The sequence below is a fragment of the Phoenix dactylifera genome, chromosome 18 (genome assembly GCF_051530095.1).
Source record: "Phoenix dactylifera cultivar Ajwa chromosome 18, Ajwa_hap1_PhDact_Kaust_v1.1, whole genome shotgun sequence".
Lineage (NCBI taxonomy): Eukaryota > Viridiplantae > Streptophyta > Magnoliopsida > Arecales > Arecaceae > Phoenix > Phoenix dactylifera.
Window position 1 is genome coordinate 48,956 of NC_143207.1, and position 144,179 is coordinate 193,134.

A 144,179-nucleotide genomic window follows, 5' to 3' on the forward strand; every position below is an offset into this window, starting at 1 on the left:
ATACAAAGCAACTCTTGAAGATATTCACCAGGGGGGAAGTTCTGTACCAAGCAGAGGGCGAGAAAGCCGGTGATTAGCCTAAACCCTAAACCCTAAATCCTAAACCCTAAACCCTAAACCATAAACCCTAAACCATAAATCCTAAACCCTAAACCATAAACCCTAAACCCTAAACCCTAAACCCTAAACCCTAAACCCTAAACCCTAAACCCCAAATCCTAAACCCTAAACCCCAAACCCTAAACCCCAAATCCTAAACCCTAAACCATAAACCCTAAACCCCAAACCATAAACCCTAAACCCCATAAACCCTAAACCCTAAACCCCCTAAACCCTAAACCCTAAACCCTAAACCCTGTTTCCGAAACAAGGGACAGTTGTGACAGATGTGGATGATGGAGTTGAGGAAGAAATGGATGCACTTGGGATGAGCGTGGAAAACAAGGGATTCGGAAGAAGCTGGGCTGCTGTTCACGGCTTAGATGAGATGCCGGAAGAATCGGAAGGATGAAGCTGCGGACGTGGAGCAGGGGATTCGGATGGATGTGGGATGAAGATGGATCATGAACATGATCCGGAGGAAAGCTGGGACGTACTCTGTTCGTGGAGGTTTGGATTTGTTCTTTGGACTGCCGAAGATGTGGGCGCTGGAGAATGTGGATGCGGGAAAGATGAAGCTGGACGTTGGGAGATGTTCATCCGTGGAGGGGATCTAGCGGGAGAAGCTTCGGAGAAGGAATGTTGTGGAAGGTTAGGAAGATGCTGGGAAGATCCGTGGGTGATGAAATTCTGCTGTGTTCCGAAGCAAGGAAAATCGTGTGAACTGTCCGTGGATAAGAACAGGAAAGCTGGGAGCTAGCGGATGAGATGAAGGTGGCTTGGGCTTATCCGTGGGATAAGGATGAACTCTGTTTTGGATGAAGATGAATCTATTGGATGCAGGGGATTGATCTTTATCCATAGATGCGTGGAGGAGATGATTTGTTCTTTGTTCCAACAATGGGTTTGAGAGGCGTGGAGTTGGATGATGCAAGATGAATGGCTGAGATGGGATGAGGCTTTGGGATCCATGCAACTAAGATGGTATGCTTTGAGATCTGAGAAACAAATAATTGAAGGAATTATATTGTTTTTGAGATTAAAATTGGATCATGTGGAAAAAGAGTTGGAACGAGTAGAGAGAAATTTAGGTGAACATGTGAAGAGTCAGGAATTAATGGGAAGCACTGGGTTTTGGAGTTGACTTAGTGCTATGAATAAAATAATGATAAGTGCTATGAATAAGATATTAATTTGTGCATTATTTAGCACTTATCACTCGGCACGCTCCGTTCTCAACCGAAGTGCCTTTAGCTCTTCTCCGGTCGGTGAGCATGTTGGACATCAACACGTCGACCACATGAAGAGACTAGCACAGAAGGAGAAGTGTAAGCAAAAGTTAAACATACACAAAAGAAATAAACAAGGGACGAAAGGGTGAACATCACTTACCCGTATGCTCACCGAGTAGACATGGTGGACGAGGTCGCCGAGGTCGCCAAGGTCGCCCTCCATCAACGCATGGTCGCGTGGAAGCATGATGTTGCACACGAGCCCGCGAGCAACCTCTTCGGATCCGAGGGCCGAATCGCCCTCAGGTACGCGCTATGATGGCTCCCCGTCGGACTCGGAAAACATTGGCTCAATCCTCACCAAGGCCGGAGCTTCGGAGAAAGTCGCAACCTTGGTGCACAATAAGAATGTGGGGTGGACTGAAGTCCTAGGCCCACGCCTCGGCTCAGAATCCAGCCCGGACGGTCGAGTTATAGCAGCGATCTCTGGAACTTGGTCGGTAGGTGCGACCACCGCCTGGGTAGGAAGATCTCCCCTAGTCGTCGACTGGGGCACCTCGGCCTCTCCTACAGGCCCCCAGCTAGGCCCGGCCAAAGCAGGAGCAGCAACCTCGGACTCTCCCTATCCGACCTCAAGGTCGGAAGCGACTCTTGCCTTCTTCGGCCTCCCCTCAAGATGGACCCCTTTGAGGGCGGCCCTCTTCTTCTTATATATGGCCACCAGTGTCTTGGTATTGAAAATCATCCCTACGATATCCAAAGACAAAAAGTCTTGTCAGCATCCTCAACGTAAAAAGGAAAGAAAAAAAAGTCAAATTACTCTTACCCTCGGAACGAGCCGAGCTTAAGCCAAGATTCACCAGGGCCTCCTCGCTGAGCAGGTCGGGGAGCCAAGGAGTCTCTTTCAGTCCGAGCAAACTATCTAAGGTTTTCTGCTCGGACTGCGACAACTGCGGGAGCCTATTATTCACCGAGGCCAACGGAAAGCTCGAGGTCAGATTAAACCCCCACGACCGCTCGGAGGAGATATAGAAAAAACTATCCTTCCATCCGTGGATGGAAGTGGGCAAGCCCCCGAATAGCTTGCGGCCTCCTCGAGGGGAGAAGTGCCACCACCCTTTATCTAAAGGGTTGCCTTTTAATATAAAGCAACTCTTGAAGATATTCACCAAGGGGGGGAAGTTGTGTACCAAGCAGAGGGCGAGAAAGCCGGTGATTAGCCTCCATGAATCCGGGGCAAGCTGCACAGGCACCAGGCCATACGCTGTCAGAAGCTCACCCACAAACCTATGAAGAGGAAACCTCAGCCCTGCTTGGAGCATGTCTACGTACACTCCGATCCAACCGTTAGGTGGGTTGGTGATTCGGCCTCCGAGGTTCGGAAGTTCAAGGATGAACTCCGCAGGAATGAAACACCGGGCTCGAACCGAGCCCAGATCCTCATCGGTCATAAGTGAGCCGGTACCGTACAGGCTCGGGCTCACTTTGAGTTCAACCTCTCCTACCTCGAAAGAAACCAGAGCTCGCAATGGACCTACATCGAACATCGATGCCCTCGTTGGCGAGTCCATTACCCCGGCCTTAAGATTATAGAAAAAGAGGGAAATGGAAGACTCTCCGAGCGACCGAAAGGAGAGATAAAATGCCTACCCAAAAGCTCGCTGGAAAAAGATGGATGGCCAGAGAAGAAGAATGTCTGCCGGAAGAAGAAATCAACGGGCAACATAAAAGCTAGCAGGAAGCTCCCGAGAACGCCCGAAAGAAAGCTCCAACACTCCAGCAACAATGACTGAAGAAAGAAGATCAGGAGCAGGGAGAAGGTCAAGTAACGACCCTAAGACCCCCCTTTTAGGCCTTATATAGGCCACTGCAGTAGCTCCGATCAGACAACCTAAATGATCATGCGGCCTGAGATTCGCCACATGGCGAGCCATAAGACGGCCTCAACAAATCTCTCCAGATCGCCTCACTAAATGCTGATCATTATGGAGGGCGCTCTGGAGCTCGAAATATTAATGATTGACCTCCCGCCTTCCGCCAGATGAGACGCTTCGAAGAAGGGGGCATTAATGGCCGACTCCTCATATTCCGCCAGACGGAGTGCTTCGGGGGACGGGGAATTAATGATTGAAACCCTCCTCGTCCCAATCCAACAACCCTCTAGAAGGAAACATCCACATGGAACCCCGGAAAACTTCCGTGGCGAATTCTATTCCCGAAAAATCTAGCAGCTCGGACGTCCTGAGCCCGACGATGAATTCTCAGCCAAGAAATACGCCGAGGCATATTTAGCTCAGTACCCGCCTATTTTTGCTCATATAACTGAAGCACTGGACAACCAGAAGTCTGACTACTTCCATCGTCCGAGCAGCAAGGCAGCTCGGCCTCGAAAGTGGGGGGCAAATGATAGAGAGAAAAATGGATCGTCCAGCCTACAACTAAAAGGCCGCCCAGTTTTGGCCTAGTAAACACCAACGACGAACGACTGAATCTTCACTCCGGCCTAGGGCCAACTCATTCTTGAAACTCTGCCGAAGGCTCCACTAACTCCAGACACTCGTCGACTCCCCCGACCAAGCTCGGGGTACCTCCAAACAATCGCCGCCCCTTCCGGACCAAGCTCGGGACACCGACCCCAGTGATACGCTCTGACCCTCGAGCTCGGGGCGCTCCTCCGAGTACATCTCGGAACCCGGGAAGCCAAGCTACTTCCAGCCTCTGCCAAGCCGACCTCATGAAATGCATGACATGACTACTTCACAAGCTTGGCCTCGCCAACGACCACACCCATGTGCGGGCCTACGCCCACCTACGTGCCCGTACTTCACCACGCTATCGTGTCACATCTCCATCACCGGCCAACAGCAGTTAGACGGCACTTGACTACTCCGGCCATACCCTGCTATAACTGTCAACACCCTATCGTTCTCAAGAACGGGCTGTACCGCACGTCACCAGCCAGCCTGAGTTGCGCGCTATCCGACTTAGACAGTACCACGCGCCCTCATGATGAGGACTGACAGTACCTCCGCCACCTGGGCCACTCCACCGAGGTTATAAATAGCTCGGTCAGGTAATTTCTAAGGGACCCTTTTTGGGCTGGACCAAATTTACCCACTCTAACTTGATCGTCAGAAGGCCCTCACCGAAAATACCGGTGAGGCTTTGTGCAGGTCCGCGGCCGTCGCGTAGGAGGTGGCTCCCGTCTTCCTCTTTCCAGCATCGGCGGCTCCCTCAGCTCCACCGGCGTGGTCACCCTCGGGCCAGATTTGAACCACAACAGAACTATTGAGTGTAACTCCTAGGCCCTAGGCTCTAGGCTCTAGGACTTTGTGCTAATAACTTGAGAAATATTGTTGATGTTTTGAAACAGCTGTTTCTTGTCAAGCATTTGCAATTTTTTTGCCTGCAATGGACATTTCAATAACTGATTTATTGTGTCTCAGCTACCTAAATATGGAAAGCAGAATTGAGTTAAGTAGAGTTTTGGTCGAACGTAAGGGTAAAGAAAGAAGATATGAAGAGCAGAATGACAGTATGAGTTGATAGACGAGCTATGTATTAGATGCATACCTAGATCCTTTGGCCTTGTTTATATATAGATGATAGCATAGATACATTATGATTGGGCTCCGAGGTCAGGGGACAAGCTGTAACCCTTCTTCTTTATCTGGATCCTTTTAATCATGCGGAGTAGTAACCGGTTGTAATAACCCCAAAAATTTTTTTTTATATAAAAAGGGATAGAATAGTCCTTTAAAATTGATATAAGGGATAAAATGGAAAGGAATCAAAAGTTAATGGCATAACAGCAGATATGTTGAAGTGTTAGGGGCAAAATGGGAATTTAATAATATTAAAAAAGGGTGAATAGTGCTTTGATGTGATTTAAAGGGGGGTTTACTGTGGCTTTTGGAATGAAACCGAGAGAAGAAAGGGAGGGTTCTCAGACGGCAACAGAGAAGAAGAAAAAGAAGGAGAGGAAAGGAAAGGAAGAAAGGAAGAGGAAGAAGAAGAAGAAAAAGAAAAGGAAGGAGATCCCGGTTGCGCTGCCAGCTGAAGGAAAAAGTGTAGATCTCCTTCCCCTCTACGCAAGGACCTCGATTTTCAAAAAGAAAAAGGTAAATATCCATTCCTATCTAGTCTTTTGATGACATTAGGCTATACAAAGGGTGGATATAGTCTAGAGGGGTAGGATAAGGGTTGTAGAGGCGGTTAAAAGAGGAAGAATCGGATTTTGACAAATTTTTCCGGCACTACGGAAAAACTGTGTCGAAGTCCCAACTTCGGCAAATTATTTAGGGGGTCAAACGGCCTCCGATGATGATGCATGTTATCTCTTTGGAATCCTCTGTGAGTGTAGAATGTTAGGTAAAAATTTCATCAAATTTGGAGTCCTGAAAGTGGATCAAAACCGGGATGAAGTAACCCACTGTCAGTTTGGGTTACTGTTCATCCGGGTGGAAAATAAGGGATTTCATGCCATAATAGGGTATTAAGCCTAGATTAGGCTAAGGGAGACCTTGTACTCGTGCAAGGGAGTCCCTAATACACATAAATGATGAGTTAATTAATAGAAAAAGAAAAAGAGAAAGAAAAGAAAAGATTTAGGGAACGGGGGAGTTGAATCAATTAAAGTTCCCTATATTATAATTGGCACGTAGATTATAGCCCTTGATACAAGACTAAATGTATTGTAAATGCATGTCACAGTTGGGCAAGAAGCTAGGGAACAAGAGGAAGAAGTCCCCTGCTGCCTACTGTAAAATTCTAGAGGCGTATCGAGGCCGTGCCGGATTGACAGGTGAGTGGGAGTTTGTACTTTGCACCATGAGCACATTCCTTATTCATTTTCATGAATATTGCCAAGTGTAACTTGATTCCACCTGAGCTCATTGATTAATTGTTGTGGTAGATTCCTCTATGTTTTGTTCTCCATGCTTGATTATTCTGTACATGCATTTGAGGAAACATTGAGAGGAATTACGAGGGGTTGATGAGTAATCAAATTGATTTCGAATTGTGAAATGATTTCTTTTGTAAATTGATTTCATTTCCTCTATTTCAAAGACTTATGAGTGGTAGTCTTGATTATGCTCCTTTTTAGTAGAGTATTGGGAGGGTGCATTATGGCATTTATGCATGGTTTGGCAGTATCTGCAGGACACCTATAGTCGATGGGGTTGAACATCGGCCTTTGTGCACATAGTAGCCTTCTGGGTGGGCGGAGCCCAGTCCCTTCCTAGGGGGGACACGGCCCTAGGCGTAGGATCGGCCGGTCCTACGACTTATATTCTGCTTGCCGCCGGGCATAGTAAGACCCCGCGAGGTGCAGTATGGCTTTCCGCGGATGTAGAATTCCCGCGAGGTGCCGTTTAGTATGTAGATGTGAGATGGATTTCTGTTCTGGATACTGGCCAGCATTTATATGATCAGTGTGGTGTCTTATCCTGCATATGCATGTGACAGTAGGGAGTTGTTGCTGGTTCGCCTGGGGCGTAAAACCCACCTTCCGACAACTGTCTAGTGATGATTTACATATTGGTGTGGTGTCATATTCGATGTATGCATATGGCAGTAGAGAGTTGTTGCTGGTTCGCCTGGGGCGTAAAACCCACCTCCCGATAGCTGTCTAGTGATGATTTCAGCATATTGACACCTGATTTGTATGTTCCAGCATTATGATCTGTTGAGCATATTCATGAGTAGCATATATGTTGACTTGATTATTCCATATATGCTTCAGATGAGTTGATATTGATTGTGGTGATATTGATGATTTACTCCATATTCTTTATGTTGAGTTCATGTTCATCTTGTTATTGATCTTGAGATTTTACCTCGAGCCGTGATTATATCTTGTCTCATGTGTATAGTACTCTCTACTCCACTCACTGAGTATTTATATACTCACTCCCCAGTTTGATGTTTTTGATTGCAGGAAAGGTATTGTATAGAGAGGAGCAGGATTAGTGGTTACCTACTAGCTGTGCCGCTCCATAGTATAGTATAATATAATGTAGATAGAGGTTTATACCTTTTGGTGTATTATAAACCTTCTATTGTATATAGTGCATAGTTACAGTCATAGATCCTGTTGTGGATATGGGTTTGACCATGGATGGATTAGGAAGCAGGTATATATATATATATATATGTGTGCAGATGAGTTATATGCCTGAGATGATGTATTGATATATATTGTCCAGGTTCATTATGTGACAGATTATGTGATTGCTGCTCTGACAGGTAGTGTTGTTATATGTATTGAGATAATCCTGACAGGTCACTATAGAAAAAGTGATCATTTTGTGCATGTATCATGCCAAATTTTTCAAGATTTATTGATGATTGATAGGTAGTAGGGTTCTACGTGGTGGCTGGTGGCCTTATGCCTACCCGCACCCTAGGACCGTCGCGGCGGCCCGCCGGAAACGGGGCGGGGGTCGTGACAAAGCTTGGTATCAGAGCAAAGGTTAAGAAGAGTCCTGTCAGAGCAATAGGATGAGTCAGGATTAAGTATAGGATTATACTATGGAGCATAGGATTTTTCTGTATGTTATTTTATGAGTCATTTACAACTCAGTAAAATATATCATGACTCAGTGTGTAACGACCATCCTCTCTTTTTGACTTTTTTAGAAAGATATAAAGAATACCTCCAAGGAGAGGATCTGCTCGTCCTGGAAGGAGGATGGAGCCAGATATAGCATTGGATGCGGGTTTCACACATATCGAGCCCCAAAGAGAAAAATCTCCTCCTGCAGACAGGCGGAGAGTTGATGATCAAGGGGAGGTAGGAAATAGAGATGCATTGATGGAACAGTTACTGACGAAGAATCAGGCTCTGAGAGAGCAGATTGCTCGGGGGAAACCTCCTGCCCCGTCAGTAGTATCCATCTCACCTCCTGTACGTGTGTCAAGAAGTTTGGCCAGGCGAGCTCTAGATGATGAGGGGATTACTGTACAGGAATTTCTGAGGCTCAGAACCCCGGAGTTTAAGGGGGAAGAAGGTGAAGATCCTCAGAGATTTCTGGAGGAGACTGAAAAGATGATACGGAGACTGCCCTGTTCTGATGCAAGAGCAGATACAGTCACCCCTTTGAGTAATCAGGTAATTTACCCTTTTAAATTCGAGGACGAATTTTATATAAGGAGGGGAGGATGTAATAACCCCAAAAATTTTTTTTTATATAAAAAGGGATAGAATAGTCCTTTAAAATTGATATAAGGGGTAAAATGGAAAGGAATCAAAAGTTAATGGCATAACAGCAGATATGTTGAAGTGTTAGGGGCAAAATGGGAATTTAATAATATTAAAAAAGGGTGAATAGTGCTTTGATGTGATTTAAAGGGGGGTTTACTGTGGCTTTTGGAATGAAACCGAGAGAAGAAAGGGAGGGTTCTCAGACGGCAACAGAGAAGAAGAAAAAGAAGGAGAGGAAAGGAAAGGAAGAAAGGAAGAGGAAGAAGAAGAAGAAAAAGAAAAGGAAGGAGATCCCGGTTGCGCTGCCAGCTGAAGGAAAAAGTGTAGATCTCCTTCCCCTCTACGCAAGGACCTCGATTTTCAAAAAGAAAAAGGTAAATATCCATTCCTATCTAGTCTTTTGATGACATTAGGCTATACAAAGGGTGGATATAGTCTAGAGGGGTAGGATAAGGGTTGTAGAGGCGGTTAAAAGAGGAAGAATCGGATTTTGACAAATTTTTCCGGCACTACGGAAAAACTGTGTCGAAGTCCCAACTTCGGCAAATTATTTAGGGGGTCAAACGGCCTCCGATGATGATGCATGTTATCTCTTTGGAATCCTCTGTGAGTGTAGAATGTTAGGTAAAAATTTCATCAAATTTGGAGTCCTGAAAGTGGATCAAAACCGGGATGAAGTAACCCACTGTCAGTTTGGGTTACTGTTCATCCGGGTGGAAAATAAGGGATTTCATGCCATAATAGGGTATTAAGCCTAGATTAGGCTAAGGGAGACCTTGTACTCGTGCAAGGGAGTCCCTAATACACATAAATGATGAGTTAATTAATAGAAAAAGAAAAAGAGAAAGAAAAGAAAAGATTTAGGGAACGGGGGAGTTGAATCAATTAAAGTTCCCTATATTATAATTGGCACGTAGATTATAGCCCTTGATACAAGACTAAATGTATTGTAAATGCATGTCACAGTTGGGCAAGAAGCTAGGGAACAAGAGGAAGAAGTCCCCTGCTGCCTACTGTAAAATTCTAGAGGCGTATCGAGGCCGTGCCGGATTGACAGGTGAGTGGGAGTTTGTACTTTGCACCATGAGCACATTCCTTATTCATTTTCATGAATATTGCCAAGTGTAACTTGATTCCACCTGAGCTCATTGATTAATTGTTGTGGTAGATTCCTCTATGTTTTGTTCTCCATGCTTGATTATTCTGTACATGCATTTGAGGAAACATTGAGAGGAATTACGAGGGGTTGATGAGTAATCAAATTGATTTCGAATTGTGAAATGATTTCTTTTGTAAATTGATTTCATTTCCTCTATTTCAAAGACTTATGAGTGGTAGTCTTGATTATGCTCCTTTTTAGTAGAGTATTGGGAGGGTGCATTATGGCATTTATGCATGGTTTGGCAGTATCTGCAGGACACCTATAGTCGATGGGGTTGAACATCGGCCTTTGTGCACATAGTAGCCTTCTGGGTGGGCGGAGCCCAGTCCCTTCCTAGGGGGGACACGGCCCTAGGCGTAGGATCGGCCGGTCCTACGACTTATATTCTGCTTGCCGCCGGGCATAGTAAGACCCCGCGAGGTGCAGTATGGCTTTCCGCGGATGTAGAATTCCCACGAGGTGCCGTTTAGTATGTAGATGTGAGATGGATTTCTGTTCTGGATACTGGCCAGCATTTATATGATCAGTGTGGTGTCTTATCCTGCATATGCATGTGACAGTAGGGAGTTGTTGCTGGTTCGCCTGGGGCGTAAAACCCACCTTCCGACAACTGTCTAGTGATGATTTACATATTGGTGTGGTGTCATATTCGATGTATGCATATGGCAGTAGAGAGTTGTTGCTGGTTCGCCTGGGGCGTAAAACCCACCTCCCGATAGCTGTCTAGTGATGATTTCAGCATATTGACACCTGATTTGTATGTTCCAGCATTATGATCTGTTGAGCATATTCATGAGTAGCATATATGTTGACTTGATTATTCCATATATGCTTCAGATGAGTTGATATTGATTGTGGTGATATTGATGATTTACTCCATATTCTTTATGTTGAGTTCATGTTCATCTTGTTATTGATCTTGAGATTTTACCTCGAGCCGTGATTATATCTTGTCTCATGTGTATAGTACTCTCTACTCCACTCACTGAGTATTTATATACTCACTCCCCAGTTTGATGTTTTTGATTGCAGGAAAGGTATTGTATAGAGAGGAGCAGGATTAGTGGTTACCTACTAGCTGTGCCGCTCCATAGTATAGTATAATATAATGTAGATAGAGGTTTATACCTTTTGGTGTATTATAAACCTTCTATTGTATATAGTGCATAGTTACAGTCATAGATCCTGTTGTGGATATGGGTTTGACCATGGATGGATTAGGAAGCAGGTATATATATATATATATATGTGTGCAGATGAGTTATATGCCTGAGATGATGTATTGATATATATTGTCCAGGTTCATTATGTGACAGATTATGTGATTGCTGCTCTGACAGGTAGTGTTGTTATATGTATTGAGATAATCCTGACAGGTCACTATAGAAAAAGTGATCATTTTGTGCATGTATCATGCCAAATTTTTCAAGATTTATTGATGATTGATAGGTAGTAGGGTTCTACGTGGTGGCTGGTGGCCTTATGCCTACCCGCACCCTAGGACCGTCGCGGCGGCCCGCCGGGAACGGGGCGGGGGTCGTGACACCGGTCCTCTTGATCCGTTCAAACATTTGCATGCCACATGTTGGATTATCATTGGACGCCTAATCCCAATTGTAATACCATTGGATGTCGAATTCGAGTTGTTGTAACTTGATAGCGGAATATTGAATGAGAAAGACTTAAACATAAAATTGGTACTACGGAATTGAACTATTTATTCAGATAAATTTTCTTAATTTTAATAATTAAAGAAATTTCTTTAATAATATTGAAAAGATTACATTTCCTTAATTTTGTAAGATATTTCTTATTCGAATGAGTTTATATTTTGGGGTGGCTGGGAATATCCTCCGGGCTGCAAATGGGTCGCGTTGACCCGCGTAGACCCGACCCGACCGGACCCATGTAGACCCGACCCGATCCAAATTTTAGAATCCGCAGGGCTGGGTCGGGTCTTATATTTGAACCTATTCTTTTTTTTGGGTCGGGTCTGGGTCAACCCATTCTCAATCCGACCCGAACCTGACTTGATTCTTTGTTTGGATCAATTTTGGATTTTTTATTTAAAGATCCGATCCGACTCGACCTGATTTGAATCTGAATTATCCGATAGGTGCGTTCCCGTGGGCTGTGACTCCTCATGCCCGCAGGCTCTCAGCCCGCTAGCCATAGGCCCATAGCCCATACTATATAAGACATAAGCTTGATCGCTTGATTCACTTCCAAGTTCCGAGTGCCCTGGATTTGGACTTTGGAGAAGAGGAAGACCCTGGCCGGCTGCGGGGGAGGAACCTCTGGAGAAGACCCTGCCCGCGAATCTCTTCGGCGTCCCAAGGTATGTCCCTCCTCTGGATTTTTTTTTAGCATAGGCTGGGAGGAGGTTCTGGCGAGGGGGGCTTGAGGCCGGACTTGAGGCAAAGGGAGAGGGAGAGGTCGGGGTCGTCGGGGGTAGTCGGGAGATTTGGAGGAGGCGCGGGAGAAGAAGAAACCCATCTGGCTTTTTTTTCCCCCCTGTTTTTTGGGGCTGTTCTCTCCCCGTCTAGCTTTGCTCTGTGTTTTTGGATTGGAGAGGGTCGGGCAAGGTGATGCGCTGGGGACAAGGTCGGGCTCGTCTTCTCTGTCCGCGGAGAAGAAGCACCGGTGGCTGAGCAACAGGCAGGTGGGTGAAAGGTTTCAGCCTTCTCTCGGTTTTCTCCGGATTTTTGGCTCGGGTGTGGAGGTTTTGGGATCGTTTGAAGCCATTGGTCTTTTTCTTTGAGAGAAATCAGCCATTGGTCTTGTTTTTGGGCTTTTTTTGGGTGGTTGAGGAGTTTGGATTCCGGGGATGGTGTTTGCTTTCTTCCATGAGTTTGGTAACCTGGTTTGGAGTTTCTTTTGGGGTTGGGTACTTCGGTGAATATGCGATCCTATATTAAAGATTTCTGCTTTAGTTTCGAGCAGTCTCTGTTTTGTTTTGGTTTGGCTTCAACTACTATGCAATGCTTCAGAGAAGAAAAGAATGCAATGCTTCGTTGTTAAGTTCTTTAAGTCTTTTCTATTAGCATTTAGAAACAGAGTAATTTACTATGCAAACTCTTCTGCATTTATCTTTTGTCTGAAGTGTAGGTGGGAGGAAACGAAATCCAGATTTCAAAATTAAATCTTTTTCATTTCTGTCACTATCATACCAGCCACGTTTCTTCCCTATTTCAAAATTATGTACATAGATTTTTGTGGATGATGTGTTAATTCTGTGGTTAGTTGACATTGAAGCATCAGAATGAGCTATCAGAAACAAAATATAATACATTATAAACTTGTCTCAACTGGCACTGCAAAGCAGCTGGGAAAAGCCATACTACACGACTGAGGTTAGGTGACCCGGACCTGGACCCGACCCGGACTAGACCTCTTTTCGCTCTGTTCTTGCCTTCTCCCCCTCCGAGTCCGACTTCGCTGGAGCCTCCATCCACCCGCCGCTAATGGCGAAGACGAAGGCCCAATTGAAATCCTCGAGCAGCTCCAAGAAGAAGAAGAAGAGCGCCAGGAGCTTGCTCTCCGGCCCGGCGGCTGCCGCCATGAAGGCAGCGAAGCGCGTCCGAGCAAACCCCTTCGAGACCATCTGGTCTCGCCGCAAGTTCGACATCCTCGGGAAGAAGCGCAAGGGAGAGGAGCGCCGCGTCGGCCTTGCCCGCTCTCTTGCCATCCAAAAGGTGCCCCCTTTTCTCCCTCAGCACCATGTCCATCTCCTTTCCAGTACATCCGAGTCTCATCTATACAGAACTTGGGTTGTCTTTTATTGATTACTTATATAAGGCTCACTTTTTATGAAAAGAATGGTATAAATTTATCAATATTTGTATAAGGTGAAGTATTCTTGAGCTGGTATTATGTTTTCCTGCCTTTTCCCTCTGGATCTTGATAACAGAGAAAGAAGACTTTGCTGAAGGAGTATGAAGACAGTACCAAGTCATCTAAGTTCCTGGATAAGCGAATTGGGGAAAAGGATGACACACTCCAAGAATTCGACAAGGCTGTCATGCGTATGCAACGTGAGCGTCAGGTGATATTTTCCCCCTTTTTAATATTTATTTTTCTTTTATTAATTTGTATTTGAATTAAGTAACTTGATGCAGTTAGAGTTTCCTTTATATTGAATATGGATCATCTCAGTTGTTTTGTAAACTGTGCTTAAATTGGCTTGTGGTGTTTTCAGGTGTTCATGAATTTATACAAATGTAGCTGATACAATTGCTCTTCATTGTTTCCTGAAACCTCATTTTGTTTCCATCTATATTTTGTGTTCGATATAGTTTTCTTTGGTTTATGAAGTGTCGAGGGTTCATTCTTGTTCCTCTACCAAATCGGTTGTCGGAATATGACTAGTGGGATAATGCCATAAGCGCTTTCAAAGAGATACTTTTATCAATTGTTTCAGAGTAATCAAATGCTTTGAAAGAATGTAGGTAGCAAATAGGTGTCCAGGGGTCTTGTGCTTGGTTCTGCTCCTAGAGGTCAATGCTACCCAGGAGAAGTAAATTTAAAACACTAAGAAATACAAGAAGAAATTTTCAAAAAATAGTTGGAGTTCAAAAAATAAACATAATAAATCTCAAGTAATGTTGATAATTCCAAAATTATTAATCTTTTGGAGAGTATTTGTTCCTTTTGATTTCTTTATTTCTTCTAGTTGTGGTATATCACCTTGGCATCGAGTTCACTCTGCATCTCTTTATGCTTTTAGGAATAAAAAACTCTTGTTAATACTAGTAATGCCAAAGAAAAAAAAGCAAAAAAGGATGGGTAATGAGCCTTCGTGCTAATGGATGAGCCATAGTCAGGGACCAATGTAAGTCTTCCTATCATAATCATTTTCATAACCATTAAGCCCTGTTCAGTGTCTGAACAATACTTTTTGAATTCAAATTTGTATTTGGTCATATTTTAAGCTTTTCCATATTCTTTCCTATAATTTCTGCCCTTGTTACCTTGAGGCATCTCTTTCTGTTGACACATTCTTAAACAATGACCAAAGCACGCTCTTCTTACCTTCAGGTATTCATTATACATTCCTATATTGCATCAATCAATTTTTATTACTTTGTTTTTAATTTATGCAACTCATACATCTTCCCTTATATACTTATTTCTTGCTTTATCTCTTATAGTTATACTGTGCATCGATATAACATTGTAAGTTCTCCTGTATTCATCTTATTTTCTTGGACCCTCTTTGTTGTCCAACATCTTGAGCGGCAGAACATTGCCTGTCTTATTGTGATTTATAATTTCTTTTCCTTTAAAGTTACAAGTTATGTATCAGTTAGATACTTTCCAGGAACATCACTTTTTTCATTTCATCCAATTTAGATCTAATTCTGTTGTATATGTCTTTATCAGTCTCTCCTTTTTTTCTGTGTTGTAGACATAGAGAACTCTTTTATTTCCTACAACTGTCTTGCTGTCACTGTTGGATTAAATTATTGTAATAATTTTATGTTCTTCAGTTGTGTCTTTAGATCTGTGATGGCTGAAACGTTTTCAGAGTTTCCGAATGAATATAAGTGCAGTAACCCTTATTTTTTGTCTTCCGAACACCTTTCTCTTAAACCACAGTGCTTCGTAATATCCAAGTGTTTGTCCTCCAGTATACCTTATCTGTTTTTCATCATTATTTCTCTTTAAACAATTTTCTGTACTTGCCTAAAACCTAGTGTTGATTTTTGGTTTCTTATACCTCTTATAGTTGAAGTTGAAAAGAACAAGCAAATATAATTTGTCTGATGGCGAGGAAGATGACTCTTTAATTTCTCAAGTGGATGATTTTGAGGACGAAATACCTCCAGATGATGATGAGGATGCGTTTCTTGGGACAGAAAGTATGCATTCTCTTTCTTGCAATGCATTTAGTTTCCCTCCTTTTCCTTGGGTATATGAGGTTGGCCTCATGAATAAATAAAATAAATAAATTCTAGTTTCTTCTTCTTAGGATCTTCTGAATTCATCAATGCACCAATGTTCTACTATTGTTTTAGTATATACTTGGAACTAAACTTGATAAAAAAGAGAAAAAAGTACATTTCCTATCTTACATGTTATTTTATAGTTTTGATGTGTTAATATTGAGGTTTCTTGTTTGGCATTGTTAAGATGAATAAATTATCTCACGAACATGGCACAGTCATTTTGCTTGACTTGCTCATTTTGATTTTTTTTAAATAATTTGCAATTAATATTTTTAAAATCTTTAAACTTCCAATCTTGAATTTAGATTTGAAATACATTCTTGATTTTTTTCATTCATTTGGTTTTATTTTGAAGTTAAAAATTTATGTTTATAGTCATCAGAGGTAAATAAATCTTCTCTGTTGATTATTGTGGTTTTTGTGGATATGCATATTTGTGATATTGTGATATGTTATTTCCGTCCACTCAGAAAAGGCAGATCATTTATATTAGATGACAGCTGGCTATCAAGGGAGATGTCAAACTACAGAATGGACCGAATTCTGCTGTTTATGAATGCTGGGGCATGGCCAATTTGAAAAAATAGAAGAGGCTAGCCTAAATAGGATTCTTTGAAGATTAAGGATTCACAAAGCTGATAACAAATATCTGGGATAAGGTTTGATAATTATGTTGCATTTGCTCATGGAATATGGGTGGCCGAGACTTCAATAGGGAGTCAAAGATTAGCAGAGGTTAGTGTGATGGCTCAAGTAGTGATTACCCATTTTTTTACTCAAAAGTGGAGGATCACCATGCAGTTTGATTCTAGGAAACCAAAAGGTTCTTTTTCACATTGTATTTTGGGACACCTATTTTTACGAGTTTTGAGCTGCCAAGCAAGACTGCACACCATAGAATGATAGTGAAAGGTTAGTGCAGAATAGGAGGTTTGAGCAGCATCTTCATAAATCAGAAAAGATAAGATATCCTCTGTCATATTCTTTTGGGAGACTGGAGATCCTTTATGTTAGGAGATGGGCTGGAAAGGAACAAAATCCACATTTAGCAATCTGAATAAAGGTAAAGAGCTGTTTTCTTGTGAAGAAAGAGGTTTTGTTATAGAGGGTTCGAAAATCCAAAAATTGAAAAATCTGATTTGGGCCGTATGGTGGCTCACTGGTAAGTTTCCGTCTGAAGTGAGAGATGTAGGCTTTGTCACTGCACTAGATTTTTTTCCCCTTTTGATTGCTTCATATATGATGATTACAGGAGCCCTAAAAGGAGGTTGAAATTTTGTAAAGGGAACATGGTTTATGGGGGTTATTGTCGCTGTACTCTATAGGTCCTTCAAAGCGCTTGCATTTGTTATTTAGAAGATTTAGAGCTTTCTAATTGTTTTCATATGAATTGCCCGGCAAGGAGAGGAGGCAAAGAAGAGGTTTGATCTTGTTGATGTTAAGAGGGGCGGAGCCAAGATAGTTTGCTAGATGGGCCAGAAAAACAAAAAACAGTGACTTAAAAATTGGAATGCTATTTATTGTAATAAAATAACATTAGATATGGACATTAAAGTACCTAATATTTTAATTATAATGTTCTCAGCGTTCTCCACATAGTTGAAGTTGAGTGCAAGAACAATAATTTCAATACATAGTAAGATGAGATTTGGATCACAAATTAATAACTAAATGGCCAGTATTAATATATCTAATGTCAGTATATCCAATATAAGGTGCAGTTGTCAGTCCTGATAGGAAGTCAGATTTCTATCTTTGTTACAAACATCAATACTTTTAGGAAGTTGACTTACTTTGCTCTCTATAACATGATGTGATTTAAAATTAATCTATTGCATTGATAAAACATGATTAATGTGACATGAGTTCGGAAGAATATAAAATGCCAAATAAGTATTGCCGGTAAAAGAATATTAAAATAATTGCTAATCAATCTCCTTTTCCTTTCATCAAAATGAATTGCTAGCTATTAAGTACATCTAAAAAAAGAAAACTGGGCATGGAACAATTTTTTATTCTTAGAAGGATAAATTTTACTGCAAGAGAGAGGATACTGCCTTAAAGTGGTTCGAGCAATGTAGAAGAATTAGGTAAGATAGGTGGGTTGTCAACAATTATCAAGGATGCCTATGGGTCAGCCGTGAGTGAATCATATCCAAGAGCCAGTGCGCATGCGAGAGAGAGAGATTCTTAATGCAAAAAGGATGAAAGGTATAGACTGTAGAGATTATTTATATATTTATTTTTAAAGCGGAGGTATCAGCAATAGAGATTGATATAGTGGTGTTAATGTTTTTGAGGGCCATAGGGAGGAGGTTAAGTTTTTTAGTACTTATTGGACAATCTGATAAGATTTTGGGTGAGTTATAGAATGTTCCTTTTCTATTTGTTCTTAGAAAGAATGGGATTTTGGATTATTGATTTTGTGTTATTTTTAGAAAGAGTATATGTTACTCTCAATCAAACTAGGTTTCTAAAAGGAAGGCAATATTACGAAATTGTTATAGTAGGTGGTTCAGATACTATTGATCCAAGGACTAAAATAAGGGATCCATGAAAAGAAATTCCAAAATTTGTTGTCAGGGGGGCAGGTTAAATGGAGAAAGAGGCTATCATATAAAATATGAAGGAATTTCCACAAGCCAGGGGGGCTACAGCCCCCCTTGGCAGCCCTAAGATCTTCCTTCGTTTTTGCTTGATACATGATTTGGTAAAAGTGTCTGTTTTTTTTTTTAAATTTTGCAAGATATGCACAATCACCCACTCGGAAGGCTTTCATGATTATTGTCAGAGACAAGTCAAGCGTGGAGCATTTAGCCTATGTATAGAACACATTGTTTTCCTAATCCCTATGTTTCTTGTTTTTTTCTTTATCTTTTGACGTAATTGATGTCTGCTGCCTGGATTTAGTGCCATTTGATATTTAATGCCTGTTAACTGAAAATTTTACTCCTATCCTTGATTTCAACTGCGTATGTTTAGGCCTGGCCCTTATACAACTGTGTATAAAACGGATATTACTATTATTAAAAAAACAAGTGCAAATGTGTGCAGAACACTGGCCTAATTGAGTAAAGGGACCAAATAAAGGGCTAAATGTAAATGATAGTCAAACATATGATGGGTGTTAAATTGCCCTTAACCTTTTCACCTTGTCAAGGTGATGGAAGCTATCCTCTTCTTTCTTCAATTTTTTTTTAATAATTGAGTGAAAAAGATGGAGGAGGGGATTGATTCTTTGCCTTCTACATTCGATATGCTTCCCTTTTAGATAATGGATACTTTCATTTCGTTATGTAGGTCTATATTCCTCTCTTGATGTTCTATAAATTACATACTCCTATATTGAATAGATAGTGGGTCAATGCCAAACTAGTTTACATACATCAATCTTTGAGCACTCATTGGGTAGATAATTATGCAAATGGTACATAACCATAACTAAATGAATGATGTGAAGTCTAAATCTGTCAATAATGGTCAACGCGAATTTGACATGTTTATTAAAAAGGTCAAAAATCCAGACCCATACCTCATCATTTTCCTGATAACTAAACCATCCCGACCTACAACGGGTTGAATCAAGTTAAAATGGGTTCAACATTGCCACCCGTACTTGACTATAAGTCTTGAAGATTTATTGCATCAACAAAGCTCTGGAGCAAGGTCCGTCGTACCGGTCCGGATCGGCGTACCGGTGGCCGGCCGGACCGGTACCGTACCGGTTCGGACCACTTTCTTTCCCATCAAAAAAAAAAAAACCACAGCGAGGCGCTGTGGTTCCCCCCCCCCCCCCCAAAAAAAAACACCGTACCGGTGCGAACCGGCCGGTTCGCACCGGTACGAGGCCGGTACCAAGCGGTACCGGCCGGTACCGACCGATACGGTCTCCGTACCGGCCGGTTCACAGAAGAAAACCGGAAATACCGGTTTTCATCTGTGTCCGGTACCGGTCAGGGACCGGACCGGTACGTACCGGCCCGTACCGGCCGGTACGGGCCGGTACGGCATTCCTTGCTCTAGAGGTGATTGCCCGAAATTTGTTCACTAGAATAACAAAAATATGTGTCTAGAGTGATCGAGTGGATAAGTGTTTCTCAAGTGGTGTAACAACCACACACCTTTGTGATTTTTAGAAGTCTTTTTGGACAAAAATAAGCCCGCTAATATTGTGGTCGCATTGTTACGCAATATAATGCAGCCAGATGCAATAGATGGATGATGAAGAGATGCAATTGCTTAGGTGGATCATGAAAATATAGCCGTGAAGGATGCTCAGGAGCCTGCAAATTGTGGATATGCTCAGGAGCTGAACAAATAGTGGATATAGTAATGGAAGTCTCACTAAGATGATATGGCCATGTGCCATGATGACTGAAGGCCCTGCTATTGGAAAGTGCTCATACTCTGTGGAGGTTTGGGAATGAGAAGTGAATGATATATCAAGAAACCTAGACAAAAGTGGCAATGAAGGATAAGGAAGAGCTTGTTTGGTCTGTGTACATGAAAAAAGATTCGTAAAACCTTTGATTAGCCGTGAATGCTTAATATGTATAGGTGAGACAAGGCCCTCAGTGAAACAATGTCAACTGGACACTCTTCTATAATAAGCTCTCCACAGCTTATTGTTATTATGTTTGTCAAAAGAATTTATACTGTTAATTTACCTCTTCACCTTAGGATGCATGTTTAATCTACAAATTGTTTTGTCAACTTCTAAAATGATATCCAACCTATCTTGTATTGTCTTTTCACTGTTTAAACTTTTTTTTTTTTTGCTTAATTACAGTGAGTGCAAACTCGTCAAAACACTTAAGTTTGCATCTTATGCCTGATTCTTCAGAAACTAGCTTGCCAGATGAAGAAGAAAAGGTGAGATTTTATTTCACTAATATAAATAATTCATGATCCTTGTTGATTAATATGAACTTAATTTTATTGTTTTAGTATGTAACGTTTCTCAATTATTGGTGTTGCTCTTTAGATTCTGTTCTATTATTTTCTTATGTAACAAATTATACGATCAATCTTAAGTTGGCTTTCAGTAGATTTGATTTCTGCTTTTTAAGTTGACTCTTTACTGGTGATATTTAATTTTATTTTGCATATTTATGTATAATGCTTAGGTGCTGTTGCCAAACTGGCATACCATATCATACATACACTTTCTATCGAGTGGAATGTTTCAAACTAATTTTTGAATTGACCATAAGTTGACCAGGTCCATCTCTGATCATCATTAGCTTCATAGCTACCCCAATTGTGTAACCTATCACTAGCTGGAGTTTGAAAAGTAGGACAAAGGACTCTACAACTTGCGGAAATTATGGGTCAAAGTGTCAAAGTAAACATATTGCTTCTTTCCTATTGTTTACAGCTGGACAAAATTCCCAAGATGGAGAGCTAAAAGGGAATAGGGTTGATATCTTTATGCTTTTTAGGGGTAAAAAAGGAATAGTCATTCCATCATCTTCAACATTATCCAAGCAGAGACCAAGTGGTGACATATATTTACTCCTAGATTATGCAATACAATGCTTTCTAAGTTTGAATCTGTTAGTAAAATACAATTCTCTAGTGCGAGGAAAGTGGGCTAATCTAATTCAGACAAGCGAGAAAGAAATTTGGAGATCTAAGTGAATAGTAACCTAATTACAAATATACAAATACACTACAACAATCTTAGATGAAGAAAGTTACCACGGAGTGTAGCAGACCAATTACTTAGACCGTCATACTATAGTCTCAAGATTGATGATTGAAAAAAATGGCGAGCGTGGAGTCTTGAAATTTTGAAGCCAAGGTATGCTGTGCTAGTACTGGGACCTATACCAATTGCCTGGCGGGCGGTATGGGACGGATCGTGCTATTCCATTCTAGGCTTGTATCAACACAACCAAAGCCGACAAGGTAGAGGGAGAAGGTAAGAGAGGAAAAGAGTGAGTGATAGAGAGAGGGGGGGAGGGACATGCCGAGAGAGGGGGGAGAGAGAGATGGAGAGGTCGAGAGTGGAGGAGAGCGAGAGGGATTTTGAGCCCCTTTTCCTTCGGCCGCACGAAAACAAGGCCGGAGCCCCCGTTTCTTTAATAAGAGAGAGAGAGAGAGCTAGAGGGAGGGAGAGGGAGAGGGAGAGGGAGAGGAAGGGAGGGCGAGAGAGGAAGAGGGAGAGAGGGCGAAGCTCTTGTTTTGAAATGAAACAGGGGCTCCGCCCTTTTTTTTGATTTATTTGTCAAAGTGAAGTCGGCATGTGCTGCTGACTTCATTAAAAAATAAAAAAAATTAACTGAAGTTGACAGTATGTGCCGATTTCATTCGAGAGGGGCAAAATAAAAAAAAGCTACCCTCTGGCCCCTGTTACATTCGAAATAGGGGAACTGGAGGGCTTTCGGTCCTCCCTCCGCCTCCCTCTCCCTTCCTCCCTCTCCCTCTCCCTCTTTTCTCTTGTTTCATTCGAAATAGGGGAACTGGATGGTTTTCAGCCCTCTCTCCGCCTCCATGCGCCGCTCGCCCTCCTTCCCTCCCTCCCTCTCCCTCGTGTTGTCGGATTTCTCGAACCGAGGGGCAGAGTCGTGCTGGTCCACCCCTAATACAGCTTGGTATGCCCCAAGTTAAGCAGTTCGAAGCGGTACTACATTCTTTGCTTGAAATAGTATGGAGTGGTCATCAAAGTTTAGAAGGGAGTTAAATAACTAAAAAATAATGAGGAAAATTTAATAGAACTAAAGAATGTTGGATTATGTACATTTTTATATATTGGGTTATGTAAAAACATAAGGTAGACAAGAACTTTAACAACAGCGAAACCACCACCATAATTAGTAGCACATAGAATTATTAACTAGCAACAAAGATCATTTTGAGAACAATAGCATCCTGCTATTTGGATCTGGCTTGAGCTGTATGCAAGGTCTATTGGTTAACAAGATGTTAGGTTAAACATAATTCAATTTTGAAGGAAATTTGGCTGGTTGTGTTGGGATCAAGGAGATGTCGGGCCTTAACTTCAGGTTTTAAGTAAGATTGATGGTGAGCTAAACAAGTCAGGGCTTAGGTTCATCTAAGGAGCGTAGCAAGTTTTAAGCTTAAAGGGACAAAGAATGGTCTTTTTCTTAATAGATTGGTGGCGCTGCTGTTGTTGGTAAAGAGGGTTATAAAAAAGGGTCTGTAAGGGTTGTTTCTTACTGTAACTTGGAAGTTGATAATGAAAAACAGGAGATGGATTAAAGTCTTAATATCCACTGGTTGGGGGCTATTTTGTAGCTTGACAGATCAGAACTGGCAGCAGATCAGCTGGTCTGTTGTCTAGTGAATGTGTGGAACATGTGCAGATGCTGTAATAACTGTTTCATGAAATTTACAATGAGCGAAAGGATACATGCAAGTATCACTTTGAACATTTGTTCTGATAATTTATATTTTTGCAGGCAATATATAGGCTTTTACTAACATATGCATTACCCTGGTCTTCTTCTTGATTTTCATATTCTATAAAATCTTATGCCTTGGATTGTTTCCTTAGCAGAATGTGTCTTGTTCCTGGATTCTCAAACTTTGTTCTCTTAATTAACTTTTCTTACCCATTATACGGCAGTTTTAGTTCCTCACTGTGTAATGTTTTTTGCTGGCAGGCCCATAAAAGCAAGAAGCAAGTAATGTTGGAGATAATTTCAAAGAGCAAATATTACAAGGTAGTGTGTCTCTGAGCCATTCTGTTACTTATCTAATTATTTAGTCCTCACTATATTCTGTTTTATACATATGTCAGGAATCTGCTAAAGATTTATTGTGTCTGTGATTAAGATTCATTAGTATCAAATTTGCATTGGGTTTTTAGCAGTTCATATTAGCTCAGATTCTCCTCAAGATGTTTGACATGTGTCAACAAATGCTTAAATTTGTGTGCTAAATGCTGAAGCAACTTACTCTTATAATTTCCATGAAGTGCTATTATACAAGATGGAATTGACTTTACCTAGAATCTGTTTCTTATTGTAAAGTTTGGAGGCAGTGAGTCTTCACTTTGAAAGCTAAAATTTCTTTACTCCCTCTGTTACCTTCTTTAGTGTAATCAAGGTTCATTCACTTGAGCTTTGTATTTCTTTTTTAACATCAACCTAATGGCTGCGCAATATATAGAGGTTCTTAGACAACCACCTCCTGAATCCCTGAATATTAGTTTCATCTACTCAAAAACAAGGTGCGCCGTCTCGGTACCAGGCTTTGTACTGGTGCCATCTTGTTGTTGTGTCGATACGCCTAGTATGGAGGCCGGTTCGGTGTACCGATTGTTGGTACGCTCCTCTATTACATATCGGTACCGAATCTGTACGGTACGGTATGTCCTATATCATCCGGTTCGGTGTGGTATGCTTCATACTGTTCGATTTGGTACAGTATGACATACCTTGCTCAAAAGTGAGGTTGAACTCCCATTGTGCTTGTAACTGTGCGTAGTATATGCTGCATTGGTTACTGCAAGTGCTGAAGTAAAGGTCCCAGCGCTTTATTCAGATCAATGGATCCTGTATCTTTCCCTTCTTTTTTGTTTTTTTTTTTTTTGGCAGGGGTAGGGTATAGGCTTAAAGGGGGCCAAGGTCCTGTTACATTCTTAAACAAGATACAATAACAGCATCAGCTTAAATAAGGCCATTGGGTTCACGTGGGAGGGTACATTGACATTGAGATCTTGTTGTGTTCCAGAGAACAAGCTAAGCTCTCAAGGAAATTGGTGAGTTGGTTACCTTCTCTGTAGACATGCAAGGCCTGGCTACTATTGGCATTTCCCATGATCTTCCAGGTATCAACTAAATAGGATGAGAGATTGAGATATCTGATTTCCCACCCATGAGATGATAGCAAAGGAATCTCCCTTGAGCCATACATGAGCTGAAGCCTGTATGAGATGCAGCCATTATATTCTTCCTATGTTTATATTCTTTAAGAAACCTTGTCTACTTGTCAGCGTTATGGAAACTTTACACAACTTCAATATGATCAGGCATCAATAAAAATTCACTATTATGTAGGAAAATGGTGAAGCATTCTTGCATTAGGCCATTGAATTTGACCTTAACCCCATCCTTTTCTTCTGCCAATATTTGGTGAAACTGCAAGCCACATTATGTCCATTCTGGTTGCTTGAAAGTTTGGGATGCTCTGGGGAAGCTGTGGGCATTGATTAAAGCAACTTCTTAGTGTATTGCCATTGTCTGAGTCAATTAGCTAATCATCTTTTTGAGTATCATTTGGAAGATTTTCTTTTTGTTTTTTACTAATCTATAAATCTGGAGAACATATACTGCAATCCATGTATTTAAATTAAATGCTTCAGTACCGGGTGCGACATTATGTTGCTATGTTTATTTGCTTGCAGGTATACATGAAGGGCTTGTTTGAATATTTATAGTTATCTGGCCTGAGTCGCATATACATGTCTATGTACGTGCATGTCCTTGTTAGCTGTCAAACATGTAACTTTTGTTCAGTGAAATGAACATGACATTGAACTAAATATTGTTTAAAGTTGCAGGCAAGCCATAAATCCACTTAAATGTTTGTGGTGGTCTTATAACAAAATATAGGAACTTAATGAGCTTATCATAAATCAAAGGCAAATTAGGTCATGGGTTCTTACATATTGTTCTTTCTGCAGGCGCAAAAGGCAAAGGATAGGGAAGAAGATGAACATCTAATGGAAAAGCTTGACACAGACTTCACATCCTTGGCCCAAACAGATGCTCTACTGTCTCTAACGCAGCCAAGTAAGATCAATGCTCTAAAGGCTCTGCTGAATAAGAGTGATGGAATACAGTCTTCTAAAGAAGCATTTTCTGGTTCAGCAGACAAAGAATCTTTCTTTAACAGGGTAAGCAGATCCTATGATTGTTTCTAAGAAGTATATTCTTACTTATAAGTTTTTTAGAATAGTTAGTAAAACTGCAAATCTGACTTTTACTTAGAATTATTTTCTTTATTTTGTATCATGTATTATTTTAAAAGTATATTCTTAATGGTAGTTTAAGTTAAAACTTCATCACTTTGCTAAGCATTAATGGAAACATGAATTCCTTGATGATTCAAGCTGTTAAAATTGGCCTCAATTTGCTACCCAAGGAACACTTTTTCATGGGATATTCTATGTAGCTCTTTTCTGCACATTTGATTGCTTTGCAATTTTGTGTCAGTGGTGGGATTGCTGCATGACACGTCTATTGTGGGATACATGGAAGCCTTGCACTCATGAAAGCACTATGTTACTTTGATGATTATATATATATGGTTAGCTTATTCAGTAAATCTTCAACACGTTGCAGTTCTCTTGGCAAAAATATTGTAATCTTGCTAGCAGAAAACAAGTGCAGTTTAATAATTTTTGTGGTACTATCTTCCTATGTGCTAAAGGTGCCTTCTCCATCCTCCTAAATTGTTTTTCAATTGATATAGTAGTGATGGGATATCTTTCTAAAGGCAAAAAGAAACTCACTATATTATTTTTAACTTGGTAATCTTTTATTTTTTTCATTACTAGGTTATGACCAACTTTATCTTTTACCTAAATTCATACTTGCATCTTTTGTCAATCTGTTTTGGTATTATCTGCAGGAACAACCTGATGCTTATGACAAACTTGTCAAAGAGCTGGTGTTGGACAGGCGAGCTCAGCCATCAGACAGGACGAAGACTCCAGAAGAAATAGCCCAAGAAGAAAGAGAACGGCTTGAAAAACTGGAGGTATGCATAGACTGTCTTCTATGCTAATGTATTAAGTTGCAATTTCTATTGTTCTTTGAATGAGCAATTGTTATGACATGTTAGATACATGCTTAATATTTGGTAATTTCAAGGTATATTTTGATTGTTCATATTTCCTAGGAGAAACGTCAAAAAAGGATGCTTGCTACTGATGATACCTCTGATGAAGACAGTGATGATGGTGAGAATCGCCATGAACCGGCATTGAAGAATTTCAGAGCTGTTTCTGGTGATGACCTTGGAGACTCTTTTTCAATGGACGAGAGTATTGCAAATAAAAGCGGCTGGGTCGATGATATTTATGAAAACCAGGATGTTGATGATCATGACCAAAATGAAACAAACTCTGAGGATTCAGAAAGAAATGACCACGAAGGAAGTGATGATGATGATGCTGAGGGTAATGAGAATGACACCAGTTGTAATGACTTTCGAAGTATGTCCACCATGAAAGATTGGGAGCAAAGCGATGATGATGATCTGGATTTGGATGGAGAAGAAGCAGAGGGCCCTGATGAGGAACATACGGACATCAATAACAAAATGAGCATGGACATGCAGAAACAAGGCCCATTAAAATCTCATAAGTCTAATGCTATGGACAAACTGACTCCATCTGGACTGGAGGCACTTCCGTTTGTGATTGAAGCTCCAAACAACCTGACAGAGTTATGTTCATTGCTGGACAACCGTTCGGATACTGAAGTAGTTGAGGCTATTAATCGAATTCGAGCATGCAATTCCATAAGACTTGCAGCAGAAAATCGGAAGAAGATGCAAGTATGTTTCTATTTCTGTATAACAAGTAATTTTGTTATCTTTTCCTCCGACATATTCTTTGTGAGTCAACATGCATATTTTCACTTTTAATTATTTTTTTTCCTGTTTACAGGTCTTTTATGGTGTTCTCTTGCAGTATTTTGCAGTCTTAGCTACCCGAAGTCCTTTAAACATTAAGATAATCAATTCACTTGTTAGACCATTAATAGAGATGAGCGTGGAGACTCCATATTTTGCAGCCATTTGTGCCAGGCAACGGCTAATACACATCCGGACTCGATTCTGTGAGGATATCAAAATCCCAGGTTTGGATAACAAGACTTTTGTAGTTATTCTTGTGAAATGATAAGTTGTATTCAGAGGAGCATTTGAACTCCTTTAGCATAGCCTTAATCTAAGTTATTATTTATGTCATTTGTCTTAAATCTCTTGCTGACACCAAATCGTTGTCATATAGCTGGATGGTTATGGTTATGTTTTCTTTTTCTGGTGATATCTTATCAGGGAAAAGCAGCTGGCCAACTTTAAAGACTTTGCTTCTGTTGAGATTGTGGTCACTGATATTTCCATGTTCTGACTTCCGCCATGTTGTTATGACACCTGCACTCCTATTGATGTGCGAGTATCTGATGCGTTGTCCCATAGAATCTGGTAGAGATGTTGCTATTGGATCTTTTTTATGTTCCATGGTGTTCTCGGTAAGTTTTTATCGGAGCCAATACTATTTTTCCTTGCGACCACATATTTTCAAGTAGTCTGCCTAGAATTGCTGAAACAACAAAAGTAGTCTGCCTAGGGCCTTATCTCACTGGCCAATGACCTGGCCTTGCGAGATACTCTGGCTATATAAATTTTGGAGTTGCTAATGTTAGTTCATCATTTTGTGGTTATTTCATTATATTCTAGGATACACAGATGGTCTCAAATTACATGGTGCCTCCATATTTGATATTTGTCTTTCATCCTTGTGATTGAATACACCTAGGATATGTGTTGGATACTCCTCTTAAGAATCATAATTTTTTGAAATAGGCTCCATAAAATTTCATTCAACTGCATTGCGGGAGGAGGGAAAGGCCTTTTTTCCTCTTTGGTGAATGTTAACCTTTAATGGTTGATAAGTTTGATGGTTAATTTAAAATTTTTGTGATGTTTAGATAGTTGTCTGGTATAGATTATGGTCTATGGATTTTAATAACTCCTTGATGGAGATTGTGGATATTGATTTTATCATATGATAATGGAATATGTTATTGTCGTAACTCATTGTGTTCCATATGTTCTACTAATGCTTTTTACATGCATGTAAAGAAAAACTATATTATTGATTTATTGTTGTAGCCAGCCATATCATATAAATTTTTTCAAGATATGTTGCATTGGCATATTTATGTCTTGATGTTTCCATATCCCATTTCTTTGTTCATTCTTGAATAATTATTTTAAGTTGCACATTTAGTAGTCGTTAATTGACATAATTGCTTTTACAGGTTACTAAGCAATCTCGGAAGCTCTTCCCTGAGGCTATAGTATTTTTGCAAACTCTCCTAATGTCTTCTATAGGGTTAGAGTTTGGACTGCAACATCATTCTAAGGTATATGTTTCAGTTTGCAATATTTTGCTTGAACTAATGATTTTTTTGCTGGACAAGTAGTATATTGTTATGGTGTTTTCTTTATAGATGCTAAAGTCAAGGATGTGTTTCTTTTATTAAGCAGTTCATCCATCTTAAGGAAATTAAAGGACTGAAACCCTGGCTCAGTATACGTGATCAAGTGTGTGATGTACATCCCATTGATTTCCTCAAGGTCATGGACATGCAAGCAGACTCTCCTTTTTTTACCTCTGATAACTTCAAGTAAGTCCATAATTTTAGTAGTCAGAATAGATGCATAACCTTTGTAAGCATGTTCCTGTTTGATTCCACCCCCTCCCTATGTTTTTATAATGACAGGGCCAGTATTCTACTGTCTGTGGCTGAAACATTGAAAGGCTTTATCAACGTATATGAAGAATTAAGCTCCTTTCCAGAAATATTCCTGCCAATTTCTGCATTGCTGCATGAATTGCTTCAGAAAGCTAAGTTACCAGGCATTTTACGAGGCAATATGGAAGATGTTATTGACTTAATTAAGAAGAAAACTATTAGCCATCATGTGCTGAGGCAACCACTCCAAATGCGAAAGCAAAAGCGAGTGCCAATCAAATTGCTGAATCCAAAATTTGAGGAGAAGTATTCACTTTTCTTAAAACTAGTATTTTCCATCATTGTTGATACACAGTTTATTATTTATTTCATTGCTGGAAAGGGCTACAATTTGAATCTTATTTGCACTGAGTTGTTTAAATATAGGCAGGTATTTTTCAGAAGGGCATTTGTAGTTTGTATTGGTTCTAATATGGTTTTATAAAGCTGAGGCTTTGCATGGATGCCCAGCATCCCCATCCATGGGATATGCCCCACAAAAGTAAGCATGCCATGTAGAGAAGGATGAGAAACGAGAATGGGGAAAAATGAGAGGAGGCCATTGGTTCCCTCATCCACACATCTTAATGATACTTGAATGCATCTTAAAATATGATTTATAATATCCATATTATCTAGGAATGGTAAAAATCAAGATCTCCTCTCACCCTCTTAGATGTCTCCATCTTCCCATGTCCTCCTCCTCACCCAATTGGGAAATATCATTAGTATAGAGTGCTTGGGCATTGAAATAGGTCCTTGGTACTTTCTCTGAATTCAATATGACACTGCCGAAAAAATTACATGTATAAATTAGAAACAAACAGGAGTTTTACTTTAGTATTCTACTGCAATTTGTTGACTTGTTCCTTTTTGGAAACATTGTGCAGCTTTGTAAAGGGTAGAGATTATGATCCAGACCGAGAAAGAGCAGAGAGGAAAAAGATGAAAAAACGATTAAAGAGTGAAAAGAAAGGAGCAATACGTGAACTACGTAAAGATAATCATTTCATATTTGAATTGAAAGAGAGAGATAGGATGTTGGAGGAAGAAGAAAGAGCAGAAAGGTATGGGAAGGCAATGGCCTTCCTTCAAGAACAAGAGCATGCTTTCAAATCTGGACAATTAGGAAAAGGAAGGAAGAGGAGGAAATGAAGCTCAACCTGGATTTGCTCTGCTGTACATACTCTGGATCATTTTATCATGTTGCCAAGCTTTCTAAAGGTACGTCAAACCTATGTTTTTCTTTCTGCCTTGTTTTTGCACTGCTATGTTACTACCAGCACTGTCAGTTCAGTTTCATATCAGTTTTATCACTTTATGAATTTGCAGGAAAATATGGACAGGCAGTGCTCTTAGATATTTTTTTATCCTTTTGGGAGGGGTCACATTAAGAGACCTTTTGTATTTTTAATAACTGTTAGATATTTATTGAAACACGAAAGAATGAAGCAAATGGCATGCGGACATCTACTGAAATGGGATAGAGAAACTAAAGGAAACGCATTTTTTGCTGACAATACAAAATATAGGAAAGTTAAAGAAACACTAGTATAATTTTTAAAAACCTTTTTCGGTGACACATGATCTATTGAGAAGTAAATTGCAATCTTCCTACAATTTATAAAATATAATACGTATTGGTCATCTGGTGAAGTTCTCAACAGTTAAAAGTAAATGCAACAAGAAGTTGTACTGAATAATGAAAAATTAGTATAAAATTGAAAATAAACGACCAATGAATAATGTATGAAACTTGTAGCTGTAACTAAAAGTCAATGTGCGTTGTATTATGTGAATTGGCTTGCTCCAGTGGTCATACTTCTTGGCTTAGCAACTACAGATTTTGGTTTGTGCATCCCTGAAAATTTGTATTTGGATAGTTACAGTTCAGGCGGGTCTCCCTTCCTTTCTCTTAGAAAACCAGCCCCATAGTATAGGTCACAGTCGGTCCACCTGGTCCTAGTCAGGTTGCTTCGTCCCTCACTAAGCAACAACCACCTATAGGGGCCGAGCATGTGATTAGGCCCCGAACAGGGAGATCAAGTTTGAGATTTCTTGAATTTTCATTGGATGATGGTAAATTCAATAATATGGAAATAGTTCTACGATAGTATATTCAACTATATTTAGGTTGTTAAGCCTCTCTGGAATTATAACTAGATTTCTTGCTCAAGAAGACTGTTGAAATTATAAAAGCAGAAAGGATATCTGTGCTTTTCTGCACTAATCTTCCTCTTTATTGTAGAATTTCAGACTTAAAAACTTGGAAGAAAATAAATCAAGTTAGGGAAATGGTCGATTTGAGGAATAACACTTCAATTGAGTAAATTAATCTCGTATGATCTTTTTTAGACATAAAATGTATATAATCACATCACTAAAAACATAATGCCTTTTACTGGTGTTTTATTTGAGAAAAAAGGAATCGGAAAATTATTATTGTACAATATGATATGATTACTGATGAGGTATGACATTCTATTTACAGATTCGACTTCATTCTTGCCCTACACACACTTCAGTATCTTTTCATAACAAAAGAAAGCACAAGCTGTTGTAACTTAATAATCAACATTTGATTCTCATGGAACCCTATATAGAAAAACTCCAAGATCAGTCTTAAACAAATTATAACTTAAGGATTTTCATTTCCACAAAAATAAGATGCTTATTTATTGTCAAAATAAAATTTTGAAACACTGAAAAACATATCGTGGTCAGAGAAGCATGAAGCTTCCTAAATAGGGATATGTTGCAACTTAAATTATCCTAAGAAAATTTAAAAGAAAATGACAACAACAAAACACCAAAGTTACCCTAGATGGTCCAACTAGCATACCACAGGTATCATCGACATAGATCAAACATAAATGACAAGGAGCAAAACCTTGGATTATCCTCTATTCATCAGTATAACCATATTGAATATAACCTAATATAAAAGCTACCAACATATGTATTGTATATCCAAATGGATTAGAGTGTTCACGTTCAAGCCTTTTGGCTTGGCAATTGGGCTACCACTTAATGTACCATCCTAAAATGTCTACAGAATGATTTGTGGGTGTATGTATCTATAACCTAATATAAAAGCTGCTAATCAGTGGCTTTCTTGTCGCCTCCATGTATTAGCCCATGTTTGAGGACTACAATGGGCCCCATCGGAAGCGCCTGCAGTCTACCAATTCTCAGAACAGGTAACAAATGAAGGATTGAATGCTCTCATGCTTTGCAGATTGCTTTGCCATGTGTCTTTGATTGTTGAATCTCGGGGGGATCTGCCACTTAAGGTCGAGTCCCAGTGGACACAGACCACTATAAATTTTTTCCAACAATTAACCACACAAGTCTTGTTGGATAGGGAAAGAAAACTCCAGCGTGTTGAACATCAATGAGTCCCAGGTGTACCCATCTCTTAGTATTGCTCGGACACATAATTCCTTGTGATATAGCTATTTAGTCTCCACCTCTGGGGCATGGGGAAAAAAGTTAGTTGGACAAACGAGTCTCTCTTTTGGATGTTTAAATCAACTCAACACCATTGAAATATGTAAATTGACCTACCCATTTTTTCTTTTGTTATGATGTTTCTTACGAGAACTGTAGCAATTGAGTTGTATTTTATATGCTTCCCTTTTCTATCATATTTTCCAAACTTGCTTGTGGATCCAATTTTTGCGATCCCAACTTCCAACTAGATATGACCAGAAGAATAGTTTTATTTCTTTCCAAAACGGAAACATCAAAAATAAGTTTTCTTATTGAGATCATTTTTTTACTTATATAAAATTAAATGAATTGATACAGTGACTGTTATGCTAATTTTTGGGGCCTCCCCATTATGTTATATGTACTAGGTGCTTAAGTAACAATAATTATTTAATTATTATTTTACCATGTTGGGCATTATATAATGAGTAATGGTTAATCATGATCATGATGATTTTTATATTCCAAAAAAAAAATAAAACCAAATGGTAGGAAAAACATAGCTATTAAATTTGTTAGTGCGATAAAAAACGATAGCCTTATGGGCCATCATCTATAGAAATACAATGCACAATTGATGTATTAAATGCATGATGGAGTATTTTATTAGTGGTCATGGATGTCATTGGATAAAGTGATATGCATGACTCTTATCATATTGGGTTTCAAATCAGACTTCCTCAGTCAAGGAAAAAATGTCTTTACGAATGGCTGTAAATCCATCGAAATTATGGTATCATCTACAGATGATAGTTGAACTTTGGCCATAGTTCTATGTGTTCTGCACAAGGTTTATTAGACCAATATTGGGCTCGTATTAGCTAGTAACTGGTTCGGTATGGTACCGATACGTACTGTATCGCACTAGGGCGTACTGAACCATGGGGAGGAGGAAGAGGGAGAAGGAGATGAAGAGAGAGGGGAGGGGGAGAGAGAGGGGGGGAGGCTTACCAGCTGATGGTGTCAGAGTGTCGGAAGGGGGACATAGAGGAAGTGAACAAGCATTTGATGGAAAGAGAGAGGGGAGAGGCCTACTGGCTGACAGCATCACGACACAAAGGGGGTAGAGTGAGCGAGCGGCAGGGGGGAGAGAGAAAGAGTGGGGAGGCTTGATTGCCAATGGCATTGCAGCATCAAAGAGGGGAGCATCCGATGGAGAGAGAGAGAGAGAGCCTGCAAAGGCTCTCAAACCCTCAAACCATGGGGGAGTTATATAACCAAACCCGAGTGAGAGAGCTTGCAAAGGCTCCTGGCATTTGATTTGGTTCGGTATAGGTCAAATTGCTTGGTTTGGTTTGGTTCGTATATTGCTGCTGCTACACATGGGCTTCCTTGCCTTTGGTGACTTGTATACATCCAAGGCTGATGTTTGTTTTCAATTACTGGTCCCTTATGTAGGGCCACTAATTACAGCCCCATGCAAATCAAGTTGTTTTCACCCGGTCTGATTTGAATTGTAGTTGGGCTCCACAAATTTCAGCATGTCTAAGTATCAAATTATTTTATATGGACAGCTGTTTCCATCTCATGATCCTCTCCTTCCCTGCATTCCATGCTCTTCTCTTCTCTGCTATCGACTCTTCGCCACTTAGGGACTCTAGATCTCCCATGCTGAAATGTGTCTCTTTCACTATCCTGTTCTCTTCTCCACATCAAAGGGATTTGCTTTTCTATTGGTTGTTTCTACTTGCAAATAAGGTTGCTGGAGCATTAGAGAAGTAATTTAAATCATTCACCACAGGAGTATCTCAATCTACTCGGGGTTCCAAATATCTATCACGAACTGAATATTTTGTAGGTGTAAATAGGTTTGCCACATTCTTTTAGCTTTTTTTTTATTGGAACCATACTATGCATGCCATCCATGCGTTTATGTGAATGGTTCATCCATATTTTGTTATGGTTTTATTTAATCGTCAAATGGTATATCAATTAATCATGCATTTATCATTAGTTATTAATATTTCATGCCACCCATTTTATGTTTGTCCAAATGCCTCTAGTACATTGTTATTTCTATCATGGAGATCATTATAGGAATGAGGATGCGGCAAACATTTGTTCCCAGTTATCCACTAGTACATGCTAATTGACTAGTGCTCTTCTATATGAGCATATTTACATGTATGCATATATACATACGTCATACTTGCATACTTGCTTCAATACATATATACATATATGTTTGTATATATATATATATATATATATATATATATATATATTGTGGATGTAATAGATATGATGCAACAAAAGGGAAAAATAAGTAAAAATTTTTGGGAAAGTCAATTAAGATTAGTATTTTGAATATCGTGACTTGGGTTGAACCCTCGTGGTGTCCGGGTCATCAATTCTTGATTCTCAGTTCCTGGTTCGACCAATGGTGACCTGTGGTTTGACCAGTCAATTATCCCCTTTTCAAGGTTCTGTATACTTTGACCACCCCGTACTCTAGAAAATAATTCCTGCCTAAGGTGGTTTCTCTATTATTCTTTCACATTCCTTGGTCACAGAATGAACATTTACCCTTTTTGGATGCACTGCGTCACCTCGAATCCAACGAATCTCAATCTTCTCACCTTAGTTCCAACTGGATATCTCTCACGTTTCCTCGATTCCAATCAAATCTCATTGCTTGACCATGGCTCTTGCCTGAATATTGCCTTGTGGCCTCAAATCCCATTGGATCTGCCCACCCTTGCTCTGAAGGCCGCTACTGGTTGCCACCTTGAGTCCTGCTGGATCTGGCTATGCTGCCTTGAATCCACTGGTATTAGCCGCATGCTTGAATCTTGTTGATCTAGCCTCAAATCCCTCTCTTTCACTTGATAGTTCTACATGCTGGGTGAAACCCCCTTCAGCTGGACAGTCCAAATGGTTGGCATTTGGGTTATCGGCTTGAATGGGTTTTGGTACTTTTTGAGCTTTGGTTTGATATGACTCATAAGGCTAAAAGGTGATGAGTTGGACAGCTTGACCTGAATGAGTCAAGCAGGCTTCAGAACACTAATTGAGATGCAAATATTCTCGAGAAAGCTGGTACAACTGAAAATATTATTGATTATGATTCATTTGCTTGTTCTGTAACTTTTTTGTAATTCTTGGCATGATTATACCTTATAAAGAAATGTAAAAGTATAAAATAAAGAAGCTAGTATTTGTATGATATGGTTCAACATCTCCAACGTATACCGCATGCCTATCCGCCACTCTTTTAAGTTGGTGGGTGTCTTATAATGTTGAAATCCTAGTTCATTCACTATAAGAAAAACTCTTTTGGTTTGTGTATCTCATATCTTCAATCGAGCTGAACCTGAATCACCTTATATTGTGAGCACCCTAAGAAATTCTGCAATTTTTTTATTCTCTTATTGGCCTTTGCTTTAGTACATGTATCATTTAGAACTGGTGAAGTCTGATAGACTCCCTGGGTTTCTAAGATGACTCTTTTCCTGGTCATTGTATCTATGTGGACCCTAAATCCAATGACTAATATAAATAGAAAAGGGTCATTTGACCTGATATATTATATGTAATCCATAATACAGACATGCAACCTGGATGCTGGATTAAATTGGTTACATTGGTGGGAAATAAATTAAATATTAGAGGAGGGAAAATAGGTTATTAGAACCTCCACTGTAGCACATACCTGCTGTTTACATTTTTGGCCCTCAGGTTATGCCAGACATGCTTTTGCCTTTGCACTTTAGAACAGTATTTTAAGCTGTGATGGACATGCCTTCTTTTATGTCTGGCAAAAGGAGGGAGAACCTTTCCGATTCTCATAAATGATTCTTCTTGACTAGCTATATTGATTCACTGGAGTGTGTTCTTCCACAAGCTTATGCAATTTCTTACATGAAAAATGTCTACAGTAGTATTAATATATAAGATTATCATTATTTCGTATTTTATGTAGCATATACTTGCAGTAAAGCAGAAACAACAGTTTTTTCATCAAATGTTAATTTGCAGACATTTGCTTGATCACTTAATATTTAGTGTCTTAGCTGCAGAAGTCAATCTTACATGAGTTTTTGTTCTTACTATCTTTGTTCAGATATAGATTAGTTCCTCTTTAATTTACTAGCTTGCAATAGATTTTGCAGGGTGTATGTCAGAAAATATGTATTACGGCAGAAGGAAACTACATGCATCAACATGATATACAGGTTTCCCAGAGATTGAGGGGATCAACAAATTGCTGATCTTCCGGTCTGACTTCCTCAAGAACTCAGCAGCTCTCAGTAAAATGTGTGACTAATTCAATTCTTCCGTCACCTGTTCCAATCTATGCTTGAGTTAATTGCCATCATGGGCTACATTTCAGATACGGTTGTCTCTTGGGATAATTTTATATTTAATATTTAATATTTTGTATTTGCTGTCATCTATCTGCTTATTAGGGATTAGATGACAAGAATATGCTCATGGTGGAAATAAGTTTTTCTAGTCAGATTATGATGTTGAAATTTAATGAATGCCTTAGATTTCTGAAGGGGAATTTTAGCGGACAAAGCAAATGGATGCTTGAGAAAAACCTGTCATATCTGGAATAGAGAATTGTAACAAGTTCATTCGAATGCGCTTGCGTTTTCTTCTTATTAGCTATCCAGACTGTATAGGGTGCATTCTGATTCTGATTCCGATTTTTAGATTTTAAACATCCGACAACTGCTCCTGGAATAAAAGAAATTTAATAATTTATTGTTGGATCTGGTTTTCCCTTCTAAATGATTTCTGATCAGCCACTGGGTTAGAAATCAGGCCCATACTGATTGTATGTTTATATTGTATTAATTTTTTTTTCCAACGAACAGCTTGAGATAACAGGGTAAATCATTTATGCTCTATGTGGAAAAATTTATGGTTGTTTTAAATATTGGTGAGCGATTGTTTCATATATTTCATTGATCGAGATCAGATTCTCTAGCCATGAATCTTCTGACAAACTACGATCAAGAGGGAAAATTGCACCAAATAATGCACTAATTGTGGATCTATAATAGCTGAAGGCTCGCGGGATTATGATCTTGCCTTATACAGGTTCAAGATATTAATTTTGTGAAGTCTTTGATGGCCTACTGTCCTTCGAACTTTGTGACTCCCAAATGTTAATGAAGGCTACACTGTCTAAAGTTAATCACTGGGAGTATTGCTTGAATTTTAGATAACGGTATTCTCATAGACAGGCTTTAGCGAGGTAAATGTACTGCATTTTGAGATTGATCTTGTGCCAGCTATACTTTGCATCAGAACCGACTCTTTTTAAGTTTTGGGTCATGCGAGCGAGGGTGGATGTGGGTTTCCTTGGATTTATATTGGCTTGAGTTGTAGGTATTTTAATAAAATACCGACATGATTCTAACCTTTCTAATCAATATCTCCAAACTGGAACCTGAGTTGTTTATTAAATGTATACAGCTTACCAGTTTTAAGGCTGCTGCCGGAGCGGATGTGGCAGGATCTCATTGGCAAATTAGTAGGTCCCGTTAAACAACATTCTCGTCATTCTCCGTGGGTGCCGTTAGCTACACCCTGAAGTGTGGAGGTACGAAATGCTTATAAAAATGAAGAAGTGCTATTCGTGAGCAATAATAATAGTCAAATATTTCTCATTCCACTATACAATGAGTGCTAATAATTCTAATACTAGTTTGATCTGTTTATCTGAGTAGAAAGCTTCTCACAACTCGTTCGGTCTCCTAGTTATCTAGGCCGAGTCAATTATTTTGGCATTAACTTACCGGATCTTGGGTATCCAGTTTTTGAACCATGGATGCAACTTTAGCCAAAACAGCCTGGCAACTATGAATATTATCTAATCCAGCATCATGTAACTTGCTCTATTATAACTGCAATGAACTTACCCCCGTTGATTAAAAGCACTACGTCCCAAGCCTAAGCGCAAGTAAATTGGACATCAATTCCTACTGCTAAAACATCAGGTTGACAAAACCTCGATCAGACCCACCTTGGCTTTAAAATAAACAAAATCTGAGCAAAGCATTTACTTGACCTACTCTGACCCTACCTGAACCAAACAATCCACTATAACCAGGTAAGAATCTCTAACACAACTCTCTGAAAAACCAAGCTCATGAGAGAGTGAATGCGTAAAATTTTGTACAAAATGATGGATAACTGACATGCTTTGATTGTTGTGCAGAATAAAACTACTTCCGTGTCCTCTTTCTGCCCTTTGAAGAAATGGCAATGTTCTCCGAAGTACAAGAAATATCATCACCAGTTTCCTCCATCACTACCTTCATCAAAGGTCTCTGTTTTATCGGTGGAATCATCTTCGTCCTTGGAAGATTTCCCCGTGGCTTCCAGTTTTGATATCCGATCCCTCAGCTCTCTCAGTTTGGCCTTCTTTGAGTTCAAGACAGCAACAAACTAGAAGCAGAATAAAAAAATAACGTGTTGAAGAAAATAATCTTGAAGGAAATGTGAATTAAAGCAACAATATGCTATGAAACTATGCACACTTGAAAGGATGCTGCATAAGTTTACTTGATCTGAGAGTGCAGGGGTGTGAGTTGACTGGTTTGCTTATTTCTTCTTTCTTTCTTTTGTTTGAAGTTTGTATCAGTTTTAGTGAGTATGCTGTTCGATCCATCATAGTCATCCGTATGACTTGACTGTGTCAAAAAGGTACAACAGTACTTTTTGAAGTCACTGACTTTGCCATGTATCTCCCCTGCAATCAAGCTGATTGGATGGTTATGATGGACCAAACAACATCCTCAATATTCTGGGCCAAAAGGATGGCTGTGATGGATTAAACAGCATCCTCACTGTTCTAGGGGGAAATGTTTCCCTTCAAGCGGTCTAGCAGATCCCGGCTGTCATAAATGGTTGCAACTCAGCAATTGTCTGACAGGAACCACATACTAAGCTAATGGGTTATACAAGGACAGGAGCTGGAACTACATGGCCACCTATCAGGGCTTGTTCTTTGAATATTGTCTGAAATGAAATCTGACATATCCAATCAGGATCTTACATCCTATGATACGAGACAACTGAACTGTCCATCTTAGATGCAGCAGGAAGAAGAATGTGATTTGGAGATCTATACAAATGAAATAAAAGGTTGTACTAATGCATTTAAGCTCATCGTGACTACTGTAAAGTCATAGCTTGCAACCGAATACTTGCTTCTACCAGACAGTATCGAAATATAACTCAAAATTACACCACCACTATGCATTGCAAGTGGACAACCTGAACTCATGTTATTGCTATATCTGTTTTCCCTTCAATAAAGATCGTGAAAATTGCCATAAAGAGTAGATTTTACAGTAATTCTTTCTAGCATTGATTATATCAGTTCAAAGAGAGTCATGCTTCTTGTCATGGTTTGGAAACTTGAGAGTGGTGGTTAGATTGTTAATGCCAAAACTGTTTCGGATGAGAAACTTGGATGAGTTTAGCCCTATATTGACTTGGACATGTCAAATTATCAATAAATGTTAAAAATGCTAAAATCATTAGCATCCAACATGTACTCTAAAATTTATGCGCTGACATGGTGCCCCGGTTTGGCCCTACCATGTCAGCTATAGAGCACCTCCAACCTGCCCCCCACCTCCATTGCCCCTCTCACTGGCACAGCCTCTCCCCTGGCTCCCAACTCTCAAACTTCCAATCATGTATAACATGCCACCTGCAGCTGCCAAGCCCAGGCACCATACCTCCATTTTGGGGCCTCCACCAGTATCCATCATGCACCAGCCATCAGATCATGCCAATTTGGTGAGGTAAATCTTCTTAATGATCACCATAGCAGTGAATGTTTTATGGTGGAAGAGGGTTGGGGCGAAGGAATATCATGTCTGTCCACCTAGCTGACGAAGTAGATCAGGCAGCCTACAGTATGGAGATAAGGCTGCACATATCTAACCCACCCTAGACACTGCAGTTGCAGGAGCCTCGTGCACTTGGACGCCCTTTGTATGGCACCACCTTTCCATGTGTTAGCGAAAAAGATCACTACAAAGGTCTGGATTCAACATCCTCAACATATTCCAAGAATGCAGCAAGCATCGGTTCAAGTAACCATGTAAACCCAATTTATACTTAGAAAATAACCATATATTCAAATGCATGCGAAAACATGGAAGTAAGCCATTTTATTAAACCGCTAAGTGTTGTTTAGGTTATTTTCAATGTGTCTTAAACACATGTAAAACATCTTTCTTACCAGAGCTTTGAATTTTAGTAAAGTTTACTTAATTTACAAGATCTTATGATTTGAGAAGTATCATTGTATTCAAAGTTGTAATTTTGAGCCAATGCCAAAAATTGGATTTGAACTAAAATTGAGAAGTCAACGTTTTCTCCTTGAGGAATTTGAATTTTCAAGTATTTTTGTTGAATTCAAATGGTGGGCTACTTCCTCATCTACATTAACATCTTAAGCAAGTTGCCAGCAAATGTGTTTCCCACTCAAAAATTAGTTTCTCAGGAAACCAAATTGCAAAATCAAAGGGAAGCGTATCTTGAGGAAAGCAAAGTTCGCGCTCTATAGAAAAGTAATACACCATTCCCTACCATTTCAATTTTTTTATGATTTACTCCTTATCATGTTTTACATAATTGGATTTACATTAACCATTTGATTGGACTCCATAAGACCATGAACTTTCTCCAAACATATTTTCTTTAAAATTAAATCTAATTATAATCTGAGGATACAAAATGAGATTTTAAACCAAATCAAATTTCCTTTGATTAGAACTAAATCAAATTAGATTGAGAAGATAAAGAATGAGGTTTAAAACCAGATCTGAATGGGATTGGGTTGGGAGAGAGGAAAGAGATACGGAGCAGTTACATGCAGAGGGATTGGAGGAGGCCGGGGCATGGAAGAGAAGATAGGATTGCACGGCCCATAGTTGTTGTGGTCCAACTGCCCACCTAAAACCATCAAACACAATAATCTACTTCTTTTGTTTCTTTTCCAATACCAAGTTATTTGTCTCTAGTTTCTTTCTAATTATTTATTAATATTTATAATTTTTTTAATATTTTTCTGTAACATTTCCCATTTCCTACTTTAAGAAATGTTGAAACTGTCATTTTCCACTTCCCGCTTTTGTAATGTTTTTTCCCTAATTCATTTCCCATAATGCTGACTATGGTCTTAAGTAAATGGCAATAAAAACCAAAATAAAAGTGAATTTTGCATAACAAAATCACTTAATTACTGATTTAGCAGGAAAAAGGTAGATTTGTTCTTTTAGCAGAATAATACACATTTAGGGATTCCTCAACGGTTTTGCCCTATGGAAATTAGTCTAAACAAACTAGAAGAAGTGTATCAGGCGTTCAGCAAATGTGTATCGGATGTTCTACATCCATGTATCACCCACCCTCATAACTAGAACTAGGGGCAAGATCATCCAAGAACTTCTAATTGTGTATTATTCAAATTTGTTATTTGATTATTTTTGCATTGACTCATGAATTAACCCATTTAAGTCTCTGATTCTGTCAAATCTTCCTTTCATTATTCTAGACATATTTGTTTCTTAGTAGACTGCAGTCAAAAGTTGGCTAGGTCACAAAATATATTAAAAAGCATTTTCAAGTATGCAGTTAAACTTCTTCATACATAGATGTATAATTGTTTGTCCATTGCCAAGTTTCAACGTGATATAATAAATTTATCATACCCTATTAACTGCTAGTTAGCAAGGATAGTACATGTAATAATTTAATCTTGGTCCATCCAACAATTCCTAAATCCCTTTTATGCAAGTATAAGCATCTATCACAAAAACACCTTCTCAATGTCATTTTCATATTACATCGCAATCACACATGAGGTTAACAATCATGAATTATACAACAGAAGGCATGAATAGGAGGTGACTGTACTTGCACTGGAGCATGTACATATGCAGGTATGCACACACAAGCAACATGCATCACATTTGTGCAACTCTCATCCTCTTAGAGGTACAGGTCTTCCATTCAAGCATTGAAGGTTTGGATCATTTGATCAAGCAAGACTACTCAAATCCTCTGTAGCCACTACCACTCAGATTTTGATAACTATATTGCATATCATATTTTACCACCACAAACAAATCCAAGCTCTGCTCCTTATTAGGTATCCGTGGTCTTTGTTATACAGCCTTATATCATTTTTAAGAGGTCTTTACCTTCCAGACACACACACATATATGCAGAGAGAGAGAGAGAGAGCATGGAGTTATAATCTTATCAGCAGGATTTAAGCCATATCTTACCAGTGCAAAATAATTTATATTGAAAATTAACAACATTAATCATGATCAGCAATACATAGAATACCAAAAGATCAAAATTCAAATGTATTCTTTTGTAAATGAACTCAACTGTCTATATTTTTATTAACATCCAATAGTCATGAAGACTAAAATTTTACAATGATAGGATATAATGGTTTATACTGTTTGATTAGATCATTGGATCTAAAATTCCATACAGCTGCATTTGAGCGTATGATTAAGCATTGCACAGAAAGTTTCATGGTTATGTGTTGTCTTAGTAGCCCACTGTGCATTTTGGTACCCAAATTCATAGGCAGCTTTCAGTGGAAAGGTATAATGATTTGTATAAGGCCCTGTTTGGGGGAGTTGTTGGCAGTAGAGCTTTTGGAAGTAGAGCTGTTGGAAGTAGAGCTGTCTGAAGTAGAGTTTTTATAAAAAAGCTGTTTGCTGTTTGGTAACTATATTTCTAAAGTGCTGTGGTGCTTTAACATGTGTTTGGTAAACAAACTGAGAAAGTACTTTTGTATGACAAATTAACCATAAAAGATATTACTAGTATTATACAACAAAGTATAATAAAATATATTATATATTAATACATAAATATATGATATAGTATAATATTAATATAATGTAATATAATATTATTATAATATAGTACTATAACATTGTGTACTATAGGATAATAATTTAACATAATATTAAATTATTTAATATAACATATCAATGTATTATGATATAATGTAATATAATATTATATTTATAGCATAATACAATAATAAATATATAAAATATTATGATTATTAGTGTAAATTATTTTTTCACCCTTCTAATGACCATTTATCTCTCTAACAAATTTTCTAGCTAGGTGATAAAACTGGTTAAATAATTACTAATATTTTTATTTATTTATTTATTATTTTATTTCATTGAAATATATTTATTTATTATCTTATTTATTTATTTATTTATTTATTTGTTCATTTATATACATATTTATTTATGTATTTATTTATTTACTTACTTATTTATTTTTTCTTTTCTTTTTTTTTCTTTCCTTTTCTGTTTTTTCTTCTTTTTTTTCTTTTCTTTTTCTTTTCTTTTTTCTTCTCTTCTTCTCCTTCCTCTCTTCCCTTCTTCTCATTTCCTCTCTTCCCGCGGTTTCTTTTTTCTCTTCTTCTCCTTCCTCTCTTCCCTTCTCATTTCTTCTCCTCCCGCAAGGATGGCGGCGCCGAAAGGGGGCTGGGCCTCGGCGGCCGCGGGAGGAGGCCGGGCTGAGGCTGGTGGCGGCCGCGGCCGGCCAGCAGCGCCTGCAGCAGTCTCAGCGGAAGAGAGCTGAGGCGGCTCGCCCGCCACCATCGCGGGCGCACGTCGCCGCCCAAAAGAGCACCCCACGACCGACTGTCATGGGGGCTTCGCTGCGGCTCGCCTCCTCGGTCCCGCGGTTGGCAGAGGCCCGACCACCCCACGGCCAAGCCCGTCCGCTCCACGGGCCGGCCGCGCGCCACGACCTGTAAATTTATAATATAATACAATAATAAATATATAAAATATTATAATTATTGGCGTAAAGTAATTTTTCATAATATAACATAATATTAAATTATTTAACATAATATATTAATATATTATGATATAATGTAATATAATATTATTTTTATAGTATAATACAATAATAAAAGTGTAAAATATTTTACCCCGACTATTTATCTCTCTAACAAATTTCTTAGATGATAAAATTAGTTAAACAATTACGAATATTTATTTTTATTTATTTATTTATTCTTCTTTATTTTTTCTTTTCTTTTCCTTTTCTTTTTTTCTTTTCTTTTATTTTTCTTTTCTTCTTTTCTTTTCTTTTCCTTCTCTTCTTTCTTCCCCTTCTTTCCCGAAGCTTCTCCTCTCTTTGCTTCTTTCTTTCTTTCTTCTCTTCCCTTTTCCCTTCTTCCTTCCTTGCTTCACTTCTCCTGCGCGGTCATGGAAGGGGCGATCAGGCTCCTGGCGGCGCGACGGCGGGAGGGTGGGTGGCAAAGCCAGAGGGAGATGCGGTCGGGGGAGACGCGGTCGGGGGAGATGCGGTCGAGGGAGATGCGACGGGGGAGGGAAAAGAGGCGGAGGGCGTCGGGGGGGGGGGGGGCGGCGGCGGGGGAGAGGGAGTGGCGGAGGAGGGAGAAGAGGAAGAGGGCGTTGGGGGTGGCGGCGGGGGAGAGGGAGCGGCAGAGAAGGAGGGAGAAGAGGCGGAGGGCGTCTGGGGCAGCGAAGGGCGTCAAGGGCGGCGGCGGAGGGAGAAGAGGCGGAGGGTGTCAGGGGCGGCAGCGGGGGAGAGGGAGTGGCAGAGGAGGGAGAAGAGGCGGAGGGCGTCGCGGGGAGGGGGGTGCGGCCGTGCAAGGGTGGCACTGAAGAGGGGGAGGGAGGGGGATGGGTGGGAGAGGAAGACGCGGCGTGGGAGGAAAAAGGGCACTTTTAAAAGGAGGGTATTTTTGTCAAAAATATGGCTTTCCAACAAAGCTAAAAACAGCTTCTTCGGAAAGCTCTAAATTGGAACTTCTCTCCAAAAGTTATTTTTAGCTTTATGGAAAAGCTGAAACAGCTTTTTAAAACTTTTACTAAACACCTTTTTTCATCCAAAAGTACTTTTGGAGGGGCAGAAAGTACTTTTTGGCCCTCCAAAAGCTCTCCCAAATGGGGCCTAAATGGTCTGGAAACAACTAAAATCATCTATAACATGCTTCATCCAAAATGGTGAGGATTCTCAAATTATATGGCTGACCTTAACCTAGCTTTATTCTACCATCTATCTTATGGACAACTGATAATGGGCATTGAAACTCCAGAACATTTATCAGTTTCTGGGTATTGGAGCATCAAAAGATTTTCCTATCACTTTTTAGGCATTTCAAACATTGTGGATCATGAATAATATTCCCAAGGTAAAGATATCATTAAATATGTTGCACCAAAAAGATTCTAGTTCTAATAAACACATAAATATATACATGAAAATATATGCATACATACATGTATGAATGCATGCATAGACCTACAATTATCAACTTTGGATCCATTTTATGGTCTGACATGCATTCTATGACATGCAATTGACCTAATGCCAGCTCTCCACCTTTCTTATCCGGGCTAGGGACCAGCAATGGCAGATAAACACAATATTAATACATGTATTTATTTATCCATATGTACGCATGTTTGTTTATGTTCTCGTGGACTTAAAAACATGTATTAATAACTATGCTAACTCATCTCACTTCTCCTTTGTTTCAAAACACACAAGAGTTCTACCTTAAGCTTGGGTATACCTGGTACCTTTGTCAAATATGTAGAGTAGCCCACATAAGCCTAAAGTCGCATATAATGGCATTACATATCTGTTATAGAAATAATGTTTAATACCCTTAATAGGTTATCATAAAGGATTTGAATATGCCAGATAGTTTTCACATCCACATCAGGATGACCAAAGATCCATTCTATTTGCTTTTAGGAATACTTGAGATAATAACTAGATTCGAAGCCCACCTCTATCAAACTTTTTGAAAAAGCCTTCGCCCTCCTATTCAACGGGGTTATTCCGTATGATAAAGGGGCTTTTCCCTAACGAAGAATGTGCTAGGAGGGGTACACATCCAAAGACAGTCTTTGATTGGACAGGAACGGCTAAAAGAAGGCGGAAAACACTCGGGGAGAGACTCAACTAAACCCTTAAAATAGGAATAGTGAATGCCCCGGGAGACACGCACGGTACTTACCGGTGCTATCGGGCCTCGGAGAAAAGAACTATAGTATTATAACAATTATTATCATATTATAATTGCTATTATAATTAAATAATATGATAATCATAATTGTTATATTAATATAACAATAAATAACATGTTATTATATTATAATTATATAGTATTATATTCTATATAATTGAGGGTGAACTTTGGTGCAATGATCAAGTTGCTCCATTTTGATGTGGAGGTTATGGTTTCGAAATCTAGAAACAACCTCTTCACATAAAGGAGTAAGGCTGTGTACACTTGACCATTCCTAAAGCCCTCAATAGTAGGAGTGTCGTGCATCGAGCTGCCCTTTTTATATATTATATAATTATTTTTAGGGTTTTTTGCATAGATACCCTTCTAAATATCAGATTTTGCGTGAATACCCTTCCAAAATTGATATTTGCATGTATACCCTCGTAAAACTCTGTTATTGTACAAATGTCTCTAATATAACGGTTGTTCTAATGTGTTTAAAAAAATCATAATTATATTAATTAAAAATAAAATTAAAATATGAAATGACATTATTACCCACTCTCTTCCACCTCCACACCCCCGCGCCCGGCTTCCCCACCCCCGGCACCCCCCCCCTTCCCCACCCCCCGCGGGCTTTCCCCCCGGCGTCCGGCTTCCCCACCACGAAACCCAGCACCAGCAGCGGCGTCTGCAGCGACGACTCCGCGCCAGCCACAGCCCCCCTCCGATGATCGGAATCGACGCCAGTAGCGTCAAAAGGTTCAAGTATCCGATCACCGTGTTGTTGAATCGGTACACAGCCATCTCAACTCCTCTTTTTCTTCTCTCTCTCTCTCCAAGACTAGTTGGTATTGTTCTTGCTTCTTTGCTTGCTTTCTTTCTTGGACTGCTGGGTCTGGGAGTGGGGATTACTTTCCACTTCTTTTTCTTTCTTTAGATTGTTTTGAGCTGGGAGATTGGACTGCCTTGGTAATGTGGTTTCGTTTTTTCTTTTTTTCCAAAAAAAAGGGGGCACCTTTCCTAGTTTTGTAGGGTGTTGTAATGATGCTTCCCTTTTCCTGGTCCAGGGCATTCTGAACAGGATTTTAAATTTTTGAGTGCCCTGTGCACAGATCTTTTCTTACTTGGATGTTAAGAAAGAACGGAGGGAGGTTGCTCTACGCCTTTCACTTTATGGATTCTTAGTGGAGATTCTTATCATTGTTTAGTGCATATAATGATGCTTTTAGGGATAAGATCACAGTTTCAGCAGCATGCTTTTGATAAGAATGAACCACACTGTGATCACTTTACTGCTTTAGGATGGGTCAAGCATTCAAAAGAATCAGAACATGAAGTGACCTGTGCTTGATAGGATAAGGGCCCGATTCTGGGTGTCGAGTACAGCGTGCCAACTAGTATGAAGGGACTTCTACTGTTTTTGGACCAAGAGAATCTACTGCAAGCTTCTTGGACTATTCACAAGTTATGAAATCATCTTCCACAAACTTAAAGATCATGGAGTTTTGCAGAAGACTGTCCTTGATTGGTAAGATAGCTCGCTTCTATTAGGCTCTTTTCAAATCTTAAATCTTGCTGAATCTGGCCCTTATAACCAATCCCCCCAGGAAAGAACAACCATTGCTGAAATAATCAGAACTGTTTGTATGGATCTTTAAAACGTGATATTGTGTTACCGTGTGTTTTGCAGGAATTTTCAGCACATCAGAGTTGGATTGTTGCATACAAATTTTCCAATTATGCAGCCAGGTTTGTAATGCCATGATACGAACTCGATCTGCTTTGATTTCTGTATTTGAATTCTCATGATTTATCGTATCTTAATTTCTTGTAATATGTGATTGCTCGGGCAAATTGGTAGATTTTTATCATGACATGAATTCTATCCTAATCCATCCATCATCGTGTTTGTGAGAGTTGTGATTGATTTAGAGTTTTTAAGATTTGTTGAAAGATCACTTTTCTTTTAACCCCAAAAAGATCGATTTTCTATTATTTTCTTTTTAACCAATGCCTTGTTCTTGCCTGACCTTTCTGATGACCGATATTTTTCTCATATTAGCCCATATATAGCCCTTAATACTGATAGTCTGGTTCATAAAATGTTAAGTTTTTTGGCTGGAAAACAGGATATTTCTGATCATCTCTTTTCAGAATATTGAAATATGACCTTTTTTTTCTTCTGATACTCCTAAGGAGATTAAAAGCAGAATCATTCTCGGATTAACAAAAAAAAAAACTTCTGAAGAATTGATTAAGGAGATGTATGAATTAAAAAATAAATCATGTATGCCATCAATATATATGGTCTTTTTGTCAACTCTTCAACTATCAGCTGCAATCTGATACATGCAGAAAATAGGTGAGTCTCAGGGTTAGTCAACACGTCAAAGTCACAAAAACTAAGATGATTGAAAACCTTTAGTCGGTAGACTCACTGTCCATGATATTAATCCCATCATTAAATTAATTGCAGGAGGTAAATCTAGATACAACCAATTTTTTTGCGTATATACCCTTCTAAATATAGAAAATTATATGAATATCCTTATAAAGTTACTATTTGCTTGTATACCCTTATAAAAATTTTTATTTGCACTCCTACCCATTAAAGGTATTTTAATCATTTTAATTTGAAACCGTTAATTTTTTAACGTCATTAGATGCATGGGTACATATGCAAAAATAAGAATAAAAAAAAAGGTAGATAGCAAAACAAGTATTTTACGAGGGTATACATGCAAATATCAATTTTGGAAGGGTATTCACGCAAAATCTGATATTTAGAAGGGTATCCATGCAAAAAACCCTTATTTTTATATAAGTAATTACATTCTAAGAAACCTGCCCCCATCACAAGCAAGCAAACAACCCCTAAATGACTCTTGTGAAAGGGTCACAATGTCAATCCCATTGTTTTTCTGCTAAAATAACTATTTTTCAGATTGGCTACAATAGAGCTCTTTAATAGGACAAGCCAAAATAAAAAAGCTTATAAAAAAACTAAGGTTGTGTTTGTGTGGAGTGATTGATTATAACCCTATTTGATTTTGATGAGCTCAAAGCATTTGAGTATATCTTTTGCTTACTAATGAATTCAATCGAGTGTTTCAGTGAAAATCTTGTCTAAGTGTTTCTAGATTTGGTTCAAGATATTTTGGATAAAGTTAAGAAGTCAGCTTGAACCAAAGTCTGAGACTCGAGTCGACTCCGGGATATTACGAGTCGACTCCAAGCGTATCAGAAGCACTGGCACGGGCTCGAGTCGACTCCAATTCATTACGAGTCGACTCCGACTGAGAACAGACAGATGAACAGAAAGACACAATTCAAAACCTATCAACGAGTCGACTCCTGAAGTGCGCGAGTCGACTCCGCTGCTTACCGAGTCGACTCCGGAGTAGTATGAGTCGACTCCAGGGAGTTACAGACAGAAAAGTCAGAGAGCAAGTTTTGACCCTGAGAGCCGAGTCGACTCCTGAGGAGCGCGAGTCGACTCCGATGGCTGGTAGGTCGACTCCAAAGAAAACAAGAGTCGACTCTCAGTGGTATACTAGGCAAAAGTCAGAGAGCAGTTTTCGGACACTGAGATCCGAGTCGACTCCCGCAATGCGCGAGTCGACTCCGAGACAGCGCGACCCCAAAAGACAGAAGACCAAATTGCTGTCTCTGAGAGCCGAGTCGACTCCAAGATAGCTCGAGTCGACTCCAAGGCAGCGCTACACCAAAAAGACAGAAGGCTGTGTTTCGGAAACTGAGAGCCGAGTCGACTCCGGAACAGTTCGAGTCGACTCCGAGACTGGACGAGCCAAAAGACAGAAGATCGGGAGTTCGGGCTCTGAGCGCCGAGTCGACTCCCAGGATTGTCGAGTCGACTCGAGTGAGCCAAGTTGAAGAACAGCTCTATGGATTCCATGGGATGAGCCGACTCCAAAAATACCAGGTCAGCTCCAGTTTCTGGCGAGTCGACTCCGGGTTAAGTCGAGTCGACTCCCAGTCGAGGAGGTCACTTTAATTCAAATTCGGAACAGTCGCCGAGCCGACTCCAGAAAAACATGAGTCGACTCCCGCTACAGCCGAGTCGACTCCAGATCGCGCGAGTCGACTCCGACCCCAACGGACACATTGTCAGGATGTGCAGAGTGTGCAGAACGGGCAGAAAAATGTGTCTAACGGCTAGTTTCCGTGGGGGATGACTTAAATAGCCACAGAGGACTGTAGCAAGGCAGAGAAGCAACATTCCACTCAAGGAAATCAAGAATCCTTCATCTGCAAACTGGTTTTCAACGGAAAAGAAGGAAGAGCGCCATTAACTCCATCCAACTACCTCTTCCCAGCATTTAAAGAAATCTCCTCCTGCCTTCAAGTCGTCCAGACATTCAAGAGGAGACCCAAAGTTCAAGAAGCCCTACTCTACTCCAACTCAAACGTGTTTGAGGGCTCTTAACTTCTCTCTAGTTTATATTGCTGTATATCTGCTTTTTAGAAGCTCTACTTTTCTGTTTATCTTGTTCTTTCCATTTGGTCGTTACTTGATTCAATCAGGGGATTGAATCAAGGGTGTATAGGTTGTTGGTGAGCCTAGGTTGAAACCAACTGTGTAAGGGTTCGATTGTGATCCCGGAAAAACAATCGGGGTGGTTCTAGTCGGTGAGCCTGGGAAAACCGACCGAGTTCGTTGTGACCTCGTAAAACAACAAGTTAGGTTGTAAGCTTGGAAAACAACCGGCTGTAATCCGAGGGGTTATAGTGAATTCCCAAGTGAGACTTGGGGAGTGGACGTAGGAGCAAGGGTTAGCTCCAAACCACTATAAAAACTTTGTGTTTGTGATTGTTTGTGTTTCTCTCTCTTACTCCTATTTCACTCACAGCACATAGCAACTAATTAATCATCTTGCAAAAGTATTAATTAGGCATCCACAAACGTTTTAATTGCAAAATTATTTCAAAACCCAATTCACCCCCCCTCTTGGGTTGTCTATCTGGGCAACAAGTGGTATCAGAGCCTAAACTCTTCTACCCTAAGAGTAAAAGATCAAAATGACAACCCCATTTGGATCTTCCCACATTGAGGGTCAGTCCACCCAAAGACCCCCATTTTTTAATGGATCCGACTACTCATATTGGAAGGCTAGGATGAGAATATTTATCCAAGCCCAAGACTATGAGATGTGGACCATTATATTGAATGGACCATACATCCCATCCATCTATGTAGAGGGTGTCACTGTACCCAAACTTGAAAAGGATTGGGATGACCATGACATGAGGAAGGCACAACTCAATGCCAAAGCAATGAATGTGCTTTACTGTGCATTAGATAGGAATGAATTCAATAGGGTCTCTACTTGCAATTCTGCAAAAGAGATTTGGGATAGACTTGAAGTGACCCATGAGGGCACGAATCAAGTCAAAGAATCCAAAATAAATATATTGGTTCATAAGTATGAACTATTTAAGATGGATTCTAATGAAACAATCACTTGCATGTTCACTAGATTTACTGACATTGTCAATGGCCTAAAAAGCCTTGGCAAAAACTATACTAACAGTGATCTTGTCAGGAAGATTCTTCGCTGTCTACCAAGGTCATGGGAAGCCAAAGTGACGGCAATCCAAGAAGCAAAGGATTTGAACAAGCTTCCTCTTGAGGAGCTTCTTGGATCCCTAATGACGCACGAGCTAACAATGAAGCAACACAACGAAGAAGAGTCCTCCCATAAGAAAAAGGTAATAGCTCTCAAATCTACATCATCTAACAAAGACTTGTCTTGCAGTAGCAGCAGTGAAGAAGATCATGAGGGAGATGATGATGAGGCTCTTCTCGTGCGCAAGTTCAGAAAATTCATCAACCAAAAGAAGTCCTTTCATCAAAGGAGAGGCCCCTCAAATTCCTATCGCAAGGATAAAGGTAAGGAAAGGAAAAATGAGGGGATTGGATGTTATGAGTGCAAGAAGCCGGGGCACATCAGAGCTGAGTGTCCTTTACTAAAGAAGGGGAGCAAGTACAAGAAGAAGAAAGCCCTTGTCTCCACCCTATCGGACTCCGACGCATCATCATCATCGGATGAGGAACAAGAAGAAAAGGCCAATTTCTGCTTCATGGCCAATGAAAATGAGGTAACATCCGAAACGCATCTAGATTTTACCTTTGATGAACTGTATGATGCATTTAATGAATTAATGATTGAATATAAGGCTATAAATCTTAAGAATAAAGAGCTAAAGCTAACTAATCAATCTTACCTACATAAATACGATAAATTAGTTAAGGATAAGGACCTTATCAACAAAGAAAATTTAGAACTTAAGACAAGCAACCAACTCTTAATTCAAAAAACTAATACCTTGAGTAAAGATAATGAAAAACTAACTAAGAAAATTTCAGAACTTAAAAACAATAAACAAATCTTAAACGAGAATCTCACAAAAGACTTGAACATTCTAAAAACGGAAAAACAAACACTAACTAAAGAACTTGAAAAATACAAACCTTTGGTTGAAAAATTTACATATAGTTCAGAAAAATTAAGTATGATACTTAATAGTCAACGAGCTATATTCAATAGAGCTGGTTTAGGATATAAACCTAAAAATAAGCAAAAACTTCTTAGTAACTTCTTTATTAAAGCAGGAGAAAACAAAACTAAGAAAATAACATGCTTTTGCTGTGGAACATTAGGACATAAAGCAAATGTGTGCGATTATAGAAAAGGAAAACCTAAAAGAAAAATTAAAAGGATTTGGATTCCAAAAGGAACCAATATTACTAACCATGAAGGACCCAAGAAAACTTGGGTACCTAAAACTATATGATTTGCTTGTGTAGGAGTGTCTTGCAGCCAAGGTCGACAAAAACTGTTGGTACTTGGACAGTGGCTGCTCAAGACACATGACGGGTGACGAGGATCAATTCTTCACCCTTGAAGCTAAGAAGGGAGGTGCTGTGACGTTTGGAGACAATAACCAAGGTCACATCATTGGTATAGGTAAGGTACAAATTACTCCTTCAACCTTTATTGATAATGTTCGGTATGTTGATGGTCTTAAGCATAATTTACTTAGCATTAGCCAATTGTGTGATAGAGGTTTTGATGTTTTGTTCAAACCATCACTATGCATCATAACCAACTCAAGTGACAATAGTTTAGTTTTTAAAGGAATAAGACGTGGGAATGTGTATGTTGTAGACCTTGAGGATCTTGCCAAACATAACCCATGTTTAGTTGTTAATGAAACTAAGGATAATGATGCTAGTTGGTTATGGCACCGTAAGTTAGGTCATGCAAGCATGGACACAATATCAAAACTAGTTAAGAGAGATTCCGTGATAGGTTTGCCAAAACTAAAATTTGAAAAGAATAAAATATGTGAAGCATGTCAATTTGGCAAACAATCAAGGAACTCCTTTAAATCTATAAATTGTGTCTCTACCTCTAGACCGCTAGAACTACTATACATGGATCTATTCGGACCAACTAGAACCACAAGTCTAGGTGGAAATAAATATGGTCTAGTTATTGTAGATGATTATTCTAGATACACTTGGGTCATGTTCTTAGCTCATAAGGATCAAGCATTTTCAGTTTTCAAGAAATTTCATAAAGAAGTAACCAATACTAGAGATACTTCAGTCATAGCAATTAGAAGTGACCATGGAACCGAATTTGAAAATCAGTTATTTGATGAGTTCTGTAGTAAAAAGGGGATAACTCATAATTTCTCTGCACCTAGGACACCACAACAAAATGGAGTTGTGGAGAGGAAAAATAGAACTCTAGAGGAAATGGCTAGAACTATGCTGTGTGAAAGTAACCTCCCTAAGTACTTTTGGGGAGAAGCCATCAATACTTCATGTCATATATTAAATAGAGTTCTATTGAGACCCATTATAAAGAAAACACCTTATGAACTTTGGAAAAACAGAAAACCAAAGGTAAACTATTTTCATGTCTTTGGATGTAGGTGTTTTGTTCATAATAATGGAAAAGATAATCTAGGAAAATTTGATTCTAAATCTGATGAGGGTATATTCTTGGGGTACTCTACAACTAGTAAAGCCTATAGAATCTTTAATAAAAGAACCCTAGTTATAGAGGAATCCATACATGTTGTTTTTGATGATGCTAGTGATACCTCTTCTAGTAAGAGAGTTAATTTTGATGATGATACGAAAATTCTTGAAAAAAAGATTGATGAGATGACATTACAAGATAATAATCAAAAATTAATTGGAGATGCATCATCAAGCCAAGAGGCTATTGTGGATCATGGGCTGACTAAGGCTTGGAGGTTTGCTCACGGGCATCCTAAGGAATTAATTCTAGATGATCCATCTCAACCTGTTAGGACTAGAGCATCTCTTAGGAACTTAAATAATCATCTAGCTTTTATCTCACATTTTGAGCCCAAACACATAGAAGAAGCTGAAAAAGATGTAAATTGGATAAACGCAATGCAAGAAGAATTAAACCAATTTACTAGAAACAAGGTATGGAATCTAGTTGAACGACCTTCTGAATATTCAATTATAGGTACCAAATGGATTTATAAAAATAAACTTGATGAAAATGGAATTGTAATAAGGAATAAGGCTAGACTAGTAGCAAAGGGTTATAATCAAGAAGAAGGTATAGATTTTGATGAAACCTTTGCTCCTGTAGCCAGACTTGAGGCAATTAGACTTTTACTAGCATTTGCATGCTCTAAGGACTTCAAATTATTTCAAATGGATGTAAAAAGTGCATTTTTAAATGGGTATTGTTACGGGGGAAATAAGCCGCCATGCCCCACGTGACCGGCACGCGCGCCCAGGAAGACTATGGCTGCCCTTTGATCCAGCAATCCGACCCCGAGTCGGATATCCTCGGCTCCGCAGCCCGACCCCGAGTCGGCTGCCCTTTGATCCAGCAATCCGACCCCGAGTCGGATATCCTCGGCTCCGCAGCCCGACCCCGAGTCGGCTGCCCCTTGATCCAGCGCTCCGACCCCGAGTCGGAGATCTCTTGATAACGACAGGCTATTCCCCAGAGGCACGCCGCGGCCTCCTGCTCCACTACTCCCTGCAACGGCTGTATCTGATGCTGCTCCACGATCTCCTGCATCAGCCGTACAAAGCGGAGCCCCACTATGCCCTGACGTGGCCGTACCCGGTGCTGCTCCACGACGCCCTGTAACGGCCATGTCAGTGGCCACACCATCGTGCCCCACGATAACGAACCCCCCTGAGAGACCCCCCAGCCAGGTATATATGCGGCTGGGGGGAGAAAGGGGGGAGGTGAGCAATATCTCCCAGAGCACTCTCTTACTTGCGATTATCACCTCTCCTCCTCCAATCTCCTCTGACTTGACCGTCGGAGGGCCATCACCACCCTGGTGGTGGTGCAAGGCTTGTTTGCAGGTTTCTTGGCGGAAGGTGGAGCGCAGCCAACACCAACCAAGACAACTCAGACGGAACCCCGTTCACACCGCAGTGCCAATCGTTCACGGTTTGGACCACCAGCAACAGTTGGCGCTAGAGGAAGGGCCCGAATCTTAGAACGATCGTAATGGCACGGCGAGGTGGTCGTGGAGCTTCCAATGCTTCCGGTCGCGGAGCCTCTCGCGCCTCCGGCCGAGAGGCTGCTGCGTCCCCAACGCACTCTCAGCAGCACTCCACCGCCCCTTCTCCCATTCAGACGGTCGAAGCTGCTCAGTTCAACCAGCTAGCCCAGCAGGTTCGCACCCTCGCGGAGGCAGTGCAGAACCTGCAGGGTGTGATCTCTCGGGTGCCGCAACGGGCTCAGGAGCCGCTGCCCCCCGAGCACTCGCCTCTTCCTCACAACCCGCGCTCCTTCCTCTCCCATGGAGAGGAGCGCCGGCGCGAGGAGGATTCTCGAGTACGGTCCATTCTGCCAGGACCTTCTCATCGGAGCTGTGCGGGGTACGAGAGGCGGACCCGGGCGCGTTCTCAGACACCCCAGTCCTCGAGGGGCCCGCACTCCAGTCGGTCCCCCTCGCGCCGCTCCTTGTCCCCCACCCACCGGTCGCGCTCTCTGGACCGGCGGGTGGACGATCTCCACAGACAACTCCAGGTCCTGAAGGGCCACTCCAAAGATCCCTTCGCTGACTTGGAGATCTCCTCCCAGCCGGCGCTTGCCTCGAGGATCCTGCGGACCCCGAACCCGCCGGGGTTCAAAATGCCGGCGATCGAACCCTACGACGGGGCGGCGGACCCGCGGGACCACGTGGAGAGTTTCAGGACTCTTATGCTCCTCCATGGAGCATCGGATCCGCTCCTCTGCAAGGCCTTCCCGGCGACCCTCCGTGGCCCGGCAAGGGCATGGTTCGCCGGCCTGGAGGCTAACTCCATCCAGTCCTTCGACCAGTTCACCCGCTTCTTCATCAGCCATTTCGCCGTTAGTAGCAGGCGGCGACTGGTCTCCGACTCCCTCTTTGATGTCCGGCAAAACGAGGGAGAAAGCCTGCGGGATTATCTCACCCGCTTCAACAAGGCTACACTGGAGGTCCGGAACCTGAGCCAGGAAGTGGCTCTCTCAGCCCTGAAGCGTGGCTTCCGGAAGGGCAGACTCACCTTCTCCCTGGACAAATGCCTGCCGCGGAGCTTCCCGGAGCTGTTATCTCGGGCAAACCAGTATGCAGACGCCGAGGAGGCAGCATCCCACCGGAACAAGGAGGCCGCCGAGGCCCCTCTAAAGCCCGGAAAGAAAAGGCGAAAAGAGGCACCCCAGAGGAGGAGCCCGACGCCTCAACGCCGGCGCAGAAGCCCGTCACCAGCAAGGAACCACGGCGCCACACGCCCTCGTTCTCCGCACCGACGCTTCAACCGGTACACCCCACTCCTGGCCCCCCGGGCCCAGATCCTCATGGAGGTCAAGGGGCGGGAGGACCTCCCGGTCCCGAGGCAGATGAAGAAGATCCCTGGGAGGAGGCCTTCTCGGGCGTACTGTGAGTACCACCGAGACCACGGCCACGATACCGAAGACTGCTTCCAGCTTCGGGACGAGATCGAGGCTCTCATTCGCCGAGGGCGTCTCGGTCGATATGTAAACGACCGACGTCCCCCGGCAGGCCCGCGTCCGGTCGACCCGGCCCCTCAGGAGCCTCGGGAGCAGAATCGACCCGTTGCGGGAGTGATCCACACCATCACTGGGGGCTGCTCTCGGCCCGTGAGGAACGCAGGGGGCTCGGCGGAAGCATCAGGAGTGGCCGTCGCGAAGAGGCAGCGGGTCGGAAATGTAATCACTTTTTGCGATGAAGATGTAAAGGGGGTTCAGACTCCCCACGATGACGCCATGGTGATCTCTCTCACTATGGCGAACTATGATGTAAGGCGTGTTCTTGTGGATAGTGGAAGCTCAGCTGATATTTTGTATTACGAGGCCTTCCAAAAGATGAGCTTGTCCCGACAATTGTTGCACAAAACATCCACCCCCCTCATAGGATTCACTGGAGACGCTATCTCGGCCGAAGGTGTCATTGAGCTGCCTGTGACTGCGGGCGTTGCACCCGCAGAAGCCACGGTGCGACTCGGGTTCTTGGTCGTCCGTGTCCCCTCGGCCTACAACGCTATCCTCGGACGACCCGGACTGAACGCCCTTCGCGCGGTGGTTTCTACCTACCATTTGCTCATGCGGTTCCCCACGGCGGCCGGGATTGGAGAGGTCCGAGGTGACCAACCAACCGCACGGCAGTGTTTCCTAGCAACTCTCAAAGGGAAGAAGCCCATGGAGGCCCTAAGCGTCGAGTCCCTTGACGCCAGAGACGAAGTGGCCTTGCGGCACGGGGAGCCGGCCGAGGGCGTAATCGAAGTTCCCCTCGAAGAAGGCCGCCCGGACCGCACGGTCCGGGTCGGTGCCAACCTCGACTTGGAAGCTCGGCTCCGGTTAGTGGAATTCCTCCGAGCCAATGCTGATGTGTTTGCCTGGTCGGCGGCCGATGTACCTGGGATCGACCCGGAGGTCATTTCTCACGCCCTCAACGTCGACCCGACCCATCGACCAGTAAAGCAAAAGAAGAGACACTGTGCCCCGGATCGGATCCGGGTGGTCGACCAGGAGGTAGACAAACTCTTGGAGGCAGGTTTCATAAGGGAAGTGAGCTACCCCGAGTGGCTGGCAAACGTCGTACTTGTCCGGAAGGCGAGCGGGAAGTGGAGGATGTGCGTCGACTACACCGACCTGAACAAGGCGTGCCCCAAGGATAGCTTTCCGCTCCCGCGAATAGACCAACTGGTCGACGCGACTTCCGGATATCAGCTGCTGTCTTTCATGGACGCCTTCTCCGGCTACAACCAAATAATGATGGCTCCACAGGACGAGGAGAAAACGGCCTTCATAACAGACAGGGGGCTGTACTGTTACAAGGTAATGCCCTTCGGTCTGAAGAACGCTGGCGCTACTTACCAGCGCCTCGTCAATAAAATCTTCAAGGAGCAGATCGGCCGGAACATGGAGGTGTACGTGGACGATATGCTGGTAAAGAGCCGCCATGCGGATCAGCACATTGCGGATCTGGAGGAGACCTTCGCCACCTTGCGGAAGTTTCGTATGAAGCTAAACCCAGCGAGGTGCGCCTTTGGTGCTTCGGCCGGGAGGTTCCTCGGCTTCATTGTCAACCAGCGGGGGATCGAGGCCAACCCGGACAAAATCAAGGCCATCCAAGATATGTCCCCTCCGACCAAAGTGAAGGAGGTTCAGGAGCTCGCTGGGAGGGTCGCCGCGCTCGGACGATTTGTGGCAAAATCGGCCGAACGCTGCCAACCGTTCTTCAAGGTGTTGAAGCGCCCGAAAGACTTCCTCTGGACGGCTGAATGTCAAGTGGCGTTCGACCAGCTCAAGGAGTACATGGCGTCTCCTCCCCTGCTGTCCAAGCCGCAAGAGGGGGAGATGCTCTACCTTTACTTGGCGGTCTCCCCAACCGCAGTCAGCGCAGTACTGGTTCGGGAAGAGGCAAAACTTCAGAAGCCCGTGTACTACACCAGCCGAGTCCTCCGGGATGCCGAGACGCGGTACACGAAGGCTGAAAAGATCGCCTTCGCGCTGCTGACTGCGACCAGGAGGCTTCGCCCCTATTTCCAGGCTCATTCTGTCACCCTTTTGACCGATCAACCACTGCGGCAGATCCTCAGCAATCCCGAGAATGCGGGACGGCTGGTGAAGTGGGCAGTAGAACTTGGTGAGTTCGACATCCGCTACCAGCCCCGGCCCGCCATCAAGGCCCAGGTGCTCGCGGACTTTCTCGCTGAGTGCACTGTGCAGGAGACGGAACCTAGGCCGCCGGAAACACCCAGCCTCGATCTCCCGATCTGGACGCTCCACATTGACGGGTCGTCGAACCCTGAAGGTGGAGGGGCTGGGCTGGTCCTTACCAATCCCGATGGAGTGATAGCCGAGTATGCCTTGAGGTTCGGATTTCCAGTGACCAACAATGAGGCGGAGTACGAGGCCCTAGTCACGGGACTCAAACTCGCCAAGGAGCTCGGCATCCGGCGTCTGAAGGTCTTCACCGACTCCCAGCTGGTGGTCGGGCAGGTTCGAAGGGAGTTCGAGGCACGGAGCCCGACCATGCAGAGCTACGTCCGGAAGGTGCAAGCACTCATTCCCGACCTCGGCAGTATTGACATTCAGCAGGTCCCAAGGAGCGAAAATGCTAGGGCCGACAGGTTGTCCCGCTTGGTGGGCGCTGAGGCACACAACTTGTCAAGGGCGATATACCTGAAGACCCTAGATGCCCCGAGCATCGGCGAGGCTGAAGCGGTAATGGCAATTGATCCGGAACCATCTTGGATGGACCCGCTTGTAGCTTACCTCGCCGAAGGGATCCTCCCCGAAGATGAAGATCAAGCTCGGCGACTTGTTATGAAGTCCGCCCACTACGTACTCTACGAAGGGAGGCTGTATCGGACCTCGTTCACCGCCCCCCTCTTAAGGTGCCTCCGCCCTTCGGAAGCGGCTTACGCCCTCAGCGAAGTCCACGAAGGCGTCTGCGGATCGCACCTGGGGGCTAGGTCCCTGGCACATAAGATCATGAGGCAAGGCTACTATTGGCCGACCTTATTGGAAGACTCAAAGGATCACGTACGGAAATGCGACGCCTGCCAGCGCCACGCCAACATCCAGAGAGTCCCCTCTGTTCCCTTGGCGCCAATCACCGCCCCCTGGCCCTTTGCACAGTGGGGAATGGATATCCTCAGACCATTCCCCATCGCTTCGGCCCAGCGGAAATTTTTGATTGTCGCCATCGACTACTTCACCAAGTGGGTGGAGGCAGAGCCACTGGCCACCATCACGGAGGCGCAAGTCCGGAAGTTCGTAAAGAAGAACATCATCGTCCGATTTGGGGTACCTCGGGTCCTCATCTCGGATAACGGTCGACAGTTTGATAACAAGCATTTCCGAGACTTCTGCGAGGAGTTCGGGATCGAACATCGGTTCACGTCCGTGTCGCATCCCCAAACCAACGGCGAGGCCGAGGTCACAAATCGGACAATCCTCCAAGGTATCAAAGCGCGGATCGGACGGACGGGGCAAGCTTGGGTCGAGGAACTCGAGAATGTCCTTTGGGCGTATCGGACCACGCATCGGACTCCTACCGGGGAGACGCCTTTCAGCCTAACCTATGGCACGGAAGCCGTTGTCCCCGTAGAGCTCGGACTTCCCTCACCTCGGGTAGCCGCACACCGACCCGAGGCCAACTCGGAGCAACTCCGAGGGAACCTGGATCTCTTGGAAGAAGCAAGGGAAATGGCGCAGGTTCGGATGGCAATGTATCAGCGGAGGGTGGCCCGATATTACAACTCCAAAGTCCGACCGAAGCTTTTCAGAATTGGAGATCTGGTGCTGAGGCGAGCTAAGGCATCTCAACCTACGGAAGGTGGGAAGCTAGCGCCGAATTGGGAAGGCCCGTATAAAGTTCGTTGGGTAAACCGACCTGGCTCCTACCAGTTGGAAGCCCTAGACGGCCGAGAAATTCCAAGGGGCTGGAATTCCGCTAACCTGCAGATGTATTACCAATAGAACAACAAGGCCAGAAAGACAATTTGAAAAGGTGCAACACTTTTCATTTCAATAATTTCTGGTTACAATGGCGTGCTCGTGTGATTACAAGGAATTCCCAGAGGGGAATTAGGGAGTAAAGAAAGCAAAGAAGAGGTGGAGAATCTGTGGAGCTGAGGACCGAGGATCCCAAACCCTCAACCCAAAGCAGCTGCAATCCCACCGGAAGTGGGTGCTTCTAACCGGAGGCGCCATCCAGCACCTCACCAAAAAGACGAGGAGCCGCCGCGGAAGAAGCTCCCGCTGCCCCCAGGGGAACGCCGCCTCCAAAGGATATTCCCATCCTCCCCAGTGGTAGGAAAGAGAAGGAATACGAGGGGGAAGAGCATATGGAGGCGCGGTCCCGGACTGAGCGTCTGGTGCAGAGCTCAATCGGGAGGCTGGACTTCAAGGAGGGGAGATCTGATCCCGGATGAAACGCCTAGAGCGGAGCTCCGCCGGGAAGACCCTCCTTGTTGATCCCAGATGAAACGGCTAGTTGGCTGAAGTCGCAAGGGGAGCGTCTCCCCTTTCCTTCAACAGGAGTCTCTCAGTCATATGCCAAGGAGGAGGTCCGCGATCCATGGCAACCTGAACAGCTCCGGCTTGGCAAACTCCATCGTACCTGCACCTGTATTTATAGCCGAAACTGCGGCCCCCTGGTCGTTCCGATGCGGGTGGCTCCAATAAATGCAGGCGCATTGAAACCGGAGCCGTTCCGACTCCCGAGGCGTATCTCCCCGCGATTTCCTAAGCGTCATTCTCCTTAAACCGCATTCTTTGTGCAGGACAATCCGGGTGTCATGTACCCCTAGGTCCACATATCTCCGCTCGCGCCCAGGCCGTATCCTCCTCGAAGAACCCGCGTATCGCGGCCGCTCAACTAACACTCCTCGCAATCAGCAGCTGGTGATCCGATTTCCCAGGTAACGCATTAATTAGCGTTTAATGCCCTTCTCGTGTTCCCCCAGGCAATGCTTAGAGAAAAGGAGAAACATGATCGCGGCTGGCCACGGAGAAACCCCGTCGGGCAGCGAGCGACAAGCGCACGACCAGCGAGCGGAATTTCCCGAGGCACGGCCCTCGGATGCCTGGCTAGCCCGATGATCATCCCGGGAGCAGACTAGCCGGAAGCCCCGACCGGTCGCCTCGGCTTGCGCCAGCCTTGGCCGACCAACGAGTGGAATGCCCCGAGGCTCGGCCCTCGGATGCCAGGCTAACCCGATGATCATCCCGGGAGCAGACTAGCCTGAAGCCCCGACCGGTCGCCTCGGCTTGCGCCAGCCTTGGCCGACCAACGAGCGGAATTTCCTGAGGATTGACAACCCTCGGATGCCAGGCTAACCCGACGATCATCCCGGGAGCAGACTAGCCTGAAGCCCCGACCGGTCGCCTCGGCTTGCGCCAGCCTTGGCCGACCAACGAGCGGAATGCCCCGAGGCTCGGCCCTCGGATGCCAGGCTAACCCGATGATCATCCCGGGAGCAGACTAGCCTGAAGCCCCGACCGGTCGCCTCGGCTTGCGCCAGCCTTGGCCGACCAACGAGCGGAATTTCCTGAGGATTGACAACCCTCGGATGCCAGGCTAACCCGACGATCATCCCGGGAGCAGACTAGCCTGAAGCCCCGACCGGTCGCCTCGGCTTGCGCCAGCCTTGGCCGACCAACGAGCGGAATTTCCTGAGGCTTGACAACCCTCGGATGCCAGGCTAACCCGACGATCATCCCGGGAGCAGACTAGCCTGAAGCCCCGACCGGTCGCCTCGGCTTGCGCCAGCCTTGGCCGACCAACGAGCGGAATTTCCTGAGGCTTGACGGCCCTCGGATGCCTGGCTAGCCCGATGATCATGCCGGGAGCAGACTAGCCGGAAGCCCCGACCGGTCGCCTCGGCTTGCGCCAGCCTTGGCCGACCAACGAGTGGAAGGTCCCGAGGCTCGGCCCTCGGATGCCAGGCTAACCCGATGACCATCCCGGGAGCAGACTAGCCTGAAGCCCCGACCAGTTGCCTCGGCATGCGTCAGCCTTGGTCGACCAACGAGTGGAATTTCCTGAGGCCTAACCCTCGGATGCCTGGCTTGGCGCCGGAAGGATTTCCTGAGGCCTAACCCTCGGATGCCTGGCTTAGCGCCGGAAGAATTTCCTGAGGCCTAACCCTCGGATGCCTGGCTTAGCGCCGGAAGAGTTTCCTGAGGCCTAACCCTCGGATGCCTGGCTTAGCGCCGGAAGAATTTCCTGAGGCCTAACCCTCGGATGCCTGGCTTAGCGTCGGAAGAATTTTCTGAGGCCTAACCCTCGGATGCCTGGCTTAGCGCCGGAAGAGTTTCCTGAGGCCTAACCCTCGGATGCCTGGCTTAGCGCCGGAAGAATTTCCCGAGGCCTAACCCTCGGATGCCTGGCTTAGCGCCGGAAGAATTTCCCGAGGCCTAATCCTCGGATGCCTGGCTTAGCGCCGGAAGAGTTTCCTGAGGCCTAACCCTCGGATGCCTGGCTTAGCGCCGGAAGAATTTCCCGAGGCCTAACCCTCGGATGCCTGGCTTAGCGCCGGAAGAATTTCCCGAGGCCCAACCCTCGGATGCCTGGCTTAGCGCCGGAAGAGTTTCCTGAGGCCTAACCCTCGGATGCCTGGCCTAGCGCCGGAAGAATTTCGGGAGCCAGGAGTCAGCAAGACGCTACCGAGAGTTAAAAGAAAAAGAAGGACGAAGGCGAGATGAAGAAACATTCAACTTGCATTAATTTTCATTGTTTCAAGGCCGAGGCCCATACAATTTGGTAAAACCCCGGTATACAAAAAAAAGAGAAGACAACGAAAGGTACAAGAGGTCAGCTTGGAGGAACTCCCGGGTCGGGAACGTCGGGCTCGTCCGCAGGAGGTAGGGAAGCAGCAGGAGAACCAGCAGGCAATGGCGCCGGAGAGGAGTCGAGAAGGGAAATCTCGCTCAGGTCAACTTCGGGGTACTTAGCCGACACCCTTGCCAGGCCCTCCTCGAAGCCTAAGATAAAGGCTTCGGCCCCCGCGTCCGACGCGTCACGGACAAACTCGTCGGACTGACGATAGGTCTGTACTGCCTCCGACATATCATGAGCGAACTCGGCGGACTGGCGATAAGCCTCTACCGCCTGACGCCCGATTTCCGCACTCCTCTCGGCCAGTGCCGCCTCTGCCCGCTCCATAATCTGGGCTTTCGCCTCCAAGACCTTCGCCACAATCCGGCCTTCCGCCTCGGTGGAGACCCTCAGCAGCTCAGCCCGAGCCTCCTTGTGCTTCGCTTCGGCAGCAATGCGAGCAGCCTCAGCCTCCGTCAGGCGCGAATGAAGCTCCTGATCGCTCGCACGGGACTTCTCCAAGGCCGACTCCAATTCGCCCAGCTTAGCTTCAAGAGACCGAATTCGGTCGCGGGCGTTGTCGGCTGACCGCTGGGCCTTCTCCCACCTCTCCCGATAGTCGGCAGCCTTCCGGGACTGCTTCTCGGCCCGCTCATCCGCCTTCTTGACCTCGCCCTCGAGACCCGAGGCAAGCTCCTGAGCCTCCAACAGCTGCCTCTCGAGGGCAGCAAAGCCGAGTGCCCGCTCTTCGGCCTCCCGGAGCCTCGCCTCGAAGTCCCCGGTTGTCCTGCCTGCCACAGCCTGGCCTCCCTTTTCCACTGCTTTCAGCCGGTCCTCGGCCTTCGCCAGAAGCCCCGCCTGTTCCTTGTAGCACTCCTCCAGACGGATCATGTACTGGGCGAGCTAAGAAATAGGAAAAATAAGGGAGTCAGGCGGAGAACAACAGAGCCAATAAATGGTGAAAAGCGGCCAGAAGAACACTCACCGACATAAGACAGACACAGCTGGCAGCCCCAACGTCAGAGACCTCCAACTCCCGGACCCGCCGACGGTCCTTCTCCAGCAGCACTGCTTCGATGAGATTTCGGGCGCCATCGGTAGTGAAGGCAGACCCCGATTTCTCCCCAGAGCCGGACGGTGGTTCTGCAGCCTTACCCCTATCCATCGCCTGGGGAAGAGTCCGGCCGATCGCGCTCGGGGCGGGGGTCACCCCAGGAATTGATAGGGTCCCGCTCGGTCGGGGCCTCGGCGCGTCCCTCCTCGAGTCATCAGGAGCCGACCGAGTCGAAGGCCGGGTCGGGGACCGATCACGTCCGACCCGTCCGTCTCGGGCAGGCTCGGATGATACCTCCGGAGTAGCGGCAATCTTACCACCGGAGGGCTGATACAGCGTCAGCTGCCGGTCCGTGCCCACGACGTCTCCCTGATCGGTGGGCCCGGACTCGTCGGTCGGCGTCGGAGGCACCTCCTTACGGGACTTCTTCGCCGGTGGGGCCCCGCTCGGAAGAGCTCGTTTCCTCCTCTGGGCTGCTTCCAGCAGGGACGCCCTACCAACAGCCTTTGTCTTCACCGACCGCATGACGTCGTCGATCTCTGCAAAAAGGACGGGATAGTCGGAGACGGAGAAACCAAAGGAAAGAACGGGACGAAAGAAGGGAAAAAGTCAAGAAAGAATCGGTGGCGGACTCACGGTCGGTGGGGACCGAGCTCAGACCGACATTCACCAAAGTATCCTCGGAAATAAGGCGGGCCACCGGGGGGAGCTGGCCCTCGGCAACCAACCCCTTCAAGGCGGCCAAGCCATCGGACTCCTCCCTTGACAGTCTCGATAGGCCGATCGGAGACTTCATCGGGGTCTCCCAGGTCGCCCTGATTTCCCAAGAGGGATCTGCATCAACAAAAAAGAAGCGCTCCTTCCATTTGTGAATGGAGGTAGGAGCCTCCTTGACAAGGCCGCATCCTCGCCGCGCTGCGAAGCACCACCACCCTTTGTCCTGGGGGTGGCCGCTCAGGCTGTAGAACTCCCAAAAAACATTCAGGGTGGCGGGGATCTCGTGCATACGGCAGAGAGCCTGGAAGACCGTCAGGGCCCGCCACGAGTTCGGCACCAGTTGCGTCGGTGCCACTCTTAAACCCCGTAGCACCTGCATGACCAAGTCCGAAGGGGGAAAGCGGAACCCGGCCTGGAGAATGCCCTCATTGATGGCGATCTTCCCTGGAGGAGGATGGGACATCCTCTCCTCAGGCCCCGGGAGCGTGGCGTTGCAGGCCTCGGGAAGGTGGTACCGAGCCACGAGTCTGTCTAAGTCTGTGGCGACCAGCTCCGACTTAATTTGGTCTGCCCTCACTTCGCCCATTCCTAATGGCCAATAAACCTACGGTCAGGACGGGGACAGGAAGGGGGGAAAGACCGGAGCGACTGGAGTACACTAGTATAAGAGGGGAAAATATGGAGAGCCCTAAGCTGAAGAATGGGGAAAACTCACCGGAAAAGAGGTAAGAGCGGCTCCGAGAGCGCCAAAGGAGAAACGAGCGAACAGTCCGACGGCAGCAACAGCGGCGCAAAGGGGAAACTTGAAAATATCTGTAAAGAAGAAGACGGACGGGGAAAGGCCCCCGATTAAATAGGCGGAAAGGCAAGTGACGCCTCAATGACGCCAGAGGACGCCTGGCTGCCGAAGGGTCGCTCGCGCCCCAAAGGCGAATCGACACCATTAAGGAAGGATGTCCGCCGAAATCCTCAGACTGCCGGGTCAGCAATAACCGCCATACGCCATAAAAAGGGCGGGGAGCTCGAAGCGCGCGCGCCTCTCCGAGGAACGGCGGCAATCCCGAAACATCACTCCCTTCACCTGTTCCCCTTCTGGTTCCAGGCTCGGAAGTGGGGGGCTACTGTTACGGGGGAAATAAGCCGCCATGCCCCACGTGACCGGCACGCGCGCCCAGGAAGACTATGGCTGCCCTTTGATCCAGCAATCCGACCCCGAGTCGGATATCCTCGGCTCCGCAGCCCGACCCCGAGTCGGCTGCCCTTTGATCCAGCAATCCGACCCCGAGTCGGATATCCTCGGCTCCGCAGCCCGACCCCGAGTCGGCTGCCCTTTGATCCAGCAATCCGACCCCGAGTCGGATATCCTCGGCTCCGCAGCCCGACCCCGAGTCGGCTGCCCCTTGATCCAGCGCTCCGACCCCGAGTCGGAGATCTCTTGATAACGACAGGCTATTCCCCAGAGGCACGCCGCGGCCTCCTGCTCCACTACTCCCTGCAACGGCTGTATCTGATGCTGCTCCACGATCTCCTGCATCAGCCGTACAAAGCGGAGCCCCACTATGCCCTGACGTGGCCGTACCCGGTGCTGCTCCACGACGCCCTGTAACGGCCATGTCAGTGGCCACACCATCGTGCCCCACGATAACGAACCCCCCTGAGAGACCCCCCAGCCAGGTATATATGCGGCTGGGGGGAGAAAGGGGGGAGGTGAGCAATATCTCCCAGAGCACTCTCTTACTTGCGATTATCACCTCTCCTCCTCCTCCAATCTCCTCTGACTTGACCGTCGGAGGGCCATCACCACCCTGGTGGTGGTGCAAGGCTTGTTTGCAGGTTTCTTGGCGGAAGGTGGAGCGCAGCCAACACCAACCAAGACAACTCAGACGGAACCCCGTTCACACCGCAGTGCCAATCGTTCACGGTTTGGACCACCAGCAACAGGTATATTAATGAGGAGGTATATGTAGAACAACCTCCTGGTTTTGAAAATCATCAATACCCTAATCATGTATATAAATTGAACAAAGCACTTTATGGTTTGAAACAAGCACCTAGAGCATGGTATGAAAGACTTAGCAAATTTCTACTAGATCATGAATTCTCTAGGGGAAATGTAGATACAACACTATTTTTGAAGAAGAAAAACAAAGATATGTTATTAGTGCAGATTTACGTTGATGATATTATTTTCGGTGCTACTAACAATCGCCTCTGCGAAGAATTTGCTGACTTGATGCAGAGTGAGTTTGAGATGAGCATGATGGGAGAGCTGAATTACTTCCTCGGGCTTCAAATCAAACAGTCTGAAGAAGGCATCTTCATCAATCAAGCCAAATACATCAAGGAGATGCTTAAGAAGTTTGATATGGAGGGAAACAAGCCAATCAGCACACCCATGAGCTCATCATGCAAATTAGATCAAGATGAATCAGGTAAATCTGTAGATCAAAAGTTATATAGAGGTATGATAGGATCTTTATTGTATCTCACTGCAAGTAGACCTGATATCATGTTTAGTATATGCATGTGTGCTAGATATCAGTCTAATCCTAAGGAATCTCATCTAATTGCAGTCAAGAGAATCTTTAAATACCTAATAGGAACAAAGAATATAGGCTTATGGTATTCTAAAGAATCTAGCCTGAACTTAATAGGATACACAGATTCAGACTTTGCTGGTTGTAAACTTGATAGAAAAAGCACCAGCGGGTCATGTCAACTCCTAGGAGAAAATTTAATCTCTTGGTTTAGCAAGAAACAAAACTCGGTTGCATTATCTACTGCTGAAGCTGAATATGTTGCGGCCGGGAGTTGTTGTGCTCAAATCATGTGGATTAAACAACAACTTGAAGACTATGGCATTAAACAAAATAAAATTCCCATTAATTGTGATAATACAAATGCCATTAATCTAACTAAAAATTCAATCCAGCATTCAAGAACTAAACATATTGAGATAAGACATCACTTCATAAGAGATCATGTACTGAATGGTGATGTGACACTTCAATTTGTTTGCACTGATGATCACTTAGCTGATATTTTTACAAAACCCTTAAGTGAAGAGAGATTTAGTGTGCTTAGGAGGGGATTAGGAGTGATTGATCCATCCTAGTGGTATTTTCCACTAGTTCATTGATTTTGATGATTAGATTGTTGTTAATATAGAGTTTCTTTTCAATGATCATCAAATCAGATCATAACTTAGTGATTTTCCCTCATTTGGGACGAACATAGCATGATTTTTAGGTGCGTGCCAGAGTTAGAGACGACTCGAGTAAGTTTCAGAGTCGGCTCGTAAGGGGGAGTCGACTCGCACATATACGGGAGTCGACTCGAGATCGATGGCAGCAGAGGGAGAGTCAACTCGCATACAATAGGGAGTCGACTCGAGGTCAATAGGCGCATAAGGGGAGTCGACTCGCGCATACCTCGGAGTCGACTCGAGGTCGAGTCGACTCGCGACTCAGTGGAGTCGACTCGCAGTCGGGATCCGACTTTTTAACCCTAATTCAAGCGTTTGCTCAACACTTCTATTCACCGCCGCCACTGTTCACAAACCCTAGAGCCGACTCCTAGATCGTCTCCGGCCGTCCCTAAGGTTTTTCCCGTCGACCTTCCACCGTCCATTAGCGTTTTACCCCATTCTAGGTCGACCATGCCTCGTAAAACCGTTGTCCCAAGCCGGAAGAGGCCCCAACCCGCAACCGGCACCGAGCGACGTTCCAAGGCTCGGAACGATCCCGCGATGCCACAACCTCCGGCTCGTTCCCCGCCGAGGGAGGTTCCCTCGCGGCCGTGCGCCGGGAAGGCGGTCTCCACCGGGAGATACGTCGATTTTGACTATCTCTCCCGGGAGGGCTTCACCATAGGAGAGAGGTTGCGGGCCCAGGGTTTAGAGTATTTTTGTTCATTAGATCTCCCCACATACCCTGGCCTAGTTAGAGAGTTTTATGGTACTGTCCATAGGGGCAATGGGGGAATAGAGGGAACCGTAGCCGGTGTCCCATTGTTTATTTCCGAGGATTTCATAGCCCAAATCCTCCACCTTCCACAAGTAGGAGTGGCTCCCACACACCCCGAAGATAGGACTGAGGCCCTTACGGCCATTCTAGGATATCCACCTCAGTCTCCCTTAGATGAGGTGTCCGCTAGCTCACTTTCAGTTGAGATGCGGCTCCTCCTGAGCATCCTTTCTCGGTCATTGTTCCCTAAGACTGGCCGATTTGATTTTGTGTCTGAGAGGAACCTAGCCCTCATGTACTATATTCTCCAGGACACTCCTATCAACTTTCCAAAGATGATCTATAGATACTTGTGTGAGCCACTAGATAGACCTAGGCTCACCCTCCCTTATGGGATGATGTTTACTCTTATCTTTAGGGAGTCCGAGATCCCTATTCCTGAGGGGGAACCCTCTCGCGCATTGCGATGGACAGATCGCATGCGTGCGGAAACCCTACACAGGATGGAGTTTCGTAAGGTAGAGGGAAACTGGGTTAGGAAACCATCTACCTCCACACATACTACCAGACACTCCCCCAGTCCTGACCCAGATTCAGACTACCCTACCTTTCCCTCCACCTCTGCTCCCACCACCTCAGCCGGACCCTCCTCCTCAGCTCCACCTACTCAGCCCATGGAGGTTCGCATTTCTCCTGAGCAGCTCCGGGAGTTGCGGCAGGAGATAGTGAGGGATCTTCGGGACGACCTGCTGAGGGAGCTCCGAGGTCCAGTGACTGCTCCCTCCCCTGCACCCTCTTCGGCATTGGTTCCTTCCCTGTCCGCCGTGACCGAGATGACGGCCCATCTGCGGGAAGAGATCTACAATGTCAGGACCCTGATTCAAGCCCAGTTCTCTAGCATGAGTGATGTCACACGCACCACACGGCAGATGCGCGATGACGTCCGACAGGATATGGGCACCACCAGTCAGGGGGCCGAGCGCTTGGCGAATGTGCTCATCGCCAAGCTGGACACACTGCAGGAGACGCTGACTGTAATAACCCCAATTTTTTTTTTATATAAAAAAGGATAGAATAGTCCTTTAAAATTGATATAAGGGGTAAAATGGGAAGGAATCAAAAGTTAATGGCATAACTGTAGATCCGTTGAAGTGGCAAGGGCAAAATGGGAATTTTCAGAGTTTGATTTGACTTAAATGGGGGTTGTCTGGCGGTGGGTTAGCTGAGAAGAGGAAATTGAGACAGAGAGAGAGAGGAGGTCTCAGGCGTGGAAACAGAGAGAGGGAAAAAGAGAAAAGAAGAAAAAGAAGAAGAAGAAGAAGAAAGAGGGAGGGGATTCGAGGTGCAAGGAAGCTCCGGTTGCGCTGCCTGCTGAAGGAAAAAGTGTAGATCTCCTTCCCTTCTACGCAAGGACCCAAGTTTCACAAGAAGAAAAAGGTAAATACCCATCCCTACCTAGTATTCTAAAGAATTTATGCTATAGAAAGGGTAGATGATAGTTGTAAAGGGTGTTAAAAGGGGAAGAATCGGATTTCGACAAATTTTTCCGGCACTACGGAAAAATCGTGTCAAAGTCCCAACTTTGGCAAATTATTTAGGGGGTCAAACGGCCTCCGATAGTAATGCATGTTACCTTTTTGAAATCCCCTATGAGTGTAGAATGTTAGGTAAAAATTTCATCAAATTTGGAGTCTGGAAAGTGGATCAAACCCGGGATGAAGTAACCGGCTGTCGGTCCGGGTTACTGTTCATCCGAGTGGAAAATAGGGGATTTCATGCTATAATAGGGTATTAAGCCTAGATCAAGCTAAAAGGGACCTTGTACTCGTGCAAGGGAGTCCCTAATACACATAAATGATGAGTTAATTAATAGAAAAAGAAAAAGAGAAAGAAAAGAAAAGATTTAGGGAACGGGGGAGTTGAATCAATTAAAGTTCCCTATATTATAATTGGCACGTAGATTATAACCCTTGATACAAAACTAAATATATTGTAAATGCATGTCACAGTTGGGCAAGAAGCTAGGGAACAAGAGGAAGAAAGTCCCCTGCTGCCTACTGTAAAATTCTAGAGGCGTATCGAGGCCGTGCCGGATTGGCAGGTGAGTGGGAGTCATGTACTTTGCACCATGAGCATCCTTAATTCATTTTCATGAATACCGCCAAGTGTGAATTGATTCCACTTGTGCATATTGATTGATATTGTAGTAGATTCCTCTATAATCTTGATTCTCCATGCTTGATTATTCTGTACATGCATTTGAGGGAACATTGAGAGGAATTACGAGGGGTTGATGAGTAATCAAATTGATTCCGAATTGTGAAATGACTTCTTTTGTAAATTGATTTCATTTCCTCTATTTCAAAGACTTGTAAGTGGTAGCCTTGATTATACTCCTTTATGAGTAATTAAATTGGATCTGAATTGTGAAATGACTTCTTTTGTAAATTGATTTCATTTCCTCTATTTCAAAGACTTGTGAGTGGTAGCCTTGATTATACTCTTTTATGAGTAGTTAAATTGGATCTGAATTGTGAAATGATTTCTTTTGTAAATTGATTTCATTTCCTCCATTTCAAAGACTTGTGAGTGGTAGCCTTGATTATACTCCTTTATGAGTAATTAAATTGGATCTGAATTGTGAAATGACTTCTTTTGTAAATTGATTTCATTTCCTCTATTTCAAAGATTTGTAGAGCCCATTTCAGTGGTATATTGAGTTGCATTGCACACCCTTGACCCCTCACTCCCAAACCTGATGTTAGTTTATGATTGGGACGGAGTCGAGTGAGTGGTAGTCTTAATTATGCTCCTTTTAGTAGAGTATTGGGAAGGTGCATTATGGCATTCATGCATGGCTTGACAGTATCTGCAGGACACCTATAGTCGATGGGGTTGAACATCGGCCTTTGTGCACATAGTAGCCTTCTGGGTGGGCGGAGCCCAGTCCCTTCCTAGGGGGGGACACGGCCCTAGGCGTAGGATTGGCCAGTCCTACGACTTATATTCTGCTTGCCGCCGGACATAGTAAGACCCCGCGAGGTGCAGTATGGCTTTCCGCGGATGTAGAATTTCCGCGAGGTGCCGTTTAGTATATAAATGTGAGATGGATTTCTGTTCTGGATACTGGCTTGCATTTATATTATCAGTATGGTGTCTTATTCTGCATATGAATGTGATACTGGGGAGTTGTTGCTGGTTCGCCTGGGGCGTAAAACCCACCTCCCGATAGCTATCTAGCATTTATATTATTGGTATGGTATCTTATCCTGCATATGCATGTGACAGTAGGGAGTTGTTGCTGGTTCGCCTGGGGCGTAAAACCCACCTCCCAATAGCTGTCTTGTTGATGATTCAGCATATTGACACCTGATTTGTATATTCCAGCATTATGATCTGTTGAATATATTCATGAGTAGTATATATGTTTACTCGATTATTCCATATATGCTTCAGATGAGTTGATTGTAATTGTGGTGATATTGATGATTTACTCCATATTCTTTATGTTGAGTTCATGTTCATCTTGTTATTGATCTTGAGATTTCACCTCGAGCTATGATTATATCTTGTCTCATGTGCATAGTACTCTCTACTCCACTCACTGAGTATTTATATACTCACTCCCCAGTTTGGTGTTTTTGATTGCAGGGCAGGTATTGTATAGAGAAGAGCAGGGTTAGAGATTGCCTGCTAGCTGTGCCGCTCCATAGTATAGTATAGTATAGTATAGTATAGTATAATGTAGATAGAGGTTTATACCTTTTGGTGTATTATAAACCTTCTATTATATATAGTGCATAGTTACAGTCATAGATCCTATTGTGGATATGGGTTTGACCATGGATGGATTGGGAAGCAGGTATATATATATATGTGTGCAGATCAGTTGTGTGCCTGTGATAATGTATTGCTATATATTATCCAGGTTTATTATGTGACAGATTATGTGATTGCTGCTCTGACAGGTAGTGTGTTGTATGTATTGAGATAATCCTGACATGTCACTATAGGAAAAGTGATCATTTTGTGCATGTATCATACCAAATTTTTCAAGATCTATTGATGATTGATAGGTAGTAGGGTTCTACGCGGTGGCTGGTGGCCTTATGCCTACCCGCACCCTAGGACCGTCGCGGTGGCCCGCCGGGAACGGGGCGGGGGTCGTGACAAGAAGTGGTATCAGAGCAAAGGTTAAGAAGAGTCATGTCAAAGCAATAGGGTGAGTCAGGATTAAGTATAGGATTATACTATGGAGCGTAGGATTTTTCTATATGTTATTTTATGAGTCATATACGATTCTGTAAAATATATTTGGGGATGAGACTTAAGAGTTCTTTTTGGCTCTACTTGAGACAAAATTGTATATCATTCAGTTTACAATCAAGATTTATATTTTGACAGAAAGTCAATTAATAAATTCGGAGGATATTGATCAGAGTTGTGTAGCGAAAGTATAGTGGATCGAATCAATTTAAATTGGTCAAAAATATTGACTGTGATGGGAGACTAGATTTTTCAATAATGAAGATTTGTGTTAATAAGAGAAGGTGAATATTGTAGATTCTCAGATTTATTATGATATGACTATGTGATCTCTTTGATGGTTTTTGCTATTTCACTATGTTAAAAGATAATTTATGTAAACTCATCATAAATTCTTGACTGCTAGGTAGTCGTAAGCAACATGGAGGATGAAAGAGAAATAAGGGCACCTTCTCCGGACCCTGATAGCCAATCAATTTCACAAACTACTCCACACTCCATAGCAACCCAGGCAGATTTAGCAGGAGTGTACCAGTTAATAGCACAACTGCTTGAGCAACAGCAGCAGATGCAGTTAGCTGCCCAACCTGTACAGCCGATAGAATCCTATTACGAGAGGTTCCGTAGGCTGAGTCCACCGATGTTTAATGGTGGGTCCGATCCCATGATAGCTGAGGCCTGGATCCGGGAACTGGAGAAGATGTATGAGTTACTCCAATTTTCCGAGGAGGTAAAAGTCAAATTAGCTATCTCCATGCTAAGGGGGAGTGCTGACTCTTGGTGGACTGCTATGGAGACAGCATATGAGGTCAACGGAACGGCCTGGGGAGATTTTAAGAGAATATTTTATGCTAAGTACTTTTCGGACTCAGTTAGGCAAATGAAGCAGAATGAGTTTTTATCGCTGACTCAGTCCGAGCATATGACTGTTTCGGATTACGTCAATAGGTTCGATGAGCTGGGTCGATGCTGCCCCTAGTTCATGGAGGATGATATGAGTAGAGCCAACCGGTTCGAACAAGGGCTTAGACATGAGATCAGGTCCCGGACATCTTCACAGTTAATTACCAGCTATATGGATATTTTGGACAGAGCCTTGAGAGTAGAGGCTGAATTGAAAAGATCTGATAGAGAAAGGGCTGACCTGATGAGATCCAGATCAGATAGAAGTCAGAGTGGCAGGCCATGGGATTTCAGGGGCACTCCAATTCAAGAGAAGCCCAGGGTCCGCAATTACTCTAGCAGATCCCATAGTGGAATCATCAATATCACCATAGCAGATCCCAGAGCCCGCACTTACTCTAGCAGATCCCATAGTGGGCCCTATATGAGGAGAGCGAGGGCATGTTATAGCTGTGGGCGGACTGGACACCTGGCACGTGATTGCCCATACAAGAGGAGGAATGAGCTCAGACCTCCTGTACCTGGTGACCAGAGTCCAAGAAGTAATGCTCGAGTTTTACACTGACCTACCAAGATGCTAGTGCCAATGACCGGGTGGTAACAGGTATATTACCAGTCAGCTTGATTGATCCCTCTATTTTGTTCGATTCTGGCACTATGCATTCCTTTATTTCAGTTAGTTTATCTAGATAACTACACTGCATACTTGAGGAACTAGAAGAATCACTGTGTGTTCCTACACCCCTATAGAAAGCAGTAATTGTTGACATTAGTCCAAAAATTGCATAATTCAAATAGGGGTAGGAGAGTTAGTGACAAATCTTATATAACTTGACATGCAAGATTTTGACATCATTTTGGGAATAGCTTGGAGGTCTCAGTACCACACTCATATTGACTGCTACAGTAAAAGAGTGATATTCTAGATACTTGAAGAACCAGAGTTCTTTCAAAGTGATGCACCCGTATAATGTAATTCATCATAATATTAATTTCTGTCCTGAAAGCTAGGAAGGCATTAGAAAAGGAGTATAAGACTTATTTAGTCTGTGTAATGGATACCTGAAAGGAGACCAAATTAGAGGATATTCCAGTAATGAATGAACACCCTGATGTTTTTTTTCAGAAGATCTTCCTGGTTTGCCACCAGAGAGAGAGATTGAATTTGCAATTGATTTGATTCTCAATACCATACCAATCTTCAAAAATCCCCTATAGAATGGCTCCAACTGAAATAAAAGAATTAAAGGGAAAGTTGCAAAAAAAAAAAAAAAAAAAAAAAAAACGCTTGATAAAGGCTTCATTCGACTTAGCGTGTCATCTTAGGGAACTCTACTATTGTTTGTAAAGAAGGAAGATGGAAGTTTGAGGTTATGTATTGGTTATCAAGGATTGGACAAGGTAACAATACAGAACAATATCTTCGGCCCTGTATTAATGAATCTTGTAAGGTGTATACTGATCATAAGAGTTTAAAATACCTTCTTACTTAGAAGCTACTCAATATGAGACAGGAAAGATGATTGGAATTGATAAAAATCATACCTTGTCTATACACTACTCTCCGAAAAAAAAAAAACTAATGTTGAGGTAGATACACCGAGTTGAAAAACTTCTGGTAGTATTGCTGCTCTACTCACATCCGAGAAAAGCTAATGTTGTGGTAGATGCACTGATCAGAAAAGGTGTTAGTGATACAAGAAAGGTTGAGGACAGTGTTTAGTAGGCAGAAGAGCTACGCAGATGTTAGAAGGAGAGATGTACAGTTTGGCACGGGGGATCATGTTTTCTTAAAGATCTCTCCTATGAAAGAGGTAATGAGGTTTGGAAAGAGGGGCAAGCTTAGTCCCAGATACATTGGCCCCTTTGAGATATTAGATAAAGTTGGCAATGTATCCAACAGATTAGCACTGCCTCCAAACCTCAGCCATGTGCATCCAGTATTCCACATATCTATGCTCCGGAAGTATGTGCCGGATCCATCTCATGTGCTATCAGTGCAGGAAGTTACAGTAGAAGAAGATCTTTCTTATGAAGAACTTTCTGTCGCTATTCTTGATACTCAGATCAGGAAGCTGAGAAATAAGGAAATATGTATGGTAAAGGTCTAATGGCACCGGCACAATGTTGAAGAATGCACTTGAGAGTCGGAGCAAAGTATGAAGAGCAAATACCCTCACATCTTTGAGTAATCAGATAATTTACCCTTTTAAATTCGAGGACGAATTTTATATAAGGGGGGAGGATGTAATAACCCCAAATTTTTTTTTTATATAAAAAGGGATAGAATAGTCCTTTAAAATTGATATAAGGGGTAAAATGGGAAGGAATCAAAAGTTAATGGCATAACTGTAGATCCGTTGAAGTGGCAAGGGCAAAATGGAAATTTTCAGAGTTTGATTTGACTTAAATGGGGGTTGTCTGGCGGTGGGTTAGCTGAGAAGAGGAAATTGAGACAGAGAGGGAGAGGAGGTCTCAGGCGTGGAAACAGAGAGAGGGAAAAAGAGAAAAGAAGAAAAAGAAGAAGAAGAAGAAGAAAGAGGGAGGGGATTCGAGGTGCAAGGAAGCTCCGGTTGCGCTGCCTGCTGAAGGAAAAAGTGTAGATCTCCTTCCCTTCTACGCAAGGACCCAAGTTTCACAAGAAGAAAAAGGTAAATACCCATCCCTACCTAGTATTCTAAAGAATTTATGCTATAGAAAGGGTAGATGATAGTTGTAAAGGGTGTTAAAAGGGGAAGAATCGGATTTCGACAAATTTTTCCGGCACTACGGAAAAATCGTGTCAAAGTTCCAACTTTGGCAAATTATTTAGGGGGTCAAACGGCCTCCGATAGTAATGCATGTTACCTTTTTGAAATCCCCTATGAGTGTAGAATGTTAGGTAAAAATTTCATCAAATTTGGAGTCTGAAAAGTGGATCAAACCCGGGATGAAGTAACCGGCTGTCGGTCCGGGTTACTGTTCATCCGAGTGGAAAATAGGGGATTTCATGCTATAATAGGGTATTAAGCCTAGATCAAGCTAAAAGGGACCTTGTACTCGTGCAAGGGAGTCCCTAATACACATAAATGATGAGTTAATTAATAGAAAAAGAAAAAGAGAAAGAAAAGAAAAGATTTAGGGAACGGGGGAGTTGAATCAATTAAAGTTCCCTATATTATAATTGGCACGTAGATTATAGCCCTTGATACAAAACTAAATATATTGTAAATGCATGTCACAGTTGGGCAAGAAGCTAGGGAACAAGAGGAAGAAAGTCCCCTGCTGCCTACTGTAAAATTCTAGAGGCGTATCGAGGCCGTGCCGGATTGGCAGGTGAGTGGGAGTCATGTACTTTGCACCATGAGCATCCTTAATTCATTTTCATGAATACCGCCAAGTGTGAATTGATTCCACTTGTGCATATTGATTGATATTGTAGTAGATTCCTCTATAATCTTGATTCTCCATGCTTGATTATTCTGTACATGCATTTGAGGGAACATTGAGAGGAATTACGAGGGGTTGATGAGTAATCAAATTGATTCCGAATTGTGAAATGACTTCTTTTGTAAATTGATTTCATTTCCTCTATTTCAAAGACTTGTAAGTGGTAGCCTTGATTATACTCCTTTATGAGTAATTAAATTGGATCTGAATTGTGAAATGACTTCTTTTGTAAATTGATTTCATTTCCTCTATTTCAAAGACTTGTGAGTGGTAGCCTTGATTATACTCTTTTATGAGTAGTTAAATTGGATCTGAATTGTGAAATGATTTCTTTTGTAAATTGATTTCATTTCCTCCATTTCAAAGACTTGTGAGTGATAGCCTTGATTATACTCCTTTATGAGTAATTAAATTGGATCTGAATTGTGAAATGACTTCTTTTGTAAATTGATTTCATTTCCTCTATTTCAAAGATTTGTAGAGCCCATTTCAGTGGTATATTGAGTTGCATTGCACACCCTTGACCCCTCACTCCCAAACCTGATGTTAGTTTATGATTGGGTCGGAGTCGAGTAAGTGGTAGTCTTAATTATGCTCCTTTTAGTAGAGTATTGGGAAGGTGCATTATGGCATTCATGCATGGCTTGACAGTATCTGCAGGACACCTATAGTCGATGGGGTTGAACATCGGCCTTTGTGCACATAGTAGCCTTCTGGGTGGGCGGAGCCCTGTCCCTTCCTAGGGGGGGACACGGCCCTAGGCGTAGGATTGGCCAGTCCTACGACTTATATTCTGCTTGCCGCCGGGCATAGTAAGACCCCGCGAGGTGCAGTATGGCTTTCCGCGGATGTAGAATTCCCGCGAGGTGCCGTTTAGTATATAGATGTGAGATGGATTTCTGTTCTGGATACTGGCTTGCATTTATATTCTCAGTATGGTGTCTTATTCTGCATATGCATGTGATACTGGGGAGTTGTTGCTGGTTCGCCTGGGGCGTAAAACCCACCTCCCGATAGCTATCTAGCATTTATATTATTGGTATGGTGTCTTATCCTGCATATGCATGTGACAGTAGGGAGTTGTTGCTGGTTCGCCTGGGGCGTAAAACCCACCTCCCAATAGCTGTCTTGTTGATGATTCAGCATATTGACACCTGATTTGTATATTCCAGCATTATGATCTGTTGAATATATTCATGAGTAGTATATATGTTTACTCGATTATTCCATATATGCTTCAGATGAGTTGATTGTAATTGTGGTGATATTGATGATTTACTCCATATTCTTTATGTTGAGTTCATGTTCATCTTGTTATTGATCTTGAGATTTCACCTCGAGCTATGATTATATCTTGTCTCATGTGCATAGTACTCTCTACTCCACTCACTGAGTATTTATATACTCACTCCCCAGTTTGGTGTTTTTGATTGCAGGGCAGGTATTGTATAGAGAAGAGCAGGGTTAGAGATTGCCTGCTAGCTGTGTCGCTCCATAGTATAGTATAGTATAGTATAGTATAATGTAGATAGAGGTTTATACCTTTTGGTGTATTATAAACCTTCTATTGTATATAGTGCATAGTTACAGTCATAGATCCTATTGTGGATATGGGTTTGACCATGGATGGATTGGGAAGCAGGTATATATATATATGTGTGCAGATCAGTTGTGTGCCTGTGATAATGTATTGCTATATATTATCCAGGTTTATTATGTGACAGATTATGTGATTGCTGCTCTGACAGGTAGTGTGTTGTATGTATTGAGATAATCCTGACATGTCACTATAGGAAAAGTGATCATTTTGTGCATGTATCATGCCAAATTTTTCAAGATCTATTGATGATTGATAGGTAGTAGGGTTCTACGCGGTGGCTGGTGGCCTTATGCCTACCCGCACCCTAGGACCGTCGCGGTGGCCCGCCGGGAACGGGGCGGGGGTCGTGACACTGACCGAGCTCTCCACGACACACAGCAGGGCCACCTCGGCCATTATCTCCCAGCTTGGGAATGTTGTGGATGGGGTCGGTCTCCTCATGGAGCAGAACAGATTGAGAGGAGGAGCCACTTCCTCGAGGAGACCATAGATGTTTTTGTTTTATTTTGACATATATTTTCTGTTTTACTTATTGTATTCACAAATGTACTTACATATACATCAATACAATGAGTAGACGACTTCTCTTCAATATTGTGCAAACTGATCCCTACTTGCTTGTGTGTTCTATTCACTTCCTTTTTGATACGATAACAAAAAGGGGGAGAAATATGTAATAGATATGTAAAAGGAATCAATGAAAATCAATAAACAAAAGAAAATTTTAAAACACACAATAATTTGTTCTAAGTGGATTTGATACCTCGAGGCTCATTATCTCTCTGTTGGGGCTCCTAATGGAGTAATCTCCAGAATCTATTCAAGGGATATTCGAAGATTAGTTGAATCCTATTCAAGAACAAATTGACAGATTTTCCCTCTAAAAATCAAAAATTTAAGTTCAAAAACTCCAATGCATTAAAAAGAAAATTCAGAGGATCAAAACAAAGTTGAATGCATATGTTGAGGGGGAGAATCTGAAGTTTAAGAAAGCCAAATCATTAATTATATATAAGCCAAACAATTGAGTGCATGACATGAAGGCTTATATAATTCCAAATGAAAGGGGGAGCTTTAACTCCAAAATTTATTGTTTCACACCTTTCAAGTTTGGATAAATTAAATAACCAGACACTTGAATTCATTTATAGATTTCATTCCCTTGTTTATTGAGCAATTCACTTTACATATACTCAATGTTTTGTCATCATCAAAAAGGGGGAGATTGTGGAGTGATTGATTATAACCCTATTTGATTTTGATGAGCTCAAAGCATTTGAGTATATCTTTTGCTTACTAATGAATTCAATCGAGTGTTTCAGTGAAAATCTTGTCTAAGTGTTTCTAGATTTGGTTCAAGATATTTTGGATAAAGTTAAGAAGTCAGCTTGAACCAAAGTCTGAGACTCGAGTCGACTCCGGGATATTACGAGTCGACTCCAAGCGTATCAGAAGCACTGGCACGGGCTCGAGTCGACTCCGATTCATTACGAGTCGACTCCGACTGAGAACAGACAGATGAACAGAAAGACACAATTCAAAATCTGTCAACGAGTCGACTCCTGAAGTGCACGAGTCGACTCCGCTGCTTACCGAGTCGACTCCGGAGTAGTATGAGTCGACTCTAGGGAGTTACAGACAGAAAAGTCAGAGAGCAAGTTTTGACCCTGAGAGCCGAGTCGACTCCTGAGGAGCGCGAGTCGACTCCGATGGCTGGTAGGTCGACTCCAAAGAAAACAAGAGTCGACTCTCAGTGGTATACTAGGCAAAAGTCAGAGAGCAGTTTTCGGACACTGAGATCCGAGTCGACTCCCGCAATGCGCGAGTCGACTCCGAGACAGCGCGACCCCAAAAAGACAGAAGACCAAATTGCTGTCTCTGAGAGCCGAGTCGACTCCAAGATAGCTCGAGTCGACTCCAAGGCAGCGCTACACCAAAAAGACAGAAGGCTGCGTTTCGGAAACTGAGAGCCGAGTCGACTCCGGAACAGCTCGAGTCGACTCCGAGACTGGACGAGCCAAAAGACAGAAGATCGGGAGTTCGGGCTCTGAGCGCCGAGTCGACTCCCAAGATTGTCGAGTCGACTCGAGTGAGCTAAGTTGAAGAACAGCTCTATGGATTCCATGGGATGAGCCGACTCCAAAAATACCAGGTCAGCTCCAGTTTCTGGCGAGTCGACTCCGGGTTAAGTCGAGTCGACTCCCAGTCGAGGTCACTTTAATTCAAATTCGGAACAGTCGCCGAGCCGACTCCAGAAAAACATGAGTCGACTCCCGCTACAGCCGAGTCGACTCCAGATCGCGCGAGTCGACTCCGACCCCAACGAACACATTGTCAGGATGTGCAGAGTGTGCAGAACGGGCAGAAAAATGTGTCTAACGGCTAGTTTCCGTGGGGGATGACTTAAATAGCCACAGAGGACTGTAGCAAGGCAGAGAAGCAACATTCCACTCAAGGAAATCAAGAATCCTTCATCTGCAAACTGGTTTTCAACGGAAAAGAAGGAAGAGCGCCATTAACTCCATCCAACTACCTCTTCCCAGCATTTAAAGAAATCTCCTCCTGCCTTCAAGTCGTCCAGACATTCAAGAGGAGACCCAAAGTTCAAGAAGCCCTACTCTACTCCAACTCAAACGTGTTTGAGGGCTCTTAACTTCTCTCTAGTTTATATTGCTGTATATCTGCTTTTTAGAAGCTCTACTTTTCTGTTTATCTTGTTCTTTCCATTTGGTCGTTACTTGATTCAATCAGGGGATTGAATCAAGGGTGTATAGGTTGTTGGTGAGCCTAGGTTGAAACCAACTGTGTAAGGGTTCGATTGTGATCCCGAAAAAACAATCGGGGTGGTTCTAGTCGGTGAGCCTGAGAAAACCGACCGAATTCGTTGTGACCTCGTAAAACAACAAGTTAGGTTGTAAGCTTGGAAAACAACCGGCTGTAATCCGAGGGGTTATAGTGAATTTCCAAGTGAGACTTGGGGAGTGGACGTAGGAGCAAGGGTTAGCTCCGAACCACTATAAAAACTTTGTGTTTGTGATTGTTTGTGTTTCTCTCTCTTACTCCTATTTCACTCACAGCACATAGCAACTAATTAATCATCTTGCAAAAGTATTAATTAGGCATCCACAAACGTTTTAATTGCAAAATTATTTCAAAACCCAATTCACCCCCCCCCCCTCTTGGGTTGTCTATCTGGGCAACAGTTTGGCATCATGCTAGTTTTCTATTTTTTTAAAATCTGGAAACTAAAACTATGTTTATTTTTCTAACTTAAAAAAATATGTAAATATGTTTAGTATAGTTCATTGTTTTGAATAACATAATGGAAGTACTGGTGGCATGTGCCATGATGGTGAGTGGTGGCGCCCGTGGTAGTGGAGGCAATGGTAGTAGTGGAGGTGATGGCGGTGGCGGTGATGGTGGCAGTTGGGGAATGATTGTGGTGCAATAGTGATCGTGGCGGTGGCGGCAATAGGAGAGTGGTAGTGGCGGCGGTGTATGTGGTGATACTATGGTTGCAACGATGTAAAATAGAATCCATTTCTCTTTTCAAAAAAAGTGAAGGCCATTTTCAACAGCTTTTATTTTTTAAAAAACAACCTAGAGTTTTTTTTTCAAAACAAAAAAAACAGAAATTACTCTACCAAACAGGTTTTCTGCCTCTATTTTTGTGTTTTAGTTTTTAAAAATCAAAAACAAGAAACTTCACTTATACCAAACAGAACCTAAGAAACTTTAAAACTTAGTATAAACATGAGAATGATATGTATTTGCATCACTTTTAAGATCCACATGTGGAAGGATTATCAAGGAACTAAAATTTTTTGTCCTGACATCAACATGGGTGGAGCTCAGTCTTCCTTCTACTATATAATCAAGGTTTGAAGATTCAGCCGAAACCGAGTAAAATTTTCAGTTTCAGTCAATTTCAGCCAATTTCAGAGAAGTTTCAGTTGATTTCAGTATTGGAACATTTCTTTTATCTTTTCTTTTGTTTAAAAGTATATGTGCTCAATGTTTTCAAGCATTTTCTAAGGTCAATATTAATGATCTAATCCATGTTATTTTTGTCTAAGCTTTGTCATGATAGTGGGCAAGCTGCAATCTTGATTGTGTTTACTAATTACAAATCAATATATGTTTCCTATATTTTTCTCTTTTTTAGAATAAAATACACACTAGACTAAGATAATGAAATAAAATGGTATTCTATTTATATGGGTGTTTGCTTGGATAATCAAAAAGGAAATATGCTTAGAGTAGTTCAGTTGAATACAAAATTTAGGATGGAAAATTGTAAAAACAAAGAGTAGAAAAATTAAGATAAAAAAGTGATGATCGAACTTGTACAAACCAAGAGTGGTCATGGTGTGTGCCCAATATAGGATCATGCTGATGAAGGGTATCAAGGAGGACACATAAATATGTCCCAGACATGCTTGATACAGCCCTTTTTTGGCCTTTATACTCTGGTTTTGGGTTTCTTATTCTGTTTTTGGTGCTGCATGTACATCATATAAAAAATCAACCCGAATGGAAGCATTTGCACCAGGTTGCCTTTAAATTTTTTAATTTTTAGGCCTAGGCTAGGGCGGAACTTGAGCACATCTTTATTAACCCCATAATTTGCGAAAATTTGGTAGTGTGTGCACATTACAAGTATAAACATGCTACCAATATTTCCCAGATTTTACTTATTTATTATTTTAAATTTATCTTTGAGTAAAATTAATTTTAAAAATCAAAAAACATTTGTGCATTTGGACATGGTCAGCAACAAGGAGCAAACATCTATTGATTGCACACTTACTGTTTATCATCTACCGATCAATTTGCAAGACTAAGAATGGGCTGATCATGTAAATCACGTTAACCACATCACACAGTACAAAAGTTGAAGATGCCTTGATGTTAAGGTTTATTCCATATCAGTATATACAATGACCAGGTTGTCGAAGTCACAATCGAAAGAAATGAGTCAAAGCTACTAGAAGTTCCCAACTGATAGATAAAGTGTAAAAGTATTTTCCTAGATTCAGCATGTAAATAGGAGCATGTAGATCTACCATACAATAAGAATAAGGTTTCAAGAAGGTAGAAACTACTACAGAATTCAAGAAACAAGTTATGGCAAGTCCACCCTCTTTCATTTCAGTAAATGCAACTTGACTTTCAATGAAGTATTAGGTTTTACAAAATTAAATAAAATAGTTCAGATATAATCCTTTAAACACAATATAAAATTGAGAGGCAAGAAATATAAGAAAGTACATCAACTGCTGAGCAAAATATACTTTAGATTATGTGCAAAAGAGTGCAGCCAACTGTAGAGCGGAGAACGAAAATGAAAAGTTTCAAAAAAATGTTGACAACTATGGTTAACTATGTTTAAGTAACATACATTTAAAACAAATGAGTGTAGATTGTGGGACACCATAACATACCTTTGAATAGACTGCAGATTCAAATTCAGCTTTCTCATTGTTAAATTTCTCACTTTGTAATAAGCATCTCTCAGCTTCTGCTTTCAGTTTCTCTAAGGACTGGGTCTTTCTAACTACTTCTTCCTACATGATATTACTTAAACACATTAATGTATATAAACATAGAAAAGAGACTACCAGGGTTAAGTTATTGCATATCAAGATAACAGCTGAATTTGTAGATTAATGATCTCTAGGAAGAATGTATTTTAAGAAACCAACATATGAATTTCACATTATCATTAAACAGTTTCTTAACAGTGCTGCAGTTATAAAATGAATCAAACCTTCTGTTCAATTTATGCTGAACCATTGGTAAACTGTTTCTTATGAAACACATGATATTGACATCAAACTTGATGTACTGAGGACTTCAAATGATCTGATTTCACATTCAATAAGGTCTGAAACCTAGAAGAAAGGAGCACAGATTTATAGTGTTGCTCAGACTCAAAGCAGCATGGTAAATGGAAGCAATAATCTGAGTGTAGGACTGAACAGGGAATCAGTTTGACATCATAAGTTGGTATTTCAGCTTATTTATAGTGTTCACAAAACTAAACAAAATATCAGTCCCTTTCCTTTCACTGATGTTGTAAATAATCAAATGTAATGTATATCAGCCTCATAAAAGGCAAAAAAAAATGTTTTTATATAATCTCAGTAATAAGCCTTTGCATATAATCGTCATGTTAAGAATGAAGAAACGAAAGCCTCAATAAGTCATCAAGCAACAAAGCCGAAAACATGACGTGGCTAGATCATGTGATAAGATGCGAAGAAGTGAAAATTTTAAATCATCGGGAATAGGCACGAAATAAGGGGGTGGAGATATAACACAACCTAGTTGTCCTAAGAATATTCAGACAGTGGTGGGTCATACGAAAGAGGTAACTTGATCAAAAATTCAGCTGCAAGTAGATCAGCATGGTAATTTGGCTTTGAGAATGATATTCATCCAAAATTTTGATATCCAATTCTTCGTATGACATAACCTTGAATGGAAGATCTCCCATCTGACTGCTTCATGTTCCCCTGTATATTCTTATTAACATTGGAAAATTAAGATTCTTCATGTAATTCACATGGTTATAATTTATGACTATATAGAAAGAGAGCTAAAAGCCAAGGATAAATTCAAAGATGAGATAACCTAAATATTGAAGTTATTATTAGAGTTCCACATTTTTTCTCTCTCTCTGGGAACAATGTACCCCACCTTTGTTTTTTAAGCCATGAGATGACATAATATATAACCTTTTGTCTTAAAATTCTAAATTCACTTTTTTTACCTACAACCAAAGTTTTCTAGCTCAAGAAGGAAATCCATTTCCTTTATTTCATACTCAATTAAACTTCTCTAAGAATAGATTCCTATAGAATTTAACTCTCTCCATTAACCTATTAGCCATTCATTCTAGATTTCAGAGTCAGATACAATGCCAAACATTTCAAATAAAATCTCAAGACAACCAGCGTTACCCACATTTTTCAAATTTGAATTCTTGGATGTGTCTAGACACTGCTTGACACTCCTTAGCACTTCAAATCAACAAACTATGATGTAATCATGGTTACGTATCAACTTTTGGCACTTAAACCTCGAACTTTTAATTCTAACCTAACATTTAGCAAATGTTTTATCAGTTTTATTAAACTCATACATCAATACATATTTACAGGTAAATCTCCATAATATGGATGTCTCTCCATCCAGTATTTTGAAGGTTCCCATCTCTGACCCTTCTGCATACTTGACACCCATGTCACATGTCAAAGTAACATTAGAGACAACTCAATCCCCTACCAACTATCCTTCCACAAGTAATTCCAACTCCCTTCCTAATCCATTACTTTATTCCTACGCCATACCTGAGCAATTCTCATAATACATTGTGCACCAAACCACTACAACATCAGATATAACACCCAAACTCCCAACACTCAACTCTTATATAAACTTTGATCACTCCTTTCCAGAAGTCCTCATCAGTCTAATACTTCACATTATTAAAGACTTGCTCATATTATCTAACCTTATTATTTCTGATCGCCGTCGGGGATAGGCATGTGGACCCTATCATGTTTTATTATCAATTTACCTTCCTCCCTCCTCTCTAAACTCTCCCCACAGAATCATGAAAATGCTCTTAATCATTTGAAAAAATATGTCAGCGATCATAAATGAATTAGTCTTGAAGTTCCAATTCACATGTTAACTAATCAAAAGATAAAATATGATAGTTGTCATATATCGCCTGTTCAATTGCACAAGAGGCAATGTTGAAGATCTAAAGTGAAACTTAAGGCATTATACTTCAAATAGCAATTCCCATCAAATAAAATCAAGTTCAGAGGCTTCACTTTAGACCCCAAGAGTTCGTACATAATTGATTAATCAATTATTTAAACAATGCAAATTATATTTGAAGAAAACTTCAAAATTTTATTTAAAAAAAAGCAACATGGCTTACACTTAGGTGTATATTTGCATCCATAAGAAAATCAAGGATTTCAGATGTAGTTTGCTTATTATTTGATGATGGTTGGCACTTCCAACGCCACTCCATCTTGGTACCTTGCTTTTCAAATGTCCACGACAGCTTCAAAAGAATAAAACAACAAAGTCAGTAACTTATATATCCAAAAGGAAAGGGAGAATAATATTTTGCTATAATCCTGTATGATAAAAGCTTAATGAAGCCACTGATTTAAGAAAAGTATTCTTAGTGCGGGCACCAGTACCATATCACCCATCACTCGGGTCTATAGTCGTCGCAGGAGAATGGTCTAGCCAGTTTCATTGTGGTTAGAGTGATTTTATTTTATTTTGATAGCCTTTTGGGCTTATTTAGGTATTTTGTTATTTGATAGCCTTTGGGCTTATTTAAGTACTTTGTTATCTTTGAGGGCCTTTATAAGATTAGCTTTTTTGTATGGTTTCTTTTTTGCATTTTGGGTCTTATATATATGTTGGACCATACGTTTGTATGAGGTATGCTATGAATGAAGTAATATTTTTTCCTTGAGCCCTGGTGTGAAGCCAAGAGCAAGAGCTAGGCGTGAAGCCTAGTTCCCTTCCTCCCCTTCCTCTTCTTTCCCTCCTTCTCCCTTTCTTTCTTCCTTTGCAGTCCGGCATCAATTCTTTTTACTTCATAATAGAAAGAATATGAGAGAATGCATATATTTTCTGATTTATGTCTTTGATACACTGATTAACCTGGTAAATACTTTATTTACTCGAGTAGTTAATCTTCTTTTCCTCATATTAAATTTTGATGCTTGTTTATGTCAATCAAGATCTTCATTTCAGCTTATTGGCTATGTGCGCATCGCCATGGGAATTTTGTATTCTGAAATGTGTGAAAGAAGTACAACAATACCCTAACTAATACGCTTTAGATAATTCATATTAGTGATCAAATACCCTAACTAAATGAATTGTGTTAGTTTTGCTTTTTGTTTTCTGGTAGTATATTTATGATCAATCGTGTGCCACCTGGGTTCATGTTTCAAGAGCTAAATATGATGCGAAGCTAGGTAATGCGATGGTGCTGAGTATTTTTTTTATAATGAGGGACTCATCCACTAGAGAACTTGCAATTGCACCTCCTCCTCCAGACAACATGGTATGTCAGAAATAAAGTACAATACTTTTAGAAGTTATAAGAAGCGCTATAGTAATATATGCATATTTCCAAGAAGTTACAGGCGAATGATGTTAATGATGTCCAGTGTTCTTGATTTTATTTTTCAGCGAAGTCCAGTGGCTTGATTTGACTTAGCTAGATGCCCAAGTTTTTCTGTGAATATCTTGATCAGTCTTTCTTCATTGTGCCTCTAAAAGTTTTTAATATTGTTTTCTTAATGCAGGAGAACGTCGAAATATTGCTCTTTGCAAAGTCTAGAAAGTCTTGGCGGATTTGCTTTTACTGGACTTTTTCCCAGAAATAAACTGCAGCCATTTATTTTCTGGATTCATGGCCCATACAGGGCATAAAATAGTTTCAGCATAAGACCCTGCTATCTTTTCCCACAGCTAGTTGTATCATCTCTTTAGACTCAAAAAATTTGTATCTGCTAGCATCAAACATCTACAAATTTGTATCACACTTTCCTACCACAATACCCATCACCTTATTAGGAGAATTGTGGAAAGAGTGCTCCTGTTCAAGTTCTTTCACTTTTCTAGTATTGTGAGAGTACTAAGAAACTGAAAACCAAAACAGTCCAAAAACCACAAGATATCTACTTAAAATACACCCTCTCACTCTTTTGTTTCTCTTCATAATTTCAGTATACCTCACCGGCTCACCCTTCCACTTCCCTGACGGTAAACAATTTAGCAATGGTTATTAAATTGCAATATTTTTACCTGCACTCAAACGAAAGACAAGGTATGAAGAAAACATATCGAGTTCGTAATCAGTTTCAAAATCAACATCAAAAATTAATCCCTTTTTCTCGAACAATCAACATAGGAACTCCATAACAGGAAAGGCAAATGTCAATCATCAAGTGGGAGCAAACTATAAGGAAAAAGATTACAAACTCTTTTCTGCCCATGTCCGGCATCGTCGAAGCCGTATTTCGAACCCGGTTGCCGAAACCCTAGGTACCGCTCGGCCAGGGCGACGTACTCTGCCGGTGGCTGGTCCCACTGCTCTGCTCTCTGCCTCACCTCCTCTTCCGACGCTGTTGTCCATAAAGAGAATACTCATCAGAAGCATAACCAAGAAGTATTCCATGATAGAAGAGAAATCTCTCTGAGAGAGAGACAGACCGCGGCAGGTCCAAGCGTTAAGGCCGTCGGTGATGGCAAGGTGGAAGTGGGAGGGGAACCAGGTGCCCTTTATAAAGATGGCGTCTTTGACCTTGGGGTCTTCGACGGGGAGGTCCAGTTTGAGACAGGTGTGCCGGACGGAAGACTCCATGCCAAAGATCCGCGGCCGCGACCTAGCTGAAAGAGAAATGGCAACAGGCAGAGGCTTCTTACAGGGAGACGGCCTTTTCTAATGCGCCATGACTCCTGACCGCACAGCCGCACGAACCAAGGTTGTGCTAAAGGTCATGGCCCCCGCCGGTCATGCCCCCCCCCCCCCCCCAAAAAAAAAAAAAAAGCGCCACGAATTCACTATCTCAAAGTCTTGTCTTATACCTCGACCCATCAATCAGACGGTGATATATGTCTAATGAATAAAATCAATGACCAATCAAATTTCTGAATAATCAGCATAATTAATTACAGCTCAGCACAATCTCAACATGCTCGGATATATTGTAATCAACCAGATCAATAAAAAAAAAAACGCCTGATCAACGGGCATCCAAAAAAAATTATCCTAACCATCCCGATTAGCGGAGATAGAAGAGTTCAACTGCTTATTTGCGAATTGCGCAATCTTAATCACGCAAATTCACATCCTCGCCTCTATAAATACCGGGCACGAGGAACCCTAGAGATAAAAGAGATATTCGAGTACCTTACTTTCATACTTCTATTTTTTTCATTTCTTATGTTTCCTCTTGAAACATGCCTAACTCAAGTATTAAAGAGTCCCCAACCGGACACGTTCTGGCAACCCTCTAATCATTTTATATAGTTGCAGAATAACTCCAGCATCATACTACGCTCCTCCAACTCAACCGAGTAAATCCTCCTAGTTGAAAAAGCTCTCCAAGAGAGAGGTAGACCTCGATCGAAGGATCGAAAAAAATGAACAACAAGATCGAAGCCCTGAGAGAAAGGCAAGCTGATCAAGAAGAGGATTTGGAGATTACAACCCATCCATCGTTCTCTAAGGTAATCATGGACAAGTCGTTGCCAAGGAGATTCAAGATGCTCTAGTTTGAGGTGTATGATGGCACTTTGGATTCGATGGACCATCTTGAGAGCTTTAAGGCTCTCACGATGTTATAGGAGGCAACTAATGCAGTTTTATGCCGAGCTTTTCCGACCACTCTAAGGAAAGCAACTCACCTCTGGTATTCTGGTTTCTGACCAAGATCTATTTGTTCTTTTGATTAACTCAGTCAATAGTTTGTGGCTTACTTTGCAAGCAACTGAAGATAGAAAAAAGACACCATCAATCTATTCATGATAAAGCAAAGGCAAGACGAGTCCCTTAGAAGCTACATTAACCGCTTTAACATGTAGATGTTGGAGATTCATGACCTAGACGAGAAGACAGTAGGATCGGCAGCAAGGAGCATGATGAAATCTACCCGCTTTTGCTTCTCCTTGGAGAAGAGAAGTCCCTAGGATCTAGCTAAGCTATTGTCCCAAGCTGAAAATATATCAAGGCCAAATAGGCTATGAGCTCGAAGGGAAGAAAACAAAGGTGGAAAGGGTAAAAGAAGGGGCCAACAAGAAATAATACAACCAACAAAGAGGCCTAAATGCAAAGAAGACAACCACCGATGATCGAGGAGCCCACTACCGAGATTCTAGAGGTATACTCCTTTCAACACACCCAAAAGCCCGGATTCTAATGAAAATAGAATGTCGGGAGTATTTGCAATGACCGAAGAAGATGAAGACCCTTTCAACTATCAGAAATCTCAAGAAGTATTGCCGGTTCTACAAGGATCATGGCTATGATACTAAGGAATGTGTCTAATTGAAAGACAAGATCAAAGCTCTTATCTGTTGAGGACATCTTGGTCGCTATGCAGAAAATCAACATCAAGAAGAGGGAGCACGGTGACACAGACGCTCATCCGAGAAGTTGTTACACCACTAACCCATGGCGAGGTCATTATTACCATCTTAGGTATACCTTCTTGTTTGTTGGCCTAAAAGACTTATGCTTGAGCAGCCCGAGTGGGAGATTCAGCACTGAATAGATCAAGATGTGAGGAAGTCATATCTTTCTCAAATGCCAACTTGAAGGGAGTGCAGACACTCTATGATGATGTAGACATAATCTCTTTTATAGTAGTAAATTATGATGTAAGAATAGGTTTAGTAGATAATGGAAGCTCTACATATATCTTTCTCTATAAGGCATTCTAGAAAATAAATTTTTTTAGCAAATTGGCTGAGGAGAATTGACTCTCCTTTGATTAGTTTTTCCAGAGACCCTGTACCAGTGGAGGGAGTAATCACCCTTTCGGTCATAGTCGATCAAGAACCTTAATAGGCGACCATCATGCTGGTTGTCAAGGTTCCCTTAGCATACAACACAATCATTGGTCAGGCCAGATTAAACACGATACAAGCCATGGTATCCACTTACCTTCTGATGATGAGATTCTCCACTACCAATGGGGTTGGCGAAGTTAGAGGTGACCAGGTGGTGGTTTTATAATGCTATGTGGCCACCCTTAGAAGAAATACCAAACTCCTAGAAATGTTGCCCATTGAAGGTCTAAACGTCCAACACAAATAGAAGGAATAGCATAGAGAATTAGCTGAGGAACTCATCACCATCCCACTTTTCGATGAGGGAGATAGTCGAGCAATTCAAATCAGCTTGTGGCCTGATGAGGAAACGAAGAATCGACTAATCCAGTTTTCCTGCTCCAACACCAACGTGTACGCATGGTCGATTGTTGACATGTTAGGTATAGATCCTTTTGTTATGATACACTAGTTAAATGTAGACCCTAAGATTTGCTGATACATTAAAAAAGAGGAGCTTTGCTCTTGAGCGACAATAAACCATCGACGAAAAGGGCTATAAGCTCTTAGAGGCCAGAAGCATCTTTGAAGTCAACTATCCAAAATGGATAGCCAACATGGTGTTTGTCAAAAAGGCCAACGAACGTTGGAGAGTCTGCATCAACTTCACTGACCTTAACAAGGCCTACCTAAAATACTCGTAAGGATCAACCAACTTATTGATGCCACCTCCAGCCACCAGCTTCTCAAATTCATGGATGCATTCTTGGGATACAATCATATGAGGATGTATCCTAAGGATGAGGAAAAAATAGCGTTTATCATCAATAAGAGATTGTATTGCTACCGAGTGATGCCATTTAGACTACATAACTCTAGAGCTACTTATTAATGGCTGGTCTATCGAGTTTTCAAGGATTAGATCAGCCAGAACATAGAGGTATACGTAGAAGACATGCTCATGAAGAGCCATAAGGCTGAACACCATGTCACCGATCTACATGAAACCCTCCAAACCCTGGAGAAATATAGGATGAAGCGCAATCCGAGCATATATGCATTCGTAGTTGTTGCCCAAGGTGACAAGCCAAGAGGGGGGGGGGGGGGGGGTGAATTGGTTTCTTTTAATTTTAACTATCTTACTTTTGTTAATTGATGAGTTAGTGAAATAAACAACTCACAATACAAACAACAAAAAGTATAGTGGTTCGGTGCTCTCCTTAGCACCTACGTCCACTCCCCAAGCGACCCCTTGGAAATTCACTATAATTCCGCGGATTACAGTTGGATTGTTTTCCGAGCTCACAATCCAAAAATCTTTACACTTTGGTTTTCCGGGTTCACCAAAAACCTATGTTGGTTTTACGGGCTCACCAACGAACCTATGTTGGTTTTCCGGGCTCACCAACGAACCTTTACAATTGGTTTTACGGATTCACCAATCAACCTATTCCGTTGGTTTTGCGGGCTAACCAACCAACCTTTACAAGTAGTTTAATAAACAAAGGAAGAAGATTTAAACTCCTAGATGAGCAAATATAACAATATAATCTACAAAGAAGAGTTTAGAGAATAGTTATCGCTTGATGTGACTTCTCTCTTCTTTGTCAAGGATGCTTCACTCTTCAAGGGTGGATGGAGCTCTTAAAGACTCTTTCAATCTGCTCAACCACTTTCTTTTGATTCTTGAATGAAGCACTTGAATGAAGAAGATTAGGGTACTTTCTCTTTCTTGTGTACTCTTTAATATTCTTTGGAAAGGATGTTCTCTCTGATGAATAGTGCCACTTTAAATAGTTTTCTTCATCCATTGGACAAGCCCCAATGGTTATAATTCAAAAACTAGCCGTTACTCACTGTTGGAAGGACAAAAAGTACTTCTGCAGAACTAGCTGTTATGCTTCTGTCCGTGTTTGGGTCGGCTCAACCTGTCCTTGGGTCGACCCAACTTTCACTTGGGTCGACTCAAACTTTCCTTGGGTCGACCCTCTCAGAACCACAGAAACTTGCAATTCAGCCTTCCTTCACTTGGGTCGACCCAACATTTCTTTGGATCGACTCAAGGTTCAGTTGGGTCGACTCAACTTCTTCTTGGGTCGACCCTCTCAGGGTTTCCAGAGAACCTTTTCTGTCATCTGTTCTGTCATGCCTTTGGGTCGACCCTCTCAGGGTTTGGGTCGACTCAAGCTTGGGTCGACTCAACTTCATCTTGGGTCGACCCTCTCAGTATTTCCAGAGAACCTTTTTCTGAGTTGTTGAGAAGCTTGAAGTTTGGGTCGACTCAAGCTTTCCTTGGGTCGACCCAACTTACTGTTCACCTGTGCCATTTTTGCAGAAGTGTGCCAAATGCTTTCTTGATGTGCCGGGGTCGACCCAATCATCATTTGGGTCGACTCAATCCACACTTTGCTGCAACTCAAGGTTAGATTCATCCAAGTAAACAATGAAATGCATCTTTAACTTATTATTCAAATATACTGAGAGTAATAGACTTATAAATAAAGTATCGAATTAACTTATAACATACTCTCGATTATTGCTTGTTAATCATCAAAATAACACTATCATCCTCAATCTCCCCCTTTTTGATGATTACAAAATAAAGAGTATGAACCTATTGATACTTATCTTAAAATCAGTTTTAAAAGGGCTTAAGTTGCTGAATTTCAGCTTTTCAAATATAAGAGTGAAGTCTCCCCCTATATCATTCAAATGTTTCCAATTTGACTTTTTGACTCGCTCCCCCTTCCATTTATAATTCATTAAAGATGAAACTCTAAAAATTTGAGATAAAGCATGAGTTTCAGGTTATGTATCGAGGTGTGAAAGGTGCGTGCCAAATTCTGAAATTCTATGTGCCAAATTCTAAAATTTGATAGAAATTTTTGATTTGATCATTTTCATTGTTACAAATTGCTCCCCCTTAAATGTATATGCTTTCCTTTATAATTTTCAATTTGTTTTACAAGTTATTTCTGTTAGATGTATGCCCTAGAAGCCAATCTGGCTGACACATTGTTAATTCTAGGGACATAATTTTGTACTTGACTATTTATTATTGAATAAATAAAAGGCATCTTTTCATTCATATTATTTATGTATCTATGAATCGTCCAAGAAATTAATAAGATGATGATGCATATTCTCAAGAGTTGAGAATTTGAGCCATGTATCATTGGTGATTAATTTCTAAATGCTCCTGATCAATGGATCATCACGAGGACGGTGATCGATCCGATCAGTGCACAGATCACTTTCCTTCTGGATGGACGAGACTTGAGTCCACAGTGTAGGGACACTGAAGTGATAGTGCAGGTGCTTGTTAGAGAACAAGGGTACTGAGCGTGACCAAGACAAGAAGTCACTTGGATATCTATCCACTCGTCAGTGACTTGCTTGATGTTGCAGTAGTGTGACTGGTCCTTTGACCTGCGGTGCTTCGGCTACTCACAGTGAGATTATTGTAGTTTGACTACACACATACATGGTCTCTAGCCATATGGGTCCATGCAGTGTAGATTGGCTGCAGTAAGTTCACTGTAGGAGTAGGGTATGCACCTATAAGGAATCTATCGACCTTGATAGATAAGGAGAGATCCTATGTGATTTATAAGACTGAGTTTGTAAGACCTCGGCCGGGGCAGTATGCACAGTGGAGAAAAAGTTTTCCACTCTCGAACTTAAGTCGAATAAATCTTCACATATGACAGACGATGGGGTTTGATGAGTTGTCCATGACCTCTGTCCTGTAGGGATCCACGATAGTAGGACTGTATCACATGGTAACTGCACCTAGAGGTTCATCATTCTATTCTACTGGGTAGCCACTACATGCTGCTAGGTGTCACTGGTGGATGGTGGGACTTATAGGGATTATCTCGATGATCGATAAACCCTAATGAGTAGAGTTGGAATCGTTCCAATCCATTGAAAGGAGTTTTCAATGATATTGTGATAGAGATCATAATATATCTCACTACCAGTCAGAGTAGAACCTATGGGGTCACACACACTAGAAGTATTGACCGATCCGATGGTTGAATCGTGATTAGGAATCACAAATAATCAATTCGATTGATATTCAATTGAAGAAGGAACAAATGGAATTAATTAATTGGACTTGAAACAAGAGTCCTACTTCGAGTAGAATTTCTAGAGTCCTAATTGGATTAGGACTGCGAATCCTAATTGGAGTAGGACTGGAATTCCTACTTGGAATAGGATTCCTACAATCCTAATTAGATTAGGAGTTTTGAATTAAAATTGGATTCCTACTTGGAGTAGGATTCCTAGAGTCCTAATCGGATTAGGACTTTGGATTCAAATTAGAGTCCTAATTGGATTAGGACTAAAATTAAATAAGTCCTAATTGGATTAGGGTTTCTTAAGTCCTAATTAATTATTAATCTAATGAATCAACATGACTCCTAATTGGGTTAGGATTGAAGAGTTCAATTGAGTCATGGTTCATTCAAGTTCTAATTGGATTAGGACTAGTATAGATTGAACCCGATTGATTCATGATTTGGTTAAACCCTAATTAGATTAGGGCTAAACCAAATTAGGGCCACCCAATCCTCATTAGATGAGGATTAGGGCAACACAAGAAGGAGGGGCTCAAGCCCCTCCTCCTTGGATTCAAGGGTGCGGCAACACAAGAGGGGCCGGCGCCCCTCTTGGAAAAGATTTAGGGCTCCTAATTTGTAGGAGCCCTAGATGCTTAAAAAGGGGAGAAAGGGGGCTGACGCCCTAATTCACTTGAAGCACTCTCCCCTCCAAGCCGTGGCCTCCTCCTTCTCCTTGGTTTTCATCCGCAAGCAAAGAAGAGAAGAAAGAAGGCTTGGCGGCACTCTTCTTCCTCCAATCCTTCTTCCAACGCAGGGAAAAGAAAGGCTGTGTTCTTCTTCCTTGAGTTCATCCTTCTTCTTCCTCCTCTCAAGTACATTCAAGAGTTGAAAGAAAGAGAGGAGATCAGCCATCAAAAGAAGTCTTTGCAAGGGAGCTAGCACCCCGGGAAGACAAGAAAGCTTTGATCGGTCATCTGCTTCGTGTGGATACCCGTAGAGGCCGGACGTTTGAACGGCTTCGAACGAACTGTTGCCCAAGGTGACAACCCAAGAGGGGGGATGAATTGGGTTTTCTAAAAATTATGTTCCCTAATTTTTACTTTGAATAGAGTGCAGCGGAATAATAAGATGTTATTTACTTAAGCTCTAGGCAATTACAAGTAAAGCAGTGGAAAATTAAGCTAGAGCAATTATACTATGGCTTTAGGGTGCAATTGATCTAAAATTAACTTATAGTTGTATGATCAATTTTAATCTATGTGTATGGTAAGAATGGAGTGGAAGCTAAGCAAATCACTTATAACTCTATAGAAAACAAAGCTAGAGATATTACACAATCAAGTATGAATGTAAGGCATGAAATAGAAGAGATAAGGCATCACAAACACAAAGATGTATAGTGGTTCGGTGCACCCCAGCACCTACATCCACTCCCCAAGACCTCTTGGGAATTTTACTATAATCCCTTAGATTACAGTCGGTTGTTTTACAAGCTCACAACCCAACTTGTTGTTTTGCGAGATCACAACGAACTCGGTTGGTTTTCACAGGCTCACCGACTAGAACCAACCGATTGTTTTCACGGGCTCACAATCCAACCCAGTTGGTTTTCCCAAAGGCTCACCAACCACAACCTTACAACGATTGTTTTCCGGGTTCACAATCAACCCAGTTGGTTTTCCCCAAAGGCTCACCAACCACAACCTTACAATGTTGGTTTTTCCCTTTGGCTCACCAACAAACCTTAACCCCTTGATTTAATCCCTTGATTGAATCAAGTTACAAGATATTAGAACAAGAGTTTAAATCAAATACAAGCTTCTTAAATAAGCAAATATAGCAAATATAAATAAGTAAAGAAAAGAGAAGAAGCCCTCAAACTAATTTGTAGATGGAGGAACTCGGCTTCTTCTTCACTTGCCCCTCTTCTGATTTTGCACGAAGTAGAGGATCTCCGAGGCAGCACACGGATGGAGAGGAAGCTTTGGGATTCACTTGGATGCTCTTCTTCTCTCTATTTTACTTTGAATGGCCCTTTTGTGCTTATGGGAGATTTTCTTTGTAATCTCTTTCAAATCTCTTCCCTAAATGTTTTCTCCTACGTCCATACCCTCTTTCTTAGCTCTCCTCTTGATTTTATAGCTTTAGAGGGAGTGCAAACAAAAATCTAGCCGTTAGAGACAAAAATAGAGCCGTTGGAATCAAGAAAAAACTAGCCGTTATGCCTCCCAGCGTGCTCGAGTCGACTCGGCTGAAGTAGGAGTCGACTCGGCTGAAACAGAAGTCACTTGTGAATAGTAGTCTGTCGGCACTGTAGCTGGGAGTCGACTCCGCACTGTAGCACTGAAGTTGGAGTCGACTCGAGATCACTGTAGCGCTGAAAATCAACTTTCTGTTTTTTTGTTTGTTCTCAGTCGGAGTCGACTCGTAGAGTATCGGAGTTGACTCGAGCACTGTTTCTTGAAACTCTAGAGTGCCAGAGTCGACTCTAAACTTTCCGGAGTCGACTCGAGGACTATTCTTTTGAATCTTTCTTTGAATTTGCTCCTCCAACTTAAATCCTTTGAACTTGAAACTTGGGCCAATAAATTGAAGCTTTCTTCCAACCTTTTTGAGAGCTTTTGAGGCCTTCTTGTATTTTTCCAACTTGCTATGTTCCTTGCAAAATAAATTATCTTTCTTCTTGCAACACAAACATTAGTAATTATACTTCAAGGTTTTGTGATCATCAAAATCAATCTTTAACTCAATCTTTGGGTCATCAGTCTCCCCCTTTTTGATGATGACAAAACTTGGAGTATGTGCAATATAAAATATATTGTGTTCTAGAACTAATGCATAGCTAAGTTGCATGAAGTAGAAAACATATATATTTAAAATATACTTCATGATAATGCTTTAGATTTAATCAGCTTAACACAATCAACATATTTCAATTTAAGCTGATTTGTATTCAATTCAAAACATAAAGCATTATGAGCATATAATCAGATATTTCTCCCCCTTTTTGACAACATCAAAAAGGTTGTAATATAATGAAACATTAAGCACAAAGATAAGAATACTCAAATATTTCTTTTTCTTTTTGTACTCTGATTTGTATGTCAAATTATTGCAAGAATATGAATCATATAACTCAAAGCAATAATGTTAGAAAAAAAAAATTAATGAGCATAGATCAGAGCCAATTATAATGAGAACACATCGAATGTGGTTTCAAAGATAGTTTTCAAATCAAGTGTAGGTGGAAACTTTCTTAAGTTAATTCAAGAAGTACCACAAATAATATTCGAAAGCACGAATGGAAATCTGACCTCTCTTCAATAATAAGTATGAAAGCTTGTTCATTTAAGATCTTTTGCCCAATATATTAAGTATGATTGCAAAGTTCTTTTATGGTGTAAAAATATTGTGGCATAAATACCAAAATATGAATTCATGCAATATATGATATATCTTAGAGTATACATAAAGTTCAAGGCTTTGAAGGTTCTTTTAAAGCTCTTTTAAAGACTTTATTCTTTTATTCCAAAAAAAAATAAGCACAATTTGATACATAAAAATATGAATTGGCACAAAATTGAAGTTCTAAAGAGTAAGCCAATTAGGACTCATTAGTGAATTCCAAAATAGATTTTCTGAGAGATACTCAAGAAAATTCAACACATTATTCTCCCCCTTTTTCATTAAGTTAGAGGCTCTTAAGATCAACTGTTTGACTTGCAATTTGGTTCATGATTTATGCATAAGATATATTAACCAAATAACAAGCCTCAAGGTGTATCATAAAGATTTTCAGATTTAAATTTTAGATGATACATATTGGAGAGTATTAGGATCACTTTTTATTTAGTATTCTGTCTCTCTCCTTTAGTTATAGATTTATGCGATTAAGTTCCATAAGATCTCTCCTTCTGAAATTTTTTTTTTCCCCCTTAATTGATCATTCCATTTAAGAGTTTAGAATTTGAAGATAATGTTCAATAAAATTGTCAATCTCAAAAATATATTTAAGGTTTGAGATAAGACAACCTTTATAGAACTCATCTCAAGGTATGAACTTATTATATAATTAAAGCAAGTCTTGCAATATAAGGAGGTTCATCAAAATCAATCCATAAAAATCAAGGTATGCATTAAAGTAACTTTAGGATAAGATACTGAATATCTAAAGCTCCCCCTCAAAAGATGCATTCTTCTTTAATCATTCTTTTCTATTGTTGAATTTCAGATTTTAATGATAAACGTGAATAAAGCTGAAATTCTATGATATCGAGAGTGTAGAGTAATCTAGCATTATTCAAAATTTGTAGCAATTACTCTTTCTAATCTTTCAAGAACAAGTTATGCTTTCTCTTAATCTTAGAGAAAATATATAGAAATATTAATCAGAAAATGATTCATTCGAAGCTCAGTTTCTTTCAAAAATATTTGCATTTTCTTTCTTTTAAGAATCATTTGAGTGAGCTGAAATATTTCTAGCTTTAAGATCATTCACTCTATATATATATTTTTAATGGAAGTCTTTAAGAATGTAGGAGAGAAAAACATATAGATGATCATTGAGGTATATATATTTATAGAACTCAAATTCTTAATCATAGTTTTTCAGCAATGTATACATGAAACACAATAAATCTTTTTAATATCAAAATAAAATCATATATTTAAAAATATTTGTTTACAATTAAGATCATTGAAAGACACATCATTTAGACCAATATTAGTACACTTTAAAGATAAGAAATGATATGTTTCAGATGCGTATCGGGGTAAGCAATCAAGGCATTATATTGGGTACACTTTATAATGATATGTTTCAGATCTTTAGTACACTTTAAAGATCATCGAATTATTCTATTTTTCTTAAGTTAAGATTTTATTTAGAAATCATATTGAGTTTAAGCTTTTATACAAAATCAAATTCTGAATTTCATAAAGATTTTCAATAGAGGCTTTCAAAGTCATAATTTGAGATATGTATCTTTCACATTGTAGCTCATCTTAAATTATTACGATTGAAAATACATATTTCAAACATATAAGAGCATATTCAGAATATTTGTATTTATGTTGAGTTTTGGTATGAATTAGAACATTATATACCAAAGTTAAGCAAGTTGAAGGATAAAACAAACTCAATTCATTTTGCCTAAATAGAGATATCCTTCTCTTCTTCTTTTGACAAATTTATTCACCTTTCAGATTTTAACAATGATTGTGAACGACAAATCTAAAATTTCTTTTCAATAATACAAAAAAAAATTTTATGTAGTATTCCAAACATTCAATCAAATTATCCAAACATGAAGCATTACAAAATATTGAGAACCCATAATTCAAGACATCATGCCACATGCAAAATATATTATGTGTTAAGTCATGCATTAAAATAATAAGAACAAGTATGTCAAGGATCAAAATCAATTCTTTTGAAATAAACTCCCCCTATTTAAATATAATCTTGCATTAATTTCATCCTTAAATTGTGTTTTCAAGTGATTTAAAAAAAATGACTTGATTCTTCTTATATACTTTCATTAACTTTGTCTTTCATTTTTACTTTCTTATGCTCTATACTCTATTTGCTCCCTATCCGGTGGAGTTGGGAAGGGGCACGAGGTATTACCACTAGCCTCCCTCTTGTGCCGTCTCTAATATGCCCTACACCGAATAGTTGGGTCAAATAGTGCCGGGTACTACCACTAGCCTCCCCATTGGCACCATCCCTATGATGAGCAATATAGAAAGGTTAAAATGTTCACTTCAAACTCTCCCTGTTTAAGTGTAATTAGTTATGAATTTTATTCCTTCCAAATGTGCCGAATATATTATGCTTGTTTTGCTTTTCCTTAAGATTGGAGTATTTGCCTTTGCTTAGATTTTACATCTCTTGAATAATATCCATTTTCTTTTCTTTATCTCTCTCTCTTTTTGTTATTCTCAAGTAATTTACATGAAAGAGCAGAATAAAGAAATAATCTTATGTATCATATAGATGTATATCATGCAAACAACATTTTTATTGTGCTCAAGGATTCATAATTTCTCACAAGTTATTTTAAATCAAAATTTTAAGCATAAACTTGTGTATTTTATGGTTATGACATAGGCAAAGATATATTTTAGTTTGGGCAAACCATGAAACAATTTCTAAAAGTATAAGTCAATCAATATATATATATATAGACATGATATCAAAAATTAATAATTAAAGACCTTAATCATGCCATAATAAGATTTAAGTTATTGACTTTGCTCAATTAATTTATGAGAGAAGTATCTAGAATTACCAATTCATTCTGCATTCTTCAGTCAAATACCTACTAGATTTCTTATGTACGAACTTTTGGCTGAAGAAGGTCCTCTCTCTTGTTTGCATGTGAATGTTTATTGTATCTTACATGAAGATATCCTTCAAGTTGAAATCTCTCATTTTCTTGCTCAAGGATCCTGCATTATTAACAAAACCCCTTTTCTTTCTTGAAAAAAAGTCATTAGTTTCTTCAAGATACAAAACATTCATCCAACAGATTTTTTAACTAGATGACTCAATATAAGATATGACAATAGTTGCATGTTGAGTCACTTTACTCAAGAGATTGCCTAAATATAAGCAAGCACATATCACTTGAACTAAAGAGATAGTTTCATTAATCAAGATGGTTCAAGGACAAGCATGTGAGGCAATAGAAAGATTCATCAAGATCAAATCAATTTCTTATTTCCAAAATCAATTTAGTTTATATTCTATTTGCTTAAGATAATTATCAATAAGACATGTTAGCTAAGTTTTAATCAACTTATCTTAAATGGTTGTTTCTATCAAAATTCAGATTATGATTTATTTGTTATCAATAAAATATGATTCATTAAAGTTAGATTGAAATCTTGCACAAGGGCACATAATGAGCATACAATCTGGTCTACTAGCTGTATGATAAAATAATTATTCTATCATGCTTCAATACAGCTTTAAAACAATAGATCTATTTTGCTCATCCTTTTCAAATTCTACAAGATGGGGTCATAGACATACCTTCTTCATGCCAATCTTCTATAAGAGTTTTCTTGTGGACTAACTTTGGTCAATGAAGATCTCCTTTCTTGTTTGTCTTAATTTGGAGTTCGAGAGAAAGTGTAAATTTATTCATCATACATATTTCAAACTCACCTTGCATGAGCTTAGTAAAATCTACATATAAATTTTCATTAGTAGAACCAAAGATGATGTCTCAAATTCTTCCTTTTGATGCATAGATTTATCATTATTACTTTCTATCAAAAAGTTACTCAAGTTTTTATATCATGCTCTTAGTGCTTGTTCCAAATCACATATTGCTTTATCATATTTGTAATAAGGTGGTTATTTTACATAGATTTTCTTTAATGAAATAACCGCATAGGAGAGCATTCTACACATTCACTTGATCGAATATGAAACTTATAAAGTAAGCAAATGATAATGGTGATCTTTTACTTCTAGTCATGTAAAGAATTTCATTAAGATCTATTTCATCTTTTCTTGATTGAGTATTTTAGTAGTCACCAATTTTTCTTCATTAAGTGCATTTCTGAAAACTCAATTTGGTTTTAATTATTAATAAGTTTTCAAAATTCATCGATAAGATTTCAAATTCTCTCTCTTTTAAAAAATAATTTAGTTTAACTTGACCAATTATAATCTTGCTCATTCTTCTTAAGGTGTTTTAGTTTTAGATTGTTATATGCAAACAAAAAGATTAACATATACACATATAATCTGATTTTAGTGACTTGATGAAAGATCATTAGTCTCATAAAGAATAAAATGAATTGATATTTCTACAACTAGGATCTTTTCATTGAATATTCTATATGCATTGCTTGATGAATGATATCCAAAGATAGAAGTATCTTTATCAGATTTGGCATTATTTTCAAAAGAACATATCAAGCATAACGTGTATGACTGAAAAATATGAAAGATATGCAATGGTTCATTTTCCATTTTTTAGAAGATCAAAAAGAAGTTTTCATCAAAAAAATAGATCTAATAGAAATCATATGTATGACAAGCAGTGATGATAGCTTTTAAAAATCATTTAAGTAGATGACTATCATACACAATTGTCTTTTTCACTTCTTCAAGAATTCTATTAATCCTATTTTACTTAAGGTGTCCTTGGTGCTGAAATAATTAATTTCTGTATAAACTTTATCAGGATTTTGGTTTTCAACACTGTGCCATGATACTCTTTATCTTCACAGTTTGGAAACCTTTTTCATTTGAAACACTTTTACAGGATTTAGCAAATACAGAAAATTCTTCAATTTTATTTGCCAAGAACAAATCCAATGTAAGCTTTTGAAAACTTAGTGATGGAAACAACATCTTTAGATTTAGAAATTGATTCTTGTTTGTTTCCTTAGTTAACATGCATAGCAAACTTTGACCTTTCAGAAGATAATCTAAGTAAGCCAATGGCAAGGTCTCTTGAGATTAAGTACATACTAGCATGAGTTAATTTTATAGGCCAAAGATGGTTTCTTTAATTTTGGTATTTATAGTGCATATATTCAAAAGCATACCAAGTACACATTATTATGTCTATGATCAATAAACAATAATGCCATGGATAAAAACTCTCAATCAAACATATAGAGAACTCAAAAGGATAATTTAAGGAAGTTGATTAATCATTAACAAAGTATTCCTTAATATAGAAAAGTATAGAAAGATGAAGAACTTTGAATTTATTTCTTCTATTTTAATTACTTTTCTTGATTATATTTTAAGTTTCACTCTTTAATGTGTGTCTAGAGCACCCATTTGTATGAAAGTTCTATTTGTTTCATGGGTATCTTCGCACACCTTCATCTATATCCTCATATTTTCATTTTGGGTACCCAAGCTTGCTTGGGTCCTTGAGAGTTAGAACATATGGTTCCTTTTGGAACCCAAATCTGTTTAATAGTAATATCTTTACCATTTGATTTAATTGTGTTAGAACGATGGGTAAAGTTGTTATGCCCATTTTTTTCATGTTTGAAATAAGTTATCTTATTTAATGGTTTGCTTGATGCATTGATAACCTTTTTCTCTAGAGATTTATTGTTGAGTAAAGGAGTCAAGCCAAGTTTTGATTTATCATAAGCAACATATTGGCTTTCAAACATCAATTTTAATTGTTCTGAACTTACAGTGAATTTGTTAATAAGAGATTTTGATTGGTTAATTTCTTCACTTAAGTTTTGATTTACTTTAATTAAATTCTGATTTTTCTGAATCAATTGTTCTGAATTTAACCTTAAGCTTTCATTTTCAGAATTTAGTTTGTCATATATTTCAGCAATCGAATTTTTTTCTTTTGAGATTTCGAGATTTAGCTTTTTAAGATTTTTATTTTTGATAGCTAATTTTCTACATTCACCATACAAATCATGAAAAGCATTTAATAGTTCATCATAAGAATATTCTTCGTGAAATTCATTTGGTGTAAAATTAGATTCAGATTCTACTTTATCTTCTAATGCCATAAAACATAAGTTGGTTACCTCTTGTAGTTCATTGTTGCTTCTAGCTTTTAATTTTTTGCTTGACTCTTCCTTGGTCAAGGCTTTCTTGCTTTTTATCTCTTTCTTCCTTTCTTCTTGCTTCCTCTTCTTCTTTGTCTTTAGGAAGCTTTTGAATTTTCTTGCTGTTCTTTCTTTCTCGAGTCGACTCGGGTTTACTTGGAGTCGACTCGACTGACTTGAGAGTCGACTCGAGATCTTCGGGAGACGTCTCGTTCTCAGAGGCCTAAAAGATGATTCTCTGTCTTTTGAACTGTTCTGCCTCGGAGTCGACTCGGGCCTTGTCGGAGTCGACTCGGCTAACTTGGGAGTCGACTCTGAAATACTTGGAGTCGACTCGTTCACAGGGTCTTCAAGACTGAGTCTCTGCCTTTCAGACTGTTCTTCTCTAGGAGTCGACTCGGACAAACTGGGAGTCGACTCGGCTACTGTGGAGGATTCAACACCTTTTTCTGCAGTCTCATTGTTAGAATGTAATTGAAGCACATGTGAGCTAATCTGAGATTTATCATAAATATTTTCTAAAGTATCCCAGATCTCTTTAGCAGATAAGCATGCAGAAATTTCATTAAACTTCGTTTCATGAATAGCACAATATAATATGTTCATAGCATTAGCATTCAATTGTGCTAAGTCCTTTTCATTAATAGTTTGAGAGAGTGTGTGAGGGTCATTTATTATGATTTTCCATAAATAATAGTTTTGTGATTGAATAAAAATGCGCATGCGTGCTTTCCAATATGTGTAGTTTATGCGATTAAATAATGGAGGTCTATCAATTAACTGTCCCTCTCCTAGAAAACTATCTATTTGAGTTGTCATGATCTTTGGCTCTTAATCGTGAGATCAACAATTAATCTTGAGCACCTGCTCTGATACCACTTGTTGCCCAAGGTGACAACCCAAGAGGGGGGGTGAATTGGGTTTTCTAAAAATTATGTTCCCTAATTTTTACTTTGAATAGAGTGCAGCGGAATAATAAGATGTTATTTACTTAAGCTCTAGGCAATTACAAGTAAAGCAGTGGAAAATTAAGCTAGAGCAATTATACTATGGCTTTAGGGTGCAATTGATCTAAAATTAACTTATAGTTGTATGATCAATTTTAATCTATGTGTATGGTAAGAATGGAGTGGAAGCTAAGCAAATCACTTATAACTCTATAGAAAACAAAGCTAGAGATATTACACAATCAAGTATGAATGTAAGGCATGAAATAGAAGAGATAAGGCATCACAAACACAAAGATGTATAGTGGTTCGGTGCACCCCAGCACCTACATCCACTCCCCAAGACCTCTTGGGAATTTTACTATAATCCCTTAGATTACAGTCGGTTGTTTTACAAGCTCACAACCCAACTTGTTGTTTTGCGAGATCACAACGAACTCGGTTGGTTTTCACAGGCTCACCGACTAGAACCAACCGATTGTTTTCACGGGCTCACAATCCAACCCAGTTGGTTTTCCCAAAGGCTCACCAACCACAACCTTACAACGATTGTTTTCCGGGTTCACAATCAACCCAGTTGGTTTTCCCCAAAGGCTCACCAACCACAACCTTACAATGTTGGTTTTTCCCTTTGGCTCACCAACAAACCTTAACCCCTTGATTCAATCCCTTGATTGAATCAAGTTACAAGATATTAGAACAAGAGTTTAAATCAAATACAAGCTTCTTAAATAAGCAAATATAGCAAATATAAATAAGTAAAGAAAAGAGAAGAAGCCCTCAAACTAATTTGTAGATGGAGGAACTCGGCTTCTTCTTCACTTGCCCCTCTTCTGATTTTGCACGAAGTAGAGGATCTCCGAGGCAGCACACGGATGGAGAGGAAGCTTTGGGATTCACTTGGATGCTCTTCTTCTCTCTATTTTACTTTGAATGGCCCTTTTGTGCTTATGGGAGATTTTCTTTGTAATCTCTTTCAAATCTCTTCCCTAAATATTTTCTCCTACGTCCATACCCTCTTTCCTAGCTCTCCTCTTGATTTTATAGCTTTAGAGGGAGTGCAAACAAAAATCTAGCCGTTAGAGACAAAAATAGAGCCGTTGGAATCAAGAAAAAACTAGCCGTTATGCCTCCCAGCGTGCTCGAGTCGACTCGGCTGAAGTAGGAGTCGACTCGGCTGAAACAGAAGTCACTTGTGAATAGTAGTCTGTCGGCACTGTAGCTGGGAGTCGACTCCGCACTGTAGCACTGAAGTTGGAGTCGACTCGAGATCACTGTAGCGCTGAAAATCAACTTTCTGTTTTTTTGTTTGTTCTCAGTCGGAGTCGACTCGTAGAGTATCGGAGTCGACTCGAGCACTGTTTCTTGAAACTCTAGAGTGCCAGAGTCGACTCTAAACTTCCCGGAGTCGACTCGAGGACTATTCTTTTGAATCTTTCTTTGAATTTGCTCCTCCAACTTAAATCCTTTGAACTTGAAACTTGGGCCAATAAATTGAAGCTTTCTTCCAACCTTTTTGAGAGCTTTTGAGGCCTTCTTGTATTTTTCCAACTTGCTATGTTCCTTGCAAAATAAATTATCTTTCTTCTTGCAACACAAACATTAGTAATTATACTTCAAGGTTTTGTGATCATCAAAATCAATCTTTAACTCAATCTTTGGGTCATCACGAACCTTCATCCTAAAACCACGAACTTCAGTTTGCGGTGATCATCTACCCGCACAAGGTGAAGATATGATCTTCTAAAGGTTTTAAAAGTTTTTAATTCTTGCCTAACTACGAACGGTTCATGAAACAACGTTCATGTGATGAACGTCGATCCCGCACATGCCGATTTCGCTGCCATCTGAATTTTTTTTGAAATATCAGCGGCATGGGCGGGCTAACTAATAGTGGTATCAGAGCCAGGCTTCATAGATTAAGGTAAGAATTAATTATCTAAAGGCTTATTAGATCTGAAAATTGAATGATCATGCATGCTGAAAATTTCTGCATGCAGATTTTTCTAGGGTGCTGATTTTTGCATGCTGATTTTTATGTGATAAGATGATGATTCTAATTGCATTGTTAATGAGATTACAAAGTTTAGAATCATGATTAGCATGATCAGCAACCTATGTCATGATATAATCAGTAACTTTTCAGATCTGAAAATTATAATTGCTGCATGTGGTGATGATCATAGGATTCAAACCCTTTTGGTATCAAATGTAATGACCTGCGATGTGATCTGTGATGTCATGTAATTTTTCAGATGCTTGCATGCATCTTATTTGATGTATTGAGAGGCCTGCGTGCCTCCTAAAAGGAGATGTAATTTATTTTTATTTTTATTTTACATCTGGTTGTATTTCTGTGATGTGATGTACGTCAACGATCAAGTCAAAGATGATGCATGAGATGAACAGGTGATCTAAGTGGTTGATGGCGATTGGATCAAGAGTTGATCAAGGATCGAATTAAGGAGGCTTGGAACCAATTCAAGAGTTGAAGACCAGTTGATCGATTGACGTGCATGTGCTTGTAATACGACCTAACTAGAATCCATGATCATCACCTATTTAAAGTTTAGCTTTAATTATTGCTGCGATTATAACTGCCTGCAATGTGCCGTTTGCATGTGATGTGAATGAGAGTCGGGTAGATAGGTTTACATGTGATGTAGCAAACCCAATTGAGACCTAAATTAAAACCTCCTCAATCAAGTTGAGAGTGAACCAACATGAGCAAGTCATATTAGATTAATTGATCTAATTGGTGTCTAGGAAAGCATGAAAGGTGGTTACTTAATTAAGACCTTACTCTCTGAGTAAGGGGAGCCTCCCACCTGCTTACCTGGCCAATTGTTCGATTACCTCTTATGAAGAGCTCAAGGTTGCAAACACTAAGACCTGATTAACCAATATTAAGTCAATAGGTCTTCCACTGTAGTAGAGCTGCTAAGGCCTTTCTGATGTTGATTTGTCTCGGCTGGACACAGTGGTCAAGTTGCATCGGGGGGCTGGACCTCTCTATAGACATGAGATGTTGTAGGGTAAAGGTGGGGTTGGACACCAATAACTGTTAGGTGAGGACCCAATGACGACTTTATTCCTACGGTTATACAGTGCGTCTGACTTAACTAAGAAATGGGACCAATAACTGTTAGATGAGGTCTTCATGGCTTAGAGACCAAGTTGCACTGCAACATGCTTGAGAAGCATTGTACAAGAGTTGTACACTCATCCATCTATGTGTCACCAATAACTGTTAGGTGAGGTGCCATGTAGATTAGTGAGACCGCAGTACCTACTAGAAACCCTAGTCGCGTAGGATTTCCGTTTACTTACCAGGGGAGTGTAAGGGATTCGAGAAAATAGTGGAAGGTACATTTGTTTTAAAAGACCTTAGAACAGATTAATGATCAAGTACAAAAGTCTAACTAGAATCTTTACTCTCTGCAGATACAATGTCAGCTTCAAACCCTTTGACCCATATTCTTGAGACCAACCGACTGACCGGAACCAATTACAAGGACTGGCTTAGAAATCTCAAAATTGTTTTGGACTGTGAGAAAATAGGCTACATACTCGATTCAGATAGCCCCACACTACCAACACGTCCTATTGATGTTCAGCGTCAGATGCATCAAAAATGGATGGATGATGACATTAGAGTTAAATGCTATATGATGCACTACAGAAAATGTGGGTTTTGCCGACCATATTTTCCCGACGCTAGGGGAAAGCGTCGGAAAAGGTTGGCTCAGCGCCAACCTTTGCCGACGCTTTGATCTAGCGTCGGTAAATCTGGAACAATAACGACGCTTTAGAGCGTCGTTACAACATTGAGAAACAACGACGCTTTTAAGCGTCGTTATAAAACATCCCTAGCTACGCGCCGTCGACCTCCTCCTCCTCCTCCTCTTTGTTTTTAACGCTCGCTCGGCCCCCTCTCCTCAGTCGACCTCGCCGCCGTCTGAGGTAAGCCTCCCATTCTCCTTCTCCTTCTCCTCCTCCTCCTCCTCCTCCTCCTCCTCCTCCTCTTTGTTTTCTTCTTGTTTTTAGCGCTCGCCCGGCCCCCTCTCGTCATCCTCTCTCGGTTGAGCCCCATCCCTAGCCCCGATCGGCGATCGACGATTCCGCTTCTCCGCCGCCGTCGACCTCGCCGCCGTCTGAGGTAAGCCTCCCATTCTCCTTCTCTTCCTCCTCCTCCTCCTCCTCCTCCTCTTTGTTTTCTTCTTGTCAACCAAATCCTATAGGATTAAGATTCTCCTCCGCCTCAGCGTCCTTCCTGTCGATGTCGTATTGGAGCTCGTTGACGACGGCGTCGAAGGTGCGGAGGAGGTTCTGGTTCTCCTGCACCTGAGCCTGCAAATGGGACATTTGAGGGGAAGAACCGGCCTAGGGCTAGGGCCAGGGTTCTGGAAGTAGCAGTGCTTCAAGTCGGATAGGCGGCGGAGGTGGGAGACCGTGGCGCGGTCGGTAGAGTGGACAACGTCAGGCAGGAGGGGGGAGTGGGCGGTCTGGAGGTGGAGGTAGGCGGCCTGGAAGGAGGAGAGGGTGGCGAAGAGGGCGGGGATTAGGGTTTCGGGGTCAGGCTTCGGGGTTTGGGGGAGAGAATCGGGCTTGAGGACGACGACGCGCTGGCCGGTGATGATCTCTTCGGGGGCGGGGTCGAGATCGACGGCGGCGGAGATGCTCTCCCTCTCCTCCTCCTCCTCCTCGTCCTCAGCAAAGAACTCGATGGTTTTGGTTTTGAAGGCTAGTGCGAATTTCTGAAGCATTTTGGGAGAGAGAAGGAGCGGTCCGAGTCCCACCAAAGGGTCAGAAAAAGGGCATTGGGATGGAAGGATGAGCTCAGGAGCGAAGGAGGCGGCTTTTTTTATCTTTTTGCTCTCTTTTTCGAGTTTCTTTCTCTATCTTTGCCTTGGGAGTTTTGCTTTTGTTTTGGAGTGGGGCGAAGGAGAGGGGGGACTGAGGAGAGTCGAAGGGTTGTTGGTTGGCGAGACCATAGTAAAAGCCCAATAAGCCTTTAAAACGTGATCATTCAATGCAACAGTAATAGAGAAATTCACGAATTCCTTCCAGAGAGAGGATAGGCTACCTGAGCTCCAGCGGAATTGGAATTTCTTATAGGATTAAGATTCTCCTTCTCGCCGTCGTCTGAGGTAAGTGATCCTTTTCCAGGGTTGTTTCTTCTTTTCCTTTTCCTTTTAAGGGTTGCTTTTTTATGTCATGTGCAAGATGATTCTTCTTCTTGTTCATGAGTCCATTTGACATGCCACAAATCTGATGGCAGACTCTGTCTAATTTTTGGTTTTAAAGAATTTGTCTAGATCTTAAGATTAGGTCATGTCTATAGTATATTTTGCTCAGCTGAAGCTTTGGCAATCAGTTGGCTCAACTACTGAATCATTTTTGTTCATGATGGGAACATTTTTACACTCCAACCTCACCATTGTCTTTTCACATTCTTATGCTGTATATCAGACAGCTGAAATCAGATGGATGGGTTAGTTTAGTTGAAATACTTGCATTCAGACTTCATTCCATATGACTGTTAATTTTAAGAATTACCATCAAATGACAGCATGAAGGGCTGTTGGCTTGTGATCATCACATTAGAAGGGCTCTTCGGATCCCTGAGTTTGGCTACTTTTCAATGTTATTTGGCAATAACTTGATCCTTTAAAGACCCTATGCATTAATTTCTGTATGGTAATAAGTTTAAGAATGGTGTTAAGGGTCTGGCATCAAAGTTCCAGCTAATCAACCGAGCCAACGATGCTCTTCTGCAGAAGTATTTGGAAACCTTTGTACGGCTGGAAAGATTTTAGCTGTCTCAGTGCTTCTTCTAAATCTAGGACCAGTAGGGAATGAAGCCCAAAGCAGCTTCTCATTCAAGGGCATGGAAGAATTTTCCTAAAGAAAGGACATTGAAGAATTCTTAGTTTTTCTAAGAGTTAGGCTTTCATAAAAAAATATACATGAAAAAGGTCTAAGCCTAATACTCCTTGAAAATGAAAATATTATATAACAGAAGTAGATGATTAGAACAGAGCATGTATAATACAACAAAGAATATATTTACTAAATTTATGAAAAATTTATTGATTGATGATAGCCATCCATTAGATACTCCTACATGCATCGCATATGATGAAATATTGTGTGAGGGTGACGAGCATCAGGTATTGTGACAAAATGGAATGCATCTTCCAGCAGCAAAATATAGCAACCCTATCTTAAGATTAGGTCATGTAACAGAAATGTGTATGAGACAAGTACTTGGTGTAAGGATGGGGCGAACGTAGTTTATCTGTCGTTGAATTGAGTTTGGTCCAACAATTGATGACAGCAATCACTTCCATTCAAGTTTGCTGGAGGTGGAAGGGCGTTTATCTGTCGTTGCTCATGATCCATCCCATTCCATCGTATACTTGTTTGTGCTCAAGGATTGCAACCAGTATCATTGGGAATGGTGATACACTTTCATTATACTCCTGCTGCTGGCAAGGAGCAGGAAAATTCCGAATTTCCGTAGGGTGAAAAGTGCTTGGTACTGTGATTGGGATTCTATTTCTTTGGGTCCATTGATTGTGTGGTGCTGTATGATACTCGATGACCTGCCTTCAGGAACGCATCAAAAGGAGTACACTGTGATGTTACTTGCGAGCCATTCAGGCCGAAATGGGAGCTATGTGGGGGCTACAGCCTGAGCTTTGTCTCTCTGAAGAGATTTGGTTCTTGCTGGGGGGAGCCTAGCTTCTGCAGCAGCAAAGCTCTTTCGGCGGCCAGGCATTGCTTGCTCTCCAATGGGCAAGACGGGGTAGAGGCGTTGGATGCTATGATAAGACAAGCAAGCAGTGACTTCCAAGGTTGTTCCCTCAAGGTGGCTCCGTCTATTGTTGAAGGACCACCCGAAAAGAAGCTACTTATAAGGAAGTATTTCTCTTGAAACTTTATTTGTATCATGGAACTTCTTCCTGACATCAGGAGATCCTGCAATTGCATGGAAAGTTGACGCAACCGTTCCTAGCAATCCTGTCTAATTTTTATTAATTATAGTTTTCTTAGCAGATATCAATTATCGTGCAAAGGCTTATGCTTCGCTTTCCTCTCGTAGTTGTTTTCTACTTTGATTTCCTCTCTAACTTCGGTATTTCAGAAAGTTGCTGTGCAGGATACAAATTGAATCCTATGAAACTTCATGAATTCATAAATTCTTACACCAAGGATGGAGACAAGTACTTGGTGTAAGAATTCGAAGACAATTTTTTCTTGCTATTTTGGAGAGGCTGCTGCTGCTTAAAAATCTCTTACCATCCTTAATCTCTCAATCTTGGTCTTTCGCTCCATGTAGGAAATTACATGATATAGGCATACATGAGGAATTGAGGTGAAACTTGCCGTTTCACCTTGGTCTTCAGGGTTGATAATTCTATTTGCTTTCTTCGTCGCTTTTATTTATTTTGAAACTAACAGAATGAATGTGTATTTGATATGCATATACTTTGAAGTTTGAACATGTAGACTGATATGCATATGAAGTTTGAAGATGATATAGTTGTATGATGATCCATGTTCTAAATGCCTTAAAAATCAGAATGATCCATGTAAAATTTGATCTTCTCTTTTATTAGCCCTTTATTTAGTATAAATTTATCATTTAACCAAATATTGATTCTTTTTTATGCATACCAGGTAACAATATGCCCCGAGGGAGACGATTTAGAGATGTGGAGTTCCAGCATTCTCAGGTGGGATCTACTTCTGATCAGTCCCAGCAGTCATGTGAGCACCAGCAGCACGAGTCAGAATCTCAGCGCGAGCCTCCTGCTGATTGTCCGGAGGATGAGCTCCGGATCCAGGGTAATTCGATTTAAAGTTATGTTCATATTTGTCTTCAACTTTTTAAGACATTTTATTTAATTTGAATAGATGGACAAGGGACAGTGAGGACGAGACGGGGACCCACTCAAGCAAAGGATGTGTGGAAGCTTCCTCCGGGTGAGAAGATCATCATCCGATGCAACGAATTGGGGCAGCCCATCAATAGAGATGGAAGTCTACTATCAAGCTTTTTAGGATCGGTTGCACGCAAGGGTCAGCTGTGTCCACTCAACTATACGAAGTGGAATGACATGCTTCCTTCGTATAAGGTTGAGCTTCTTAGACTTATACAGGTAATGAATTGAATTTATTCTTTTTAATTCGACTCCTTCTGTATATTAATTTGCTTAGTATCATAATTCTATTTTAGATGTTTAATATTATTATTTGAAATATTTGAATCTTGTTGTAGGGTAAGTTTGTACTCCCTCCAGAGAGCCATGATTGGGTGCTAAAGTCCCTCAATCGCAAATGGAAAGAATATAAAGCAAAATTGAAGACGGACTTCAAGCGCGAGGGTATGACAGAGGAGGAGGTTGCTCGTGTGACTCCTCCTGATGTATACCCTCAGCAGTGGAGGGAGCTTGTTCATTACTGGTTTTCTGAAAGAGGACAGGTCACGTAAATTGTTTCAATATCTTCTATTATCTTTATTATTAATATAGATTGCAAATATATAAATTGAATCATATTATACTGTGTGCTTTTATTTTGGCAGACATATTCTAATATTGGTAGAGCTGCACGAGCATCTCAAGCAGTTCCTCATACTTCAGGCTCGAAGAGTTATGCGAGACGTAGAAATGAATTCGTAAGTTCTTTTGAAACTATTTGAAACTCTACTAACATATAGCACGTATCATGATATATAGTTTGCCCATATACTTTCCGTATGTGTAGATAGTAGAGCATGGAAGGGAGCCTGGTGAGGTAGAGTTTTATAAGATGACCCACACTCACCGAGATGGCAGCTTTGTCCGGGACGAGTCGAGAGATATAGTTGTATGTATTATGTATTCATTTTTTATTTTATCATAATTTTTTAATTAATTTTACTTCTTTTAAATTATTAATGTGATTGTTTGTTTTTTTGAGAGAGATATAGGAAAGAGCTACAAATCTTATTTCAGAGCGCGTCGGGGAGTCATCATCATCCGACACGGCCAGTCGCGTCGAGGCTCAGGTCTATGCCGAATTGATGGGCCCAGAACGTTATGGTCGCGTGAGGGGTTACGGTATCGGAGTTACCCCCACTCAGCTGTCTGCAGTGAGCCGATATACCCAAGATGCCAGACAAGGTACTAGCACTGCAGAGGTTTGTAGTTTGAAGACAGAGATGGCACAGATAAAGCAGTCATATGAGACAAGGATAGAGGAGATGAGGCAGAGTCATATGACTGATATGGCGGAGTTGAAGCAGAGCCAAGAGTTGAAGATACAATCTTTGCAGGATCAGCTTGACCATATTTCATCTTTTTTGCAGAGATTTGCTCCTCCGGTACATAACTAAATCTATTTGAATATTTTATGTAATTATAATGTATTCTTGTATAAGCGTGATGACTTTCGTATTTTTAGTTTCTAAAATATTTTTTTTCTTGTAGGTTGATGATACTTCATCTACTCGTAGAGATGATGATGCCGACCCTTGATATATATTGTAGATTGTGTACGTAGGAATTTGACTTGTATGTTTTTAGAATGTTTTTGAAGTACAATGTAATCAAATATGATAATATGAATGTAATCAAAGTTCTTGTTTGTGACTCGTATTTTGTTATATATGTGATTCAGTGTATTTGTTTCTATTGTTTTGTTAGAATTTAATGTACACAGGGTATTTAAAAATTACTTTGTTAGATATTAACTAAGGAATTTGCATGACGCGTTTCACAACTGTTTCACCAGCTTTGTCATGTTATCTGCTGTATCTCTTCAGCAATGATATATAATTTCCTTGGTTTTTAAAATATTACAGCCTCATTGGAATGATTTGGATGTAAATCAGCATGTGAACAATGTCAAATACGTTGGCTGGATTCTTGAGGTACTTCAGATGCCATAGCTCATAGACTGATTTCTTATTACATATTTTCGGTTTTTATGTGTTTATCTAATTTCTTTACACATTGAACAGCTTTGCCAAATGTGACTTTTGTATAGTGTGAGTATTGAAATGCTCGTCTGTTGATTTTCTTAGTTTTCATACTTACAGTGTTTACTTCAGCATCAGCATCTTATGCATGGATAATTCTTTATGCGTTTGGACATCCACCAATGTAACATTAGCTATCATGGCTTGCATTTGTGCAGGATGTTCCATGAGCTTTAATAGAAATTTAGCTAATCTTGCGGGGGAAGTGTGTATATATAACTTGTTTCTAACTTTTCTCAGATAGATGGCTTGTATTTTTTTTTTATTCCTTTTGAGAATATAGCGGTTATTCACCATCACTCAGGTTTGAACCCGACATCTCTCACTTGGAAAGAAAGGCACCAAAGCTGGTGGTAGATGGCTGTTATATCTGATGCTGCTATCTTGTATAAAATTGTTTCTGGTGATTCATCAGTTTGATGGCGTTTGGATGGTTAAGACAATTCTGTATTATAATCGTATACGTACTGCATTTTCATAAGATTTCTTATTTTGGACCTTCCATTTGCTCCTTTGGATCTTTCCTCTGCTTCTCTAGTTGTATTGCTGGTACAATCTGAAGTTCCCTGAATCTATGTTTCTGGTAGAGTGTTCCTGTATGGATGTTGGAGAGCTACGAGGGAGTGTGGGAGGGATTATGAGTCTCTCACCGCCGCCTCTTCCGACCACGTTGATGGCTCCCCCATTGTGTGCCGGCATCTTCTGCGGCTCGAGGATGGGTCTGAGATTATGAGGAGTCAAACAGTGTGGAGGCCTAAGCAACACGCTCGTGATATTGGGAACTTGGGTCTATCCCGACGCTTTTAAGCGTCGGAATATTAAAAAAACACGACGCTTAAAAGCGTCGGGATAGACCAACGTTCTCGCCGACGCTTATAAGCGTCGGAGTCTTGTAAAAAAAACGACGCTTAAAAGCGTCGGGATAGACCGACGACGCTTTTTTGACGCGTCGGGTTAAACCCGACCCACGCCCACCTGCCCGACGTGTGACCCACGCTTTGTGAAGCGTGGGCTGGGAATTCGCCGACGCTTATAAGCGTCGGGAGAGACCAAAAAAAGCGTCGGGAGATATCCTTTCTTTTGTAGTGATGGCATCCATGTCAAATGAACTCCAATGCCAGCATGAAAATATGAAGACTGCTAGGGACATACTGGCACACCTGCAAGAGTTGTATGGTGAGCAGAGTCGCACAACTCGTTTTGAAGTGTCCAAGAGGCTCTTCAAGACAAAGATGCGCGAAGGGCAGTCTGTCCATGATCACGGTCTGACTATGATCAAGGACCTAGAGGAGCTTGAGAAGCTCGGAATGAACATGCACAAGGAATTGCAAGTGGATTTGATCCTACAGTCACTTCCTGATTCATTTGGTCAGTTTATAGTAAACTACCACATGAATAAGATTGAATGCACTAAGACTAAACTAATAAACATGTTGGTAACTGCTGAGGGAGCCTTGAAAAGTTCAAGGGGCAATGTCTTTGCTGCTGAGTTGACTTCTGGTTCCAAGATGTTGCCCAGATAGACAACCCAAGAGGGGGGGTGAATTGGGTTTTAAAATAATTTGGCTATTAAAACTTTTGTGGATAACTAATTAATGCTTTTGCGAGATGATTAATTAGTTTCTATGTGCGGTGAATGAAATGCGAGAGATAGAGAGAGACAAACAATCACAAACACAATGTTTTATAGTGGTTCGGAGCTAACCCTTGCTCCTACGTCCACTCCCCAAGTCTCACTTGGGAATTCACTATAACCCCTTGGATTACAACCGGTTGTTTTCCAAGCTCACAACCAAACTTGTTGTTTTACGAGCTCACAACGAACTCGGTCGGTTTTCCCAGGCTCACCGACTAGAACCAACCCGATTGTTTTCCTGGGATCACAATCGAACCCTTACACGTTGGTTTTACACTCGGCTCACCAACCAACCTCAATACCCTTGATTCAATCCCCCGATTGAACCAAGCAAAGACAAGATGGAAGTAAAAAGGAGTAACAGAAAAACAGAGCTTCTCAAAAGCAGATAAATAACAATATAAACAAAAGAGAAGTTAGAAGCCCTCAAACACGTTTGAGTTGGAGTAGAGTAGGGCTTCTTGAACTTCGGGTCTCCTCTTGAATGTCTGGTCGACTTGAATGCAGGAGGAGATCTCTTTCAATGTTGGGAAGAAGTAGGTGGATGCAGTTAATGTTGTTCTTCCCTCTTTTCCGTTGAAAACCAGGTTGCAGAGATTGAAAGCTTGATTACTTTGAGTGGAATGGTTGTTCTCTACTTTGCTACAGTCTTCTGTGGCTATTTAAGCCATCCCCCACGGAAACTAGCCGTTAGAGACCTTTTTCTGCCCGTTCTGCACACTCTGCACAGCCTGACAATATGTTCGTTGGTGGGTTGGAGTCGACTCGCGCGATCAGGAGTCGACTCGGCTGTAGCAGGAGTCGACTCATGCTTTTCTGGAGTCGACTCGGCAACTGTTCCGGATTTGAATTAATGTCGCCTCTTCGACTGGGAGTCGACTCGACTTGACCCGGAGTCGACTCGCCAACTTCTGGAGCTGACTTGGCATTTTCGGAGTCGGCTCATCCCATGGAGTCCGTGGATCTATTTTTGAACTTGGTCCACTCGAGTCGACTCGACAATCCTGGGAGTCGACTCGGCGCTCAGAGCCCGAACTCTCGATCTACTGTCTTTTGGCTCGTCCAGTCTTGGAGTCGACTCGAACTGTTCCGGAGTCGACTCGGCTCTCAGTTTCCGAAACTTAGTCTTTTGTGTTTTTAGTGAAGCGCTGCCTTGGAGTCGACTCGAGCTGTCTGGGAGTCGACTCGAATCTCAGAGACAGCAAATTGGTCTTCTGTCTTCTTTGGGGTCGCGGTGTCTCGGAGTCGACTCGTGCAATGCGGGAGTCGACTCGAATCTCAGAGTCCGAAAAACGCTCTCTGACTTTTGCCTTGTGTACTGCTGAGAGTCGACTCTCACTATCTTTGGAGTCGACCTGCCAACCATCGGAGTCGACTCGCGTTCCACAGGAGTCGACTCGAATCTCAGGGTCGAAAACCGCTCTCTGACTTTTCTGCCTGTAACTCCTTGGAGTCGACTCATACTTCTCCGGAGTCGACTCGGTAAACATCGGAGTCGACTCGCGCACTTCAGGAGTCGACTCGCTGACAGATTTTGAGTTGATGCTTTCTGTTTGTCTGTCTGTTCTCAGTTGGAGTCGACTCGTAATGGTCAGGAGTCGACTCGAGCCAGTGCCAGTGATTCTGATATGCTTGGAGTCGACTCGTAATATCTCGGAGTCGACTCGAGTCTCAGATTTTGGTTCAAACTGACTTCTTAACTTATCCAAAATACCTTGAACCAAATCTAGAGACACTTAGACAAGATTTTCACTGAAACACTCAATTGAATTCATTAGTAAAATATAAGATATACTCAAATGCTTTGAGCTTATCAAAATCAAATAGGGTTTCAATCAATCACTCCACAATCTCCCCCTTTTTGATGATGACAAAACTTTGAGTATATGTAAAGTGAATTGCTCAATAAACAAGGAAATAAAATCCATAAATGAATTCATATGTCTGGTAATTTAATATATCCAAGCTTGAAAGGTGTGAAACAATAAATTTTGGAGTTAAAGCTCCCCCCTTCATTTGGAATTATATAAGCCTTCATATCATGCAATCAATTGTTTGGCTTATATACAATTAATGATTTAGCTTTCTTAAAAATTCAGATTCTCCCCCTCAACATATGCATTCTACTTTTTTTGATTCTCTGAATCTCCTTTTAATGCATTGAAGTTTTTGAGCTTAAATTTTTGATTTTTTTAGAGGAAAAATCTGTCAATTTGTTCTTGAGTAGGATTCAACTAATCTCCGAATATCCCTTGAATAGATTCTGGAGATTACTCCATTAGGAGCCCCAAAAGAGAGATAATGAGCCTCGAGGTACCAAATCCACTAAGAACAAATTATGTTTTAATTTTTGATACCTCGAGAGCCTGAAGAACAAGAAGGCAGACACACCTTCAGAAGGTATGCTAGACTTGCTCATAATTGAAACTAATCTAATGGTTTCTTCTACTTCTAGTTGGATTATAGATTCTGGTTCTAGTGCTCATTTGTGCACTACCATGCAGGGTCTAAAGAAAAGTAGAAGGCTGGCGGAAGGTGCGGTAACCCTTCGGATTGGCAACGGGGCAAAGTTGCTGCTGTGGCTGTGGGCACCTACCATCTGCGACTACCGTCTGGTTTTAGTTTATTGCTTAGAGACTGCTATTATGTACCTGCTGCTAGCAGAAATTTGATTTCTGTTTCATGTCTAGCACAGGAGGGTCATGTTTTTACTTTTGACAAAGACTGCTGTTCTATTTATTTCAGAAATAAAATAGTTGCACGTGGTTTTATGATCGACAGTCTCTATCATTTGCATATGGATGTATCTGTGAATGTTACTGAGCAAGAAGTGAGTGCCAAAGGATCCAAGAGATCCAGGGATGAGATAAACCAAAAATATTTGTGGCACCTCAGACTTGGCCATATTGGAGAGGATAGGATGAACAAAATGGATAAAGATGGGCTTCTCGGCACATTGACTTTTGAGTCATATTCAGTTTGCGAGTCCTGTCTTCAAGAAAAAATGGCTAGATTGCCCTTTGTAGGACATGGGGAGAGGACCACTCAAATACTTACCCTAGTACATACAGATGTATGTGGCCCATTCGATGTGCTAGCCAGGGGACGTTATTCGTACTTCATTACCTTTACCGATGATTATTCACGGTATGGGTATGTGTATCTTATGAGACACAAGTCTGAATCTTTTGAAAAGTTCAAAGAGTTCAGAAATGAAGTAGAAAAACAAACTGGAAAATCTCTTAAGGCTCTTCGATCAGATCGAGGAGGAGAATACCTTAGTGGAAAATTCCGGGACTATCTCAAGGAAAACGGCATAGTCTCACAGTGGACACCTCCGGGTACACCTCAACTCAACGGAGTGTCAGAGAGGAGGAATCGGACCCTATTGAATATGGTCAGGTCCATGATGAGCTTCACTGATTTACCTATGTTTCTTTGGGGAGATGCCTTACTCACAGCGATTTATTTATTGAATAGAGTTCCCTCTAAATCCGTTCCTACCACACCGTATGAGATATGGCATGGTAAGAAACCAAGTCTTGGTCATCTCAAGATTTGGGGATGTCCGGCCCACGTCAAAAGACTACAGGTGGACAAGTTAGAGGCTAGGACCATAAGTGCTCGTTTTATAGGATATCCTAAAGAGTCATTAGGATACAATTTTTACGTCTCAGAGGATCGCAATGTGTTTGTGAGCCGTCACGCCATCTTCTTGGAAAAATAGTTTATCCTTGATAGAGGCAGTGGGAGGAAAATTGAGCTTGAAGAGAAAGTCTCTGAAAAGCAACGAGTCATGGATCCTATTGAACCCATTCATACAGAGCCAGTACACGATGTCCCTCGACCACCTCGTAGATCTAGTAGGGTCTCCCATCCTCCCGATAGATACTTAGGTATACTAGAAGAGGATACCGAGGAAATGTTCCTAGTGGGAGATAGGGATCACATACAGGATCCCAAAACCTACAACGAGGCGATATCTGATATCGATTCCGAGAAATGGCTGGAAGCCATGAAGTCAGAGTTAGACTCCATGCATTCCAACCAAGTCTGGACCTTAGTAGACCCACCAGAAGGTATTGTACCTATTGGATGCAAATGGATCTACAAAAGGAAGATAGGTTCGGATGGAGAGGTAGAGACCTATAAAGCAAGGCTTGTGGCGAAAGGGTATAGTCAGCACGAAGGCATTGACTATCAGGAGACCTTTTCACCTGTAGCCATGCTAAAATCCATCCGAACATTGCTTGCCATTGCAGTATTTCATGATTATGAAATCTGGCAGATGGATGTGAAAACTGCTTTCCTGAATGGATATCTTGATATCTATATGGAACAGCCTTTGGGTTTCACTTCCAGTGATGGAGATCACAAGGTCTGCAAGCTGCAAAGGTCCATTTATGGACTAAAGCAAGCATCTCAGAGTTAGAACACTCGTTTCGATGACGCAATCAAAACGTTTGATTTCATCAAAAACGAAGAGGAACCGTGTGTTTACAAAAAGGTTAGTGGGAGTGCTGTCGTTTTTCTCGTACTGTACGTAGATGACATTCTCCTGATTGGGAACGATATTCCCATGCTAACCTCGGTCAAGGTCTGGTTGTCAAGAAAATTCTCCATGAAAGACCTTGGGGAAGCATCCTACATTTTGGGAATAAAGGTCTATAGAGATAGATCTAAAAGGATACTTGGCCTATCACAGAAGATGTACATAGAGAGGGTGCTGAAGAGGTTCAGCATGGAAAACTCCAGGAGGGGTCTCTTACCCCTAAGGCATGGAATTCATCTCTCTAAGAAGATGTGCCCCAACACATCTGAAGAGATTCAACGCATGAGCAAGATACCCTATGCATCGGCGATAGGGAGCCTCATGTATGCCATGCTATGTACACGACCTGATATAGCCCTTGCTGTGAGTGTCACAAGCAGATATCAGTCGAATCCAGGTGAAGAACACTGAACAGCTGTGAAGAATATTCTCAAGTACTTGAGAAGAACTAAAGATTTATTCTTGGTCTTTGGGAGAAGATCAGAGTTGAAGGTAGAAGGATGCACACATATTGATGATAGAAAGTCTACATCAGAATATGTGCAATGGTGGTTCAGTAAATTGGAAGAGTTCCAAACAACCGATCATTATAGATTCTACCTTGGAAGCTGAATGTTAAGCCGTATCTAAGGGTGCAGTGGAAACCTTCTGTTTAAAAGTTCATTGCAGAGATAGGTGTAATGTCATCAGATGCCATAACACTCTACTGCGATAATAATTACGCCATAGCCCTTGCGAAGGAGCCAAGGTCTCATCAGAAGTCCAAGCATATAGAGCGGCGCTTCCATCTCATACGCGACTATGTTGAGAAGAAATATGTAGAGGTGCAGAGAGTAGACTCCACGGATAACGTGGCAGACCCGTTCACTAAGCAGCTAAGTCAGCAGAAGACTGAAGCCCACCTTGAGAAGATGGGGCTTAGATATATGATTGATTGGCTTTAGTGCAAGTGGGAGATTGTTAGATGTCTGCCCTAGAAGCCAATCTGGCTGACACATTGTTAATTCTAGGGACATAATTTTGTACTTGACTATTTATTATTGAATAAATAAAAGGCATCTTTTCATTCATATTATTTATGTGTCTATGAATCGTCCAAGAAATTAATAAGATGATGATGCATATTCTCAAGAGTTGAGAATTTGAGCCATGTATCATTAGTGATTAATTTCTAAATGCTCCTGATCAATGGATCATCACGAGGACGGTGATCGATCCGATCAGTGCACAGATCACTTTCCTTCTGGATGGACGAGACTTGAGTCCACAGTGTAGGGACACTGAAGTGATAGTGCAGGTGCTTGTTAGAGAACAAGGGTACTGAGCATGACCAAGACAAGAAGTCACTTGGATGTCTATCCACTCGTCAGTGACTTGCTTGATGTTGCAGTAGTGTGACTGGTCCTTTGACCTGCGGTGCTTCGGCTACTCACAGTGAGATTATTGTAGTTTGACTACACACATACATGGTCTCTAGCCATATGGGTCCATGCAGTGTAGATTGGCTGCAGTAAGTTCACTGTAGGAGTAGGGTATGCACCTATAAGGAATCTATCGACCTTGATAGATAAGGAGAGATCCTATGTGATTTATAAGACTGAGTTCGTAAGACCTCGGCCGGGGCAGTATGCACAGTGGAGAAAGAGTTTTCCACTCTCGAACTTAAGTCGAATAAATCTTCACATATGACAGACGATGGGGTTTGACGAGTTGTCCATGACCTCCGTCCTGTAGGGATCCACGATAGTAGGACTGTATCACATGGTAACTGCACCTAGAGGTTCATCATTCTATTCTACTGGGTAGCCACTACATGCTGCTAGGTGTCACTGGTGGATGGTGGGACTCATAGGGATTATCTCGATGATCGATAAACCCTAATGAGTAGAGTTGGAATCGTTCCAATCCATTGAAAGGAGTTTTCAATGATATTGTGATAGAGATCATAATATATCTCACTACCAGTCAGAGTAGAACCTATGGGGTCACACACACTAGAAGTATTGACCGATCCGATGGTTGAATCGTGATTAGGAATCACAAATAATCAATTCGATTGATATTCAATTGAAGAAGGAACAAAGGGAATTAATTAATTGGACTTGAAACAAGAGTCCTACTTCGAGTAGAATTTCTAGAGTCCTAATTGGATTAGGACTGGGAATCCTAGTGGGAGTAGGACTGGAATTCCTACTTAGAATAGGATTCCTACAATCCTAATTAGATTAGGAGTTTTGAATTAAAATTGGATTCCTACTTGGAGTAGGATTCCTAGAGTCCTAATCGGATTAGGACTTTGGATTCAAATTAGAGTCCTAATTGGATTAGGACTAAAATTAAATAAGTCCTAATTGGATTAGAGTTTCTTAAGTCCTAATTAATTATTAATCTAATGAATCAATATGACTCCTAATTGGATTAGGATTGAAGAGTTCAATTGAGTCATGGTTCATTCAAGTTCTAATTGGATTAGGACTAGTATAGATTGAACCCGATTGATTCATGATTTGGTTAAACCCTAATTAGATTAGGGCTAAACCAAATTAGGGCCACCCAATCCTCATTAAATGAGGATTAGGGCAACACAAGAAGGAGGGGCTCAAGCCCCTCCTCCTTGGATTCAAGGGTGCGGCAACACAAGAGGGGCCGGCGCCCCTCTTGGAAAAGATTTAGGGCTCCTAACTTGTAGGAGCCCTAGATGCTTAAAAAGGGGAGAAAGGGGGCTGACGCCCTAATTCACTTGAAGCACTCTCCCCTCCAAGCCGTGGCCTCCTCCTTCTCCTTGGTTTTCATCCGCAAGCAAAGAAGAGAAGAAAGAAGGCTTGGCGGCACTCTTCTTCCTCCAATCCTTCTTCCAACGCAGGGAAAAGAAAGGCTGTGTTCTTCTTCCTTGAGTTCATCCTTCTTCTTCCTCCTCTCAAGTACATTCAAGAGTTGAAAGAAAGAGAGGAGATTAGCCATCAAAAGAAGTCTTTGCAAGGGAGCTAGCACCCCGGAAAGACAAGAAAGCTTTGATCGGTCCTCTGCTTCGTGTGGATACCCGTAGAGGCCGGACGTTTGAACGGCTTCGAACGAACCTTCATCCTAAAACTACGAACTTCAGTTTGCGGTGATCATCTACCCGCACAAGGTGAAGATCTGATCTTCTAAAGATTTTAAAAGTTTTTAATTCTTGCCTAACTACGAACGGTTCATGAAACAACGTTCATGCGATGAACGTCGATCCCGCACATGCCGATTCCGCTGCCATCTAAATTTTTTTTGAAATATCAGCGGCATGGGCGGGCTAACTAACAATTTCTCTTTTCTTACACAATTTCTTATTTCTCTTTCTTTACTTACAAGTTATTTCTCTTTTCTTACACAATTTCTTATTTCTCTTTCTTTACTTCTTCCCCTTTTTGTTATCATCAAATAGGTGCATGGGAATAGACACAATAAATAACATGCATTCAAACTTCATTGATCAAAATAGGAATATTTTAGTACATTAATATCAAAAACAAAAGCAAATACAATGTTCCTCAATCAAAGTTTAAAGATACATGATAAACACAAAATACATATGAGAACTAGATACCTATCCTAGGCTCTAAACAGAAATACTAATATCAGCCTAGGGAGTATCTAAAGGCTGGGATCTAGTCCTCATCCTCCTAGTGTACGTGGCGAGGGGAGGTCGAGCCTGATGAGACTGAGTCTGTCGTGGAGCACGATGAGCTGGACGACTCTGTGCCGAAATCTCTAACTCAGCAGCCGGTGGCATAGATGGTCCATGGGTCTCTCTCTCTCTCCATAGAGCTCCTATCTGCTACCTCAGATCACTGATCTCAGCAGACATGATGTCCAATCTGCTCGTCAGCCCATTAGTGATAGTCCTCGCCTGAGCTGACACAAGCTCAGTAATCCTACTCCAGAACTCATCTGTATCTCTCGGAGGAACAGATGACGATAGTCCAGCCTCTGAAGGTGCAGTAGGATGATCCATATGCTCCTCATCCTCAGGGATAGGGTCTCCAATATCTGGTGCATCACCCTCTGGTGCCTCACCCTGAGTCCCTACTCCAGTATGAACCCACTGCCCGTTCACTTTCTCATATCCCATACGTATAAGTGTCCGTGCAGTGTATGTATCAGAAAGAACAGATGCCTGGAGGCCTCCCCCTCGACAGATATGCCGTGCTGTCGAAAGATCAAAGTGAGTATCATACCATAAGGCAGGGATACTCTGGAGTTGCAGATCACCTTCCTCATCTGCCTCAGGATCATGGCCGGGAGATTCAGGGGAATACCCTGAATAATATGCTCCATCACTACTAGATCTCGCTCTGTGATGAGATCGAATCTCCCGCTTTTCGGAAATAAAATCCTATTTATGATACTGAGCAATAACCTCATTTCAGCAGAAAGAGAGCTTGCTATTACCTTCTCCGAAAAGTTGAAGTCTTCATTTTCCATTATCAACTGCAGGGCTCTCATCTTGTTTTTTGGCTTTTCTGGAGTGGCTCCTTCACAGGGGAGATGAAGTAGCTCACTCAAACTCTCCTCGGAAACTCGAACCCTAACTCCTCGAACTTTCGAAATGAGCCCTCCCATTCCAGTTTTGAGGAAGGCATAGAACTCCCGAACTAATCCGGGATAGATCAACACATCTAGGGAGCAAAGATACTCCCAACCTTGCCTTTGGATCCATTCCCTCAAACGGAACCCTTCTTGATCAAAGAACTCGGAATGGATCCTTCTTCCCGTTGTAACTGGTCTCCCCGCAAACCTTGCAAGTATTACTGAGGGGGAAGGAGGAGGAGGTGGCTCTGCACGTGCCTCACGTTGTGGAGACACTGTAGATGGCTCCATAGTATGTCTTTCCTCATGTTGGATCTGTGAGACTCTTCCGGATCTCTTGGCTACGGCTCTTTTGGGTCCCATTTCTCCAAGATCTTAAAGTAATCTACTGTTTGGTGATGATTGGAGGAGTTTGGAGAGTGGAAAATAGGGTTTTCAGAAGAGGACAAGGGCAAACAGTGCCCTAAAAGAGCTCTCGGGTCCCCCTTTTAACTGTGGGGTCCCGACGTTGGGTCGACTCAAGAATTTTCTTGGGTCGACTCAACGTTGGGTCGACCCTATTCTGGGTTGGGTCGACCCAAGTTCAGAATTTTTTTCTTTCTCTTCCTTTTTGCTTCTAAAAATTTTTCTTGCTTCCAATCCTTATAAATTCTTTCTGGGACAATGATACATGAGTAGGGAATCTATAGATGACAAGTTTGACTCATGTTTCATGGGTTTTTAGAAATGGGAGGAATGTATCATGAGACTGCTTGCTCCCTTTTATATCTCTTCAATAAAAAGGATCACATATGCCTAATTCCCTCCTTAGCGTGCAGAATCTATCTTCACTCAAGGGTTTTGTGAATATGTCGGCTAATTGTTTTTCAGTGCATATATGCTCAATACATATGTTTCCATTTTGCACATGATCCCTAATAAAATGATATCTGATTTCTATGTGTTTGGCTTTAGAATGCTGAACCGGATTTTTAGTAAGGTTGATGGCACTAGTATTATCACACTTAATAGGAATATTATCTAGCTTAACTCCATAGTCCTCTAGTTGTTGCTTAAGCCATAGTACTTGAGCACAACAACTACCAGCAGCTATATATTCAGCTTCAGCTGTTGACAGTGCCACTGAATTCTACTTTTTGCTAAACCATGATACTAAGTTGTTTCCTAAGAATTGACATGTACCACTAGTGCTCTTCCTATCTAATTTGCATCCAGCAAAATCAGCATCTGAGTATGCAAGCAAATCTAGACAGAAGTCTCTTGAGTACCATAATCCTATGTTCGTAGTTTCTCTTAAATATCTAAGGATTCTTTTAACAGCACTTAAATGTGACTCCTTAGGATCTGATTGGTATCTAGCACATATTCCTACACTAAATACGATGTCTGGTCTACTAGCAGTAAGGTAGAGCAAGGATCCAATTAGTCCTCTATAAAGCTTAATATCAATACTCTTCCCTTTTTCATCTTTGTCTAGCTTACTAGTAGGATTCATTGGAGTGCCTACTCCCTTATGATTTTCATTCCCAAACTTCTTTAGTATTTCCTTTGTATACTTAGTTTGATGAATGAAAATTTCTTCTTTAGTTTTTTTGATTTGTAATCCTAGAAAGAAACTTAGTTCTCCCATCAAACTCATTTCGAATTCTTCATGCATTAAATCAGCAAATTCTTTGCAAAGAGTATCATTTGTGGCACCAAAGATTATGTCATCTACATATATTTGTACCATTAATAGATTTTTGTCCTTTCTTTTGAGAAACAGTGTTTTATCTACATTTCCTCTACTAAAGTCATTATTAAGCAGAAATTTGCTTAATCGATCATACCAAGCCCTAGGTGCTTGCTTTAATCCATATAATGCCTTATGTAGTCTAAACACATGATTTGGCAATTCATGATTCTCAAAACCAGGTGGTTGCTCTACATATACTTCTTCCTCAATAAAACCATTTAAGAATGCACTTTTTACATCCATTTGATACAATTTGAAATCCATAAAACATGCAAATGCTAGAAGTAATCTAATAGCCTCTAATCTAGCTACAGGAGCAAATGTTTCATCAAAATCTATTTCTTCTTCTTGATTGTATCCCTTAGCTACAAGTCTAGCTTTATTTCTTATAACTAACCCATTTTCATCTAATTTATTTCTAAAGATCCATTTTGTTCCAATTACTGAATTATGCTTTGGTCTTTCAGTTAATGTCCATACATTCCTGTTAGAAAACCCCGATCATGCCGCTGAAATTTTAAAAAATTCAGATGCAGCGGAAGAGGCATGCGCGGGATAAACCGTTCATCGCATGAACGTTGTTCAAAAACCGTTCGTAGATAGATAAGGATTAAAAACTTTTTTAAAACATTAGAAGATCAGATCTTCACCTTGTGCGGGTAGATGATCACCGCAAACTGAAGTTCGTGGTTTAGGATGAAGGTTCGCTTGAAGCCGTTCAAGTGTCCGGCCTCTACGGGTATCCACACGAAGCAGGATCCGATCCAAGCTCTCTATCTCACCGGGGTGCTAGCTCCCTTGCAGAGATAACTTTTGATGGCTGATCTCCTCTCTTTCTTTCAACTCTTGAATGTACTTGAGAGGAGGAAGAAGAAGGAAGAAGAAGAGGAAGAAGCAAAGCCCCTGCAGCCTACTTTCTTTTCCCTGCGTTGGAAGGAGGAAAGGAGGAAGAGGAGGGCGCCATGGCTTCTTCTTTTCTTCTTCTTGCTGGCGGCTGAACCAAGGCGGGAGAGGGTGGCCACGGCTGCAAGGAGGAGAGCATCATATCATTTGGGCGTCAGCCCTTTTTCACCTCCTTTTAAAGCATCTAGGGCTCCTACAAGTTAGGAGCCCTAGACTTTTTTCCAAGAGGGGCGCCGGCCCCTCTTGTGTTGCCGCACCAATGAAGCAAAGGAGGAGGGGCTTGAGCCCCTCCTTCTTGTGTTGCCCTAATCCTCATTTAATGAGGATTGGGAGCCCCTAATGTGGTTTAGCCCTAATCCAATTAGGCTTAGCCCAAGGGTGAACCAATTTGGATCCAATCTAGGTAAGTCCTAATCCAATTAGAACTTAAATCAATTTTGACTCAATTGAACTCTTCAATCCTAATCCAATTAGGAGTTGTTGCCCAGATAGACAACCCAAGAGGGGGGGGTGAATTGGGTTTTTAAAATAATTTGCAACTAAAATATTTGTGGATGACTAATTAAGACTTTAGCAAGATGATTAGTTAGTTGCTATGTGCTGTGAGTGAGATGAGAGTAAGAGAAAGAGACAAACAATCACAAACACAAGGTTTTTATAGTGGTTCGGAGCTAACCCTTGCTCCTACGTCCACTCCCCAAGTCTCACTTGGGAATTCACTATAACCCCCTGGATTACAGTCGGTTGTTTTATAAGCTCACAACCAAACTTGTTGTTTTACGAGCTCACAACGAACTCGGTCGGTTTTCCCTGGCTCACCGACTAGAACCACCCCGATTGTTTTTCCGGGATCACAATCGAACCCTTACACGTTGGTTTTAACCTAGGCTCACCAACCAACCTCTACACCCTTGATTCAATCCCCCGATTGAAACAAGCTAAGACAATATGCTAATAATGAGGACAAACAGAAAAACAGAGCTTCTCAAAAGCAAATATACAGCAATATTAATAAAAGCAAAGTTAAGAGCCCTCAAACGCGTTTAAGTTGGAGAAGAGAAAGGGCTTCTTGAACTTCGGGTCTCCTCTTGAAATTCTGGACGACTTGAAGGCAGGAGGAGATCTCTTTCAATGTTGGAAAGATGTGGTTGGAAGGAGTTAATGGCGCTCTTCCCTCTTTTCGTTGAAAAACCACTTGCAGAGAATGAATGCTTGATCTTTTTGAATGGAATGGTAGTTCTCTGCCTTGCTACAGTCCTCTGTGGCTATTTAACCCATCTCCCACGGAAACTAGCCGTTAGACACCTTTTTCTGCCCGTTCTGCACACTCTGCACAACCTGACAATATGTCCGTTGGGGGTCGGAGTCGACTCGCGCGATCTGGAGTCGACTCGGCTGTAGCGGGAGTCGACTCATGCTTTTCTGGAGTCGGCTCGGCAACTGTTCCGGATTTGAATTAAAGTGACCTCCTCGACTGGGAGTCGACTCGACTTAACCCGGAGTCGACTCGCCAACTTCTGGAGCTGACTTGGCATTCTCGGAGTCGGCTCATCCCATGAAGTCCATGGAGCTAATTTTCAACTTGGCCCACTCGAGTCGACTCGACAGTCCTGGGAGTCGACTCGGCGCTCAGAGCCCGAACTCCCGATCTTTTGTCATTTGCCTCGTCCAGTCTTGGAGTCGACTCGGACTGTTCCGGAGTCGACTCGGCTCTCAGTTTTCGAAACATACCCTTCTGCCTTGGAGTCGACTCGAGCTGTCTGGGAGTCGACTCAGCTCTCAGAGACAATAATTTGGTCTTCTGTCTTTTTGGGATCGCGCTGTCTCGGAGTCGACTCGCGCATTGTGGGAGTCGACTCGAATCTCAGAGTTCGAAAACTGCTCTTCTGACTTTTGCCTTGTGAACCACTGAGAGTCGACTCTCGCTTTCTTTGGAGTCGACCTGCCAACCATCGGAGTCGACTCGCGTTCCACAGGAGTCGACTCGAATCTCAGGGTCGAAAATCGCTCTCTGACTTTTTTGTCTGTAACTCCTTGGAGTCGACTCATACTACTTCGGAGTCGACTCGGTAAGCATCGGAGTCGACTCGCGCACTTCAGGAGTCGACTCGCTGACAGGTTTTGAGTTGATGCTTTCTGTTCGTCTGTCTGTTCTCAGTCGGAGTCGACTCGTAATGATCCGGAGTCGACTCGAGCCCGTGCCAGTGATTCTGATACGCTTGGAGTCGACTCGAGTCTCAGACTTTGGTTCAAACTGACTTCTTAACTTATCCAAACTATCTTGAACCAAATCTAGAGACACTTAGACAAGATTTTCACTGAAACACTCAATTGAATTCATTAGTAAACAAAAGATATACTCAAATGCTTTGAGCTCATCAAAATCAAATAGGGTTTTAATCAATCACTCCACAATCTCCCCCTTTTTGATGATGACAAAACATTGAGTATATGTAAAGTGAATTGCTCAATAAACAGGAAAATAAAATCCATAAATGAATTCAAGTGTTTGGTTATTTAATTTATCCAAGCTTGAAAGGTGTGAAACAATAAATTTTGGAGTTAAAGCTCCCCTTTCATTTGGAATTATATAAACCTTCATATCATGCAATCAATTGTTTGGCTTATATATATTTAATAATTTAGCTTTCTTAAAAAAATTCAAATTCTCCCCCTCAACATATGCATTCATCTTTGTTTTGGTTCTCTGAATTTCCTTTTAATGCATTGAAGTTTTTGGACTGAAATTTTTGGTTTTTAGAGGGAAAATCTGTCAATTTGTTCTTGAGTTGGATTCAACTAATCTCCGAATATCTCTTGAATAGATTCTGGAGATTACTCCATTAGGAGCCCCAACAGAGAGATAATGAGCCTCGAGGTACCAAATCCACTAAGAACAAATTATGTTTTAATTTTTATTTTAATTTCTTTTATGTTGATTCCATTTACATATCTATTAAGTATTTCTCCCCCTTTTTGTCATCGTATCAAAAAGGAGGTAAGCAGAACACACAATCAATCATAAATCAAATTGCACAGAATTGAAGAGAATATGTCTACTCATTGTATTGATTTGTATGTAAATACATTTTAGAATACAATAAGTAAAACAAAAAAAATACATGTCAAAATAACACAAAATGATCTAAGGCTTCCTCGAGGAGGATGCGGCTCCCCGAGGCATGCGCTCTGCAAGTAGTGTGACTGCATTGGTGACGTGCTCGAGCTGTCGGATAATGGCCGAGGTGGCCCTGCTATGTGTCGTATCGAGCTCGGTCACCGACTTCTGAAGTGTGTCCAGCTTGTCGATGAGCACATTCGCCAAGCGCTCGGCCCCCTGGGTAGTGGTGCCCATATCCTGTCGGACGTTATCGCGCATCTTCCGAGTGGTGCTCGAGACTTCGCTCATGCTGTGGAACTGGGCTTGGACTAGGAACCTTACATTGTCGATCTCTTCCCGCACATGGGCCGTCATCTCAGCCACGGCGGACAGGGAAGGGACCAACGCCGAAGAAGGTGCGGGAGAGGGAGCAGGCACTGAACCCCGGAGCTCCCTAAGTAGATCATCCCGCAGGTCTCGGACAATCTCCTGCCGCAACTCCAGGAGCTGCTCAGGAGCGATCCGGACCTCCATGGGTGGTGGAGCTGAGGAGGAGGGTCCGGCTGAGGTGGAGGGTACTGGAGTGGAAGGCTGAGTGGGATAATCAGAATCAGGGTCTGGACTAGGAGAATGTCTGGTGGTATGTGTGGAGGTAGAAGACTTCCTAACCCATGTCCCCTCTACCTTCCGAAAGCCCATCCTGTGCAGGGTTCCCGCTCGCGTGCGATCTGTCCATCGTAATGCACGAGAGGGTTCCCCCTCAGGAATAGGGATCTCGGCCTCCCTAAACAAAAGGGTGAACATCATGTCGTAGGGGAGGGTGAGCCTAGGTCTATCTAGTGGCTCACATAGATATCTATAAATAAGTTTTGGGAAGTTGACTGGGGTGTCCTGGAGAATATAGAACATAAGGGCGAGGTCCCTCTCAGAAACAAAATCGAAGCGGCCAGTCTTCGGGAAGAGGGACCTAGACAGGATGCTCAGGAGGATCCGCACCTCAACTGGAAGTGAGCTAGCGGATACCTCAACTAAGGGGGACTGAGGTGGATAACCTAGAATGGCCGTAAGGGCCTCAGTCCTATCCTCGGGGTGTGTGGGAGCCACCCCTACTTGTGGAAGGTGGAGGATTTGGGCAATGATATCCTCCGAGATGAACAAAGGGACACCGGCTACCGTGCCCTCTATACCCCCATCTTCCCTATGGACGGTACCATAAAACTCTCTAACTAGTCCAGGGTATGTGGGGAGATCTAGGGTAAGGAAATACTCTAGTCCCTGGACTCGCAACCTCTCTCCTATTGTAAAGCCCTTCCGGGAGAGATAGTCGAAATCGACGTATCTCCCGGTGGAGACCGCCTTCCCGGCACACGGCCTCGAGGGAACGGCCCTCGGCGGGGAACGAGCCGGAGGTTGTGGCCTCACGGGGTCGTTCCGAGCCTTGGAACGCCGCTCGGCACCGGTTGCGGAATGGGGCCTCTTCCGGCTTGGGACAGTGGTTTTGCGAGGCATGGTTGACCTAGAACGGGATGAAAACCTAATGGACGATGAAAAATCGACGGGAAAAGGACCTAGAGGCGGCCGGAGACGTTCTAGGAGTCGACTCTAGGGTTTTGAACAGTGGCGGCGGTGAAAAGATGTGTTTTCTAAACGATGGAGTTAGGGTTAAAAAGTCGAATCCCGACTGCGAGTCGACTCCACTGAGTCGCGAGTCGACTCGACCTCGAGTCGACTCCAAAATATGCGCGAGTCGACTCTCCTTATGCGCCTGTTTATCTCGAGTCGACTTCCGACTGTATGCGAGTCGACTCCCCCTCTGCTGCCATCGTTCTCGAGTCGACTCCCGTAAATGTGCGAGTCGACTCCCCCTTACGAGCCGACTCTGAAACTTGCTCGAGTCGTCGTGAACTCTGGCACGCACCTAAAAATCATGCTATGTTCGTGCCGAATGAGGGAAAATCACTAAGTTATGATCTGATTTGATGATCATTGTAAAGAAACTCTAAATTAACCATGATCTAATCATCAAAATCAATGAACTAGTGGAAAATACCACTAGGATGGATCAATCACTCCTAAACCCCTCCTAAGCACACTAAATCTCTCTTCACTTAGGGGTTTTGTAAAAATGTCAGCTAATTGATCATCAGTGCAAACAAATTGTAGTGTCACATCACCATTCAGTACATGATCTCTTATGAAGTGATGTCTTATCTCAATATGTTTAGTTCTTGAATGCTGAATTGGATTTTTAGTTAGATTAATGGCACTTGTATTATCACAATTAATGGGTATTTTATCTTGTTTAATGCCATAATCTTCTACTTGTTGTTTGATCCACAAGATTTGAGCACAACAACTCCCGGCTGCAACATATTCAGCTTCAGCAGTAGATAATGCAACCGAGTTTTGTTTCTTGCTAAACCATGATATTAAGTTTTCTCCTAGGAATTGACATGACCCGCTGGTGCTTTTTCTATCAAGTTTACATCCAGCAAAGTCTGAATCTGTATATCCTATTAAGTTCAGGCTAGATTCTTTAGAATACCATAAACCTATATTCTTAGTTCCTATTAGGTATTTAAAGATTCTCTTAACTGCAATTAGATGTGATTCCTTAGGATTAGACTGATATCTAGCACACATGCAAACACTAAACATGATATCAGGTCTACTTGCAGTAAGATACAATAAAGATCCTATCATACCTCTATATAGTTTCTGATCTACAGATTTATCTGATTCATCTTGGTCTAATTTGCATGATGAGCTCATGGGGGTGCTGATTGACTTGTTCCCCTCCATATCAAACTTTTTAAGCATCTCCTTGATATATTTGGCTTGATTGATGAAGATGCCTCCTTCAGACTGTTTGATTTGAAGCCCGAGGAAGTAGTTCAGCTCTCCCATCATGCTCATCTCAAATTCACTCTGCATCAAATCAGCAAATTCTTCGCAGAGGCGATTGTTAGTAGCACCGAAAATAATATCATCAACGTAAATCTGCACTAATAACATATCTTTGTTTTGCTTTTTCAGAAATAGTGTTGTATCTACATTACCCCTAGAGAACTCATGTTCTAATAGGAATTTGCTAAGCCTCTCATACCATGCTCTAGGTGCTTGTTTCAAACCATAAAGTGCTTTGTTCAATTTATATACATGATTAGGGTATTGATGATTTTCAAAACCAGGAGGTTGTTCTACATATACCTCCTCATTAATATACCCATTTAAAAATGCACTTTTTACATCCATTTGAAATAGTTTGAAGTCCTTAGAGCATGCATATGCTAATAATAATCTAATAGCCTCAAGTCTAGCTACAGGAGCAAAGGTTTCATCAAAATCTATACCTTCTTCTTGATTATAGCCCTTTGCTACTAGTCTAGCCTTATTCCTTATGACAATTCCATTTTCATCAAGTTTATTTTTATAAATCCATTTGGTACCTATAATTGGATATTCAGAAGGTCTTTCAACTAGATTCCATACTTTGTTTCTAGTAAATTGGTTTAATTCTTCTTGCATTGCATTTATCCAATTTACATCTTTTTCAGCTTCTTCTATGCGTTTAGGCTCAAAATGTGAAACGAAAGCTAGATGATTGTTTAAGTTCTTAAGGGATGCTCTAGTCCTAATAGGTTGAGACGGATAATCTAGAATTAATTCCTTAGGATGCCCGTGAGCATACCTCCAAGCTTTAGTTAGCCCATGATCTACTATAGTCTCTTGGCTTGATGATGCATCTTCAATTAATTTTTGACTGTTATCTTGTAATGTCATCTCATCAATCTTTTCTTCAAGAATTTCCGTATCATCATCAAAATTAACTCTCTTACTAGAAGAGATATCACTAGAATCATCGAAGACAACATGTATGGATTCTTCTATAACTAGGGTTCTTTTATTAAAGACTCTATATGCTTTACTAGTTGTAGAGTACCCTAAGAATATGCCCTCATCAGATTTAGAATCAAATTTTCCTAGATTATCTTTCCCATTATTATGAACAAAACACCTACATCCAAAGATATGAAAATAGTTTACCTTTGGTTTTCTATTTTTCCAAAGTTCATAAGGTGTTTTCTTTATAATAGGTCTCAATAAAACTCTATTTAATATATGACAAGAAGTATTAATGGCTTCTCCCCAAAAGTACTTAGGGAGGTTACTTTCACATAACATAGTTCTAGCCATTTCCTCTAGAGTTCTATTTTTTTTTCTCCACAACTCCATTTTGTTGTGGTGTCCTAGGTGCAGAAAAATTGTGTGTTATCCCCTTTTTACTACAAAACTCATCAAATAAATGATTTTCAAATTCGGTACCATGGTCACTTCTAATGGCTACTACTGAAGTATCTCTAGCATTGGTTACTTCTTTATGAAATTTCTTGAAAACTGAAAAAGCTTGATCCTTATGAGCTAAGAACATGACCCAAGTGTATCTAGAATAATCATCTACAATAACTAGACCATATTTATTTCCATCTAGGCTTGTTGTTCTAGTTGGTCCGAATAGGTCCATGTGTAGTAATTCTAGAGGTCTAGAGGTAGAGACACATTTTATGGATTTAAAGGAGTTCCTAGATTGTTTGCCATATTGACAAGCTTCACATATTTTATTCTTTTCAAACCTTAGTTTTGGCAAACCTATCACGGAATTTCTTTTAACTAGTTTAGATATTGTGTCCATGCTTGCATGACCTAACTTACGGTGCCATAGCCAACTAGCATCATTGTCCTTAGTTTCATTAACAACTAAGCATGGGTTGTGTTTGGCAAGATCCTCAAGGTCTACAACATACACATTCCCACGTCTTATTCCTTTAAAAACTAAACTATTGTCATTTGGGTTTGTTATGATGCATAGTGATGGTTTAAACATAACATTATAACCTCTATCACATAATTGACTAATGCTTAATAAATTATGCTTAAGACCATCAACATATCGAACATTATCAATAAAAGTAGAAGGAGTAATTTGAACTTTACTTATACCAATGATGTGACCCTGGTTATTGTCTTCAAAAGTCACAGCACCTCCCTTCTTAGCTTCAAGGGTGAAGAATTGATCCTTGTCACTCGTCATGTGTCTTGAGCAGCCACTATCTAAGTACCAGCAATTCTTGTTGACCTTGGCTGCAAGACACTCCTACACGAGCAGATCATATAATCTTAGGTACCCAAGTTTTCTTGGGTCCTTCATGGTTAGTCATATTGGTTCCTTTTGGAACCCATACCCTTTTATTTTTTCTTTTAGTTTTCCCTTTCCTATAGTCACATACATTTGCTTTATGTCCTACAGTTCCACAACAAAAACAGGTTATTTTCTTAGTTTTACTTTCCCCTGCTTTAACAAAGAAGTTACTAAGAAGTTTTTGCTTATTTTTAGGTTTATATCCTAAACCTGCTCTATTGAATACAGCTCGTTGACTATTAAGTATCATATTCAATTTTTCAGAACTGTATGTAAATTTTTCAACCAAAGGTTTGTATTTTTCAAGTTCTTTAGTTAGTGTTTGTTTTTCCGTTTTTAGAATATTCAATTCTTTTGTAAGATTCTCTTTTAAGATTTGTTTATTATTTTTAAGTTCTGAATTTTTCTTAATTAGTTTTTCATTATCTTTACTCAAGGTATTAGTTTTTTGACTTAAGAGTTGGTTGCTTGTCTTAAGTTCTAAATTTTCTTTGGTGATAAAGTCCTTATCCTTAACCAATTTATCGTATTTATGTAGGTATGATTGATTAGCTAGCTTTAGCTCTTTATTCTTAATATTTATAGCCTTATATTCAATCATAAGTTCATTAAATGCATCATACAGTTCATCAAACGTAAAATCTAGATGTGTTTCGGATGTTACCTCATTGTCATTGGCCATGAAGCAGAAATTGGCCTTTTCTTCTAGTTCCTCATCCGATGATGACGATGATGCGTCGGAGTCCGATAGGGTGGTGACAAGAGCTTTCTTCTTCTTGTACTTGCTTCCCTTCTTCAGTAGGGGATACTCAGCTCTGATATGCCCCGGCTTCTTGCACTCATAACACCCAATCCCCTCATTTTCCCTTTCCTTACCTTTATCCTTGCGATAGAAATTTGAGGGGCCTCTCCTTTGATGAAAGGTCTTCTTTTGGTTGATGAATTTTCTGAACTTGTGCACGAGAAGAGCCTCATCATCATCTCTCTCATGATCCTCTTCTTCACTGCTGCTACTGCAAGACAAGTCTTTATTAGTTGAAGTAGATTTAAGAGCTATTACCTTTTTCTTATGGGAGGACTCTTCTTCGTTGTGTTGCTTCATGGTTAGCTCGTGCGTCATTAGAGATCCAAGAAGCTCCTCAAGAGGAAGCTTGTTCAAATCCTTTGCTTCTTGGATTGCCGTCACTTTGGCTTCCCATGACCTTGGTAAGCAGCGAAGAATCTTCCTGACAAGATCACTGTTAGTATAGTTTTTGCCAAGGCTTTTTAGGCCATTAACAATGTCAGTAAATCTAGTGAACATGCATGTGATTGTTTCATTAGAATCCATCTTAAATAGTTCATACTTATGAACCAATATATTTATTTTGGATTCTTTGACTTGATTTGTGCCCTCATGGGTCACTTCAAGTCTATCCCAAATCTCTTTTGCAGAATTGCAAGTAGAGACTCTATTGAATTTATTCTTATCTAGTGCACAATAGAGCACATTCATTGCTTTGGCATTGAGTTGTGCCTTCCTAAAGTCATGGTCATCCCAATCCTTTTCTAGTTTGGGTACTGTGACACCCTCTACATGGATAGATGGGATGTATGGTCCATTCAATATGATGGTCCACATCTCATAATCTTGGGCTTGGATAAATATCCTCATCCTAGCCTTCCAATATGAGTAGTCGGATCCATTAAAGAATGGGGGTCTTTGGGTGGACTGACCCTCGATGTGGGAAGATCCAAATGGGGTTGTCATTTTGATCTTTGACTCTTAGGGTAGAAGAGTTTAGGCTCTGATACCACTTGTTGTCCAGATAGACAACCCAAGAGGGGGGGTGAATTGAGTTTTTAAAATAATTTGCAACTAAAATATTTGTGGATGACTAATTAAGACTTTAGCAAGATGATTAGTTAGTTGCTATGTGCTGTGAGTGAGATGAGAGTAAGAGAAAGAGACAAACAATCACAAACACAAGGTTTTTATAGTGGTTCGGAGCTAACCCTTGCTCCTACGTCCACTCCCCAAGTCTCACTTGGGAATTCACTATAACCCCCTGGATTACAGTCAGTTGTTTTACAAGCTCACAACCAAACTTGTTGTTTTACGAGCTCACAACGAACTCGGTCGGTTTTTCCTGGCTCACCGACTAGAACCACTCCGATTGTTTTCCCGGGATCACAATCGAACCCTTACACGTTGGTTTTAACCTAGGCTCACCAACCAACCTCTACACCCTTGATTCAATCCCCCGATTGAACCAAGCTAAGACAATATACTAATAATGAGGACAAACAGAAAAACAGAGCTTCTCAAAAGCAAATATACAGCAATATTAATAAAAGCAAAGTTAAGAGCCCTCAAACGCGTTTAAGTTGGAGAAGAGAAAGGGCTTCTTGAACTTTGGGTCTCCTCTTGAAATTCTGGACAACTTGAAGGCAGGAGGAGATCTCTTTCAATGTTGGGAAGATGTGGTTGGAAGGAGTTAATGGCGCTCTTCCCTCTTTTCGTTGGAAAATCACTTGCAGAGAATGAATGCTTGATCTTTTTGAATGAAATGGTAGTTCTCTGCCTTGCTACAATCCTCTGTGGCTATTTAACCCATCCCCCACGGAAACTAGCCGTTAGACACCTTTTTCTGTCCGTTCTGCACACTCTGCACAACCTGACAATATGTCCGTTGGGGGTCGGAGTCGACTCGCGCGATCTGGAGTCGACTCGGCTGTAGCGGAAGTCGACTCATGCTTTTCTGGAATCGGCTCGGCAACTGTTCCGGATTTGAATTAAAGTGACCTCCTCGACTGGGAGTCGACTCGACTTAACCCGGAGTCGACTCGCCAACTTCTGAAGCTGACTTGGCATTCTCGGAGTCGGCTCATCCCATGAAGTCCATGGAGCTAATTTTCAACTTGGCCCACTCGAGTCGACTCGACAGTCCTGGGAGTCGACTCGGCGCTCAGAGCCCGAACTCCCGATCTTCTGTCATTTGCCTCGTCCAGTCTTGGAGTCGACTCGGACTGTTCCGGAGTCGACTCGGCTCTCAGTTTCCGAAACATACCCTTCTGTCTTGGAGTCGACTCGAGCTGTCTGGGAGTCGACTCAGCTCTCAGAGACAATAATTTGGTCTTCTGTCTTTTTAGGATCGCGCTGTCTCGGAGTCGACTCGCGCATTGCGGGAGTCGACTCGAATCTCAGAGTCCGAAAATTGCTCTTCTGACTTTTGCCTTGTGAACCACTGAGAGTCGACTCTCGCTTTCTTTGGAGTCGACCTGCCAACCATCGGAGTCGACTCGCGTTCCACAGGAGTCGACTCGAATCTCAGGGTCGAAAATCGCTCTCTGACTTTTCTGTCTGTAACTCCTTGGAGTCGACTCATACTACTTCGGAGTCGACTCGGTAAGCATCGAAGTCGACTCGCGCACTTCAGGAGTCGACTCGCTGACAGGTTTTGAGTTGATGCTTTCTGTTCGTCTGTCTGTTCTCAGTCGGAGTCGACTCGTAATGATCCGGAGTCGACTCGAGCCCGTGCCAGTGATTCTGATACGCTTGGAGTCGACTCGTAATATTCTGGAGTCGACTCGAGTCTCAGACTTTGGTTCAAACTGACTTCTTAACTTATCCAAACTATCTTGAACCAAATCTAGAGACACTTAGACAAGATTTTCACTGAAACACTCAATTGAATTCATTAGTAAACAAAAGATATACTCAAATGCTTTGAGCTCATCAAAATCAAATAGGGTTTTAATCAATCACTCCACAGGAGTCTTATTGATTCATTTGATTAATAATTAATTGTGACTTAAGAAACCCTAATCCAAATTAGGACATATTTAATTTTAGTCCTAATCCAATTAGGACTCTAATTTGAATCCAAAGTCCTAATCTGATTAGGACTCTAGGAATCCTACTCCAAGTAGGAATCCAATTTTAATTCAAAACTCCTAATCTAATTAGGATTGTAGGAATCCTATTCCAAGTAGGAATCCCAGTCCTACTCCAACTAGGATTCCCAGTCCTAATCCAATTAGGACTCTAGGAATCCTACTCGAAGTAGGATTTGTGTTTAAGTCCAATTAATTAATTTTCTTTGTTCCTTCTTCAACTTAATATCAATCTAACTGATTACTTGTGATTCCTAATCATGATTCAACCATCGGATCGGTCAATACTTCTAGTGTGTGTGACCCCATAGGTTCTATTCTGACTGGTAGTGAGATATATTATGATCTCTATCATAATATCATTGAAAACTCCTTTCAATGGATTGGAACGATTCCAACTCTACTCATTAGGATTTATCGATCATCGAGATAATCCCTGGGAGTCCCACCATCCACCAGTGACACCTAGCAGCATGTAGTGGCTACCCAGTAGAATAGAATGATGAACCTCTAGGTGCAGTTATCGTGTGATACAGTCCTACTATCGTGGATCCCTACAGGACGGAGGTCATGGATAACTCGTCAAACCCCTTCGTCTGTCATATGTCAAGATTTATTCGACTCGAGTTCGATAGTGGAAAACTCTTTTTCCACTTTATATTACTGCCCTGGCCAAGGTCTTAGAACTCAGTCTAACAAATCACGTAGGATCACTCCTCTTCTATCAAGGTCGATAGATTTCATGTAAGTGCATACCGTACTCCTACAGTGAACTTACTGCAGCCAATCTACACTACAAGGACCCATATGACTAGAGACCATGTATTATTGTAGTCAAACTACAATAACCTTACTGTGAGTAGCCGAAGCACCGCAGGTCAAAGGACCAGTCATACTACTGCAACATCAAGCAAGTCACTGACGAGTGGATAGACATCCAAGTGA

At 41.5% G+C, this 144,179-nt stretch overlaps 4 protein-coding genes across 16 annotated transcripts; 2 read left to right on the forward strand and 2 right to left on the reverse strand.

Moving 5' to 3' along the window:
* The first annotated feature begins 11,901 nt into the window (after nt 1-11,901).
* Nucleotides 11,902-37,098, forward strand: LOC103697128 (nucleolar-like protein). Of its 12 annotated transcripts, none has more exons than XM_039117161.3 (16): nt 11,902-12,038; nt 13,026-13,395; nt 13,611-13,745; nt 15,429-15,561; nt 20,438-20,520; nt 23,277-23,336; nt 25,301-25,513; nt 26,251-26,379; nt 26,521-27,180; nt 27,293-27,485; nt 27,685-27,878; nt 28,671-28,775; nt 28,897-29,039; nt 29,136-29,414; nt 30,038-30,371; nt 36,743-37,098. In XM_039117161.3, exons 2-15 carry the CDS (start codon nt 13,165-13,167, stop codon nt 30,300-30,302), a joined length of 2,823 nt encoding a protein of 940 aa, XP_038973089.2. In that variant the 5' UTR covers nt 11,902-12,038; nt 13,026-13,164; the 3' UTR covers nt 30,303-30,371; nt 36,743-37,098. The 12 variants fall into 12 exon arrangements, with proteins under 12 accessions (XP_038973089.2, XP_038973084.2, XP_088570409.2 ...); XM_039117156.3 differs by having other exon boundaries at nt 36,752-37,098; XM_088714283.2 differs by having other exon boundaries at nt 28,900-29,039.
* Nucleotides 37,099-38,667: 1,569 nt separating this feature from the next.
* LOC103697127 (DNA repair protein XRCC4) lies at nt 38,668-90,997 on the reverse strand. Its single transcript, XM_008778923.6, has 5 exons — nt 90,728-90,997; nt 90,497-90,639; nt 88,419-88,547; nt 85,906-86,028; nt 38,668-39,041 (listed from the first exon to the last, which is right to left on the reverse strand). The coding sequence occupies exons 1-5, from the start codon at nt 90,876-90,878 to the stop codon at nt 38,886-38,888; spliced, it is 702 nt and encodes a 233-aa protein (XP_008777145.2). The 5' UTR covers nt 90,879-90,997; the 3' UTR covers nt 38,668-38,885.
* Nucleotides 64,229-66,121, reverse strand: LOC149750856 (uncharacterized). Its single transcript, XM_089928516.1, has 2 exons — nt 65,513-66,121; nt 64,229-65,430 (listed from the first exon to the last, which is right to left on the reverse strand). Exons 1-2 carry the CDS (start codon nt 66,104-66,106, stop codon nt 64,525-64,527), a joined length of 1,500 nt encoding a protein of 499 aa, XP_089784642.1. The 5' UTR covers nt 66,107-66,121; the 3' UTR covers nt 64,229-64,524.
* On the forward strand, nt 77,673-118,171 carry LOC148702255 (uncharacterized). 2 transcript variants are annotated; one of them, XM_089928518.1, is made up of 9 exons: nt 77,673-78,083; nt 78,656-78,747; nt 115,326-115,493; nt 115,563-115,807; nt 115,927-116,130; nt 116,233-116,325; nt 116,415-116,516; nt 116,620-117,012; nt 117,119-118,171. In XM_089928518.1, exons 3-9 carry the CDS (start codon nt 115,334-115,336, stop codon nt 117,164-117,166), a joined length of 1,245 nt encoding a protein of 414 aa, XP_089784644.1. In that variant the 5' UTR covers nt 77,673-78,083; nt 78,656-78,747; nt 115,326-115,333; the 3' UTR covers nt 117,167-118,171. The 2 variants fall into 2 exon arrangements, with proteins under 2 accessions (XP_089784644.1, XP_089784643.1); XM_089928517.1 differs by lacking the exon at nt 78,656-78,747.
* The last annotated feature ends 26,008 nt before the right edge of the window (nt 118,172-144,179 follow it).

Bases quoted from the DNA above. Each gene is read 5' to 3' on its own strand.
- LOC103697128 (XM_039117161.3), top strand. From the start codon at position 13,165: ATGGCGAAGACGAAGGCCCAATTGAAATCCTCGAGCAGCTCCAAGAAG. The intron at 27,181-27,292 runs GTATGTTTCTAT...TCCTGTTTACAG, and splicing joins AAAATCGGAAGAAGATGCAA to GTCTTTTATGGTGTTCTCTT. The intron at 27,486-27,684 runs GTTTGGATAACA...ATATCTTATCAG, and splicing joins TGAGGATATCAAAATCCCAG to GGAAAAGCAGCTGGCCAACT.
- LOC148702255 (XM_089928518.1), top strand. From the start codon at position 115,334: ATGCCCCGAGGGAGACGATTTAGAGATGTGGAGTTCCAGCATTCTCAG. The intron at 115,808-115,926 runs GTAATGAATTGA...ATCTTGTTGTAG, and splicing joins AGCTTCTTAGACTTATACAG to GGTAAGTTTGTACTCCCTCC. The intron at 117,013-117,118 runs GTACATAACTAA...TTTTTCTTGTAG, and splicing joins TGCAGAGATTTGCTCCTCCG to GTTGATGATACTTCATCTAC.
- LOC149750856 (XM_089928516.1), bottom strand. From the start codon at position 66,106: ATGCGGTCGGTGAAGACAAAGGCTGTTGGTAGGGCGTCCCTGCTGGAA. The intron at 65,431-65,512 runs GTGAGTGTTCTT...CCTATTTCTTAG, and splicing joins GCTGTGTCTGTCTTATGTCG to CTCGCCCAGTACATGATCCG.
- LOC103697127 (XM_008778923.6), bottom strand. From the start codon at position 90,878: ATGGAGTCTTCCGTCCGGCACACCTGTCTCAAACTGGACCTCCCCGTC. The intron at 90,640-90,727 runs GTCTGTCTCTCT...TATGGACAACAG, and splicing joins TAACGCTTGGACCTGCCGCG to CGTCGGAAGAGGAGGTGAGG. The intron at 39,042-85,905 runs GTATGTTATGGT...TTCTGCTTCTAG, and splicing joins AATCTGCAGTCTATTCAAAG to TTTGTTGCTGTCTTGAACTC.